Here is a 144,179-nt window from a genome sequence, read left to right on the forward strand (position 1 = left end):
CATCAGAATTCTGTATGTGAATTGATCAAGCCACACTGCCCCATGTACCGCGTGCAGGTATCTGATACACATGGGTCCCTACACTAAGTCCACACTGTGCCGGTCAGCGACCACCACCCCCGCAGGCGTGCACAGTCAGGGAAGGGAGGCCATGGAACGGCCCTGCAACCCCCATGCCACAGGACCAGACCCAAAAATGCCACACCAAAACCCAGCCAGCACCGCCGGCGGAGGAAGCTGCCCCCAAACAGCACAAGTCTGGATAAGGTATTGCACTCACCATAGCTATCAAAGATAGAATGGGACAGACATGAGGGATTAAAACCATGAGCACTCAGGTGTCTCCTGCTAATTGCGGTCATGTGGGTCTCACCAGGAGGAGTGCAAAACACGGAGAAAAGAGAGAAACAAAATACGGTTCAGGGAAGAAAAAGAGTGCTGCACCTCACACCTATGGCTGATACTTGTACCTCTCGGCTGCATTAACAACATCAGAATTCTGTATGTGAATTGATCAAGCCACACTGCCCCATGTACCGCGTGCAGGTATCTGATACACATGGGTCCCTACACTAAGTCCACACTGTGCCAGTCAGTGACCACCACCCCCGCAGGCGTGCACAGTCAGGGAAGGGAGGCCATGGAACGGCCCTGCAACCCCCATGCCACAGGACCAGACCCAAAAATGCCACACCAAAACCCAGCCAGCACCGCCGGCGGAGGAAGGTGCCCCCAAACAGCACAAGTCTGGATAAGGTATTGCACTCACCATAGCTATGAAAGATAGAATGGGACAGACAGGAGGGATTAAAACCATGAGCACTCAGGTGTCTCCTGCTAATTGCGGTCATGTGGGTCTCACCAGGAGGAGTGCAAAACACGGAGAAAAGAGAGAAACAAAATACGGTTCAGGGAAGAAAAAGAGTGCTGCACCTCACACCTATGGCTGATACTTGTACCTCTCGGCTGCATTAACAACATCAGAATTCTGTATGTGAATTGATCAAGCCACACTGCCCCATGTATCTGATACACATGGGTCCCTACACTAAATCCACACTGTGCCGGTCAGCGATTGCAGGGGGGGTTGCAGGGCCGTTCCATGGCCTCCCTTCCCTGACTGTGCACGCCTGCGGGGGTGGTGGTCGCTGACTGGCACAGTGTGGACTTAGTGTAGGGACCCATGTGTATCAGATACCTGCACGCGGTACATGGGGCAGTGTGGCTTGATCAATTCACATACAGAATTCTGATGTTTTTTATGCAGCCGAGAGGTACTAGTATCAGCCATAGGTGTGAGGTGCAGCACTCTTTTTCTTCCCTGAACCGTATTTTGTTTCTCTCTTTTCTCCGTGTTTTGCACTCCTCCTGGTGAGACCCACATGACCGCAATTAGCAGGAGACACCTGAGTGCTCATGGTTTTAATCCCTCATGTCTGTCCCATTCTGTCTTTGATAGCTATGGTGAGTGCAATACCTTATCCAGACTTGTGCTGTTTGGGGGCAGCTTCCTCCGCTGGTGGTGCTGGCTGGGTTTTGGTGTGGCATTTTTGGGTCTGGTCCTGTAGCATGGGGGTTGCAGGGCCGTTCCATGGCCTCCCTTCCCTGACTGTGCACGCCTGCGGGGGTGGTGGTCGCTGACTGGCACAGTGTGGACTTAGTGTAGGGACCCATGTGTATCAGATACCTGCACGCGGTACATGGGGCAGTGTGGCTTGATCAATTCACATACAGAATTCTGATGTTTTTTATGCAGCCGAGAGGTACTAGTATCAGCCATAGGTGTGAGGTGCAGCACTCTTTTTCTTCCCTGAACCATTATAGTAGTTATATTCTTGTATATAGGAGGCAGTATTATAGTAGCTATATTCCTGTATATAGGAGCAGTATTATAGTAGTATATTCCTGTATATAGGAGTAGTATTATAGTAGTTATATTCCTGTATATAGGGGCAGTATTATAGTAGTTATATTCCTGTATATAGGAGTATTATGGTAGTTATATTCCTGTATATAGGAGTATTATAGTAGTTATATTCCTGTATATAGGAGCAGTATTATAGTAGTTATATCCCTGTATATAGGAGTAGTATTATAGTAGTTATATTCCTGTATATAGGAGCAGTATTATAGTAATTATATTCCTGTATATAGGAGCAGTATTATAGTAGCTATATTCCTGTATATAGGAGCAGTATTATAGTAGTTATATTCCTGTATATAGGAGCAGTATTATAGTAGTTATATTCCTGTATATAGGAGCAGTATTATAGTAGCTATATTCCTGTATATAGGAGCAGTATTATAGTAGTTATGTAAAACACGAACTGGAGAGAGTGGAACCGCTGCACATCCCATCTATGGCTGATACTAATGCCGCTAGGCCTATATTAAAAATCAACACCAGAGTATCTGTATATGAATTGATCAAGCCATATTGCCCCGTGTACCACCGCGCAGGTCCTCTGGTCCACACGGGTCCCTACGCTAACTCCACACCGCGTCGGTCAGTGACCACCAACCCCGCAAAGCGTGCACGTGCAGGGAAGGGAGGCCATGGAACGGCCCTGCAACCCCAATGTCACACCGGCGGTGCTGGCCGGGTTCTGGTGTGGTGTGTTTGGGTCTGGTCCTGTGGCATGAGGGTTGCAGGGCCGTCCCATGGCCCCCGTTCCCTGACTGTGCACGCCTGCGGGGTTGGTGGCCACTGACTGGCACGGTGTGGACTTAGTGTAGGGACCCATGTGTATCAGATACCGGCACGAGGTACATGGGGCAGTATGGCTTGATCAATTCATACACAAAATTCTGATGTGTTTTTTATTTAGCCTAGGGGCACTAGTATCAGCCATAGGTGTGAGGTGCAGCACTCTGTTTCTTCCCTGAACCGCATTATAGTAGTTATATTCTTGTATATAGGAGCAGTATTATAGTAGTTATATTCCTGTATATAGGAGCAGTATTATAGTAGTTATATTCCTGTATATAGGAGCAGTATTATAGTAGTTATATACCTGTATATAGGAGCAGTATTATAGTAGTTATATTCCTGTATATAGGAGCAGTATTATAGTAGTTATATTCCTGTATATAGGAGCAGTATTATAGTAGTTATATTCCTGTATATAGGAGCAGTATAATAGTAGTTATATTCTTGTATATAGAAGGCAGTATTATAGTAGTTATATCCCTGTATATAGGGGGCAGTATTATAGTAGTTATATCCCTGTATATAGGAGCAGTATTATAGTAGTTATATCCCTGTATATAGGGGGCAGTATTATAGTAGTTATATCCCTGTATATAGGAGCAGTATTATAGTAGTTATATCCCTGTATATAGGAGCAGTATTATAGTAGTTATGGTTCAGGGAAGAAAAAGAGTGCTGCACCTCACACCTATGGCTGATACTTGTACCTCTCGGCTGCATTAACAACATCAGAATTCTGTATGTGAATTGATCAAGCCACACTGCCGTCCCAGTGCGCGTCCTCACCTCTCCCTCCCTGCCACCTGCGATTCATGGAATAAACTGAGCTGCCTTGTACCGGGTGAGTGCTGTCTTCATCTATCCTACACACAGCGTATTACTTCCTTATCGTCTTGCACCCCCGGCGTCCAGCCATTTATATCGCAGTGTATCCTGCACATTCTGTATCCGTGGATCCATAGACATTGGGCTTTTGTTTGGTGGTGCGGGTCAGCTGTTCCTCCCTCTGGCAATTATAGTAGTTATATTCCTGTATATAGGAGCTAGGGCTGGGCGATATGGGCAAAAAATAAAATCTCGATTTTTTTAAATTTTTTGACGATTCTCGATTTAAATCTCGATTTTTTTCCTTTTTTGCTAAATAAACAGAACATTTTCTCCCTACAGCATCAGATACTATTTTAATATTTTAGACAACAACTGTATTGATTTCCAGTGTAACAGAGCCCCCATATAGTATAGGAAATCATGTTTGTGCCTCCATCTACGTTGGGTGTAGTAATGGAGGTCTAGTGGATAAGGGGTGTAGTAGTGGAGGTATAGATGAGGGGTGACTGGGGTAAAACTGAAGGGGACTGGGGTGACACTAAAGGGGACTGGGGTGACACTGGGGGACACTAAAGGGGACTGGGGGACACTAAAGCGGACTGGAGTGACCCTGGGGGACTGGAGGGACAATGGGGGACACTAAAGGGGACTGGGGTGACACTAAAGGGGACTGGGGTAACACTAAAGGGGACTGGGGTGACACTGGGGGACACTAAAGGGGACTGGGGTGACACTAAAGGGGACTGGGGTGACACTAAAGGGGACTGGGGTGACACTGGGGGACTGGAGGGACAATGGGGGACACTAAAGGGGACTGGGGGGACACTGAGGGGACTGGGGGGACACTGAGGGGACTGGGGGGGACACTGAGGGGACTGTGGGGGACACTGAGGGAACACTGAGGGGATTGGGGGGGCACTGAGGGAACAATGAGGGGACTGGGGGGGACACACTGAAGGGGACTGGGGGGGACACACTGAAGGGGACTGGGGGGGACACACTGAAGGGGACTGGGGGGGGCACTGAGGGAACAATGAGGGGACTGGGGGGGACACACTGAAGGGGACTGGGGGGGGGACACTGAAGGGGACTGGGGGGGGACACACTGAAGGGGACGGGGGGGGACACTGAGGGAACAATGAGGGGACGGGGGGGACACTGAAGGGGACTGGGGGGGACACTGAAGGGGACTGGGGGGGGACACTGAAGGGGACTGGGGGGGGACACTGAGGGAACAATGAGGGGATTGGGGGGACACTGAGGGGACTGGGGGGGGGACACTGAAGGGGACTGGGGGGGGACACTGAAGGGGACTGGGGGGGGACACTGAAGGGGACTGGGGGGGACACTGAGGGAACAATGAGGTGATTGGGGGGACACTGAGGGGACTGGGGGGGACACTGAAGGGGACTGGGGGGGGACACTGAAGGGGACTGGGGGGGGACACTGAAGGGGACTGGGGGGGGACACTGAGGGAACAATAAGGGGATTGGGGGGACACTGAGGGGACTGGGGGGGGACACTGAAGGGGACTGGGGGGGGACACTGAAGGGGACTGGGGGGACACTGAAGGGGACTGGGGGGGGGACACTGAGGGAACAATGAGGGGATTGGGGGGACACTGAGGGGACTGGGGGGGGACACTGAAGGGGACTGGGGGGGACACTGAAGGGGACTGGGGGGGGACACTGAGGGAACAATGAGGGGATTGGGGGGACACTGAGGGGACTGGGGGGGACACTGAAGGGGACTGGGGGGGGGACACTGAAGGGGACTGGGGGGGACACTGAAGGGGACTGGGGGGGGACACTGAGGGAACAATGAGGGGATTGGGGGGACACTGAGGGGACTGGGGGGGGACACTGAAGGGGACTGGGGGGGACACTGAAGGGGACTGGGGGGGACACTGAAGGGGACTGGGGGGGGACACTGAGGGAACAATGAGGGGATTGGGGGGACACTGAGGGGACTGGGGGGGGACACTGAAGGGGACTGGGGGGGGACACTGAAGGGGACTGGGGGGGACACTGAAGGGGACGGGGGGGGGACACTGAGGGAACAATGAGGGGATTGGGGGGACACTGAGGGGACTGGGGGGGACACTGAAGGGGACTGGGGGGGACACTGAAGGGGACTGGGGGGGGGGGACACTGAGGGAACAATGAGGGGATTGGGGGGACACTGAGGGGACTGGGGGGGACACTGAAGGGGACTGGGGGGGGACACTGAAGGGGACTGGGGGGGGACACTGAGGGGACTGGGGGGGGACACGGAGGGAACAATGAGGGGACGGGGGGGACACTGAGGGGACTGGGGGGGACACTGAAGGGGACTGGGGGGGGACACTGAAGGGGACTGGGGGGGGACACTGAAGGGGACTGGGGGGGACACTGAGGGAACAATGAGGGGATTGGGGGGACACTGAGGGGACTGGGGGGGACACTGAAGGGGACTGGGGGGGGACACTGAAGGGGACTGGGGGGGGACACTGAAGGGGACTGGGGGGGGACACTGAGGGAACAATGAGGGGATTGGGGGGACACTGAGGGGACTGGGGGGGACACTGAAGGGGACTGGGGGGGGACACTGAGGGAACAATGAGGGGATTGGGGGGACACTGAGGGGACTGGGGGGTGACTGGTGCAGCTGGAGGTGATTGGAGCAGGAGGGCACATACATCTCCTCCTCCTCTCACCTCCGCACACATGCTCTCCTCCCGGCCAGATATGGAGGTCCCGGGTCTGTGGAGGAGGAGGCCGCAGGGACTACAGTAGGTGGTGATCGCGGCGCTGCGGGTCACGGAGCTATACAGCGGGAACGGGGGTCTGCACCGAGCCCCCCCCATCCCGCTGTATAGCTCCGTGACCCGCAGCGCCGCGATCACCACCTACTGTAAGCCCTGCGGCCTCCTCCTCCTCCACAGACCCGGGACCTCCATATCTGGCCGGGAGGGGAGTGGGACGCTCAGTGGAAGGGGCGGGGGCAGATCAGCGGCGGCGCTGTCAGTGGCTGTAGGCCGCCGGCACTGCACCGCCCCTCTCCAGCCTGGCCACCCAGCATCTTCTCCCCGCTCACCCACACCGCCCCTCTACGGCTCTCCCGCCGGCCTGCACCGCAACCCCCCTTCTCTCAGCTCCTCCCCGGCACCGCAGCCCGAAATGATTTTTTGTGAAAATCGAATTTACGATTTTCACAAAAAATCAAATCGATTTCAACGTTCTGGACGATTAATCGAATTAATTCGATTAATCGCCCAGCCCTAATAGGAGCAGTATTATAGTAGTTATATTCTTGTATATAGGAGCAGTATTATAGTAGTATATCCCTGTATATAGGAGCAGTATTATAGTAGTTATATCCCTGTATATAGGAGCAGTATTATAGTAGTATATCCCTGTATATAGGAGCAGTATTATAGTAGTTATATCCCTGTATATAGGAGCAGTATTATAGTAGTATATTCCTGTATATAGGAGCAGTATTATAGTAGTTATATTCTTGTATATAGGAGCAGTATTATAGTAGTATATCCCTGTATATAGGAGCAGTATTATAGTAGTTATATCCCTGTATATAGGAGCAGTAGGCTGGGTTCACACTATGTATACTTCAGGCTGTATTTGGTCCTCATGTCAGGTCCTCATAACAACCAAAACCAGGAGTGGATTGAAAACCCAGAAAGGATCTGTTCACACAATGTTGAAATTGAGTGGATGGCCGCCATATAACGGTAAATAACTTCCATTATTTCAATATAACAGCCGTTGTTTTAAAATAACAGCAAATATTTGCCATTAAATGACGGCCATCCACTCAATTACAACATTATGTGAACAGAGCCTTTCTGTGTTTTCAATCCACTCCTGGTTTTGGTTGCTATACAGCCTCACAAATACAGCCTCAAATATACATAGTGTGAACCCAGCCTTATAGTAGTATATTCCTGTATATAGGAGCAGTATTATAGTAGTTATATCCCTGTATATAGGAGCAGTATTATAGTAGTTATATTCTTGTATATAGGGCGCAGTATTATATTAGTTATATCCTTGTATATAGGAGCAGTATTATAGTAGTTATATCCTGTATATAGGAGCAGTATTATAGTAGTTATATTCCTTTATATAGGGGCAGTATTATAGTAGTTATATTCTTGTATATAGGAGCAGTATTATAGCAGTTATATCCCTGTATATAGGAGCAGTATTATAGTAGTTATATCCCTGTATATAGGAGCAGTATTATAGTAGTTATATTCCTGTATATAGCAGTATTATAGTAGTTATATTCCTGTGTATAGGAGCAGTATTATAGTAGTATATATTCCTGTATATAGGAGCAGTGTTATAGTAGTTATATTCCTGTATATAGGGAGCAGTATTATACTAGTTATATTCCTGTATATAGGGGGCAGTATTATAGTAGTTATATTCTTGTATATAGGGAGCAGCATTATAGTAGTTATATTCCTGTATATAGGAGCAGTATTATAGTAGTTATATTCCTGTATATAGGAGCAGTATTATACTAGTTATATTCCTGTATATAGGAGCAGTATTATAGTAGTTATATCCCTGTATATAGGGGCAGTATTATAGTAGTTATATCCCTGTATATAGGAGGCAGTATTATAGTAGTTATATTCCTGTATATAGGGAGCAGTATTATAGTAGTTATATCCCTGTATATATAGGAGCAGTATTATAGTAGTTATATCCCTGTATATATAGGAGCAGTATTATAGTAGTTATATTCCTGTATATAGGGGCAGTATTATAGTAGTTATATTCCTGTATATAGGAGCAGTATTATAGTAGTTATATCCCTGTATATAGGAGGCAGTATTATAGTAGTTATATTCCTGTATATAGGGAGCAGTATTATAGTAGTTATATCCCTGTATATATAGGAGCAGTATTATAGTAGTTATATCCCTGTATATATAGGAGCAGTATTATAGTAGTTATATTCCTGTATATAGGAGCAGTATTATAGTAGTTATATCCCTGTATATATAGGAGCAGTATTATAGTAGTTATATCCCTGTATATAGGAGCAGTATTATAGTAGTTATATTCCTGTATATAGGGGGCAGTATTATAGTAGTTATATCCCTGTATACATATTACAGGTGTACCTAATAAAGTGGCCGGTGAGTGTAGTAGTATATACCTGTATATAGGAGCAGTATTATAATAGTTCTATTCTTGTACATAGGGAGATGTATTGCTGGATGTCTTCTGTACAGTTGTCCTTTTTATCCTTTGTCATCTCACCTATAAGACTCTCCATTATGACATTATGCTGTTGTCTCTGGATTGATGGCTGTGGGTATGGGCAGCCTGGCAGGCAGTGTTATATAGATATGGCGGCTCTCTTGCTGTAGATGTTGTGTCTGGAGGACATCTCTGTTCTGTGAGTCTGGAGATGTGTCATTATCTTGCAGGGATGGTTGCTTCTTCCGCCTGATCTCCAGCATGTGGGAGCCCTGGCTCGGAGTTGAATATTTATGGCTATCTATGATAATGTTCTCTCTTTTCTTGTTGTCTTACAATGTAGCATCATCTCAGTTTGACCTCGAGCCTTGAGACTCCTCAGAAAACACATCCTTGACAGAACAGTCGATCCCCTATGAATTCTGTGCATGAAACCTCTCCAGATAGAAGATTCGCAGCTCAAATTGTTCTCGGCGCTCGCAGAGACTATATCTGGCTTTTATTAATCTGCGGGGAGTCGTTCTCTTCCTCCACCGGCTGAACATAAAGCCGAGTTATATCCAAACTGTTGTGTAGGGGAGAGGTGGAGAAGGCAGCGAATCACCCGGAGCGAGCAGGTGCGCCGCAAACCGACCGCCGATTCTTACAGAGACAATATAAGACGCCGTCTGTCAGTTTTATGGGACAGAACACAAACAATTATACGACACAAAGTAACAAATGCATAAAAATAAACTGGCGAAAACTGTCTCTAAACAACAGTATGGGGTCAATTATGTGATTTTATACAGTATAAGTCATGTACACAGTGACCCCACCAGCAGAATAGTGAGTGCAGCTCTGGAGTATAACACAGGATGTAACGCAGGATCAGTAATGTATGTACACAGTGACCCCACCAGCAGAATAGTGAGTGCAGCTCTGGAGTATAACACAGGATGTAACGCAGGATCAGTAATGTATGTACACAGTGACCCCACCAGCAGAATAGTGAGTGCAGCTCTGGAGTATAACACAGGATGTAACGCAGGATCAGTAATGTATGTACACAGTGACCCCACCAGCAGAATAGTGAGTGCAGCTCTGGAGTATAACACAGGATGTAACGCAGGATCAGTAATGTATGTGCACAGTGACCTCACCAGCAGAATAGTGAGTGCAGCTCTGCAGTATAATACAGGATGTAACAGTAATGTATGTACAGTGGCGGTGGATGGTAATTTATTCTATATACAGTCTATATATTGGAGATTGGAGGTGACAGGGTCTTATTGGCAGGAAGTGGGGCCCCTGGGTTTACAGCTCTTTGCATTAGATATATTACATTTCCTTCTATATCCAGACATGTTATGTTGCTGAGGGGATACAGGTCGTACTCGCTGACATTACACCCACATGGCAGGAGCTCAGCTTCCCAGAATAAGACCGTGACCCCCCTTACAGTCAATGGCGTCCGTGCAGCAATATCCTGGCAGGATCAATACGGATATGACTGACAGATATTGTCTCCTTGTTTGCTTTGACTTTATGTCTCAATAAAGCTCCTGATTTCCATGTCCCTGGATGTGAAGTTTATGACATGAACCTCCCTGGAGCCACCGGGATTTATTACTAATACATGCACATGGCGGCGGCTCAATCAATATATATCTCCATATTAGAGGAAGCTTCACGTTCTGCCCCATCGAGCACAGCAACAAAATGAGAAATATCATATAATGAAAGTCAATATAATGCACAGCGATGACCTTTACCATGGATTCCTATACAGAGGGCACCGAGCCGGGGAGGAAAGAGCCACAACCACTGCGGGTTTACTCCAATCCTGTAGGACTATAGAAGAATCCGAACACAAGAGGAGAGAAAGCGTCACCTACACTATCCTACAGAGATCAGAGGGGTCCGCAACCCCGGAGTATAGGAACAACATGGAGAACAGGCATAGGGGGCAGTATGATAGTAGTTATATCCCTGTATATAGGGGCAGTATTATAGTAGTTATATTCTTGTATATAAGGAGCAGTATTATAGTAGTTATATTCCTGTATATAGGAGCAGTATTATAGTAGTTATATTCATGTATATAGGAGCAGTATTATAGTAGTTATATTCCTGTATATAGGAGCAGTATTATAGTAGTTATATTCCTGTATATAGGGGGCAGTATTATAGTAGTTATATTCCTGTATATAGGAGCAGTATTATAGTAGTTATATTCCTGTATAGGAGCAGTATTATAGTAGTATATCCCTGTATATAGGAGCAGTATTATAGTAGTTATATTCCTGTATATAGGAGCAGTATTATAGTAGTATATCCCTGTATATAGGAGCAGTATTATAGGAGTATATCCCTGTATATAGGAGCAGTATTATAGTAGTTATATTCCTGTATATAGGAGCAGTATTATAGTAGTTATATTCTTGTATATAGGAGCAGTATTATAGTAGTTATATCCCTGTATATAGGGGCAGTATTATAGTAGTTATATTCCTGTATATAGGGGGCAGTATTATAGTAGTTATATTCCTGTATATAGGGGGCAGTATTATAGTAGTTATATTCTTGTATATAGGAGCAGTATTATAGCAGTATATATCCTTGTATATAGCAGTATTATAGTAGTTATATTCCTGTATATAGGAGCAGTATTATAGTAGTTATATCCCTGTATATAGGAGCAGTATTATAGTAGTTATATTCCTGTATATAGGGGGCAGTATTATAGTAGTTATATTCCTGTATATAGGGGCAGTATTATAGTAGTATATTCCTGTATATAGGGGGCAGTATTATAGTAGTTATATTCCTGTATATAGGGGGCAGTATTATAGTAGTTATATCCCTGTATATAGGAGCAGTATTATAGTAGTTATATCCCTGTATATAGGGGCAGTATTATAGTAGTTATATTCCTGTATATAGGGGACAGTATTATAGTAGTTATATCCCTGTATATAGGGAGCAGTATTATAATAGAATCTTAGCTCTCTTATGTGGTGAAATAATATTGAGTTACACATATGAATATCTTCTCCCTGTGATTTCTTCAGGGTCAGGTTAATCTCGGTTGTGCATGGAGCTGCCCTTTTAGCAGCGTCTCTGGTTACTGAGGATAATAGGACTGGTGTGAGATGTTTTCCAGCTTGGGGTCGCTCAGCTCAGGGCAGTTTTGCTGATGTGATTATTACTGATCTGCCGGTTTTCTCTCTTTATGTGCAGGGCCGGGGTCAGGGCAGCACTCGGCTCCGCTCACAGATCTCTACGTTTAATTATAAGTGGAAGTGATTGTGAGAGATGTCAGAAGGCAGTATATAGAGAGTCTGCCCTCCTCTCTAAGCCCAGGCCTGTCAGGGAATGATGGGAGTTGTAGTTTTGCAATAGCCGGTGATACTGTGGCTGTTCGGCATAATAAATGTGGCACCACATGCACCATTTTCCTATGACTAATACATGAGCCCAGTGATGGAGAGGAATAACCCGGCTGCATGTAGAAGGCTCCGGATCTCCTCCAGCCACATGGAGCAAAGATCAATCGATATCATCTATATAAAGGCCACAGGGTTCAGGCCGCAGGACGGTGACGGATTATACCGCCAGGCGAGTGATTACACCGAGAAGACTGGTGATTAGTTACAGGCCAAACGCCATAATAAACTGAGGGATCAGCAGCGGCGACCTCTGACCTGCTGGGGGCGGCACCAACCACTTGTCGGTGGCGGTAATCAATGAGGGGGTCACCGTCTTCATCAAGAGCCCCGATCGTCATCCATTATTTTATGGTGACAGCTCATGTAGATGGCTCATGTACAATCCTGGATACAAGGGATATTCGGCTGTGGTGCAGATGCCTGATGTAGGGAGAAGTCCTTGCCCCGCTCTTCTTCCCGCCCCATTGCCCCGGGGATATAACATCCAGATCAGTGACAGGATGAGGGATATCAGCGCGGTGCTGTCATCGGATCAATCACTGCAACAAGTCCGCTTCTGAGATCTCTGCCCTCCCAGATCTTCCATCAGCAGAATTATGGAGAAGTGGAAGCATTTAGGAACTGCAGCTCCTCAGCAACAAAGTGAAGACACACAATAAAAGCTGTCAATACTCCAAACACCATCCGGCTTCACAGACTGTTCTCGTCTGGAGCTTCCATGGCTGAGCAGCTGCATGCAGCCTTACATCATACAAGGCTGAGCATCAGATAGAGGGGTATAAACCTGTATATATACAGTGCACTTCTCGTAGTGCAGCAGTGGCTTGTTCCATAGCTTTGCATGGAGCAGTAATATGATTGAATAATCACTTCCACATCTGTTAACATCCAGCTTTCCTGATCATGTGTACATACACTTAAAGGGGAACATAGGCGAAAAATATTTTCTTTCAAATCATTCAAATCAACTAGTGTCAGAAAGTGATATAGATATGTAAATGAGTTCTATGTAAAAAATAAATCTCTAGTCTTCCAGTACTAATCAGCTGCTGTGTGTCCTGCAGGAAATGTATTCTTTCCAGTCTGACACTGTGCTCTCTTCCGCCCCCTCTGTCCATGTCAGGAACTGTCCAGAGCAAGAGAGGTTTTCTTTGGGGATTTGTTGCTGCTCTGGACAGTTCCTGACATGGACAGAGGTGGCAGCAGAGAGCACTGTGTCAGACTGGAGAGAATACACCACTTCCTGCAGGACATACTGCAGCTGATAAGTACTGCAAGACTGGAGATTTTTAAATAGAAGTAAATTACAAACTTGAGTTGATCTGAAAGGAAAAAATAAATCACCGAAGTACATTTCCTCATTGGATAAGACAAGCTCTCTTTTTTTAAAGGGCTTCAACAGGATTAGAAAAACACGACGGCATTCCTCTAAAAACAAGGCCACAATTGTCTATAAGTTGTGTCTGGAATTGCAGCTCAGCTGTAATGAAGTGACTACAGCTGCAATACCACACACAACCTATGTACAGGTGTGGCACTGTTTTTGCCCTGGCTTATGGTGCCTTTACACAGAGAGATTTATCTGACAGATTTCTGAAGCCAAAGCCAGGAATGGATTTGAAAAGAGGAGAAATCTCAGTCTTTCCTTTATGACCTGTTCTCTGTTTATAGTCTGTTCCTGGCTTTGGCTTCAAAGATCTGTCAGATAAATCTGTCTGTGTAATCGCACCCTTACTCTTAAAGGGGTTTCCAAGACTTTGCAATTATATGGTACCATGTTGCAGTCCTTTGATGTGAAGTCCTTCCTGCTCCAGTGGATCCTGCCAGTCTGCGTATTGCACATCTTTGCCATTGCTTTGATGGTGCACTAACACTCACATTTGGACTTGCAGCCATTACCAGATCACAGGGGAATCTGTATCTCGTTAAATGTTTCCCGCTTGTAATACCACACCTGGCCACATGGTGCGCTGTTACCAAGCAGCATACTAATAAGCTGCAGCCATCACTCAATAATAGGGGTCGCGTTTTTAAAAAAAAGTATAAATATATTTCATAGTTGTAATGCCATGCTTGGCCACACGGTGCGCTGTTACCAGGGAACATACCTATAAGCTGCAGCCATCACTCGATCACAGATGCAGCTGTATTTTTTTTTATGTTTCCCGCTTGTAATACCACACCCTGCCACACGGTGTGCTGTTACTAATGGTGCGTTTACACAGGCAGATTTATCTGACAGATTTTTGAAGCAAAAGCCAGGCACAGACCATAAACAGGGAACGGGTCATAAAGGAAAGGCTGAGATTTCTCCACTTTTCAAATCCATTCCTGGTTTTGGCTTCCAAAATCTGTCAGATAAATCTGCCTGTGTAAACGCACCATTAGAAACATAGCAAACTGCAGCCATCACTCAATCACAGATGTAGCTGTATTTTATTAAATGTTTCCTGCTTGTAATACCACGCTTGGCCACACGGTGCGCTGTTACTAAGGAACATACCTATAAGCTGCAGCCATCACTCGATCACAGATGCAGCTTGTAATACTACGCTTGGCCACACGGTGCGCTGTTACCAGAGAACTTGCCTATCAACTGCAGAGAACGTAAAGCACTAAATTCCATCCTGAAATGTCATCTGGTCTCAGAATTATTTATTGCTCCTCAAAACACAAGGACACAATTTCACGTTTTCTACGATGTGTCAGAATCAGAATAAACCGTGTGAACCGGACTGCGTAACCCCCGACCAGAAACGGCAGCGGACCTGGAAAAGCTTCAATGGAAATTTACCGCGCGCACATCCCTGTTGTTCTGGGCGGCTGCAATTAGTTCTGGAGCGGGTGATGCCGCTGAACTCTAGGAGAGGTTCATGGAAATAAAAACTAAGTGATTCTCCCGCGCCGTCCTCATTGTTCAGGTCGTTTGGCAATTTACAATCCTATAAAACGAGTGGAACATTTCTGGCAGCGGGAATCGACCTCGCAGAGTCTGTTCATTGCCATTTGCTGGTGAAATGCGTCGGCTCCGGAATGGTGAAACACATAAAGATTCTGTGTAGGTTTCTCCGATCTGTTCCTCGCTGCCCCGTGACGGGTGGGTCATGGCTGGATGTAATATACAAGCAGCGCACTGCGATAGACTGCGGCAGAGATACACACAGGTAGTATCACATTGGGAATTAGTGTCGGGGGAGGGGTTCTGCCATAACAATACATTTCAGAATTTCTGATCATCACCGTGATATGGATACTAAAGGCTACGAGAAGAAGAAGAAGAGAAAAACTCCAGGAACACTTGCAAGGACTTAAAGGGCAACTCTAGTTGTGACTGATAGTAACATGAACTGGGCAGGGACAACCCTAACGTGGGGATGTGGGGAGGATAAAACGTTATCATGCTTGAAGTCCCGAAAGGCTGAACAGAGAATCGGTCTCCTCTCCCTTCTGGCCGCTGACAGTAAAGTCCATCCTCCCCCTATAGAACATGTGTCCTCACATACTGCCATGTACTGCAGAGGTTGTGCTCCTTCCTCCTCTGGCAGCTGACAGTAAAGTCCATCCTCCCCCCTGTAGAACATGTGTCCTCACATACTGCCATGTACTGCAGAGGTTGTGCTTCTTCCTCCTCTGGCCGCTGACAGTAAAGTCCATCCTCCCCCTGTAGAACATGTCTCCTCACATACTGCCATGTACTGCAGGGGTTGTGCTTCTTCCTCCTCTGGCAGCTGACAGTATAGACTCTTCTTACTTCCTCTCCAGATAGAGTCTTCTCAGCTATATAGCCATGTTACCAAGAGACCCTGCTCCTTCCTCCTCTGGCAGCTGACAGTATAATTCCTTCTTTATTCCCCTACCAGAATTTTCACAGCTATATCGCCATGTACTGCAGAGGTTGTGCTCCTTCCTCCTCTGGCCGTTTACTGTAAAGTCCATCCTCCCCCTATAGAACATGTGTCCTCACATACTGCCATGTACTGCAGAGGTTGTGCTCCTTCCTCCTCTGGCAGCTGACAGTATAGTTTCCTCTCACTTCCCCTATATAAGGAGTCTTTTCAGCTATATAACCATGTTACCAAGAGACCCTGCTCCTTCCTCCTCTTGCAGCCGATAATCTAGCCTGGTCTTATTCTCTCTACTGAAGGAGTCCTCTGAGTTATACCACCATGTATATAGCAGCTGCTGTTCCCCGCTCTGTCAGCTGACAATATGGCCTCTTCTTCTCCTGAATAGAGGTTGTCCTTCGGGGTATACTACCCTGTTACTTCAGAGACTCAGCTCCCTCCTCTTCTGGCAGCTGATTGTATAGTCTGTTCTTATTCTCCTTACTGGAGGAGTCTTCTCCAGAAACTCTGCTCCTTGCTCCTCTTGTCTCTTCTTACATGCTTACTCTGCTATACTGCTATATTCCTGAGGACTCTGCTCCTTCCTTTTCTGCATCTTCCTAAGCTTACAATATAGCCCCGTTTTCTCCTGCTCTTCTTCCCTCTACTGGAGGAGTCTTCTCAGCTATACTGCCATGTCTGCTCCTTCCTCCTCTGGCAGCTGACAGCATACTCTGCTCTTCTTCTCCCTATTGGTGGAGTCTTCTTAGCTATAAGGCCAAGTCTGCTCCTTCCTCCTCTGGCAGCTGACAGCATACTCTGCTCTTCTTCCCTCTACTAGAGGAGTCTTCTCAGCTATAAGGCCATGTCTGCTCCTTCCTCCTCTGGCAGCTGACAGTATAGTCTTCTCTTCTTCTCCCTACTGGAGGAGTCTTAGCTATACTGCCATGTCTGCTTCTTCCTCCTCTGGCAGCTGACAGCATACTCTGCTCTTCTTCCCTCTACTAGAGGAGTCTTCTCAGCTATACTGCCATGTCTGCTCTTTCCTCCTCTGGCAGCTGACAGTATACTCTGCTCTTCTTCCCTCTACTGGAGGAGTCTTCTCAGCTATACGGCCCGGACCACGTCTTCTCCTTCCTCCTCTGGCAGCTGACAGTACAGTCTGCTCTTCTTCTCCCTACTGGAGGAATCTTCTCAGCTACATGGCCATGTCTGCTCCTTCCTCCTCTCACAGCTGACAGTATACTCTGCTCTTCTTCTCCCTACTGGAGGAGTCTCAGTTACATGGCCATGTCTACTCCTTCCTCCTCTGGCAGCTGACAGTACAGTCTGCTCTTCTTCCCTCTACTGGAGGAGTCTTCTCAGCTATACGGCCATGACTGCTCCTTCCTCCTCTGGCAGCTGACAGTATACTCTGCTCTTCTTCTCCCTACTGGTGGAGTCTTCTTAGCTAAAAGGCCAAGTCTGCTCCTTACTCCTATGGGAGCTGACAGTACTACCTGCTCTTCTTCTCCCTACTAGAGGAGTTGTTTCAGCTATACGGCCATGTCTACTCCTTCCTCCTCTGGCAGCTGTCAGTATACTCTGCTCTTCTTTTCCCTATTGGTGGAGCATTCTTAGCGATACTGCCATGTCTGCTTCTTCCTCCTCTGGCAGCTGACAGTACAGTGCTGCTCTTCTTCTCCCTACTGGAGGACTTGTCTCAGCTATACTGCCATGTCTGCTCCTTCCTTCTCTGGCAGCTGACAGCATACTCTGCTCTTCTTCTCCCTACTGGAGGACTTGTCTCAGCTATAAGGCCATGTCTGCTCCTTCCTCCTTTGGCAGCTGACAGTATAGTCTGCTCTTCTTCTCCCTACTGGAGGACTTGTCTCAGCTATACTGCCATGTCTGCTCCTTCCTCCTCTGGCAGCTGACAGTACAGTGCTGCTCTTCTTCTCCCTACTGGAGGAGTCTTCTCAGCTATACGGCCTTGGCTGCTCCTTCCTCCTCTGGCAGCTGACAGCATACTCTGCTCTTCTTCCCTCTACTGGAGGAGCCTTCTCAGCTATACTGCCATGTCTGCTCCTTCCTCCTCTGGCAGCTGACAGTACAGTGCTGCTCTTCTTCTCCCTACTGGAGGAGTCTTCTCAGCTATACTGCCATGTCTGCTCCTTCCTCCTCTGGCAGCTGACAGTACAGTGCTGCTCTTCTTCTCCCTACTGGAGGAGTCTTCTCAGCTATATGGCCATGTCTGCTCCTTCCTCCTCTGGCAGCTGACAGTACAGTGCTGCTCTTCTTCTCCCTACTGGAGGAGTCTTCTCAGCTATACTGCCATGTCTGCTCCTTCCTCCTCTGGCAGCTGACAGTATAGTCTGCTCTTCTTCTCCCTACTGGAGGAGTCTTCTCAGCTATATGGCCATGTCTGCTCCTTCCTCCTCTGGCAGCTGACAGTACAGTGCTGCTCCTGTTTGGCACCTACATGGTTAACCAAGCACTGAAGACTGAGTTTGACTTTTAAAGACATAGCGAGGACTTGTGAGAGGCTCTTCTCCTGTCACAGCTGAGCGCGGGCGACTATGGAAATCCAGTCTCCAGTACAGAAGCTTTTCAATCACGGTGTGAAACAAGCTGAATAATCTAATGTATTCCGGGGAGTGAGACGCGTGAGGGACGCCGAGCCTTCTGTCATTGTTCTGAGATGTCGCTTTATAGGTTGAAGAGAAAAAGATGAGTTTTCTTGGTGCGATCTTGAAGCTGTCAGTGAATTAATCATCACTTTACAGGAAGAAGGCTAAATCTGAGCGCGGAAAAAAAAAATCTCGCCTCGGAGAATGGAGGGGCGGCGGGGGAGGGGAGGGGGCGCTATAATTAATTGTCTGTCCATTCTGTGATGTCAATGAGGGAATATCAGCGGGAGAAAAAAACACCCGGGAAATGTCACTCACACTCCGCCCTTTGGCTTCTATTGAAGACGGCTCGCGAGCGGCTTCATCAGGGGAACCGCGTTTAATGAATTCCAGCCGCTCGGCTTTATGATTCCTGTTGATCTGACTCCTCGGCAGCTCAGGATCCGGAGTCACCGCCGGACGAATATTAATGATGGAACCAACTAAAATAAGACTAATACACAAACACTGCTCCAATGGCGCCACCTGTGGCCTGATAAACATGGCGCAATTCTCTAGACACGTTTGTTTCCATCTTACTCCACTTCACGTGCTTTTGTTGGATGCTGCTAACATTTGTTGAGCTGTATAATATTGGGTGGAGTTGTGTAGTATTGGGTGGAGTTGTATAATATTGGGTGAAGTGGTATAGTAATGGGTGGCTTGTATGATATTGGGTAGAGTTGTATAGTAATAGGTGGAGTTGTCTGATATTGGGTGGAGTTGCATGGTAATTGGTGGAGTTGTATGATATTGGACAGAGTTGTACGGTAAGGGGTGGAGTTGTATGGTTTTGGGTGGAGTTTTGTGATATTGGGTAGAGTTGTATAGTAATAGGTGGAGTTGTTTGATATTTGGTGGAGTTGTATGGTATTGGGCAGTTGTTTGGTAATGGATGGAGTTGTATGGTATTGGGTGGAGTTTTATGATATTAGGTGGAGTGGTAAGGTAATGGGTATATTTGTATGGTATTGGAGTTGTATAATGATGGGTAGAGTTGTATAATGATGGGTAGAGTTGTATAGTAATGGGTGGAGTTGTATGGTATTGGGTGGAGTTGTATTGTAATGGGTGGAGCTGTATGATATTAGGTGGAGTGGAAAGGTAATGGGTAGAGTTGTATAGTAATGGGTAGAGTTGTATAGTAATGAGTGGAGTTGTATGATACTAGGTGAAGTGGTAAGGTAATGGGTAGAGTTGTATAGTAATGGGTAGAGTTGTATGGTGTAAGGTGGAGTTGTATGGTATCAGGTGGAGTTTTATGATATTAGGTGGAAAAGTAAGGTATTGGGTGGAGTTGTAATGTAATGGGTGGAATTGTATGGAACATTTGCCCCACAGTGGCTGGAGGAGATGGCTGTTCGGGGCTTCTCCCTCCTCAGGGGATTGATCTTCTCCATTGCCGCCATCTTACTTCTCTTCATTATCAATGGCGTTTTCCCAACTTCTTTGCCCTTCCAGCTCCGTTACTGCTGCGGGATCCTCCCCAACTCCATAACATTCCGTCCTGCTGAGGAAGACTGTAGCATCCTCCTCCTGGGAGATGGTGCCGCAACTGGACGAGAGGTCCTAACCGATGGCCGGGATGGGACTCTATAGGACCCGGCGTATGTCTCTATAGGACCCGGCGTATATCTCTATAGGACCCGGCGTATGTCTCTATAGGACCCGGCGTATGTCTCTATAGGACCCGGCGTATGTCTCTATAGGACCCGGCGTATGTCTCTATAGGGCCCGGCGTATGTCTCTATAGGACCCAGCGTATGTCTCTATAGGACCCGGCGTATGTCTCTATAGGACCCGGCGTATATCTCTATAGGACCCGGCGTATGTCTCTATAGGACCTGGCGTATATATATATATAGGACCCAGCATAGGACTCTATAGGACCCAGCGTACGTCTCTATAGGACCCAGCGTATATCTCTATATAGGACCTGGCGTATGTCTCTATAGGACCCGGCGTATGTCTCTATAGGACCCAGCGTATGTCTCTATAGGACCCGGCGTATGTCTCTATAGGACCCAGCGTACGTCTCTATAGGACCCGGCGTATATATCTATAGGACCCAGCGTATGTCTCTATATAGGACCCAGCGTATATATCTCTATAGGACCCGGCGTATGTCTCTATAGGACCCGGCGTATGTCTCTATAGGGCCCGGCGTATGTCTCTATAGGACCCGGCGTATATATCTATAGGACCCGGCGTATGTCTCTATAGGACCCGGCGTATGTCTCTATAGGGCCCGGCGTATGTCTCTATAGGACCCGGCGTATGTCTGTATAGGACCCGGCGTATGTCTCTATAGGACCCGGCGTATATATCTATAGGACCCGGCGTATATATCTATAGGACCCGGCGTATGTCTCTATAGGGCCCGGCGTATGTCTCTATAGGGCCCGGCGTATGTCTCTATAGGACCCAGCGTATATCTCTATAGGACCCGGCGTATATATCTATAGGACCCGGCGTATGTCTCTATAGGGCCCGGCGTATGTCTCTATAGGGCCCGGCGTATGTCTCTATAGGACCCAGCGTATATCTCTATAGGACCCGGCGTATATATCTATAGGACCCGGCGTATGTCTCTATAGGACCCAGCGTATGTCTCTATAGGACCCAGCGTATGTCTCTATAGGACCCGGCGTATGTCTCTATAGGACCCGGCGTATGTCTCTATAGGACCCAGCGTATGTCTCTATATAGGACCCGGCGTATGTCTCTATAGGACCCGGCGTATATCTCTATATAGGACCCGGAGTATGTCTCTATAGGACCCAGCGTATATCTCTATATAGGACCCAGCGTATATATCTCTATAGGACCCGGCGTATGTCTCTATAGGACCCGGCGTATGTCTCTATAGGACCCGGCGTATATATCTATAGGACCCGGCGTATGTCTCTATAGGACCCGGCGTACGTCTCTATAGGACCCAGCATAGGACTCTATAGGACCCGGTGTATGTCTCTATAGGACCCAGCATAGGACTCTATAGGACTCAGCGTACGTCTCTATAGGACCCGGCGTATATCTCTATATAGGACCTGGTGTATGTCTCTATAGGACCCGGCGTATGTCTCTATAGGACCCGGCGTATGTCTCTATAGGACCCGGCGTATATATCTATAGGACCCAGCGTATGTCTCTATATAGGACCCGGCGTATGTCTCTATAGGACCCGGCGTATATATCTATAGGACCCAGCGTATGTCTCTATAGGACCCAGCGTATGTCTCTATATAGGACCCAGCGTACGTCTCTATAGGACCCAGCGTATATCTCTATATTGTCTCTATAGGGCCCGGCGTATGTCTGTATAGGACCCGGCGTATGTCTCTATAGGACTCAGCATATGTCTCTATAGGATCTGGCCGTGCATTATGCTGTATAGCAGATGGCCTTCCCTCGGGGTGGACGTAGATCCATGTGGGAGACGTCCCTTACACGGCCGCGGCTGACACCCCGCTCTCAGGAGTAATTGCTTTCTCAGAAATGTAATTTAAAAAGACGGATAAATCTGAGTCAGAGATTTACACCTGAGCGGCAAGAAGAGAGAGAACTCCATGTACAATGCGGGGTCCTGGCCTGGTATATAGCAGCTGGGATCTCATTATATAAAGGGGCACCCATCCCCTCTACAAGCTAATAGGCAGGGACGTAGCTAGAGAATGGCACGTGTGGTATATAACCTGAGTGCTGGGTATGGAGGGTGCACCGGGGTATATATCCTGAGTGCTGGGTATGGGGGGGGCACCAGGGGTATATATCCTGAGTGCTGGCTGGGTATGGAGGGGGCACCTAGGGTATATATCCTGAGTGCTGGCTGGGTATGGAGGGGGCACCTAGGGTATATATCCTGAGTGCTGGGTATGGGGGGGGCACCGGGGTATATATCCTGAGTGCTGGGTACGGAGGGGGCACCGGGGTATATGTCCTGAGTGCTGGGTATGGAGGGGGCACCCGGGGTATATATCCTGAGTGCTGGGTATGGAGGGGGCACCCGGGGTATATATCCTGAGTGCTGGGTATGGAGGGGGCACCAGGGGTATATATCCTGAGTGCTGGGTATGGAGGGGGCACCAGGGGTATATATCCTGAGTGCTGGGTATGGAGGGGGCACCAGGGGTATATATCCTGAGTGCTGGGTATGGAGGGGGCACCTGGGGTATATATCCTGAGTGCTGGGTATGGATAGGGCACCTGGGGTATATATCCTGAGTGCTGGGTATGGAGGGGGCACCTGGGCTGTATATCCTGAGTGCTGGGTATGGAGGGGGCACTGGGGTATATATCCTGAGTGCTGGGTATGGAGGGGGCACAGGGGTATATATCCTGAGTGCTGGGTATGGAGGGGGCACCGGGGTATATATCCTGAGTGCTGGGTATGGAGGGGGCACCGGGGTATATGTCCTAAGTTCTGGGTATGGAGGGGGCACTGGGGTATATATCCTGAGTGCTGGGTATGGAGGGGGCACCGGGGTATATGTCCTAAGTTCTGGGTATGGAGGGGGCACTGGGGTATATATCCTGAGTGCTGGGTATGGAGGGGGCACCTGGGGTATATGTCCTGAGTGCTGGGTATGGAGAGGGCACCCCGGGGTATATGTCCTGAGTGCTGGGTATGGAGGGGGCACCCTGGGGTATATATCCTGAGTGCTGGGTATGGAGGGGGCACCCCGGGGTATATATCCTGAGTGCTGGGTATGGAGGGGGCACCGGGGTATATGTCCTGAGTGCTGGGTATGGAGGGGGCACCCGGGGGTATATGTCCTTAGTGCTGGGTATGGAGGGGGCACCCAGGGTATATATCCTGAGTGCTGGGTATGGAGGGGGCACAGGGGTATATATCCTGAGTGCTGGGTATGGAGGGGGCACTGGGGTATATATCCTGAGTGCTGGGTATGGAGGGGGCACAGGGGTATATATCCTGAGTGCTGGGTATGGAGGGGGCACCGGGGTATATATCCTGAGTGCTGGGTATGGAGGGGGCACCGGGGTATATGTCCTGAGTGCTGGGTATGGATAGGGCACCCCGGGGTATATAACCTGAGTGCTGGGTATGGAGGGGGCACCAGGGGTATATATCCTGAGTGCTGGGTATGGAGGGGGCACCCCGGGGTATATATCCTGAGTGCTGGGTATAGAGGGGGCACCTGGGGTATATATCCTGAGTGCTGGGTATGGAGGGGGCACCTGGGGTATATATCCTGAGTGCTGGGTATGGAGGGGGCACAGGGGTATATGTCCTGAGTGCTGGGTATGGAGGGGGCACTGGGGTATATGTCCTGAGTGCTGGGTATGGAGGGGGCACTGGGGTATATGTCCTGAGTGCTGGGTATGGAGGGGGCACCTGGGGTATATATCCTGAGTGCTGGGTATGGAGGGGGCACCTGGGGTATATATCCTGAGTGCTGGGTATGGAGGGGGCACCAGGGGTATATGTCCTGAGTGCTGGGTATGGAGGGTGCACCTGGGGTATATATCCTGAGTGCTGGGTATGGAGGGGGCACCTGGGGTATATATCCTGAGTGCTGGGTATGGAGAGGGCACCGGGGTATATGTCCTGAGTGCTGGGTATGGAGGGGGCACCTGGGGTATATATCCTGAGTGCAGGGTATGGAGGGGGCACCCCGGGGTATATGTCCTGAGTGCTGGGTATGGAAGGGGCACCAGGGGTATATGTCCTTAGTGCTGGGTATGGAGGGGGCACCGGGGTATATGTCCTGAGTGCTGGGTATGGAAGGGGCACCAGGGGTATATATCCTGAGTGCTGGGTATAGAGGGGGCACCTGGGGTATATATCCTGAGTGCTGGGTATGGAGGGGGCACCCGGGGTATATATCCTGAGTGCTGGGTATGGAGGGTGCACCTGGGGTATATATCCTGAGTGCTGGGTATGGAGGGGGCACCTGGGGTATATATCCTGAGTGCTGGGTATGGAGAGGGCACCGGGGTATATGTCCTGAGTGCTGGGTATGGAGGGGGCACCTGGGGTATATATCCTGAGTGCAGGGTATGGAGGGGGCACCCCGGGGTATATGTCCTGAGTGCTGGGTATGGAAGGGGCACCAGGGGTATATGTCCTTAGTGCTGGGTATGGAGGGGGCACCGGGGTATATGTCCTGAGTGCTGGGTATGGAAGGGGCACCAGGGGTATATATCCTGAGTGCTGGGTATAGAGGGGGCACCTGGGGTATATATCCTGAGTGCTGGGTATGGAGGGGGCACCGGGGTATATGTCCTGAGTGCTGGGTATGGAGGGGGCACCCCGGGGTATATATCCTGAGTGCTGGGTATGGAGGGGGCACCCCGGGGTATATAACCTGAGTGCTGGGTATGGAAGGGGCACCTAGTACTTGCTTCTTGTGATGGATGCAATGGATCTGCATGAATCAGTTTAATCTGTGCTATACTATATATACTATACTAGTACAGCCTGAGGCGGCAGACACTCCTAGCACATTTACTCTGGCAGTCCCAGGAAAGACTTCAGGCTGCTGCAGTAACCCAGATGAGCTGCAACACCAGATACAACCTGTGGATGAGGTGGCGCTATTTCGTAATGAAAACCTTCCAGATCCTTCCCCATTGGCAGCGATCTGACTATGGTTGGTCCCGTGGTTTGTTGTTACAGTATCTGGACACTTCTCAGGAGATTATTGCGGCCATAAAGCCGAGGTCTGTAACGTACACCGCAGTTTATGAAACTCCCATTAAGTTTTACTTCATCATAATTGAGGCGCATAAAAGTTAATTGTGTAAGTAACGCCTCCGTCCATATTCCTGCACTCACTAAATCAGGAGGCTTTGTTTTACGGAAACGCCAGGGGCGGACATCATAGCGGGCAGACACCGTACATAAGGCCACGCTTACTATGGACATAAACCTGCTCCTTATAACACCGCTCATATACAGCGGAGAACACCGCCATAGAGCGACATCATCGATCAGAAGTCACCGCCATAATGGGGGCTCGTCTACACGGGAATGAACACATTAAGGTCTCCGGAGAAATTCAAGAGGAAACTGTAAGATTCATTACTACTCAGTGACTAGTACAGTATAGGGGCAATAACTCCATATTAGCTGCAGCTCTCCCTGCAATTCCCCAAATCACAGTATCCAGTGTAGTTACCTGACACATAAAGCATTACCACAGATTTATCTAAGTAGAAACTGATGAAACACGAGAAATATTTTGTACGTCAAAAGGAGATGAGGGGATAATATATTCTGCCAATGTACGGTAGTAATATTATATAGGCCAGAATATAGTTATTATAGCTCCGTCCAAGTGTACAAAAAACTAACTAGTATAATGCTGCCTCCTAGGTACAACAACATCACTGATATATAACTGCTCCTATATACAGGAATATAACTACTATAATACTGCCCCCTATATACAGGAATATAACTACTATAATACTGCTCCTATATACAGGAATATAACTACTATAATACTGCTCCTATATACAGGAATATAACTACTATAATACTGCCCCTATATACAGGAATATAACTACTATAATACTGCTCCTATATACAGGAATATACTACTATAATACTGCTCCTATATACAGGAATATAACTACTATAATACTGCTCCTATATACAGGAATATAACTACTATAATACTGCCCCTATATACAAGAATATAACTACTTTAATACTGCTCCTATATACAGGAATATAACTACTATAATACACGAACTGGAGAGAGTGGAACGGCTGCACATCCCATCTATGGCTGATACTAATGCCGCTAGGCCTATATTAAAAATCAACACCAGAGTGTCTGTATATGAATTGATCAAGCCATATTGCCCCGTGTACCACCGCGCAGGTCCTCTGGTCCACACGGGTCCCTACGCTAACTCCACACCGTGTCGGTCAGCGACCGCCAACCCCGCAAAGCGTGCACGTGCAGGGAAGGGAGGCCATGGAACGGGGCAATATGGCTTGATCAATTCATATACAGACACTCTGGTGTTGATTTTTAATATAGGCCTAGCGGCATTAGTGTCAGCCATAGATGGGATGTGCAGCCGTTCCACTCTCTCCAGTTCGTGTTTCACAGTTCTCCCTCTCTGAACAGCTCGCACTCCTTTATAAGACCCACATGACCAAAATTAGCAGGATATGTCTGTGCTCACATGTCTGGACCCTATGTCTTCCCCATTCTGTGAGAGCAGCAATGGTAAGTGTAATACCATATCCATACTTGTGTCGTTTGGGGGCAGCCTTCCCCGCCGGTGGTGCTGGCTGGGTTTTGGTGGGGCTTTTTGGGTCTGGTCCTGTGACATTGGGGTTGCAGGGCCGTTCCATGGCCTCCCTTCCCTGCATGTGCACGCTTTGCGGGGTTGGCGGTCGCTGACCGACACGGTGTGGAGTTAGCGTAGGGACCCGTGTGGACCAGAGGACCTGCGCGGTGGTACACGGGGCAATATGGCTTGATCAATTCATATACAGACACTCTGGTGTTGATTTTTAATATAGGCCTAGCGGCATTAGTATCAGCCATAGATGGGATGTGCAGCGGTTCCATTCTCTCCAGTTCGTATAACTACTATAATACTGCCCCTATATACAGGGATATAACTACTATAATACTGCCCCTATATACAGGAATATAACTACTATAATACTCACCCCTATATACAGGAATATAACTACTATAATACTGCCCCTATATACAGGAATATAATTACTATAATACTGCTCCCTATATACAGGAATATACTACTATAATACTGCTCCTATATACAGGGATATAACTACTATAATACTGCTCCTATATACAGGAATATAACTACTATAATACTGCTCCTATATACAGGAATATAACTACTATAACACTGCTCCTATATACAGGAATATAACTACTATAATACTGCCCCCTATACACAGGGATATAACTACTATAATACTGCTCCCTATATACAGGGATATAACTACTATAATACTGCTCCTATATACAGGAATATAACTACTATAATACTGCTCCTATATACAGGAATATAACTACTATAATACTGCTCCTATATACAGGAATATAACTACTATAATACTGCTCCTATATACAGAAATATAACTACTATACTACTGCCCGTATATACAGGAATATAACTACTATAATACTGCTCCTATATACAGGAATATAACTACTATAATACAGCCTCCTATATACAAGAATATAACTACTATAATACTGCTCCTATAAACAAGAATATAACTACTATAATACTGCTCCTATATACAGGAATATAACTACTATAATACTGCTCCTATTTACAAGAATATAACTACTATAATACTGCACCTATATATAGGAATATAACTACTATAATACTGCTCCTATATACAGGGATATACTACTATAATACTGCTCCTATATACAGGGATATAACTACTATAATACTGCTCCTATATACAGGAATATAACTACTATAATACTGCTCCTATATACAAGAATATAACTACTATAATACTGCTCCCTATATATAGGAATATAACTACTATAATACTGCTCCTATATACAGGGATATACTACTATAATACTGCTCCTATATACAGGGATATAACTACTATAATACTGCTCCTATATACAGGAATATAACTACTATAATACTGCTCCTATATACAGGAATATAACTACTATAATACTGCTTCTATATACAGGAATATAATTACTATAATACCTCTCCTATATACAGGAATATAACTACTATAATACTGCTCCTATATACAGGGATATACTACTATAATACTGCCCCTATATACAAGAATATAACTACTATAATACTGCTCCTATATACAGGAATATAACTACTATAATACTGCTCCTATATACAGGAATATAACTACTATAATACTGCTCCTATTTACAAGAATATAACTACTATAATACTGCACCTATATATAGGAATATAACTACTATAATACTGCTCCTATATACAGGGATATACTACTATAATACTGCTCCTATATACAGGGATATAACTACTATAATACTGCTCCTATATACAGGGATATAACTACTATAATACTGCTTCTATATACAGGAATATAATTACTATAATACCTCTCCTATATACAGGAATATAACTACTATAATACTGCTCCTATATACAGGGATATACTACTATAATACTGCTCCTATATACAGGAATATAACTACTATAATACTGCTCCTATATACAGGGATATAACTACTATAATACTGCCCCTATATACAAGAATATAACTACTATAATACTGCTCCTATATACAGGAATATAACTACTATAATACTGCCCCTATATACAGGAATATAACTACTATAATACTGCTCCTATATACAGGAATATAATTACTATAATACCTCTCCTATATACAGGAATATAACTACTATAATACTGCTCCTATATACAGGAATATAACAACTATAATACTGCTCCTATATACAGGGATATAACTACTATAATACTGCTTCTATATACAGGAATATAACTACTATAATACTGCTCCTATATACAGGAATATAACTACTATAATACTGCTCCTATATACAGGAATATAACTACTATAATACTGCTCCTATATACAGGAATATACTACTATAATACTGCTCCTATATACAGGAATATAACTACTATAATACTGCCCCCTATATACAGGAATATACTACTATAATACTGCTCCTATATACAGGAATATAACAACTATAATACTGCTCCTATATACAGGGATATAACTACTATAATACTGCTTCTATATACAGGAATATAACTACTATAATACTGCTCCTATATACAGGAATATAACTACTATAATACTGCTCCTATATACAGGAATATAACTACTATAATACTGCTCCTATATACAGGAATATCCTCCATATAATAGAATGCATAATAGCTGTACAGCTTGTCCTGAATATAATATACTTCTCTCATCTGTACAGGAGACATTATTAATATTTTACACTCTCCTATTGATACTACCGCTCTGGTGTTGCTTGGGGTCGGTACTTGTCGTGTTGTGACCTCAGTGTGGAGCAGTACAGTCTGGCAGTGCCCTTCATGCTCTGGGGGGGGGGGGGGGGGTTGCGGTGATGTTAGGGGGGGGGGGGGCAGCACATTATTCAGCACAGGCAGCCACTTGTTATTTCATAGAGAGATGTGGCGGTATAATAAGAAAGCATGAGGTGGGGGCAGGGGTGGAGGATAATAAAAGGCTCTAATTAGAATTTCCATCTTTGCTGCAGATTAATTCAGACTTTTCCCCGAGATAAATCAGAGAATTTCATCCACTCGTCTCTAGTGCTGCGTTATTACCGCCGGGCCGCGCAGGTAAAGTGCTCTCCATGGCGGCACTATTGTTACTAATGGCACTGACGGGGGATTGTTCACCTCATGAATGACATTAGCGGAGAGGTCTGATCCAGGAGCGGCAGAAGTTAGAGCCCTCTTAAAGGGACGGTACATTATTATGCAAATAATAAAAGTTTCTGGATTTCAATTGCAGCGAACCCTCAGCTGTGAGAAGTCGTGGCCCCATATAGACCTGGCGGTATTATACTGCATCTCAGGGCAGGAGGAGGTGTAATAAGCCATCCCGAGCTGTGATCTATTATTAATGCCTGGCTGATGCTGACCGCCCGATCGATGGCGCCTGCAGCGGAGCGCGCAGCACGGTGACACCCCCCTCCTGCCAGGGCTCTAATGGCGGCAGTAATATAACCGTATTGACCAGACGACGACGCCTCATCCATCTTCATGGATTATTTCTCCATCTTTCCGCAGAATTATTTATCGGCCTCGCAGATATTTAATTACTGGCAGAGATTTTATTTTTTGTTTATGAAAAAATTTTATGAAAAAAAGAAAAAAAAAAAGAATGAAAAACAGGTGAAAATATATGCAGCGGATTAAAAAGCGTTCGTTTTCTTAGCGTACACAAAGATGTTGGTCGAGCACGTTTTTGTGTACACTAAAAAGTTATATGCAAAAAGCTCTGATAGGAAGTTATATACAACAAGCCCTGATAGGAAGTTATATGCAACAAGCTCTGATAGGAAGTTATAGACAACAATCTCTGATAGGAAGTTATATCCAACAAGCTCTGATAGGAAGTTATATGCAACAAGCTCTGATAAGAAGTTATAGACAACAAGCTCTGATAGGAAGTTATATGCAACAAGCTCTGATAAGAAGTTATATGCAACAAGCTTTGATAGGAAGTTATATACAACAAGCTCTGATAGGAAGTTATAGACAACAAGCTCTGATAGGAAGTTATAGACAACAAGCTCTGATAGGAAGTTATAGACAACAAGCTCTGATAGGAAGTTATAGACAACAAGCTCTGATAGGAAGTTATATGCAACAAGCTCTGATAGGAAGTTATATACAACAAGCTCTGATAGGAAGTTATATGCAACAAACTCTGATAGGAAGTTATATACAACAAGCTCTGATAGGAAGTTATATACAACAAGCTCTGATAGGAAGTTATATGCAACAAGCTCTGATAGGAAGTTATATGCAACAAGCTCTGATAGGAAGTTATAGACAACAAGCTCTGATAGGAAGTTATATACAACAAGCTCTGATAGGAAGTTATATGCAACAAACTCTGATAGGAAGTTATATACAACAAGCTCTGATAGGAAGTTATATACAACAAGCTCTGATAGGAAGTTATATGCAACAAGCTCTGATAGGAAGTTATATGCAACAAGCTCTGATAGGAAGTTATAGACAACAATCTCTGATAGGAAGTTATAGACAACAAGCTCTGATAGGAAGTTATATACAACAAGCTCTGATAGGAAGTTATAGACAACAATCTCTGATAGGAAGTTATAGACAACAATCTCTGATAGGAAGTTATAGACAACAAGCTCTGATAGGAAGTTATATACAACAAGCTCTGATAGGAAGTTATATGCAACAAGCTCTGATAGGAAGTTATAGACAACAAGCTCTGATAGGAAGTTATAGACAACAAGCTCTGATAGGAAGTTATAGACAACCAGCTCTGATAGGAAGTTATATGCAACAAGCTCTGATAGGAAGTTATATGCAACAAGCTCTGATAGGAAGTTATATGCAACAAGCTCTGATAGGAAGTTATATACAACAAGTTTTGATAGGAAGTTATATACAACAAGTTTTGATAGGAAGTTACTGCAACAAACTCTGATAGGAAGTTATATGCAACAAGCTCTGATTAAAAGTTTTAGACAAGCTCTGAAAGAAAGTTATATACAACAAGCTCTGAAAGGAAGTTATATACAACAAGCTCTGAAAGGAAGTTATATGCAAAAAGCTCTGATTTGAAGTTACTGCAACAAACTCCAATAGGAAATTACTGCAACAAGCTCTGATAGGAAGTTATATACAACAAGCTCTGATAGGAAGTTATATGCAACAAGTTCTGATAGGAAGTTACTGCAACAAACTCTGACAGTAAGTTACTGTAACATGCTGTGATAGGAAGTTAAATGCAACCAGCTCTGATAGGAAGTTATAGACAACAAGCACTGATGGGAATAATACAGCTCTGCACTGATGGGAATAATACAGCTCTGCACTGATGGGAATAATACAGCTCTGCACTGATGGGAATAATACAGCTCTGCACTGATAATAATACAGCTCTGCACTGATGGGAATAATACAGCTCTGCACTGATAATAATACAGCTCTGCACTGATGGGAATAATACAGCTGTGCACTGATAATAATACAGCTCTGCACTGATAATAATACAGCTCTGCACTGATAATAATACAGCTCTGCACTGGTAGGAATAATACAGCTCTGCTGCACTGTTAAGAATAATACAGTTCTGCACTGATAATAATACAGCTCTGCACTGATGATAATAATACAGCTCTGCACTGATGGGAATAATACAGCTCTGCACTGATGGGAATAATACAATCCTGCTCTGTATATGCTGCAAATTCCTTCATAACTCTATCTATATCTGATCTATGTAGCTTTGCTGCCATCTAGTGGTCATAGGAAAGAATAATCATAATATCTAATCCATTGACATCACCAATAATCAATCGGTGCTGATTAATCCTTTCTGTTTCCTAAGCAATCACTTTAAAGTTTAGAAAGAGAAAATGTTCAATCAATTCAAATCAATTGGTGCCAGAGAGTTGTAGGTTGCTTCTATTTAAAAATCTCCAGTTTTCCAGTACTTATCAGCTGCTGTATGTCCTGCAGGAAGTGGTGTATTCTCTCCAGTCTGACACAGTGCTCTCTGCTGCCACCTCTGTCCATGTCAGGAACTGTCCAGAGCAGGAGAAGTTTTCTATGGGGATTTGCTGCTGCTCTGGACAGTTCCTGACATGGACAGAGGTGGCAGCAGAGAGCACTGTGTCAGACTAGAGAGAATACACCACTTCCTGCAGGACATACAGCAGCTGATAAGTACTGGAAGACTGGAGATTTTTTTAAATAGAAGTTAAATACAAATCTCAGGCACTTTCTGGCACCAGTTGATATGAAAGATTTTTCTTTCTGCTGAACTACCCCTTTAACTGTCAGGGCATGCTGGAAGTTGTAGTTTTGCAGCGGCTGATATAGATATTTTATAGCATTGGTATTATATATGTGTATATGGTCACTGTATGGCGGTATAAGCACCCTATGCTACAGGTACAGTACACAGTGTATAATAATACTGAGGGGGGGGGGGGTACACATATAAGGGGGGTCTCTGTGGGTTTGTATTAGACACGGCTGACAAGCCCCCGGGGGAGATCTCCTCCTCCACCGCCGCGCACCGTTTAGTGTTTACAGCCGGAGTGTTCTCCCGGCATCTGTTTGGCTGCAGAGACGGCGGACATAAATAATTGTCATCAGCGCTCCGCAAGTTACAGAAAAACATTTCCTTTCAAGATGGAAGATTAAAAGCCGCGCGGCGTGCAGCGAATGAAATGATAATGGTGGAACTAATGTCCCTGCAGAAGAAGGAGGAAACCCAGACGGCGGCTCCGCTAACATAACAGATGGAATAGGGATCACTCATCCTTACAGCCCATCAGGAGGAAGGATAATCATGTGTGTCCTCGCCGTTCAGGATCTGTGGAGAGCTGGGTGACCGGCCCGGGGGGTGTATTAGCTCACAGTGGTAAAAGTTACCATATATACTATACATACTATATTACCGCCCTGTACAGAGCAGGGATTCCTGGTTACAGTAAGCAGTGATCTGCTAAAATAAAATAAATTTTTTCTCGATTTATTTATTTTTTTGCTAAATAAACAACATTTTTCTATTTGCAGCATCAGATACTATTTTAATGATGTTTGAGACAAGTGTATTGTGGAGGCATAGTGGATAAGAGGTGTAGTAGTACAGGAACAGATGAGGGGTGCAGTAGTACAGGAACAGATGAGGGGTGTAGTAGTACAGGAACAGATGAGGGGTGCAGTAGTACAGGAACAGATGAGGGGTGTAGTAGTACAGGAACAGATGAGGGGTGCAGTAGTACAGGTATAGATGAGGGGTGTAGTAGTAGTACAGGAACAGATGAGGGGTGTAGTAGTACAGGAACAGATGAGGGGTGCAGTAGTACAGGAACAGATGAGGGGTGTAGTAGTAAAGGAACAGATGAGGGGTGTAGTAGTAGTAGTACAGGAATAGATGAGGGGTGTAGTAGTAGTACAGGAATAGATGAGGGGTGTAGTAGTACAGGAACAGATGAGGGGTGTAGTAGTACAGGAACAGATGGTGGGTGTAGTAGTAGTACAGGAATAGATGAGGAGTGTAGTAGTAGTACAGGAACAGATGAGGGGTGTAGTAGTAGTACAGGAACAGATGAGGTGTGGTAGTACAGGAACAGATGAGGGGTGTAGTAGTAGTACAGGAACAGATGAGGTGTGGTAGTAGTACAGGAACAGATGAGGGTTGTAGTAGTAGTACAGGAGCAGATGAGGGGTGTAGTAGTAGTACAGGAGCAGATGGGGGGTGTAGTAGTACAGGGACAGATGAGGGGTGTAGTAGTACAGGGACAGATGAGGGGTGTAGTAGTACAGGAACAGATGAGGGGTGTAGTAGTACAGGGACAGATGAGGGGTGTAGTAGTAGTACAGGAACAGATGAGGGGTGTAGTAGTAGTAGTAGTACAGGAACAGATGAGGGGTGTAGTAGTAGTACAGGAACAGATGAGGGGTGTAGTAGTACAGGAATAGATGAGGGGTGTAGTAGTAGTACAGGAACAGATGAGGGGTGTAGTAGTAGTACAGGGACAGATGAGGGGTGTAGTAGTAGTACAGGAACAGATGAGGGGTGTAGTAGTACAGGAACAGATGAGGGTTGTTGTAGTAGTAGTAGTACAGGAACAGATGAGGGGTGTAGTAGTACAGGAATAGATGAGGGGTGTAGTAGTAGTAGTATAGGAACAGATGAGGGGTGTAGTAGTAGTACAGGGACAGATGAGGGGTGTAGTAGTAGTAGAGGAACAGATGAGGGGTGTAGTAGTACAGGAACAGATGAGGGGTGTAGTAGTAGTACAGGAATAGATGAGGGGTGTAGTAGTAGTACAGGAATAGATGAGGGGTGTAGTAGTAGTACAGGTACAGATGAGGGGTGTAGTAGTAGTACAGGGACAGATGAGGGGTGTAGTAGTAGTACAGGAACTGATGAGGTGTGGTAGTAGTACAGGAACAGATGAGGGGTGTAGTAGTAGTACAGGAACAGATGAGGGGTGTAGTAGTAGTACAGGAACAGATGAGGTGTGGTAGTAGTACAGGAACAGATGAGGGGTGTAGTAGTAGTACAGGAACAGATGAGGGGTGTAGTAGTAGTACAGGAACAGATGAGGTGTGGTAGTAGTACAGGAACAGATGAGGGGTGTAGTAGTAGTACAGGAACAGATGAGGGGTGTAGTAGTAGTACAGGAACAGATGAGGTGTGGTAGTAGTACAGGAACAGATGAGGGGTGTAGTAGTACAGGAATAGATGAGGGGTGTAGTAGTAGTATAGGAACAGATGAGGTGTGGTAGTAGTACAGGAACAGATGAGGGGTGTAGTAGTAGTACAGGAACAGATGAGGAGTGTAGTAGTAGTACAGGAACAGATGAGGGGTGTAGTAGTACAGGAATAGATGAGGGGTGTAGTAGTAGTATAGGAACAGATGAGGGGTGTAGTAGTAGTACAGGGACAGATGAGGGGTGTAGTAGTAGTACAGGAACAGATGAGGGGTGTAGTAGTAGTACAGGGACAGATGAGGGGTGTAGTAGTAGTACAGGAACAGATGAGGGGTGTAGTAGTAGTACAGGAACAGATGAGGGGTGTAGTAGTAGTACAGGAACAGATGAGGGGTGTAGTAGTAGTACAGGGACAGATGAGGGGTGTAGTAGTAGTACAGGAACAGATGAGGGCTGCTGGGCGCTCTCTCTCCCCAGGATCTTCTTCAGTAACTGGTGGCCGCGACTAACACGCCACCCGCCCACTCCCAATGATTTTTTTAAATAAATTTTCGATTTTCAAAAAAAAAATCAAATAGATTCTGAAATTCTGGGTGAATTAATCGAATTAATTTGATTAATCGCCCAGCCCTATGTAAGATATATAAGGTATGTAAGATATATATATGATATATGTAAGATATATATAAGCTATGTAAGATCAAGAGATGAGAGCAGCACTACTTCAAGTGTGTGTGGTGCCAGCGGGTTGGACCTTAGACTCGGGTCCTCTGCAGTACATACACGGATAAACCAGCAGCACTCCGCTCCTTTAAAGTTCAAATAAGTCCACTTATAATGGAATAAATCACGTTTATATGAACTTTAAAGGAACGGAGTGCTGCTGGTTTATCCGTGTATATAAGATATGTAAGAGATATATGTAAGCTATATATAGGCTTCAAGGAAAATTGTAATTTTTTTATTAAATTTTTTAAATATATAAAAATACAAAGCAATTGATCTCAGAGATGCAAACATCGTACATCCTGGTTTATAAAAAAGTATAAATCTCATATCGTAAACTTGTAAACAACCAAACTTCTGACACAGTAAGCGCCCAGTCCTGCGGTAACATAAAACACCTCTGCAGTCCTCATGTGGCTTTGGCCTCTTTCTTGGGTCGGGTTCCGGGTCTCCTCTGCCTTTTCTTGGGTTTTTCCTTTCCCTTGATGAGCGGGGCGATCGGGGGGACCCCCTCACCGGGTTCCCCTTTACCTTTGAAGAAGTAGGAGGAGTTAAGCACGGTCTGGATGAACTTGGTCTCATCCGGCTTCTGTAAGGGACTGAAGCAGAAGTTTATACTTTTTTTCCTGGACGCCTCCACCGGGGTTGACTGTGACTCCACAACGATGATGTCATCGGCCGAACTCTGCGCGCTTCCTTCGGCTCTGATCCGAGACGGTAGCGAGAGATCTAGAGCTTTCTCCGAGCACGGTTCCAGCACTTTGACCTTCTTAATGAGGCTCATCAAGGCCAGGTACGTGAAGGCCTCCTCAGTCTGGGTTGCGTTCTCCTTTAAGGCTACATGCCGGCTGCTTCCGCTGCTGGAACGCTCAGCACTGTTGTGTCTAAGACAAGAGAGCTGAGAAAGCAGCTGCATCCCATAGTGGGGTGGTCGGCTCCTCGGCCACTCCCGTAGGCCATCGCCTTGCTCCTGGCCGAGGGGTGGGGAGTCTTCGCTGCTACAATGGGACGAGACAAACTTCTGCTGAGTAAGGAAGAGGTCCTGACTCTGGTCGGAGGGGCCGTTCTCATCTTCGCCTTTGCCATTGAGCTTGGTGGCCCTTTTTGGAGAAGAGTGTGGAGTACTGGAGTAAGGGATAACGCTGCTCTGACGGAGGGAAAGTGGATGTTTTCTGGTCCCGCCATCACTTCTGGACGTCATCTTACGTTTCGGGTCTGTGGGGGTATCTACTCTGTTACTCTTCGTCTCTGCGGCTGATCTACGGAGCGCATCTACCGCAATCTTTGATGGAGAACTCTCCAATGACTTCCCCTGGCTCTTCTTCTTTTTCTTACTCTTCTCCTTCACGGGAGACTCCATGGGGTCAGGTATGTGATGAGTATGGCCGCCCTCCTTCCCCTCCTGAGGCGGGCAGTTCTCATCGCCGGCAGCCATCTTCTTCTTCCTTGAGGAGCTCGTTCTGAGGGAGGACTCGCTGAATGCGCTGGAGTCTCGTTCTTCTTCACGACATGGAGGTAGGTTTTTGATGTCAGCTTCTGGTGAGTCTCCCGACTTAGGTTCCTTCTTCTTCAGTTTGTTTTTCTTTGCATTACTTTTCTCTGCCTTCTCCAGAAGTTGTATGAGCTGCATGTCCTCCTCCAGTAAGATCTCATTCAGCTTTAATCATTAAAAAAGTAAAATAAAATAAAATTACAAACTGCATAAAGCTACAATGTCACAGCTGGTGAGGTATAAGGTAAAGATCCAGGGCTTTGTGTGTGTGTGTGTATATATATATATATATATATATATATATGAAGCACCCCCAGATTCCTTTCCTATATAATGCACGATCACTATTCCTGCAGTGCTATCTTTTTCATCCCAGCTCTGCTCCATCCATACATTTCATTGTTGTATCTGCATCATGTGACCTATCAGCCAACATCTTGAAATTAGAGGGGTATTCCGCTCAGACATAACTTTTGATATGTTGCTGCCAATGGTGAAACTAACAATTCCTTCCTTACTTGTTATTTTCTATTCAGTCTCCTTCCCCCAGTTCTCAGCTGATACTGTCTGCTGAAGACAGAGAAATCTGTGTGTAAGCTTTTCTCTCCGTCTCCTCCTCCCTTCTGAGACGGCTGATGTAAACAAGTTCCTGGCAGGCTTTATCTACAACATTGTAGCTTCTTTGTAATGCTGGGAGGGTTATTCTGAGGTCAAGTTGCTAATAAACTCACAGTGATTAATAATCCTCCCAGCATTACAAAGAAACTAAAATGTTGCAGATACAGCCTGCCAGAGACTTGTTTACATCAGCTGTCTCAAAAGGGAGAGGGAGGAGGGGGAGACAGAGAGAAACGCTCACACACAGATAATTTTTGTCTTCAGCAGAAAGCAGCAGCTGAGAACTAGGGGAAGGAGACTGAATAGATAATAACAAGAAAGGAAGGAATTGTTAGTCTCACCATGGGCAGCAACATATCAAAATGTTTGAGCAGAATACCCCTTTAAGATTTCATTCTTACCCTTCCTCCTCTTAAAATCTGATATCAATCCCATAATGCATCAACCTATACTTCTATACATCCTGCACCCTCACATGCACTGCACTATATACTGCACCCCAAACTACACACATATATACACTACACACATACGGCTCTGTCTACACATATTGCAGCCATTATATATACTATAGACTGTACCCTATACTATTCCAGGAACTAAACAGAGGAATACATACAATCAAATACATGAATGTTCTTGGAAGCAGCATACATATGGCGGCTCATCATCTTGTTTTCAATGAATCTTTGTGGGTGTACTTTTTTTTTTATAATTTTTTTGGGTGGGAGGGGGCAGTTAACTTAAAGGGAATTTCCATGATTAGAAAAAAAATCAGCTGCTTTCTTCCACAAACAGCACCACACCTGTCTCTAGGTTGCATGGGGTATGGCAATTCATTTCTAATGAAATGAGTGGAGCTGAGCTGTAACAGCATGCACAACCTGAGGACAGGAGGGGAACATATATATATATATATATATATATATATATTAGTTGTGAATCAATTCAATTTAAGGGAAAGCTTCAGCCAACACAATGGAAAATCAACCAATTGGACCTTCCTGCCCAAATACTGTAAAGGCTCCGAGCTCTCGGGAACTGTATTCTTTCCAGTCTGACACAGTGCTCTCTGCTGCCACCTCTGTCCATGTCAGGAACTGTCAAGAGCAGCAGCAAATCCCCATAGAAAACCTTTCCTGCTCTGGACAGTTCCTGACATGGAAAGAGGTGGCAACAGAGAGCACTATGTCAGACTGGAGAGAATACACCACTTCCTGCAGGACATACAGCAGCTGATAAGTACTGGAAATTAATTTACAAATCTGCATAGCTTTCTGACACCAGTTATTGTAAAAGCAGTTACTTTCCTCCAGAGTACCCCTTTAACAAGAAATCTACATTGCATTCCTTTCTAGTTTCATAGTCACCTCGGTGGAAACCAAGATGTCCCAGTGTCAGTCAGTGATGTCCGTGCTGTACCCGGTGGCAGATACAAACAGACGCCACAATGCAAAGATGAAGAGCGACGAATTGTGAGGAAGAGGAGGAGCCAAATACCTTGTTCTCCTGTAACGACGCCTGACTCATACTGAGCTTCTAACTCTGAAACTGATGTCAATCAATTTAAAGTTTTATCTCTGAAAATAGAAAAAAAAAATAGAAAAAAGCATAAATAACATAACAAGGGCAGAAAGAGCATGAGCGGTGCACTAAAATGGTGGACACCGATGGAGTGCTGAGGAGGAAGAAGCCGCTCGCTTCATTGTGTGAACTGACTGGGTTTCAATGAATTGCAGCCGCAGAAAACTGTCAGTTCTTTGCGGCGCCGCATGGGATCCCATAAAAGAATAGGCAGTGTCCCACCCCGTACAGAGTGGACTGTCACGGAACGGCCGGTCTCAGCCCGGATCATCCTGGCTGGTACTTAAGTACGGGTGATCTTTCTGGCCGCGGAGCTCTCATGCGGGCGCATCAGCGCGCCCCCGCATCAGAGCTTCCCATAGCCCACAGTGAAGCAAGCGACCAGAGCCGCTTGCTTCACTGTGTGAACTGACAGGTCTTTCTGCGGCTGGAATTCACTGAATTATATATATATATATATATATATTGGTATATGATTTGTGTACGCTCCGGCCGGGATCCCATTGCAAATAAGGCTATGTTCAACTCCTCAAAACTACGGCCGCTCTGCGTCGAGAACTACGGCCGTAGTTTTACCTAGTGTGAACATAGCCTAATACTGTACACTGCAACCTTTAGATAATCCCGCTATATACTGCACCCACACTATTAGGCTATGTTCCCATTACATAAAAGTACGGCCGTTGTTGCCAACGGCCGTACTTTATGCAGCGTGGAACATTGCCTATTCCTCTATGGGATCCCGGCCAGAGCGTAAACACATGTCAGTTTTCTGTGGCTGCAATTCAGTGAATTGCGGCCGTAGGAAACCCTGTTAGTTCACACAATGAAGCGAGCGGCTCCGGCGTCTTGCTTCATTGTGTCCTATGGGGAGTTCTGATGCAGGCACGCTCATGCACCCGCATCAGAACATTACGGCCAGAAAGATCATCCGGCCGGTACTTAAGTACCAGCCGGGATGATCTTAGCAGAGACCGGCCGTTCCGTGACCAAGTGTGAACATAGCCTAATACTGTATACTGCAACCTCAGTTAATCCCGCTATATACTGCACTCACACCATTAGGCTATGTTAACACAACGTATAGAGACCGGCCAGGTCGCGGAACGGACGGTCTCTGCACGGATCATCCCGGCCGGATGATCTTTTGGCTGCAGGGCTCTGAGGCGGGCACATCAAGGCGCGCCCGCATCAGAACCTCCCGTAGCACACAGTGAAGCGAACGCCCGGAGCTGCTCACTTCACTGTGTGAACTGACAGGGTTTCCTACGGCCGCAATTTATTGAATTGCGGCCGCAGAAAACTGACATGTCAATTTTTGCGGCGCCGCAGGGGATCCCGGCTGGAGCGTATACAATGTGTATACGCTCTGGCCGGGATCCCATTGAAGCAGAGGCATAGTTCCACTCAGTATAAAGTACGACTGTTGCTGCTGATGGCAACAACGGCCGTACTTTTATGTAGTGTGAACATAGTCTTATACTGTAACCTCAGATAATCCCGCTATATACTGCACCCACACATTACACTGCAGACTCTACTACTAGTTTATATTTAACCACTGTACGCTAAACCTCTATACATCCTGCACCCTCACATGCACTGCACTATATACTGCACCCCACACTATACTGCAATATAACCCAACACACACACAAAAATTACACCCATTATATATACTATAGACTCTACCCTATACTAATACACCATAGACAGTGCACTGCACCCCGGACTACCTAAATATATATCTCTCTGTATACTGCACCCCCCATTATCTCTCTGTATACTGCACCCCCATTATCTCTGTATACTGCACCCCCATTATCTCTCTGTATACTGCCCCCCCAATATCTCTCTGTATACTACACCCCCATTATCTCTCTGTATACTGCACCCCCCATTATCTCTCTGTATACTGCAACCCCATTATCTCTGTATACTGCACCCCCCATTATCTCTCTGTATACTGCACCCCCCATTATCTCTCTGTATACTGCACCCCCATTATCTCTCTGTATACTGCCCCCCCAATATCTCTCTGTATACTACACCCCCATTATCTCTCTGTATACTGCACCCCCCATTATCTCTATGTATACTGCACCCCCATTATCTCTCTGTATACTGCACCTCCCATTATCTCTCTGTATACTGCCCCCCCATTATCTCTATGTATACTGCACCCCATTATCTCTCTGTATACTACCACCCCCCATTATTTCTCTGTATACTGCACCCCCATTGTCTCTGTATAGTGCACCCCCCATTATCTCTCTGTATACTGCACCCCCCATTATCTCTATGTATACTGCACCCCCATTATCTCTCTGTATACTGCACCCCCCCATTATCTCTCTGTATACTGCACCCCCCATTATCTCTCTGTATACGACACCCCCCATTATCTCTCTGTATACTGCACCCCCCATTATCTCTCTGTATACGGCACCCCCCATTATCTCTCTGTATACTGCACCCCCCATTATCTCTCTGTATACTGCCCCCCCATTATCTCTATGTATACTGCACCCCCCATTATCTCTCTGTATACTGCCCCCCCATTATCTCTATGTATACTGCACCCCCCATTATCTCTCTGTATACTGCACCCCCATTATCTCTCTGTATACTGCACCCCCCATTATCTCTCTGTATACTACACCCCCCATTATCTCTCTGTATACTGCACCCCCCCATTATCTCTCTGTATACTACACCCCCCATTATCTCTGTATACTGCACCCCCCATTATCTCTCTGTATACTACACCCCCCCATTATCTCTGTATACTGCACCCCCCCATTATCTCTCTGTATACTGCACCCCCCATTATCTCTATGTATACTGCACCCCCCATTATCTCTCTGTATACTACACCCCCCATTATCTCTCTGTATACTGCACCCCCCATTATATCTCTGTATACTGCACCCCCATTATCTCTCAGTATACTGCACCCCCCCATTATCTCTCTGTATACTGCACCCCCCATTATCTCTATGTATACTGCACCCCCCATTATCTCTATGTATACTGCACCCCCCATTATCTCTATATATAATGCACCCCCATTATCTCTCTGTATACTGCACCCCCATTATCTCTGTATACTGCACCCCCCATTATCTCTCTGTATACTGCCCCCCCATTATCTCTGTATACTGCACCCCCCCATTATCTCTCTGTATACTGCACCCCCATTATCTCTGTATACTGCACCCCCCCATTATCTCTCTGTATACTGCCCCCCCATTATCTCTATGTATACTGCACCCCCCATTATCTCTCTGTATACTGCACCCCCCATTATCTCTCTGTATACTGCACCCCCATTATCTCTGTATACTGCACCCCCATTATCTCTGTATACTGCACCCCCCATTATCTCTCTGTATACTGCACCCCCCATTATCTCTCTGTATACTGCACCCCCCATTATCTCTATGTATACTGCACCCCCCATTATCTCTCTGTATACTGCACCCCCATTATCTCTGTATACTGCACCCCCCATTATCTCTCTGTATACTGCACCCCCCATTATCTCTCTGTATACTGCACCCCCCATTATCTCTATGTATACTGCACCCCCCATTATCTCTCTGTATACTGCACCCCCATTATCTCTGTATACTGCACCCCCATTATCTCTGTATACTGCACCCCCATTATCTCTGTATACTGCACCCCCATTATCTCTATGTATACTGCACCCCCCATTATCTCTATGTATACTGCACCCCCCATTATCTCTCTGTATACTGCACCCCCCATTATCTCTCTGTATACTGCACCCCCCATTATCTCTCTGTATACTGCACCCCCCATTATCTCTATGTATACTTCACCCCCCATTATCTCTCTGTATACTGCACCCCCATTATCTCTGTATACTGCACCCCCATTATCTCTGTATACTGCACCCCCATTATCTCTGTATACTGCACCCCGCCATTATCTCTATGTATACTGCACCCCCCATTATCTTTATGTATACTGCACCCCCATTATCTCTCTGTATACTGCACCCCCCATTATCTCTCTGTATACTGCACCCCCATTATCTCTATGTATACTGCACCCCCATTATCTCTGTATACTGCACCCCCCATTATCTCTCTGTATACTGCCCCCCCATTATCTCTATGTATACTGCACCCCCCATTATCTCTCTGTATACTGCACCCCCCATTATCTCTCTGTATACTGCACCCCCCATTATCTCTATGTATACTGCACCCCCCATTATCTCTCTGTATACTGCACCCCCATTATCTCTGTATACTGCACCCCCATTATCTCTGTATACTGCACCCCGCCATTATCTCTATGTATACTGCACCCCCCATTATCTCTATGTATACTGCACCCCCCATTATCTCTCTGTATACTGCACCCCCCATTATCTCTCTGTATACTGCACCCCCCATTATCTCTCTGTATACTGCACCCCCCATTATCTCTATGTATACTGCACCCCCCATTATCTCTATGTATACTGCACCCCCCATTATCTCTCTGTATACTGCACCCCCCATTATCTCTCTGTATACTGCACCCCCATTATCTCTATGTATACTGCACCCCCCATTATCTCTCTGTATACTGCACCCCCCATTATCTCTCTGTATACTGCACCCCCCATTATCTCTATGTATACTGCACCCCCCATTATATCTCTGTATACTGCACCCCCCATTATCTCTCTGTATACTGCACCCCCCATTATCTCTGTATACTGCACCCTCCATTATCTCTCTGTATACTGCACCCCCCATTATCTCTCTGTATACTGCACCCCCCATTATCTCTCTGTATACTGCACCCCCCATTATCTCTATGTATACTGCACCCCCCATTATATCTCTGTATACTGCACCCCCCATTATCTCTCTGTATACTGCACCCCCCATTATCTCTATGTATACTGCACCCCCCATTATATCTCTGTATACTGCACCCCCCATTATCTCTCTGTATACTGCACCCCCCATTATCTCTGTATACTGCACCCCCCATTATCTCTCTGTATACTGCACCCCCCATTATCTCTCTGTATACTGCACCCCCCATTATCTCTATGTATACTGCACCCCCCATTATATCTCTGTATACTGCACCCTCCATTATCTCTGTATACTGCACCCCCATTATCTCTGTATACTGCACCCCCCATTATCTCTCTGTATACTGCACCCCCCATTATCTCTATGTATACTGCACCCCCCATTATATCTCTGTATACTGCACCCTCCATTATCTCTGTATACTGCACCCCCCATTATCTCTGTATACTGCACCCCGCCATTATCTCTATGTATACTGCACCCCCCATTATCTCTCTGTATACTGCACCCCCCATTATCTCTATGTATACTGCACCCCCCATTATCTCTATGTATACTGCACCCCCCATTATATCTCTGTATACTGCACCCTCCATTATCTCTCTGTATACTGCACCCCCCATTATCTCTCTGTATACTGCACCCCCCATTATCTCTATGTATACTGCACTTCTATATACACTGCCGCACATTATCTCTGTATACAGAGCAGCATACATGAATGCACCCCCACATTACACCTCGTGTCCTGACCCCAAACTAACACTATATGTTACCCCCCCCCCCACACATTGCCCCGTGCTGCCCCCCACATTGCCCCGTGCTGCCCCCCACATTGCCCCGTGCTGCCCCCCACATTGCCCCGTGCTGCCCCCCACACCTCACCTGGAGCGGATGGCGCGCAGTCGGATCCCCCGCGGTCCCTGCAGCCGCTGACGTCACGTGACGGGGCAACAAGAGCAAATAGCGGGAGGAGAGGGGGGACCCCAACAATACACCCGGGGACCCCAACAATACACCCGGGGACCCCAACAATACACCCGCCGGGGGACACAGCTACACACAGCGCCGTACAGAGGCCGCACAGGTCACCCCGGGGTCACCGCCGCCTCCTGGAGATTATATTATTATTATTACAGGCGGCTACAATGTGTCTCCTGCAGCAGCTACAGCACTATACCCCCTCCCCCAGCACTATACCCCCCCCAGCCCTAATCCCCCCCCCCAGCACTATACCCCCCTCCCCCAGCACTATACCCCCCCAGCACTATACCCCCCCCCAGCACTATACCCCCCCCCCAGCACTATACCCCCCTCCCCCCCAGCACTATACCCCTCCCCCAGCACTATACCCCCCCCCCAGCACTATACCCCCCCCCAGCACTATACCCCCCCAGCACTATACCCCCCCAGCACTATACCCCCTCCCCCAGCACTATACCCCCCCCCCAGCACTATACCCCCCCAGCACTATACCCCCCCAGCACTATACCCCCTCCCCCAGCACTATACCCTCCCCCAGCACTATACCCCCCCAGCACTATACCCCCCCAGCACTATACCCCCCCAGCACTATACCCCCTCCCCCAGCACTATACCCTCCCCCAGCACTATACCCCCCCAGCACTATACCCCCCCCAGCACTATACCCCCCCCCAGCACTATACTCCCCCCAGCACTATACCCCCCCCCAGCACTATACCCCCCCCCCCCCAGCACTATACCCCCCCCAGCACTATACCCCCCCCAGCACTATACCCCCCCCAGCACTATACCCCCCCCCAGCACTATACCCCCCCAGCACTATACCCCCCCCAGCACTATACCCCCCTCCCCCCCCCCAGCACTTTACCCCCAGATGTATCCCAGCACTATACCCCCCCCAGCACTATACCCCCCCAGCACTATACCCCCCCCCCAGCACTATACCCCCCCCCCCAGCACTATACCCCCCCCAGCACTATACCCCCCCCAGCACTATACCCCCCCCAGCACTATACCCCCCCAGCACTATCCCCCCCCAGCACTATCCCCCCCCAGCACTATACCCCCCCCCCAGCACTATACCCCCCCCAGCACTATACCCCCCCCCCCCCAGCACTATACCCCCCCCAGCACTATACCCCCCCCAGCACTATACCCCCAGATGTATCCCAGCACTATACCCCCAGATGTATCCCAGCTACAGGTGTACCCCCAGATGTATCCCAGCTACAGGTGTACCCCCAGATGTATCCCAGCTACAGGTGTACCCCCAGATGTTTCCCAGCTACAGGTGTACCCCCAGATGTATTCCAGCACTATACCCCCAGATGTATCCCAGCTACAGGTGTATCCCAGCTACAGGTGTACCCCCAGATGTATCCCAGCACTATACCCCCAGATGTATCCCAGCTACAGGTGTATCCCAGCTACAGGTGTACCCCCAGATGTATCCCAGCTACAGGTGTATCCCAGCTACAGGTGTACCCCCAGATGTATCCCAGCACTATACCCCCAGATGTATCCCAGCTACAGGTGTATCCCAGCTACAGGTGTACCCCCAGATGTATCCCAGCTACACTGTGTACATAAATTACATTACTGATCCTGAGTTACATCCTGTATTATACTCCAGAGCTGCACTCACTATTCTGCTGGTGGGGTCACTGTGTACATACATTACATTACTGATCCTGAGTTACATCCTGTATTATTCCCCAGAGCTGCACTCACTATACTGCTGGTGGGGTCACTGTGTACATACATTACATTACTGATCCTGTATTATACCCCAGAGCTGCGCTCACTATTCTGCTGGTGGGGTCACTGTGTACATACATTACATTACTGATCCTGAGTTACATCCTGTATTATACCCCAGAGCTGCACTCACTATTCTGCTGGTGGGGTCACTGTGTACATACATTACATTACTGATCCTGAGTTACATGCTGTATTATACCCCAGAGCTGCACTCACTATTCTGCTGGTGGGGTCACTGTGTACATACATTACATTACTGATCCTGAGTTACATCCTGTATTATACTCCAGAGCTGCAATCACTATTCTGCTGGTGGGGTCACTGTGTACATACATTACATTACTGATCCTGAGTTACATCCTGTATTATACTCCAGAGCTGCAATCACTATTCTGCTGGTGGGGTCACTGTGTACATACATTACATTACTGATCCTGAGTTACATCCTGTATTATACTCCAGAGCTGCACTCACTATTCTGCTGGTAGGGTCATTCTTGTAGGTGACTGGATCAGTTGTATGAATTCCCATGATCTATACCAGCTGATACATAATACATAACATTTTATACACGTATCCTGGGTTTTTGGATTACTTTGTCGCCATTTTTATGATTAGTAACTGCACATAACACAATGAATGGTGGGAATAGCAGCCAGTCAGGTGACCTATAAGTTGCAATCTGATTGGCTGCCAGCTCTAGACGTAAGTACAGTAACTAGTAAGCAGTATAGCTAGATGTTTCCTCTCATAAGCAACTAATGAGAGCAGCAAGATGGCGGCCACACTTCAGCTGTGAGTTGTCATAGTGACGGTCGCTCCTTGGACTCGGAACGGAAGTGACGTCGTGCGTTTTCTCGCGAGACTTCCGGCGGCCATTTCTCCATTGATTGCGTCTGCTCCTGGCAGTGAAATCCGCGCTGTGGCTTCTCACCATGATCCCCGCCTGAAGCGTCTCACCCCGGCCGCGACCAGCACGGAGATGGTGCCCGGAGAGGACGGTCCCCTCGTACCCAAAGAGGTGAGGCGGCGCTTCCGGGGCGGGCCCAGCTGCTTCCGGGCCTCTCAGCTGTGCAGGGCGCCGGGGCCCTGAGCGGCGGGGAGGCTGCCAGCACCACAGCCCGGGCCAGCGGGGTCAGTCAGCATCAGTCACCCCCGGGGTCCGGGCCCAGTGCTAGTGTATGAGGCTGCGGGGCCCGGTGTATGAGGCTGCGGGGCCCGGTGTATGAGGCTGGGGGGCCCGGTGTATGAGGCTGCGGGGCCCGGAGTATGAGGCTGCGGGGCCCGGCGTATGAGGCTGCGGGGCCCGGCGTATGAGGCTGCGGGGCCCGGCGTATGAGGCTGCGGGGCCCGGCGTAGGAGGCTGCGGGGCCCGGCGTAGGAGGCTGCGGGGCCCGGCGTAGGAGGCTGCGGGGCCCGGCGTATGAGGCTGCGGGGCCCGGCGTATGAGGCTGCGGGGCCCGGCGTATGAGGCTGCGGGGCCCGGCGTATGAGGCTGCGGGGCCCGGCGTATGAGGCTGCGGGGCCCGGCGTATGAGGCTGCGGGGCCCGGCGTATGAGGCTGGGGGGCCCGGCGTATGAGGCTGGGGGGCCCGGCGTATGAGGCTGGGGGGCCCGGCGTATGAGGCTGCGGGGCCCGGCGTATGAGGCTGCGGGGCCCGGCGTATGAGGCTGCGGGGCCCGGCGTAGGAGGCTGCGGGGCCCGGCGTAGGAGGCTGCGGGGCCCGGCGTAGGAGGCTGCGGGGCCCGGCGTAGGAGGCTGCGGGGCCCGGCGTAGGAGGCTGGGGGGCCCGGCGTATGAGTCTGCGGGGCCCGGCGTATGAGTCTGCGGGGCCCGGCGTATGAGTCTGCGGGGCCCGGCGTATGAGTCTGCGGGGCCCGGCGTATGAGTCTGCGGGGCCCGGCGTATGAGTCTGCGGGGCCCGGCGTATGAGTCTGCGGGGCCCGGCGTATGAGTCTGCGGGGCCCGGCGTATGAGTCTGCGGGGCCCGGCGTATGAGTCTGCGGGGCCCGGCGTATGAGTCTGCGGGGCCCGGCGTATGAGTCTGCGGGGCCCGGCGTATGAGTCTGCGGGGCCCGGCGTATGAGTCTGCGGGGCCCGGCGTATGAGTCTGCGGGGCCCGGCGTATGAGTCTGCGGGGCCCGGCGTATGAGTCTGCGGGGCCCGGCGTATGAGTCTGCGGGGCCCGGCGTATGAGTCTGCGGGGCCCGGCGTATGAGTCTGCGGGGCCCGGCGTATGAGTCTGCGGGGCCCGGCGTATGAGTCTGCGGGGCCCGGCGTATGAGTCTGCGGGGCCCGGCGTATGAGTCTGCGGGGCCCGGCGTATGAGTCTGCGGGGCCCGGCGTATGAGTCTGCGGGGCCCGGCGTATGAGTCTGCGGGGCCCGGCGTATGAGTCTGCGGGGCCCGGCGTATGAGTCTGCGGGGCCCGGCGTATGAGTCTGCGGGGCCCGGCGTATGAGTCTGCGGGGCCCGGCGCTAGTGTATGAGGCTGCGGGGCCCGGTGTAGGAGGCTGGGGGGCCCGGTGTAGGAGGCTGCGGGGCCCGGTGTAGGAGGCTGCGGGGCCCGGTGTATGAGGCTGCGGGGCCCAGTGCTAGTGTATGAGGCTGGGGGGCCCGGTGTATGAGGCTGCTGCGGGGCCCGGTGTATGAGGCTGCTGCGGGGCCCGGTGTATGAGGCTGGTGCACCTCTGCTGTGGCTGTGGTGTCCCCCAATATTGCTATGTAGTTACTAGTTGGCAGTGCCCCCCTGTATTGCTGGCGGTGCCCCTCGCTGTCGCTATGTAGTAGCTGGCGGTGCTCCCCTGTGTAGTAGCTGGCGGTGCCCCCCTGTGTAGTAGCTGGCGGTGCCCCCCTGTGTAGTAGCTGGCGGTGCCCCCTGTGTAGTAGCTGGCGGTGCCCCCCTGTGTAGTAGCTGGCGGTGCCCCCCTGTGTAGTAGCTGGCGGTGCCCCCCTGTGTAGTAGCTGGCGGTGCCCCCCTGTGTAGTAGCTGGCGGTGCCCCCCTGTGTAGTAGCTGGCGGTGCCCCCCTGTGTAGTAGCTGGCGGTGCCCCCCTGTGTAGAAGCTGGCGGTGCCCCCCTGTGTAGAAGCTGGCGGTGCCCCCCTGTGTAGTAGCTGGCGGTGCCCCCCTGTGTAGTAGCTGGCGGTGCCCCCCTGTGTAGTAGCTGGCGGTGCCCCCGTGTAGCTGGCAGAGCCCGCTGTGTAGTAGTTGGCGGTGCCCCCTGTGTAGCTGGCAGAGCCCGCTGTGTAGTAGTTGGCGGTGCCCCCGTGTCACTTTGTAGCTGGTTCTTCCCCCTGTATCACTGGCTGTGCCCCCTGTTTTGCTTTGTAGCTGGCAGTACCCCCCCCCCCCCCCCCCCCGTCACTTTGTAGCTAGCAGTGCCCCCTGTGTTGCTGTTTTGTGCAGCTGGCAGTGCCCCCTGTATATATGGCAGTGCCCCCTGTTTTGCTGTTATGTGCAATTGGCAGTGCCATTCGTCTCCCCTCTGGAACCCCGTCTCTCTGATATCCACAGTCTCTCACCGGGACCCCGTCTCTCTGATATCCACAGTCTCTCACCGGGACCCCCGTCTGTCTGATATCCACGGTCTCTCCTCGGGACCCCCGTCTGTCTGATATCCACGGTTTCTCCCTGGGACCCCCGTCTCTCCGATATCCACGGTTTCTCCCTGGGACCCCCGTCTCTCCGATATCCACGGTCTCTCCCTGGGACCCCCGTCTCTCCGATATCCACGGTCTCTCCCTGGGACCCCCTTCTCTCCGATATCCACGGTCTCTCCCTGGGACCCCCGTCTCTCCGATATTCCTCGTCTGTCTAATATCCATGGTCTATCCTCAGGACCCCCGTCTGTCTGATATCCACGGTCTCTCCTCGGGACCCCCGTCTCTCCGATATCCACGGTCTCTCCCTGGGACCCCCGTCTCTCCGATATTCCTTGTCTGTCTAATATCCATGGTCTATCCTCAGGACCCCCGTCTCTCTGTGTACCCTGTATAGCAGATTGCTCCATGTTGGCTGCTCTGATACATTGTGACACCGGGGCTGCTGCTCTCACAGAGCATTGTCTGCACTGGACACAAGTGTAAGAAGCTCCGGAATGTGAGATACATAAGGTTGGGGCAGGCTGTCAGATGCCTCATTTGGTGGTTCATCCTGAGCCTCCTGGTTCATGAATACAAGGCCAAAACTACAGCACAGACTGACAACTTGTAAAACTGTGCTGGTCGGGGTGTGTAGAAAGCTGGGTGACCACCCCTATAAGCCCAGTCATGGCTGTCCTCCACTTCCTGCTTTTTCTGTAGAACTTGTTTCAGGTCCCTTAAAGGAACGCTTCAGGTGCAGGTCCCAGTCAGGAGCGTGACCCCTCGATTCTACCTGTCACTCCTTTCACTAGCTTTCACTTTAGCCTGGAGTGTCCCTTTAAGAGTCAGGTGAGAGGTGCCGCACCGTGTTTGCTGTAAGTTTACACTCTGCTCCCTGTACACACAGGAGACGTCATCCTCCTCTTCTTCCTCGTCGGCCTTGTTTACAGCCGTCTGTCTTAAAGGGGAATTTCCTAAGTTGTTGTAACAGGATTCCCCTTTAATTCCATGACCTTGCGTGTGTTTCTTGAGCAGCTGGATATTCTCTCCGGTGTCGGTAAATAAACGTGTCAGATAATATTGCGGGGAGGGATGAATCATAAGCGGCAGCCGGGCTGACTTTGGCATTCGTAGTGCACTTTAGGGCAGTCCCCTGTGCTGCGGCTGGTGGGGGCATCGCTGGTCCTGACCACTAGCCCCACCATCAGTGCCAGTCATGTGGGTGCACAGCAGGACCAGGACAGCGCCGTATTAGGGAGCATGGCCGTTGTGAAACCCTACAGACTGACAGATGCCAAGGTTAGGGTATAGTCACATGATCACAGCTTCTCAAAACAGCGCCACCCCTGTCTCAGGTTGTGTGTGATATTGCACTTAAGCTCCATTCACTTCAGTAGAACTGAGCTGTAATACCGCACCCAAACCGAGGACAAGAGGCGCTGTTCCTGGAAGAAAGCGGCCATGTTTTTCAAACAACTTCTTTATGGGCCCCATTGCCTGAGCCAATTACCAAACAGGATCCTGTAGGTGTGAACGCACCCTAAAAGGGAATCTACCCTGCTGATATGTCCCCATTATACAGGAGACGCTGAGTATGATGCTATGTCTCTTACCTTCCTTCAGTGAGACCGACCTAGGAGGGGCCCACATGCTTCCTTGGCGTCTCCTGTGCAATAGCAACATATACATAACAATAGTTCCCCTTTAAGTTTTCAAATGTATCAATTTTAAAGGGGTTATCCAGCGCTACAAAAACATGGCCACTTTCCCCCTACTGTTGTCTCCAGTTCAGGTGCAGTTTGCAATAAAGCTCCATTTACTTCAATGGAATTGAGTTTCAAAACCCCAGCCAAACTGGATACAACAGTAGGGGGAAAGTGGCCATGTTTTTGTAGCGCTGGATAACCCCTTTAAAGTTCCAAACTGCCGGAGCTGTTGCCCATGGCAACTGGAAACGCACAGCAGAAGAGGGAATGTAAACGTTTTCAAATGTATCAATTTTTTAGTATTCAAAACTGATCGGCGTTGTTGCCCATGGCGACCGGATAGCAACTGAGAAAGTTCACGTAAGAATGAGAGGCGTTTAGATCTGGGTTAGTGTCCCTCAAGGTTTTGCTTTTCAGCTGTTGCAAAACTACAACTCCCATGATGCCCTGACAGCCAAAGGCTGTCAGGGCATCATGGGAGTTGTAGTTTTGCAGCAGCTGGAGAGCCAATCATTGGTGGATAGTGCTTTGTTCTTTCCATACGGGCGGCTATAGTGAGGGTCCCTCCGTCTCCCCTCCGGATCTTCTCCTGGTAGCCGCAGCTGTCTAGCCGAGAATGTTCCACACTTGGCCGAGATGTGTCCGGCTAAATTTATATCCTCACATAGTGTCACCTGCTCGGAGTCCTCCACAAAGCTGGATCCTGGGACCCCTGCTCTCCTTTCCAGCCCCTTATTCTGCTCTATAAATAGCCGGTAATGTGCGGCCGTCCACAGCTCGGCCCCTTTTATCTCCTGCTTGTATTGTCCGAGAGCGTCCAGTTTTTGGAGGGTCGGCAGATGGTAGAGTGCTGGGCTCCTCTCCGACCACCTGCCCGAGCGCCGTGTGTTTTGACAGCTGTCATAATAACCGTCACCCACTTCTCGCCCTTTGGGTGTGACACCTCATCTCACCCCGCAGCTGTTCTTGTAGTAGTGTGGCGTAAGCTGAGGACCCTATAACCCCCCCCCATGTAAGTGCAGACAGATATCTGCATCACTACAATGCCCAGCATGCCCTGACCGCTGGTTATGTGATCGGAGCCTTGGGAAAGCTGGGTGACATCCCCCGTGAGAGCTGTGATGGTTGTTTCCATCCTAGTATGCAGTAAAGAGGGATTTACCATATCGGTATGTGTCCATCAGGAGCCTGGGAAAGCTGGGTGATACCTTCACTGAGGCCTGTTATGGTCGCCTCTAATGGTGCAGAGAGGGATGTATGAATTCTGTCTGGGTATATTTGTCCATCAGCAACCTAGGAAAGCTGGGTGATACCCTCAATGAGAGCTGAGATGGTTGTTTTCTTCCTAGTTGTGCAGCATTAGGCATGTATCCTATATCCTATCTAGGTGTATTTGTCAGGAGCCTGGGAAAGCTGGGTGACATTGTGGTGGGTTCAGCTGTCAATCTAAGATGTATGGGGCCATCTAGAACAACCACCGACAGATGATGTCCCCGGTGATAGGGGTTGGCCGTGTTGGAAAATAATTGGCTGACCCCTTTGTTCTGGGAGAGATAAGCCACAGCGAGCGCTCACCTTTCCCCATAGACAAGGCAGGAATGCGTGGCCGTGCTGAATAACAGGTGGGGGGCAGGAAACATGACAGACAGGTGAGCCGTAGTTATTGAAGGTGTATGGGGACCTTTAGAGCTTTTGTGGCTTCTTCCGTAGTCATGGTGCAGGGAGAGATGGATCATATTCTATCAGAAGCCTGGGAAAGCTGGGTGGCCTCCCCTGTGAGAGCTCTGGTCATTGCTTCCTTTCTAGTTGGTGCAGGGAGGGATGGATCGTAGTCTAACCAGATATGTCTCTCAGGAGCCTGGGAAAGCTGGGTGCTGTATAACAGGCCTCCATTTTTGTTTCTTGATGCCTGGTAGCTGTCCCATTTCCTGCAGGACATACAGGAGCTGATAAGTACTAAAAGACTGGAGATTATTTAATAGAAGTAAACTACAGATCTGTATAACTTTCTAACACCAGTTGATCTGAGAGAGATTTTAGCCGGAGTTCCCCTTTAAGGGATTGCATCCTCCGTTCTGCAGCCGCCTTTCTTTTGTCACTTCTGGCCGGCTGTAATCTGGATAACGCTGAGGTAATTATGCCTCTTAAGCCCTGAAGTGCGGTGTAGCTGAGCGGTAATACGTCTTAGTGCCCTGCACCGGGGTGGGGGGGGATTACTCCTGTTCTCATGTCACACCTGAGAACCCCCCCCCCCTTCTGCTCCGCCACTTGCCTGCCAAGACCTCCACCGAGGAGGAACATCCGGACGTGTCTCAGGGGGCAGCTAGATCCATGATGTAAGGAGGATGCTGGACAGAGTGACCCTTTACATGCATCTATGAGGGGGAATTCACATTGCATGGAGAGGTTGCAGATTTTCCATTCTTGCAGAATATAGAAGCAAAGAGAGGAATAAGATGTCACCATTTTCCCATGCACACCATGCCGATTGACTCCCGCAGCAAATAGTACATTGTTTGTTATTGTAGCGTTCCTTAAAGAAGGACTCCGGCATAAGCATTTTTCTTTCAAATCAACTGGTGTCAGAAAGATATCTGTAATTTACTACTTTTTAAAAAAAAAAAAAAAAATCTCTAGTCTTCCAGTACTTATCAGCTGCTGTATGTCCTGCAGGAAGTGCTGTATTCTCTCCAGTCTGACACAGTGCTCTCTGCTGCCACCTCTGTACATGTCAGGAACTGTCCAGAGCAAGAGATTTGCTGCAGCTCTGGACAGTTCCTGACATAGACAGAGGTGACAGTGGAGAGCACTGTGTCAGACTGGAGACAATACACCACTTCCTGCAGGACATGACATACAGCAGCTGATAAGTGTGGGAAGACTGGAGATTTTTAAATAGAAGTAACTTTCTGAAACCAGTTCATTTGATGGAAAATAATTTTCACCGGAGTATCCCTTTAAAGGGGGCCGTCCTAGCTTAGAGAAACATGGGCTCTTTCTTCCAGAAACATCAGCTCTCCTGTCCTCAGTTTGGGTTTTGCAGCTCGGTTCTATTGAAGTGAATGGAACTGAATTGTAATACTGCAGCAGTAGCTTTACAGCTGCAGGGGAAAAAGGCCGGGAGAGGGGAGGCAACTAGTCATCTGGTGGTAGTGGCCGGGACTACTCTCTGCCTGTCAGTGTGCTCTGTGGGGATGATTGATGATATATAGTCTATCTCTCTGTCTGTCAGTCATCCCAGCAGAGCGTGGCGGATCAGCGGCGGCTGCTGTGCTCGGGGAGATGCACGGTACATCTATGATGGGAGCTGAAAGTGAAACCCTGGCAGGAAAGGTGCGGCTATTGCAGGTTATTACCGTAGGGGTTTCCTCATAGACCGAGGCTTCTGGTCTTGTGAAATGGTCTCGTAACCCTGAGAGAGCCGATGGTCAGACCTCTAGGTGTATCGAAGGGTATTTAGGGCTATGATACAGAATGGCTTAAAGGTGTTATCCCCTATACCAGGAATGGGGGAGCTTCAACCCTCCAGCTGCTGCAAAACTACAATTCCCATCATGCCTGGAGAGCTGGAGTTGTCAGATGTTTTGCAGCAAGTTTTTCCTTATCTCCGGTCCACACATTAATGTGTATGGAGTCCTATATACAATATAGTGGTGCCTTGGATTACGAGTATAATTCGTTCCTGGACGACGTTTATAATCCAAATCCACTCTTAAACCAAAGCAAATTTTCCTATAAGAAATCACTGATCTGCAGACAATTGGTTCCACACCCCAAAAATAATAATTTATTATTCTGAATAACATGTAGAACAGATGAAACAAACATTTAGAAACAGCAGAATCTGTGATATATAAGTTACTGTACAGTATATCAGCATGTGGTGTATAATGTATAGTAACTGTATAACCCTGATAATACAGCAGCAGCTGGATATGTGATATATAAGTTACTGTACAGTATAGCAGCATGTGGTGTATAATGTATAGTAACTGTATAACCCTGATAACACAGCAGCTGGATATGTGATATATAAGTTACTGTACAGTATAGCAGCATGTGGTGTATAATGTATAGTAACTGTATAACCCTGATAATACAGCAGCAGCTGGATATGTGATATATAAGTTACTGTACAGTATAGCAATCAGCATGTGGTGTATAATGTATAGTAACTGTATAACCCTGATAACACAGCAGCTGGATATGTGATATATAAGTTACTGTACAGTATAGCAGCATGTGGTGTATAATGTATAGTAACTGTATAACCCTGATAATACAGCAGCAGCTGGATATGTGATATATAAGTTACTGTACAGTATAGCAGCATGTGGTATATAATGTATAGTAACTGTATAACCCTGATAACACAGCAGCTGGATACGTGATATATAAGTTACTGTACAGTATAGCAGCATGTGGTATATAATGTATAGTAACTGTATAACCCTGATAACACAGCAGCTGGATATGTGATATATAAGTTACTGTACATTATAGCAGCATGTGGTGTATAATGTATAGTAACTGTATAACCCTGATAACACAGCAGCAGCTGGATATGTGATACATAAGTTACTGTACAGTATAGCGATCAGCATGTGGTATATAATGTATAGTAACTGTATAACACTGATAACGCAGCTGGATATGTGATATATAAGTTACTGTACAGTATAGCAGCATGTGGTGTATAATGTATAGTAACTGTATAACCCTGATAACACAGCAGCTGGATATGTGATATATAAGTTACTGTACAGTATAGCAGCATGTGGTGTATAATGTATAGTAACTGTATAACCCTGATAACACAGCAGCAGCTGGATATGTGATATATAAGTTACTGTACAGTATAGCAGCATGTGGTATATAATGTATAGTAACTGTATAACCCTGATAACACAGCAGCAGCTGGATATGTGATATATAAGTATAGCAGCATGTGGTGTATAATGTATAGTAACTGTATAACCCTGATAACACAGCAGCAGCTGGATATGTGGTATATAAGTTACTGTACAGTATAGCAGCATGTGGTGTATAATGTATAGTCACTGTATAACCCTGATAACACAGCAGCTGGATATGTGATATATAAGTTACTGTACAGTATAGCAGCATGTGGTGTATAATGTATAGTCACTGTATAACCCTGATAACACAGCAGCTGGATATGTGATATATAAGTTACTGTACAGTAAAGCAATCAGCATGTGGTGTATAATGTATAGTAACTGTATAACCCTGATAACACAGCAGCTGGATATGTGATATATAAGTTACTGTACAGTAAAGCAATCAGCATGTGGTGTATAATGTATAGTAACTGTATAACCCTGATAACACAGCAGCTGGATATGTGATATATAAGTTACTGTACAGTAAAGCAATCAGCATGTGGTGTATAATGTATAGTAACTGTATAACCCTGATAACACAGCAGCTGGATATGTGATATATAAGTTACTGTACAGTATAGCAGCATGTGGTGTATAATGTATAGTAACTGTATAACCCTGATAACACAGCAGCATTTTGTAGATACAGGATGGAGCTGCAGATCCCCATAATGAAGTAGCGTAGTACAACAGGCTAGAATAGAGAAGCAGGGCTGCTGTCAGAGGTCTGTGTGGTTACAAGGCAGCAATGGGGAAGGGAGGTGTGCTCAGCATGGACCAATCAGGATGTGAGAATCACAGAGCTGTGCAGGAGGACAGTGACAAACTTCTCTATACTGCAGTGTGAATAGCTGAGTGTGAGTGCAGGCACATTATAGCAGCAGTATGTATAGCGGAGTATGAGTGCAGGCACATTATAGCAGGAATGGAGAGGCTGGTAAACAAAAGGGCTGACATAGACTGCAGGGAGCATGAAGGAATGAGCAGGGCAGATATGGGCACAGTATAGCAGCACTCTCTGTCCGGGGAGAGAGGGGTTACAGCTATGGAGAGATTACCTCACAGTCCTGTCCTCTGATGCAAGCCCCAGCCTGAAGTGGATCTGCTATGAATTGGAAGGTGAGGGAGACTTCCTGGGTCAGAGTACAGTGCTATAGACCCCGCTATGCAGACCATGCCCCTCCCCCACTCCCCCTCCCACCCAGTACAGGGAGCTCTTACATCAAAGCAATGCTCTTACACCAAGTTGCAAGTTTGAAAAACTTTGATCTCTTGCAATACGCTCTCAATCCAAGTAACTCTTAAACAAGGTACCACTGTATATAGCAGCCCCCTGGGATCTTTTTGGAGTCATATATATATATGTGCGCGCGCCCCGGGATCCTGGTGTCCTCTCGGTACAGGTGACTGGCGTTACTCACTGCGGACATTACTCTCCTTCCTCAGGGTGAGTTCCGCGTCGCCCTCTGACGTGTTTTATAGTGAGTGTTATATTGCTGAGAGCTCGCAGCTCAAAGTCTTACAGATAAGGAGCGGGCAAGGAACAGGAAGTCACTCCCGGCAATCTTCCTGCAGACCCCGGACCTAGTGGTTACTTATAGGGGTGTACAACATGGCGAAAGATGCCCCCGTGGGCCGGCCTGTGCTGTGCCGCCAGTGTTACCATAAAGGAAAGTGCTGAAAATGAATCGCATGACTCACGGCTCCGGCTTCTCCATCCTGAGGTTCCTCATCAATCTCTTCCTGTCCTGTTCCAGATCTAAGGATGAGTTCAGGCTCATCGTCCTCAGTCCGGTGAGTCCGTGCCCCTGTCAGGGTTATATGGAGTCGCCGGTGTGAGGGCCGGTATATGGAGTGGCTGGTGTGAGGGCCGGTGTATGGAGTGGCCGGTGTGAGGGCCGGTGTATGGAGTGGCCGGTGTGAGGGCCGGTGTATGGAGTGGCCGGTGTGAGGGCCGGTGTATGGAGTGGCCGGTGTGAGGGCCGGTGTATGGAGTGGCCGGTGTGAGGGCCGGTGTATGGAGTGGCCGGTGTGAGGGCCGGTGTATGGAGTGGCCGGTGTGAGGGCCGGTGTATGGAGTGGCCGGTGTGAGGGCCGGTGTATGGAGTGGCCGGTGTGAGGGACGTTCCCTGTAGCACCCCGCCTGAAGCCGCTCTTATCTCAGTGACTATAACCTTGGGTGTAGTATAAGTTCTCGGCACATAGACGTGTATACGCCGTGACCTCAGCTGCCTGTCTATGTGACCTCAGCTATTATAATGCTTTATGACTGGGGAGGGCCCTGTATTACAGTCCTGAAAGTTTTATACACTTTCAGGCTGGGTTCACACTACGTATATTTCAGTCAGTATTGTGGTCCTCATATTGCAACCAAAACCAGGAGTGGATTAAAAACACAGAAAGGATCTGTTCACACAATGGTGAAATTGAGTGGATGGCCGCCATATAACAGTAAATAACGGCCATTATTTCAATATAACAGCCGTTGTTTTAAAATAACAGCAAATATTTGCCATTAAATGGCGGCCATCCACTCAATTTCACCATTGTGTGGACAGATCCTTTCTGTGTTTTTAATCCACTCCTGGTTTTGGTTGCAATATGAGGACCACAATACTGACTGAAATATACATAGTGTGAACCCAGCCTCAAGTGCACTTGAGGTCATACAGTGTATACAGCTGTGTACTTCCCCCCCCGTACAGTGTATACGGCTCTATGTACATCCCCCCCCCCCCCCAATACAGTGTATACAGCTGTTTACCTCCCCCGTAGTGTGTATACAGCTCTGTGTATATCTTTGGCCTCATGGATTGCACTATATACAGGATACGGATTGCCTCCAGGCTGTACAGGGTGTATATAGCGTAAAGATTGCCACCAGGCGGGATAGGGTATATACACTACCGTTCCAAAGTTTGGGGTCACCCAAACAATTTAGTGTTTTCCATGAAAAGTCGCACTTCATCACCATCGTACGTTGTGAAATGAATAGAAAATAGAGACAAGACATTGACAAGGTTAGAAATACTGATTTGTAGGTGAAATAACATTGTTCTTCCATCACACTTTGCTTCCGTCCCAGAATCCTCCTTGTGCAGCAATTCCAGCATTGCCCACCTTTGGCATTCTAGCTATTAATCTGTTGGGGTAAGCTGGAGAAATTGCCCCCCACGCTTCTAGAAGCAACTCCCACAAGTTGGATTGGTTGGATGGGCACTTCTGGCGTATCATACGGTCCAGCTGCTCCCACAATGGGGTGGTGATCTGGTGACTGCGCTGGCCACTCCATTACCGATAGAATACCAGCCATCTGCTTCTGCTGTAAATAGTTCTTGCACAATTTGGAGGTGTTTAGGGTCATTGTCCTGTTGTAGGATGAAATTGGCTCCAACCAAGCGCTGTCCACTGGGTATGGCATGGCGGTGCAGAGTGATGGCCTTCCTTATTCACAATCCCTTTTACCCTGTACAAATCTCCCACCTTACCAGCACCAACCCCAGACCATCACATGACCTCCACCATGTATAACAGATGGCGTCAGGCATTCTTCCAGCATCTTCTCATTTCTTCTGCGTCTCACAAACGTTCTTCTTTGTCATCCAAACACCTCAGACTTAGGGTACAAACACACACACCGTATATGCAGCAGATACGCAGCAAATACGCAGCAGATACGCAGCAGATTTGATGGTGCAGACTTGATGCTGTTTTCAGTTATTTAGATCTAATCTGCTGCGTATCTGCTGCGTATTTGTTGCGTATTTGCTGCGTATCGCAGCAGTAAATACGCTGCGTATACGGTGTGTGTGTTTATACCCTTAGATTCATCCGTCCACAACACTTTTTTCCAGTCTTCCTCTGTCCAATGTCTGTGTTCTTTTGCCGATCTTAATCTTTTTCTTTTATTGGCCGGTCTCAGATATGGCTTTTTCTTTGCCACTCGGCCCTGAAGCCCAAAATCTCGCAGCCGCCTCTTCACTGTAGATGGTGACACTGGTGTTTTGCGGGTACTATGTAATGAAGATGCCAGTTGGGGACCTGTGAGGCGTCTGTTTCTCAAACTAGAGACTAATGTGCTTATCTTAGCTTAGTTGTGCAACGCGGCCTCCCACTTCTTTTTCTACTCTGGTTAGAGCCTGTTTGTGCTGTCCTCTGAAGGGAGTAGTACACACCGTTGTAGGAAATCTTCAATTTCTTAGCAATTTCTCGCATAGAATAGCCTTCATTTCTAAGAACAAGAATAGACTGTCGAGTTTTAGATGAAAGTTCTCTTTTTCTGGACATTTTGAGCGTTTAATTGACCCCACAAATGTTATGCTCCAGAAACACAATCTGCTCAAAGGAAGGTCAGTTTTGTAGCTTCTGTAACGAGCTAGACTGTTTTCAGATGTGTGAAGATGATTGCACAAGGGTTTTCTAATCATCAATTAGCCTTCTGAGCCAATGAGCAAACACATTGTACCATTAGAACACTGGAGTGATAGTTGCTGGAAATGGGCCTCTATACACCTATGTAGATACTGCACCAAAAACCAGACATTTGCAGCTAGAATAGTCATTTACCACATTAGCAATGTATAGAGTGGATTGGTTTAAAGTTTGGACTAGTTTAAAGTTATCTTCATTGAAAAGTACAGTGCTTTCCCTTCAAAATAAGGACATTTCAATGTGACCCCAAACTTTTGAACAGTAGTGTACAGCAGACGTATTGCCACCAGACCTGATGGTATACACAGCGTACAGATTGCCACCAGACAGGATAGGGTATATACAGCGTACAGATTGCCACCAGACGGGATAGGGTATATACAGCGTGCAGATTGCCACCAGACGGGATAGGGTATATACAGCGTACAGATTGCCACCAGACGGGATAGGGTATATACAGCGTACACACCCCAGTGTCCCTCTGAGCGGAGGCGGCTGGTGGTGTAACACTTGGCACGCAGGGCTGGCAAGGCTCCGGCTCTTATATAAACCTATGACAGCAGTCTGATGAAATGTCCGATGCCAGTCATGTGACCGGGCTAAATCACAGATCTGGCTGGGGTATACATGTGTCTGATATGGGGGGGGGGGTGACATCCTCCTCCATCCCCCGACATTCTATACCTGTCACTTATGAGACATTACACTGCGGTAATGGACGGTGTATTGATCGTGTTACGTCCGAGGCCTGGGAGCATATCCCGCACACATCCATCATGTGACACCTCATCTCCGCTCACTTATAAGACGTCTCGCTTTATAGGAACCCATTTGTCACCTCCCAGTTTCTCCTTCTGGGTTATTGATGTCTTTTTCTTAAAGGGATAGTTCACCAAAACATGTTTTCTATCAAATCAACTGTTGCCAGAAAGTGGCAGAGATTTGTAATTTACTTCTAATACAAAAACTTCCAGTACTTATCAGCTGCTGTATATCCCGAAGGAAGTGGTGTAGTCTGTGAGGATAATAGGCACTGACCAGGGACTGGATCAGTATCACTGGTTTCCTATGGGGTGCAGTGCTGACCACCATAGACCCCCGTGCTTACTGTAGGGGGTGATAGGCCGCACCATCTTCACTGCCTTGTTTCTGTCCTAGGGAATGTTCTGGAGCTGCAGACAGAGTATCTTTAATGAGATGAAGAAGAAGTTCTCTCAGGTAGTCTTCTCCCCTGCTGTGGGAGGCCAGCGCTGTGCCGCATGAGTGTGGACTAACTCTGCATGGACTCTGTAATATCAGTATACACATGGCGGAGCTTGTGTACACAGGTTATATTGTATACCAGGGATGGGGGGACCTGCCAGCTGTGGCAGAACTACAATTCCCATCATGCCTGAACACCCAAAGCCAAGCTTCATGGGAATTGTAGTTTTGGCACAGCTGGCAGTTTTGTGATTTACTTCTATTTAAAAATCTCCAGTCTTCCAGTACTTATGAGCTGCTGTATGTCCTGCAGGAAGTGGTGTATTCTCGCCAGTCTGACACAGTGCTCTCTGCTGCCACCTCTGTCCATGTCAGGAACTGTCCAGAGCATCAACAAATCCCCATAGAAAACCTCTCCTGCTCTGGACAGTTCCTGATATGGACAGAGGTGGCAGCAGAGAGCACTGTATTAGACTGGAGAGAATACACCACTTCCTGCAGGACATACAGCAGCAGATAAGTACTGGAGGACTGGAGAGTTTTAAATAGAAGTTAATTACAAATCTGCATAACCTTCTGACACCAGTTGATTTAAAGAAAACCCCCAACGTTTTTTGGTGAAGTACCCCTTTAAGGTTTAGATTATGTTATAGGGAAAAAACTGCTGCCTTCAGGTAAGTCTTGTTTTGGGGATTGCTGAGTAGTAGAGAGGTGTGTGTTGCTGGTTGCATTGTTGGGTTGCACTAACCCGCCGCTGCATGCCCCGTAGCAGTCTAATCTATTGTTGTTGGTAACGTCTCGGTTTTCTTCTCTTTCCCCAGATTGAGAATGCTGCTGATGAGCCGCGAGTGCTGTGCATAGTGCAGGACACCACCAGCTGCAAAACCATCAATGAGCGGGTGACGCTGAACCTCCCGGCCTCCACCTCCGTGCGACAGCTCTTCCAGGATGTGGCCGGCAAAGTGGGCTACGTGAGCGGGACCTTCAGCCTGAAGTTTGGCAATGGAGACATGGTGAGAAAGCATAGAACTAGGCCCCGAGGGGAAGGAGTTAACAATGATGCCAAACTACAATTCCCACCATGCCTGGCTGTCCAGGCATGATTGGAAGGGTAGTTTTGCAACAGGTGGAGCATCCCTGCATTATATAGTGGATCGCTTTCCTGCTTTGCTGCAATGTCCTATTGTCTTGTGTCCTTTCAGACGGAGCTGGAGGCCACCCAGGACCAGACATTACTGGACGCCGGTTTTGAGGCGGGAAAGAAGAATTTCCTCCAGTTAACAGATAAGAATGGGGAGCAGCCGCAGCTGACATCAGTAAGGAGCCCTGCACTCTGTATGGTCACCGTGATCTGTATTATCTATGGAAGCCGCCACACAGTGCTGGACCCAGTGGATGCTGACAGTGACCATTCATCGCCAGTCACTTCTAGTGGGATCTGTTAGCTTCCACTGGTTCTCACTGATTCTTGCTTCATTAGATTTCATTCCACAGACTGTGTGGTGGATTATTGGGCAAGTAAAGTTGTCCATACACATTTAGTCGCTGTGTTAGCCATGCATTGGTTTGGCCCAGAGCAGCGTCTCCCATTCACCCCATACGCCGATCTGTCCTGTGTCCTGAATGGGAGGTGAGCAGTTACCAGACGGCTCTGGCAGAAGTTTATCTCCTTAAAAACAAAAGGAATCAAACATGGCCGATCCTTCTCGCATAGTCACATATTAGTCGACTGAACCTGCTGAAAACAGTGGCATCTGCCACTGATATGTTTCGGGCCTTAAAGGGAATGTGTCACCTAAATTTTCTGTTACTGATTAGAATCAGATCCTAAAACTTGTTCTTTTATTCTAATCTGTTTCTATTTCCTGATTTTTTTTATTTTTTTTATTTTGCCTTTTGTACATCGTTATGGGGGCAGCCATCTTGCCTGGGCTGTTTTAACAGCATTTAACAACATGCTTTACAGCAGGACTCGTGGACATAGACGACAATAGACAGACTTTGTCCCATTGAGATGAATGTGAGACATTACTGAGCGCGCTCTGTGATCTGTGAAGACGTCATTCCACAGGGAGCTGCTATTGTCTCCTCTATCTACTGGTGTCACATGAGATTCAATGTCCTCCTTATCATCTCTTGATATGTTGCCCATAGAGGTGACATGCGCAGCCGCAGCACGCCTCATTCCCCGGCTGGTAGATAGCAGGAGTTCTGTAGGTAGTCGGCTCTTGAAGCACTCGCTTTATCCGGCTTCGGGTTAAACTTTTGACATATCTGGGCAATAAATGTCGTGACGTTACATAGATGACAGCCTTGTCTGTGCCTGATCCAGCCTTCTGTTTCCAGGATGAGTCCGGGACGGCAGACAGCAGCGGTCTGGATGACAGCACCCAGGAGAAGTTCATTGGGCCTCTCCCTAGAGATGGTTCTGTGGGCTGCACCAGTGACTATGTCAGTCAGAACTACTCCTATTCATCGCTTCTCAGCAAGTCCGACACCGGTAATGCCAGTGATTTCTCTCCATCATACAGACAGCAGTGGCTTCTCTTCTCCTATCATTCCTGAGCCGTCTTACCTCTCTCTTCCCAGGTTATGTGGGCTTAGTCAACCAGGCCATGACCTGCTACTTGAACAGTCTCCTCCAAACCCTGTTTATGACGCCAGAATTCCGGAACGCTCTTTACAAGTCAGTATTGCAACCAATGAGAACCCATCTTTTACAGCAGGGTTGTGAAACTCAGGCCCACCAGCTGTTACAAAACTACAACTCCCATCATGCCTAGACAGCCAAAGCTTTAGTCTCCACTATCCAGGCATGATGGGACTTATGAAACAGCTAGGCAGCCTGAGTTTGACACCTGTGCTTTAGAAATAACATAACGTTTTTAACGGTAAAAATAACATAGCGTTGTACTTTCAGGTGGGCGTTTGAGGAGTCGGAAGAAGACCCGGTCACCAGTATCCCGTACCAGCTGCAGAGATTATTTGTCCTACTGCAAACCAGTAAGAAGAGGGCGATCGAGACGACGGACGTGACCAGAAGCTTCGGCTGGGACAGCAGTGAAGGTAGCGGCAGAGTCTTCCCGTTATGTTTTAGTCGGTAGTATATAGTCGAGCGTTAGAAGGGTTTTCTGGGCTCACATGACTGGCCGCTCCTGAGCCCAGCACATTGAGGCTGATCCACAAGGGGGGCCAGGATAGCCCACCAGTCATTGTAGGCCACCAGTCATTGTAGGCCACCAGTCATTGTAGGCCACCAGTCATTGTAGGCCACCAGTCATTGTAGGCCACCAGTCATTGTAGGCCACCAGTCATTGTAGGCCACCAGTCGCCATAGTCCAGATAAGGTAATTTACAGAACTAGCGGACACTGTATGTACGCCATCTTTGTCTGTCCTGCAGACACATGGCATTACATTGAAGCACACAGGCCATGTCTAGCTTCTAGTATTTACAGCAGCTGGGGAGACGTAGAGTAGTATAACGCAGAATAAACCATTTATTTTAATCCTTGAAAAATCCATTAAATGGAATCTCAGCAGCTTAGAGCTCACCAGACTGCATAAGCCCTATGGTGTCAGCGTTAATCATACCTATGTCATACCGCCAAGAAGCTGAGGGCAGCCCAGGGTGCCGGCCATTACCTGACTCCTCTAGCCACAAATCCCTGCCTAACCACTCTCCTCTTCTGGTTATTGACGAGGCTAGACACGCACAACAATATGCGAAGCTTAAGCTGTTCAGCCTTGATGGGAGTTGTAGTTTTGCAGCAGCCGGAGCATGATTTATGTGAATGCCGCAGCACCTTTACACTTCCATCACTAATAGTATAAAAATGGTGAGATGCTGCGGCAGTCACACTAGCACTTCAGCTCCATCAAACATGGGTGCCAGCAGTCAGTCCCCACTGAATCCAATACCACGGCCTATCCTATAGGGAGATCATCGGTTTTATGTTAGAGGATGGCAATCGCTAGCAAGCTCTGTCCCTGTTGTCGGCGTTAAAGAGGTACTCCAGCAAAAAAAAAAAAAAAATGTTTTCTTTCAAATAAACTGGTGCTAGAGATTTGTAATTTACTTCTATAAAAAAATCCAGTACTTATCAGCCGCTGTATGTCCTGCAGGAAGTGGTGTATTCTGTCCAGTCTGACACAGTGCTCTCTGCTGCCACCTCTGTCCATGTCAGGAACTGTCCAGAGCAGCAGCAAATCTCCTGCTCTGGACGGTTCCTGACCTGGACAGGGGTGGCAGAAGAGAGCACTGTATCATGCTGGAGAGAATACACCACTTCCTGCAGGACATATAGCGGCTGATAAGTACTGGAGATTTTTTTTAATAGAAGTAAATTGCAAATCTCTGGCACTTTCTGACATGGGATTATTTAAAAGAAAAATAAGCTGGAGTACCCCTTTAAATGCTGTCACATCTAATTTACATAATGCTCCTGTATATCTTCCTGGGCTGAATAAGCTATTCCTGTGACACTTAGTTATCAGATATTGCAGCTACAGGTTATCTAATCCATTGAGTGGTGTTCTATAATCGTTGTGTCTTGTATTTGGCAGCGTGGCAGCAGCACGACGTACAGGAGCTGTGCAGGGTCATGTTTGATGCACTGGAGCAGAAGTGGAAGCAGACGGAGCAGGTAGGGGGTCACTGCAGGAGGCCGAGCCGTGCAGGCTATCCACGGGTAGACAAGCCCTTTAATCCTCCAACATGTGTGGTGTGTCTATGGCAGGCCGACCTCATCAATCAACTCTACCAGGGCAAGCTGAAGGACTACGTGCGGTGCCTGGAGTGCGGCTACGAGAGCTGGCGCATCGACACCTTCCTGGATATCCCACTTGTCATCAGGCCTTATGGCTCCAGCACAGCGTTTGGCAGCGTGGTGCGTATATCCTTGCACTATATTCAGGCCATTGAAGTCAATTGGGTCCATGCCTTCCTATCCCATGTTGACAGTTTGCTGACGTATCTGTGCCACAAGTGTGAACAAGCCCTTAGTCTAACTGTTTTCTCATCAATACCAGGAGGAAGCATTGCACGCTTTCATTCAACCAGAGACACTGGATGGTCCTAACCAATACTTCTGTGAGCGCTGCAAGAAGAAGTGTGACGCCAGGAAGGTGAGGTGTCTGTCAAAACTTTTGTCATGTCATGGGAATATGTTTCAGAAAGTTATATAGATTAATGATAGATTAATAATCTCCAATCTTCCAGTACTTATCAGCTGCTGTATGTCCTGCAGGAAGTGGTGTATTCTTTCCAGTCTGACGCAGTGCTCTGTCAGGAACTGTCCAGAGCAGCATCAAACCCCCAAAGAAAACCTCTCCTGCTCTGGATAGTTCCTGACATTGACACAGTGCTCTCTGCTGCCACCTCTGTCCGACTGTAGGGAATACACCACTTCCTGCAGGACATACAGCAGCTGATAAGTAGCAGAAGACTGGAGATTTTCTAACAGAAATAAATAACAAATATCTGGCACTTTGTGACACCAGTTGATTTTAAAAGATTTTATTTTTTTGCTGAACTACCACTTTAAGCTGCATTTCTTGCCAACAAAGCTCATAAGCGATATCTCTTCCTCCGCAGGGCCTGCGATTTTTGCACTTTCCTTATCTCCTGACTCTACAGCTGAAGAGATTCGACTTCGATTACACCAGCATGCACCGCATCAAGCTGAACGACCGCATGACCTTCCCCGAGGAGCTGGACATGAGTCCTTTCATCGACGTGGAGGATGAGGTGCCTTTTGGTTGCTTTTCCTTATTTTACACCTAAAGTGACTGACATTAAAAGTTATGTTTGAGGGGAATACCCCTTTAAGTACATTGCTGCCCATGGTGAGACTAACAATTCCTTCCATACTTGTTTTATCTATTTAGTCTCCTTCCCCCAGTTCTCAGCTGCTGCTTTCTGCTGAAGAAACGAAAATCTGTGTGTGAGCTTTTCTCTCTCTCAGGAGAAGGGAGGGGGAGGAGGAGGGGACGGAGAGAGAGGCTCACGCACAGATTTTTTTGTCTTCAGCAGAAAGCAGCAGCTGAGAACTGGGGGAAGGAGACTGAATAGATAAGTATGAAAGGAGTTGTTAGTCTCACCATGGGCAGCAACATATGAAAAGTTATGTTTGAGCGGAATACCCCTTTTAATGTAGGCAGAAAGGATTCACTTACAAGGCTGAAAAACATTTAGGCGCATGAGAAAGGTTGGGTTCTTGCTCATTAGATGAGTCTTTACAGTAATCCTTCTCAGCTCGCTGTGGGTTCACATGATGACCGTACATGTCCCGTATGTCCCGGTTATGCCGAAAAGGGGTGTTGAGTGTACCCAGTGCTGCCTTCATGCCCCAGTATACTGCCGCGCCTCGTGACATGTATGGTATATGACGCCATTGACTGTATAAGTAAAAAAGAACCTTTTCCTGTTTCGCTGCAGGTAACATATTTCCACATAGACACCTGGTTGATATGATATAAATGAGGATATTATGCAGTGAGGATATATGGATGCCTGCTACAGGGACTGCTATGCGGCTCCGTCCATTGTGATGCATAGGAGCGCTGCGCCTGATGAGAGCGCAGCCGCCGTCAGTAACGTTTATCGCTCCCTTTGTCTTATTTTATCTCCCTCAAGAAGTCCCCTCAGACGGAGAGCTGTACGGACAGCGGGGCCGAGAACGAGGGGAGCTGTCACAGCGACCAGATGAGCAATGATTTCTGCACAGATGACGCCCTGGATGAAGGGATTTGTCTCGAAAGCAGCAACAGCGTTGACAAGCCAAACAAATCATCGGAGAAGGTAAATGCGGCCTGACAGGCGGAGACGGGATGACAGCCGCACGCAGCACCCACGCTGACAGGAATTGTCTGACTGTTTTGTTTTTCCTCTAGAATTCTTTGTATGAACTGTTTTCTGTCATGGTCCATTCGGGCAGCGCTGCTGGCGGACATTACTACGCCTGTATCAAGTCCTTTGCTGATGACCAGTGGTATAGCTTCAATGATCAGCATGTCAGTCGGGTGAGTGTATGGAATCAGCTACAGGTACAGCGATATTCACACAGTGTCCAACACTAGAGCAGATAGTGTAAGGGCCCTATCCAGCTGATTATCGCTCCATGTAATAAACACAACAATCTCATCGGCTGATCATTGATATAGGTTTGGACCTATAATGATCGGGCGCCGACCACACATCGCTACGTGTAATAGCGGTGCGCGGCTGACAATGTCCAAACTGTATACATTACCTATCCACTCTGCAGGGCTCCTCTTGCCCTCTGCTTCTCCCCGGGTCCCTCACGCTCCAGCTTCAGAGTGGCCTGTGTGAGCTGACAGGCCGCTCAGCCAATCACTGGCCGGGACCGACCAGTGATTGGCTTAGCGACCTGTCAGCTGAGACAGGCCGTGCTGGAGCTTGCGGGACCCGGGGAGAAGCAGAGGGCAAGAGGAGCCCTGCAGCATGGATAGGTAATGTAAAGAGTTTAAGCAAGGGCTTCAAGGACATTGGTAACGATGTCCCTGCAGCCCTTGTTAAACGATTATCGGGCAGTGTAATAGGCCTAGTAAATGGGTGTCAATCTAGCAGATCAGCGCTCGTTTACAGTTATTATCGGGCCCCCATCGGCCCTTGTAGGAGTGCCCTAACACTACTCAAAGTCTCGTGCCCCAATTATGAGTTTTAGACGCTTTTTGTTGGGGCTGATTAAAGGGACGTGGGTTTCTGATAAACGGTTGTGGTCTGAATGTTGAATACAGTAAGGCCCCTTCCCACATCAGCAAAGTCTGTCCTGATTTTCTGACCATAGGGTTCTATGGGGCATGGACACCCTTCAGGATTTTTCCTGAAATGTGTCCATGCTGGAAAAAAGGACTGAAAATTAAAGGAACTGTACTGTAGTTGCCCAGAACGGATGCCCTATAGAACCGTATAGAGGCATCAAGAATTCTGGATGCACTTGCATGGCAGCCCGGTCCAGCTTCAGCACATGGGTAAGTGCCGCTGGGTGTTCATGCTGGCCCTTTCACTGTACGCACTTCTAATCAGAAACACATTTAGTTAAATGGGAGGCTGTGTTTGACCGGGTTGGGAGCCATTGGTTCCTGGCCCTGTCAATTACTCTTCTGGACGGTCAAAAGAGGTCCACCCCACCACCACCACCTTAACGCTGCGGCACAAAAGTGACGTCACTCATGAGCTTGCAGAGCTAGAAGAGTGATGGAGATAACAGACTCCTCTGCATAGACTCAATATTACCAGCAATAACACATACTTTACACTTTGTACCTTGAGGGATTTGGTTATATGGAACTCTCTGTATCGGACTCCCAGTGGCTGGAGAAGATGGATGCAGCCCTAGGGCTGCCTGGAAAACATGGATACAGCCTGGCTACCATGCATCCATATTCTCCAACCCCAAACTTACTGTACATTGTCACATCCACTCTCCCACCATGAACATCTCCACAAACGGGTTGTACAGACGAGTCTCCCGTCCTGCATTTTCCCACCTGACAGAATAAGGAGTCACATTGATCGGTTTATGGAATGAGCAGACATGTTTTATTCTTACAGATCACTCCAGAGGACATTAAGAAAACCTACGGGGGATCCACAGGAAACCGCGGATACTACTCCAGTGCCTTCGCTAGGTGAGTGCCGCCCACGTACTCCTCACATCATTGTCTGATCTTGTCACTTCTGGGGTCGGCCATATTGGAGGTCACATCCCGTACTGCCTGTATATACAGTAAAGCAGAGCATAATGTATATACAGTCATCATATATGCATAGCCCATCCCTGGAGAGCAGTGCAATACAGTCTTATCTGCAGTGTTACTATCATGGCCTATCTAGGTAGAGCCAACAATAAAGGACTTTAATTAATAATTTACAGTAGATCAGACAAGACGTAAGGTTTCCTAAAGCTCCTGTGTCTGGATATAGATGTTAGATATTTGCTGTGGCGCCCTCTGCTGTTATATACTTGTTATAGCGCCACCTGCTGTCTTTTTTTTATTCTTTTTCTCTGGAATCCCATGGATTTCTATGGGAAAACACCCCTTTATATTGCTGATGGATTGTATTCCAAGACCGAAACCTATTCCTTATAAATCCTCTTTATTCCTTGCAGTTCTACTAATGCTTATATGCTAATGTATCGTCTGAAGAACCCGGTCAGGAATGCAAGTGAGTAACCTCTATGTAACCCGCTGTTATAGAGGAGTCACATAGGCTTATAGTTACAAATGAGCATGGATCCAAACGATTCGCATTTAAATCCCGCTGCCTGGAGGAGATGGATGCAGCCCGTGGACTGCCTGTGACTGTATTCATGTTTTCCAGGCAGTCCTCGGGCTGCATCTATCTTCTCTAGGCAGCGGGATTCAGGTGCCGATTGTTCCGGTTTGCATGGCCCATACTTTCAGCAGGTTCTCTCATCTCTATTTACAGTCTATATTCTCAACTTGTTAAAGTCACTTATGTCTGTCCACATGCTGTGATATACTCCAGAGCTGCACTCGTAGTTCTGCAAGCATTTACTGCTAGGTCACAGTTTGCACATATCTTGTTACTGTTGGGTGTCATCTTTACATCAGACACTGTAAAGTCATGATTAAATTTACTTCTGTTAAGTACTGGAAGACTGAAGATAATTTATCAGATGCTGTTTGTCCTGCAGGAAGTGGTGTATTTTCTCCAGTGTGACACAGTGCTCTCTGCTGCCACCTTCAGGTTCACCTTCAGGAACTGTCCAGAGCAGAAGAGGTTTTCTATGGGGATTTGCTGCTGCTCTGGACAGAGGTGGCAGCGGAGAGCACTGTGTCAGACTGGAGAGTACACCACCACCTGCAGGACATACAGCAGCTGATAAGTACTGGAAGACTGGAGATTTTTTTTTTTATAGAAGTAAATTACAAATGTCTGGCACCAGTTGACTTAAAAGAAACATTTTTTTGCTGCATTACTGCTTTAAGTTGGACGCCGTGCCCCAACCCCCACATTAGAATAGTTGAAAGCTTATGAACATAGGCCATCCCTATTGTTTGCAGTGACAACCACGGGGTGCGTTTGTGGCCACAGACAATATGGAGGAGCGGCTGCGTCCATCCTTCGGTCTCTCACTTTTGTACTTTACTCCCCAGAGTTTCTGGAGGCCTCAGAATTTCCCGAGCACATCAAACATCTGGTGCAGAAAGAGAAGGAACAAGAGGAGGAGGAGAAGCGGCAGCGGGAGATTGAGCGCAATACGTGTAAGGTAAGTGGCCGGCCGTCTCCTGGGGCTGCAGCATGGAGAGCAGGATAATTATGTTATATACTATAAGGACGTTCTGTTCTCTTCTAGCTGAAGCTGTTCTGTATGCATCCTGTCAAACAAATCCTGATGGAGAATAAGCTGGAAGTTCACAAGGACAAGACCATGAAGGAAGCCGTGGAGATCGCCTATATGGTATGATGATATGGAGGTCCGGGTTGCTAGGTCCTAGAGTTATAGGGGATACCAGCTGCTATGTCCTCCTAAGGCAGGGGGAAGGAACCTTGGCTTTCCAGGTGCTGCAAAACTACAACTCCCATCATGCCTGGACAGCCAAAGCTTTTAGCTCTGGCTGCCCATGCATGATGGGAGTTGTAGTTTTGCAATAGCTGGAGGGCCGCAGACTCCCTACCCCTGTTCTAAGGCTGTCATCTGTGGTGGTATCCGCATTGCCAGGCTAAGCCAGAGACTCCTGATACCCATGCTGATGGCGGCTCTTATCCTGACTGTTGCAGATTATGGACCTGGAAGGTGTCGTTCCCCTGGATTGCTGCCGGTTGGTTAAATACGACGAGTTTCACGACTACTTGGAGCGCTCCTATGAGGATGAGGAAGATCGACCGATGGGGCTCCTGCTCGGCGGTGTCAAGTCCTCCTACATGTTCGATCTCCTTCTGGAAACTAAGCGGCCGGACCAAGTGTTCCAGTCGTATAAGCCTGGAGGTGAGACATCAACAATACATGTTGAGGAAGGGAACCTTGGCTCTCCAGCTGTTGCAAAACTACAACTCCCATCATGCCTGGACAGGCATGTCCAAGCATGATAGGAGTTGTGGTTTTGCAACAGCTGGAGAGCCCTCCCCCTGTGTTAGAGTAAGGCCAGCCGAACCCACTGAATCCGGGAGGACCAGCTAACTCAAACGCACAGCGGCCCTCCAGCTGTCGCTAAACAACAATTCCAGTCGTGTTAAAGCTTTGGCTGTCCAGGCATGATGGGAATTGTAGTTTTGTAACAGCTGGAGGGCCACAGGTTTTTATTTTGCAGCTGTAATGTATATGGGGTTTTCTTTATCACTTGACCTGTCTGTGTTCTCTGCAGAGGTAATGGTGAAGGTGTATGTGGTGGACCTGAAGACAGAAACCATCGCTTCTCCTGTCAGTGTTCGTGCCTATCTCAGTCAGACCATCCAGGAGTTTAAGCAGCTGATATCTAAGGTTGGCGTAAGAGCAAATCCTATGTCTGTGACAGTTTCATTTTTCCAGTGTTCGCTTCCTCCGTGTTCCTATAGTAAAAAAAAAAAAATTGCCATAATTTTCCCAAGTGTAATTTATAGCAACATTGCTCCTTACATTACATTCAATTGGTATTAAAAAAGAAATTCTGCAGTCTTCCAGTACTTTTCAGCTTCTGTATGTCCTGCAGGAAGAGGTGTATTGTTTCCAGTCTGACATAGCGCTCTCTGCTGCCACCTCTGTCCATGTCAGGAACTGTCCAGAGCAGCAGCAAATCCCCATAGAAAACCTCTCCTGCTCTCCAGACTGGAAAGAATATACCACTTCCTGCAGGACATATAGCAGCTGATAAGTACTAGAGGACTTGAGATTTCTAAATAGAAGCAAATTAGAAATCCGTGACACTTTCTGGCACCAGTTCATTTGAAAGGAAAAAAAAATTTGGTGAACGTCCCCTTTTTTGAGCCTTGTGTCTCTCCTGTATTACAGAGCATAGATCTGCCTCCGGAGCACATGCGGATTGTTCTGGAACGCTGTTACAATGACCTGCGTCTGCTCAGCGTGCCCAACAAAACGCTCAAGGCCGAGGGATTCTTTAGAAGCAATAAGGTGAGGTTTCCTTGTCCTGTTTTGCCTTGAACCTACAGGATTCCCTATGAAATAATCAGTGGGTGGGGGGGAATTATATATGTATGTATGTATGTATGTATGTGTGTGTGTGTGTGTGTATATATATATATATATATATATATATATATATATATATATATATATATATATATATATATATATATATTTATAATTTTTATAGTAAAACCTCGGTTCCCGAACACCTCGGTATTCGAACAATTCGGTTTTAGAACTAAATTTCCCCCCGAAGTTTTGCTCGGTATCCGAACAAAACCAGGGCGATAACTGTCAGCTGAACTGATGTTCAGCTGACAGAGGTGTTCGGGAACACTGAGAGGCAGTAGCGGGCGGCTATTTACACTTGCCGCCGCCCTCCTGCTCCTCTCAGCTGCGGGGGACACCCTGTAAAGAAGTGGGGATTCCCCTCATCAGGGCTCCAGACTAAAAAATTTACCTAGGAGCCATTGGCTCCTAACCTGAAAAATTTAGGCGCCAAATAGAATATTTGGTCGCCAACATTTTAAACCATGTAAAATTAATGTTATGTTAAATGGGACTTACTGTGTGCAGAGGCCGCGGCAGCCTCCTCCTCCTTTAGATTCTCTCTTTTCTTAGTTTGAAAATGTTCAACATGGAAACTTGCAACTTGACAACCATATACAGTCTGACAACCATATACAGTCTGACAACCACATACAGTCTGACAACCATATCCAGTCTGACTCAGTACTTCAGCTTCACTTGGCTAGCCTTTTAATGAGGCTTACTCTTCTGAACTTGAACTTAAAGGGAACCTGTTGACCCCCGTGCCAGGGTGACAGGCTCCCAACCCCCCGTTAGAGCCCCCTATATTCACCTCATGGCGCTGGGTCCCGCTTCTGAAGATGGTCGGGTCACGGAGATCTCAGCCGCTGCAGCCCGGCGTGCGCTGAGAGATGAGTCCAACGCTCAGAGAATGACAGGAGAGTCCAGCGCTCCGTCATTCTCTATGAGTGTTGGACTCATCTCTCAGTGTGCGCGCCGGGCTGCAGCGGCTGAGATCTCCGTGACCCGACCATCTTCAGAAGCGGGATCCGGCGCGATGAGGTGAGTATAGGGGGTTCTAACGGGGGGTTGGGAGCCTGTCACCCCGTCACCGGGGGTGACAGGTTCCCTTTAAAAGCTTGCAACAGTCTATACATACTGAGCTAGACTTATGACTGCAGCCATAGTGACCCCCCACAAGATGTGTATATAGATAGATATATCTCTCACCTAGTGACTAATGCAAGTGACCCCCTACAATACAGACACCTGAGGGGCCCTGATAATAAGAATTGTGCATATATCTATCTCCCAGTGTCTGCAGCCAGTTTGCCCTACACTTATAGATGGCCCCCTCCCCTTATAGATGGCCCCCTCCCCTTATAGATGACCCCCTCCTCCCCCCCATTATAGATGCCCCCTCTCCCCCCCATTATAGATGCCCCCTCTCCCCCCCATTATAGATGCCCCCTCTCCCCCCCATTATAGATGCCCCCTCTCCCCCCCCCATTATAGATGCCCCCTCTCCCCCCCCCATTATAGATGCCCCCTCTTCTCCCCCCCTTATAGATGCCCCCTCTTCTCCCCCCCTTATAGATACCCCCTCCCCTTATAGATGACCCCCTCTACCCCCATTATAGATGCCCCCTCCTCCTCCCCATTGTAGATGCCCCCTCTTCTCCCCCCCTTATAGATACCCCCTCCCCTTATAGATAGCCCCCTCTCCCCCCCTTGAACATGGCCCCTCTTCTCCCCCCATTATAGATGCCCCCCCCTTCTCTTCCCCTCATTATAGATGCCCCCCCCCCCCTTCCTCCTCTATGCTAAGCAGTATTTAAAAAAAACAAACACACAAACTCACCTGACAACCCGCTCCCCCGGCGATCCTCTTCTTCTTCGGACGCTGTCCCCGGCTGATGCGCGGCTGCCGGCGGTGTCCCGTCCTATCCCCGGCAGCGCGGCGCGTCAGTGAGCTCCTGTACGCCGGGGCTGTGACTTCTGACACAGGAAGCGTCTCTGACGTGCGCTTCCTGTGCCGGAAGTCAGGGCCCCAGGCAGCTCACTGATGCGCCGCGCTGCCGGGGATAGGACGGGACACCCCCGGCAGCCGCGCATCAGCCGGGGACCGGACTTAAAGAGACAGCGCGCCGCCGCCGGGGCCAGTCGCAAATGGCGCCCAGATTAATAAATCTGGGCGCCATTTGCAAAATATTAGTCGCATTGGCGACCATTTTGGTCGCCATCTGGAGCCCTGCTCATTATGATGGGATTCCCCACTTCTTTACAAGGTGTCCCCCGCAGCTGAGAGGAGCAGGAGCGCGGCCCACTCCTGCCTCTCACTGCGGGGACGCCCTGAAGCCAGCTGCACTGACCTGTCCCCCCCCCCCCGCCGGCCCGGAGCTCTTCCTGTATGTGTCCCCCCGCAGCCGCACGCATCTGCTGTTCTGCCCACGGCCCCGCTCATCAGCTCCTTAGCTGCTTCTCCCCGCCGCGTCTGCAGGATGAGAGTCTGCAGACGCGGCAGGGACCAGCGGGAGGAAGCAGCTAAGGAGTTGGTGAGCGGGGCTGCCGGCAGAACAGCAGATGCGTGCGGCTGCGGGGGAATCATACAGGAAGAGCTCCGGGCCAGCGGGGGGGGGGGGGGGGGGACGTGGAGTGTCAGGTCAGTGCAGCCGGCTTCAGGGCGTCCCCGCAGTGAGAGGCAGGAGTGGGCCGCGCTCCTGCTCCTCTCAGCTGCGGGGGACACCTTGTAAAGAAGTGGGGAATCCCATCATAATGAGGGGAATCCCCGCTTCTTTACAGGGTGTCCCCCGCAGCTGAGTGTAAGAACCAATTAATCAGTTTAACATTGTTCCCTATGGGAATTTACAGTACCACTGTATATATGTATGTGTGTGTATAATTTTTAATTTTTTTTCCCCCTTTTAGACTCTGGCCTTCCAGCTGTTGCAAAACTACAATTCCCATCATGCCTGGACAGCCAAAGCTTTAAAATGATGGGAGTTGTAGTTTTAGAAAAGCTGGAGGGGCGCTTGTTTGACCCCCCCTGCTGAATTGTGAGCCAATATCCTTGTGTCCGGCCGTGCCATCTCACAAGCGTCTGACTTTTTTGTTCCAGGTGTTTGTGGAAAGCTCGGACTCCACCGACCACCAGCTGCAGTTTCCGGACTCCCATCTGTGGAAGCTTCTAGACCGTCACGCCAACACCATCAGACTGTACGTTTCATTACCGGAACACGCTCCGGGACCCCAGGCGGGCCGCTCCTCCTCCTCCTCCTGTCCAAAGCCATGCGGGAACCCTGGGCATCGGGAAGAGTTTTGCGAGCGCTCGAAGAACAGTAGCAAATCTGTGGAAGCCATTTTGGAGGAAAGCACTGAAAAACTGAAGTCCCTCTCTCTCCAGCAGCAGGAAGAGAGCGGGAACGGGGACAGCAGTAAGAGCACAGAGGGCAGCGACTTCGAAAACATAGACTCTCCACTAAACGAGGCGGACTCCTCGGGGTCAGCCGACAACAGAGATCTGGAGAACCGGATTCTCCCAGCTGACCCTGAAAACAACTTCCCGTCGGAAGAGCGGTCGGACTCTGATATTAATAATGACCGGAGCACCAGCTCGGTGGACAGCGATATTCTTAGCTCAAGCCATAGCAGTGACACTCTGTGCAATGCGGACAATGCCCCCATCCCTCTGGCCAACGGGCTGGACTCTCACAGCATCACCAGCAGCCGCAGGTCCAAAGCAAATGAAGGAAAGAAGGAAACCTGGGACACGGCCGAGGAGGATTCTGGGACGGACAGCGAATACGACGAGAGTGGCAAGAGCCGGGGGGAGGCCCAGTACATGTATTTCAAAGCAGAGATGCATTCTGGGGAGGAAGGGTCCAGGGAAGGACAGAAATGTACGTGTGTGAGAAGGCTGGGATGATATTGTGTTATGTGTCCATGTTCTTCCCCATCAGGTGAACGGGGGGGGGGGGAGGGATAGAGATTTCTGATCTGTGCTCCGGGAATATTACTGGTGCCTGTGTGTGTAATGCAGACCCCAAACCAATGCTGCATTACTGGTTTATAGTGCAGACCCCATACCAATGCTGCATTACTGGTGCATAGTGCAGACCCCATACCAATGCTGCATTACTGGTGCATAGTGCAGACCCCATACCAATGCTGCATTACTGGTGCATAGTGCAGACCCCATACCAGTGCTGCATTACTGGTGCATAGTGCAGACCTCATACCAGTGCTGCATTACTGGTGCATAGATAGGGCAGACCTCATACCAATGCTGCATTACTGGTGCATAGTGCAGACCCCATACCAATGCTGCATTACTGGTGCATAGTGCAGACCCCATACCAATGCTGCATTACTGGTGCATAGTGCAGACCCCATACCAATGCTGCATTACTGGTGCATAGTGCAGACCTCATACCAGTGCTGCATTACTGGTGCATAGTGCAGACCTCATACCAGTGCTGCATTACTGGTGCATAGTGCAGACCTCATACCAGTGCTGCATTACTGGTGCATAGATAGGGCAGACCTCATACCAATGCTGCATTACTGGTGCATAGTGCAGACCCCATACCAATGCTGCATTACTGGTGCATAGTGCAGACCCCATACCAATGCTGCATTACTGGTTTATAGTGCCGACCTCATACCAGTGCTGCATTACTGGTGCATAGTGCAGACCCCAAACCAATGCTGCATTACTGGTGCATAGTGCAGACCCCATACCAATGCTTCATTACTGGTTTATAGTGCAGACCTCATACCAGTGCTGCATTACTGGTGCATAGGGCAGACCTCATACCAGTGCTGCATTACTGGTGCATAGTGCAGACCCCATACCAGTGCTGCATTACTGGTGCATAGTGCAGACCCCATACCAATGCTGCATTACTGGTGCATAGTGCAGACCCCATATCAATGCTGCATTATTGGTGCATAGTCTAGACCCCATAACAATGCTGCGTTACTGGTGCATAGTGCAGACCCCATACCAATGCTGCATTACTGGTTTATAGTGCAGACCTCATACCAGTGCTGCATTACTGGTGCATAGTGCAGACCTCATACCAATGCTGCATTACTGGTGCATAGTGCAGACCCCATACCAATGCTGCGTTACTGGTGCATAGTGCAGACCCCCATACCAATGCTGCATTACTGGTGCATAGTGCAGACCCCCATACCAATGCTGCATTACTGGTGCATAGTGCAGACCCTATACCAATGCTGCATTACTGGTGCATAGTGCAGACCCTATACCAATGCTGCATTACTGGTGCATAGTGCAGACCCCATACCAATGCTGCATTACTGGTGCATAGTGCAGACCCTATACCAATACTGTATTACTGGTGCATAGTCCAGACCCCATACCAATGCTGCATTACTGGTGCATAGTGCAGACCCTATACCAATACTGTATTACTGGTGCATAGTGCAGACCCCATACCAATGCTGCATTACTGGTGCATAGTCCAGACCCTATACCAATGCTGCATTACTGGTGCATAGTGCAGACCCTATACCAATACTGTATTACTGGTGCATAGTGCAGACCCCATACCAATGCTGCATTACTGGTGCATAGTCCAGACCCTATACCAATGCTGCATTACTGGTGCATAGTGCAGACTCCTGCTCGCTCAGCTGTCAGTGTCTCTGCTGCCAGGCCTCCTGCTCGCTCTGCTGTCAGGCAGTGTCTGTGATTGCAGATCAGTCCTCTGTAGGCAGTTTTTGTCTGTAAGAAACACTTAGATATAGTTAAATCTATGACCCCAAATGTGTTGGGAGCTGTGGTCTAGGGGTAAATCAGCTTCCTAGAGACCACCTGCAATTCTTTCTTTGGTTCGAATCCCCTGATGGAAATGAAATGTATCTATTTTCCTTTTTTTTTCCATTATTGTACAATTTTTAAAAGTGAAAAAATAATCCAAAATTATTTTTTTTTTAAGCAGTGGTGAGAAAAATAAATCGTTTTTTGTTCTGTTTTTTTTGTGAGTTAAAAAAACCTGAACTAATTTAGACCTGATTGGGAATTGAACCAAAGAACGAACTGCTGGTGGTCTTCTACACAGGCTAGAAGTTACAACTATATCTGATTGCAGGATCAGTCCTCTGCAGGCAGATACCGCTGACATCTGAGTGAGCAGGCGGCCGGGCAGCATTGCTTATTCATGTGCCAGAGTGCGGCACAAAACGCTGATCCACAACTCCTCTTTGACTCTTCATTACAGCAAGAGACCCGAGATTGTGCATAATCCACTGCCAAGTTGCCAAAAGGTACCATGCTCACTAGCGGACTGCCAGCTGCTTCTGTACTCCAGTCACATCCAGAGCTTGTACAATTCTTTCCAGTCTGACACCGTGCTCTCTGCTGCCACCTCTGTCCATGTCAGGAACTGTCCAGAGCAGCAGCAAATCCCCATAGAAAACCTCTCCTGCTCTGGACAGTTCCTGACATGGACAGAGGTGGCTGGCTGTGTCAGACTGGAGAGAATACACCACTTCCTGCAGGACATACAGCAGCTGATAAGTACTGGAAGACTGGATATTTTTTAATAGAAGTAAATTACAAATCTCTGGCACTGATCTGAAAGAAAAAAAAGTTTTGATGTACATCCCCTTTAACCTGGTTAATGAAAAGTGGTCTCTCTCCTTGGGTCGCCGACCACTGCTGATGCTCTTCTCTCTCCATGGGTCTCCGACCAATGCTGATGCTCTTCTCTCTCCTTGGGTCGCTGACCACTGCTGATGCTCTTTTCTCTCCTTGGGTCGCCGACCACTGCTGACGCTCTTCTCTCTCCTTGGGTCGCCGACCAATGCTGATGCTCTTCTCTCTCCGTGGGTCGCCGACCACTGCTGATGCTCTTCTCTCTCCATGGGTCGCCGACCACTGCTGATGCTCTTCTCTCTCCTTGGGTCGCCGACCACTGCTGATGCTCTTCTCTCTCCATGGGTCGCCGACCACTGCTGATGCTCTTCTCTCTCCATGGGTCGCCGACCACTGCTGACGCTCTTCTCTGTCCTGCAGGTTTATTGGTGAATGTAGATAAGAGAATCACCCTCTCTGCTTTCAAGCAGCAGCTGGAGCCCTTTGTGGGGGTCTCGTCCTCCCAGTTTAAAGTCTTCCGCGTCTACGCCAGCAACCAGGAGTTTGAAAGCGTCCGGCTGAACGAAACCCTCTCCTCCTTTTCTGATGACAACAAGGTGTGTATAAGCCCAGGGAGTCTTCAGGCTGCAAAAACATGGCGCCACAGCGCCACCCCTGTCCTCAGGTTGGGTTGCGGTATTACAGCTCACTTCTAATGAAGTGAAAGGAGCGGAGTTGTATTACTGCACACATCCTGAGGACAGGGGGGGTGCTGTCTTTGCAAGGAAGTAGCTGTGTGAAAATTCTCTCCCTGACAATGTCTGCCTCATCTGGCCGCCATGTTGTCAGCACCAGGTTGGCTCAGTATACAGGTAGTGTGCAGTATATAATGCTACAGGATATAACCTGGATGTATAATGTCTCCCATCAGATCACCATCCGGCTCGGCCGGGCCCTGAAGAAAGGAGAATACAGAGTGAAGGTGTTCCAGCTCCTGGTCAACGAGCCTGAGGTAAGAGAAGGGGGGCACTCACCCTCTATACTACATCTAACCACCTGGCGGTATTATTATACTCTCTATCATTTCCTTCCCAGCCCTGTAAGTTCCTGCTAGACGCCGTCTTCGCCAAAGGGATGAGCGTGCGGCAGTCTAAGGAGGAGCTGATCCCGCAGCTCAGGGAGCAGTGCGGCCTGGAGCTCTCTATAGACAGGTAGGTGGCCGGCCACTGGCTCATAGGTCGCCCCCTAGTGGCCGGAGGCATCACACTGCTCTCATCTCATCTGCAGATTCCGCTTACGGAAGAAAACCTGGAAGAACCCGGGCACAGTATTCCTCGATTACCACGTGTACGAGAATGAGATTAGTATTTCAAGCAACTGGGAAGTCTTCCTGGAAGTGCTGGAAGGTAACGTGATCAATGAGGAATATCAGCCCCCCTTATGGTGCGTTTACACAGAGATTTATCTGACAGATCTTTGAAGCCAAAGCCAGGGACAGACCATAAACAGGGAACAAGCCATAAAGGAAAGGAGATTTCTCCTCTTCAAATCCATTCCTGGCTTTGGCTTCAAAAATCTGTCAGATAAATCTGTGTAAATGTACCCTTACATGTAAGCATTCCACAGCGTCATTGATCTCTGGGGTCTGATCAGATCCCACCCCACCATTTCCTGGTCATTGTGGATATGGCAACCCTTGTATACACCTGTCCTCTCCTTCATTCTTACTTGTTTCCCCCCTTTTTCCTCCTTCATTACCTATTTTTCCCTTCTTCATCCTCCTTCATTTTTATGTTTTACCTTCCTCCTCCTTTCTTACCTGTTTTCCCTTCCTACTCCTGCTTTATTCTTACCTATATTTCCTTCTTCCTACTCCTGCTTTATTCCTACCTTGTTTCCCCTTCTTCCTCCCCCTTTAGTCTTACCTGTTTTCCCTTCTCCCTCCTATTCTTTATTCTCACCTATTTTCCCTTCTTCCTCCTACTCCTTTCTTATTCTTACCTTGTTTCCCCTTCTTTTTTCCTCCTCCTCCTCCTTTTATTCTTACCTTTTCCCCCCTTCTTCCTCCTCCTTTATTCTTAGCTTGTTGTCCCTTCTTCCTTTGTACCTGTCTTCCTTTCTTCCTCCTCCTTTAGTTTTACCTGTTTTCCCTTCTTCCTCCTGACAGAAAATGAGAAGATGAAGTCCATGTCCCAGCTGTCTCTACTCGCCAAGAGGTGGAGGCCGTCACAGCTCACGCTGGATCCATTCCAGGAGATCGTGCTGGAGACCAACAGTGTGATGGAGCTAAAGGAGAAGGTGAGCGATGGGGTTATAGGTCATGGCCGGGAGGATTCCTATCATCCTGCCGCACAGATGATGGGGAGATTTACCTTTTCTTTTTCTTCTTCCAGATCTGTGAGCTCAGTGGAATATCGCTGGAGAACTTAGAGTTTGCTAAGGTAAGTCCTGATGATTGATAGGTAAGAAGATAATTGATAGGGATGATTAATATGGATGATGAGGATGATGGATAGGGATGAGCATGATATGGATGTAGATTGATTTGATATAGATGATGATGATTGATTTGGTATAGATGATGATGATGATTGATTTGACTGATGATGATTGATTTGATATAGATTGATTTGATATATATGGATAACGAGGATGATGATGTATGATGATCCATGATCCTTCCTCAGGGACGAGGGACCTTTCCCTGTGACATATCCGTTCTGGAGATACATCAGGAATTAGACTGGAACCCGAAAGTGTCGACACTGAACGCCTGGCCGCTGTACATCTCAGACGATGGCGCCGTCATATTCTACAGGTAAAGGAGTGAAGGGGGGCAGGCAGAGGTATGACATAGTGCAAGGAAAGGGGTCTTCAGCAGCACAGAGTATTTCATGAGAGATGTGGGCTGTTCATGGTAAGGGTCACAGGGTAAGCATCGCACAGTGTGGCTATAGTCACACCTATCAGCTGGTAACGGCAGCCGATACAGTATGTACAGGGTCCCCAGCAGCACAGAGTATTTCAGGAGAGATGTGGGCTGTTCATGCTATAAGGGTCACAGGGTAAGCATCGCACAGTGTGGCTATAGTCACACCTATCAGCTGGTAACGGCAGCCGATACAGTATGTACAGGGTCCCCAGCAGCACAGAGGATTTCAGCAGTAGATATCTTAGAAGCCAGATCACCCAGCAGCACAGAGTATTTCAGGAGGGGAACGCTCAGATCTGATCTAGACCACCAGTAGAATCCCATCTAAGGCGTCTTTATTTCTAGGGATAAAACTGAGGACCTGGTGGAGTTATCGGAGGAGCAGAGGAGCGAGCTGATGAAGAAGGAGAGCAGCCGGCTGCAGAAGACTGGACACCGCGTGACTTACTCCCCCCGCAAGGAGAAGGCGCTGAAAATCTACCTGGACGGAGCGTCCAACAAAGACGCCGCACAAGACTGACGCCCCGCACACCCGGCCATGCTTCTTGTGTTCTAGACAGGTTCACTGCCACCGGAGGTGGCGCCTCTCAGTGGGGCGGGGGGAGGAGCTATGACACCAGCACTGATTGGTCGGCTGTCCAAGCCAATCAGCAGCCTAGTAACCTTCTGGGTTCCTTGTTTGTGACTTCTAATCATGTTCTGCACTATGGTCGATTAAACTGTAAAGCTGAAAGGGATGTGCAAATAAGAATCAAGATGATATATTTAAAGAGATTATTAAGTTAAAGCAACCCGGGCGCAGCGGAGGAAGGGGCATCACCTAGCTCAGGTAAGAGGCGCCACCCGCTACCGCCCTGGGTGGCTTCAGGCTCCGATTTGGGGAAGGGGGGGGGGGGGGGGGGAGTAAAAAAAATAAATAATAAAGCCTGGACACTTTTATGTTGCTGATACACACATTACCTCATTGAGTGCGAGTCTGTATGTGAGCGAGAGCCGGACCCCCCACCCCCATACTGCTGTATACAACCGGACTTGTCTCTCGCCTGCCGGTGGGTTGAGACGGGCTCTGGGTGGGAGGGGGAAGATGAGGTATATAGGATGTGAGGATATAGAGCAAGATATGGCAGCTGTGTAAGTGCTGGAGAACTACAGGTCCCAGGAGGCGGCAGGAAGGAGAAGGGCGTATATAACGCTTAAAGGGAATGTGTCAGCTATAACTAAGCTGAGACTTCCTGTTGTGTCTGTGGTAATAAGAGGAGGCTGCAGTAAAGTGATCTGTACAGCATTGCAGCGTCATGTAACACCAGTGGATAGAGGAGACAATAGCAGCTCCCTGTGGAATGACCTCCTCACAGGTCACAGAGCGCGCTCAGTAATGTCTCACTGCCAGTCACTAAATGGCGCTAACAGCTGAGGCAATATGGCCGCCCCCATAACGTGTAATAATAAAAAAAATTACAGTCAGAAAATAAAAACAGATTAGAATAAAAGAACAAGTTTTACTATCTGATTCTAATCGGCAAAAGAAAACTGAGGCGACATATTCCCTTTTAAAGGGGTCGTCTAGGAGCGGAAAAACATGGCTGCTCACTTCCAAAAACACAGCCGCCCCTGTGTATGGGGTGTGTTCGGTAATACAGCTCCGTAATGAAAGAAGCTGCAGTACCGCGCACAACCTGTACACACGGACAGCGCTGTTTGTGGATGATGGTGGGCAAAACCCTCGTCGTGTGAGGAGTACTGTCATATACTGTCAGCATCCTGAAGCTCAACTGGTTACTGTGTGTCACAGTATATGGCGCCACCCCCGTCCTCAGTCTGTGTGCGGTATTGCAGCTCAGTTCTATTAAAGTGAATGGAGCCAAGTTGTAATACTGCACACAACCTGAGGACGGGTGGAGCTATTTTCTGGAAGAAAGTAGCTGTGTTTTCTAATACTAGAGAACCACTTTAAATGGAGGATGAGTGTTAGAGCTTGTTTGATCAGCGCTCCGCTTATCGATTCGGCTGCCTGTCAGCACTGCTGCGCTCCCTGAATGCTGGGAAAAGCTGGATCCAATCCTGGCGAACTTCTCCCAGTTTCCCAGGATTGGATCCAGCTTTTCCCTGGCACCCGGGGCGGAGTGGCAGGGAGCGGAGCAGCGCTGACAGGCAGCCGAGACGATAAGCAAAACCAAGATCTTTGTTTAGATGAGCGATTCGTTCATCTCTGGTGTTGGTGTTTCTGGAAGTCGGCCATGTTGTTTTACTCCTTGATGACACTTCTATTCAGTGACAGAGTCGCAGTGTGTTGGCGCCGCTCCTGATAGTGTCCTCCCCCGCCTGAGGGTCAGAATGCAGATGTAGCCTGGAGTGCCTGCTGGGACTTGTAGTTCTGCAGCAGCCACTGGTTGCCTCGCTTTGCAATAGAGCAATCTTCTACTGTGTAAATAGTCTTTGTCCCCCCAGCCCCCGATCCTCCATATCCACACTGTGCCGACAGTGCTGCTGCCGCCTAGTGACATTGTTCTGGTACTGCGGTATATAGAGGGGGCTTCTGTGCACTATATAGAGACTCCTGTGCAGTATGGAGGTACTTCTTTGTGGTATATGGAGACCTCTGTACGGTATACAGAGGCGGCTTTTGTGTTATGGAGACCTCTGTACGGTATATACAGGTGGCTTCTGTATGGTATATAGAGGCTTCTGTACAGTATATACAGGTGGCTTCTGTACAGTATATACAGGTGGCTTCTGTACAGTATATACAGGTGGCTTCTGTACAGTATATACAGGTGGCTTCTGTACAGTATATACAGGTGGCTTCTGTACAGTATATACAGGCGGCTTCTGTACAGTATATACAGGTGGCTTCTGTACAGTATATACAGGCGGCTTCTGTACAGTATAGAGGCTTCTGTACAGTATATACAGGCGGCTTCTGTACGGTATATAGAGGCTTCTGTACAGTATATAGAGGCTTCTGTACGGTATATAGAGGCTTCTGTACAGTATATAGAGGCTTCTGTATGGTATATAGAGGCTTCTGTACAGTATATACAGGTGGCTTCTGTACGGTATATACAGGTGGCTTCTGTACGGTATATAGAGGCTTCTGTGGGGTTCGGGGATGTTTTCTGGACACTGTTTTTAGTTGTGAACACTTTATTTCTGATGTTTTTTGCTTTTCTCTCTCCTCCCTCACCGTCTTACTTTAATCATCGTCATCTCCCACAACACAATAAATCGCCAGAAAATCCGTCATTTATCGTTTTTCTTTTGTTTCACAGAAATAAATATAAAACCCCCCACAATAAGTTCCGGACTCCTCCGCATAACTCCTGAGATTGCCATCTAATTTATAACAGATCCGTACAAGGTTTTGATAATTTTTTTTCATGCCGACCGCTGTTTACAACAATGAACATGCCAATAAATGACAGAGACAAAAAAGTTGTGTATTTCTTGTAAGACTCATTGGCGCAGTTCCTGACCTCCGCCACCAGATGGCGCTGCCCTCATTCACACCACCCCTCTAGGATCTGCAGCTCCTCTTCTCTCCTATAAATATTTGCACTGTAAAAATTGTCTTTAATGAATCAGCGTCTCATACAAGCTGCACCGAGATATTAAAATAGTTTATTTACAGAACTCAGGAGAATCTGCCAAAAATATAATTGGAACTTGTACATCATGTGACACATGCAGCCTGCACTATTATTGCACTTCCATCCTGCAGAGTGACTTCTCTAGGCATTAGGTCATGTTAAGATGTCAGAAAATGGATGCAAATTGTGCAGAACTAAAACTCCCAGCATGCAATGCATGTAAGGAGTTGTGGATCTGTAACGGCTAGAGCCACAGGTTAGGGAACACTGATCTAGAGGTGGTGTGGTTGTGTCTGCCATTGCAGCTCAGCTGTGCTGAAATGAATGGAGATGAGCTGCAATACCACACATGACCTCAGGACAGGGGGGCAGCGCTGAACAGGATCTGTTGTCAAAAAAAATAAATAGATTTAAAATAAATCTAATTGCACTGCACAGGATGGCCACCAGGTGGCGCCAATGGTTTAGTATAAGCTGTATGAAGGGATCTTCCAGTTAAGTATAGTTCAGTTTTTATCAATTTGGAAAAAAAAAGTGAATGGAAAGTTCCTGTATATGCTGATTCTCACAGCTGAGGGTTTGTTACAGTTGTATTCATGCTAGACAGCCCTGAGCAAACCCTACATCTCCACCGATGCAATACAGCAATGGATGATGTGGTTTGGGGTTGCTGTGGCTTCTCGCCCCCCAACCCCCCTGGTCACCCTGGCACTACTCTACCCATAATTACTTGAGTCATTGAAATGAGTGAGAGTGACCTGCATGGGGGGAGGGGATATCCTGCAGGTCCTTATGATGTCATCAGGGTGATGATGTCATTGTCCGGGGGGGGGGGGGGGGGGGGGGGGGGGGGGTCATATCAGGTTTGTGCTTCAGATCTTCAAATAAAATCAATGAACTGCGGCTGAGGAAGCTCGGACTCTGTGTCGATGGCGTCTTCAGAGGTTTGGAGGTCGTATCGGTGACCTGTGGGCCCCAGGGGGCCGTCCTCATAGACTATCTGCTCCTGGGGGGCGGGGCTGATGGGTGATGCATCCTCCTCTGCAGTGTGCAGGACAGACGCCTCCTCACAGACTGACACCAGGCCGGGACTGTAACACAATGCAGAGGATGAGTGACCGCCTGCTCTGTATACTGATCACTGACTGTCTATACATTACAACCATCAGAGCTGTATACAGTGTGTACCCCCGTATAACACTACAGACATTACTGCTGTATACAGTGTGTACCCCCATATAACACCATCTGCAGACATCAGAGCTGTATACAGTGTGTACCCCCGTATAACACCATCTGCAGACATCAGAGCTGTATACAGTGTGTACCCCCATATAACACCATCTGCAGACATCAGAGCTGTATACAGTGTGTACCCCCGTATAACACCATCTGCAGACATTACTGCTGTATACAGTGTGTACCCCCATATAACACCATCTGCAGACATCAGAGCTGTATACAGTGTGTACCTCTATTTAACACTATCTGCAGACATTACAGTGCTCTCTGTATAGCGTCTTAGACATTGGAGTGCTCTCTGTATAGTGTGTCAGACATTGGAGTGCTCTGTATAGCGTCTTAGACATTGGAGTGCTCTCTGTATAGTGTGTCAGACATTGGAGTGCTCTGTATAGCGTCTTAGACATTGGAGTGCTCTCTGTATAGTGTCAGACATTGGAGTGCTCTCTGTATAGCGTGTCAGACATTGGAGTGCTCTCTGTATAGTGTGTCAGACATTGGAGTGCTCTGTATAGCGTCTTAGACATTGGAGTGCTCTCTGTATAGTGTCAGACATTGGAGTGCTCTCTGTATAGCGTGTCAGACATTGGAGTGCTCTCTGTATAGTGTCAGACATTGGAGTGCTCTCTGTATAGTGTCAGACATTGGAGTGCTCTCTGTATAGTGTGTCAGAAATTGGAGTGCTCTCTGTATAGTGTCAGAAATTGGAGTGCTCTCTGTATAGCGTCTTAGACATTGGAGTGCTCTCTGTATAGCGTGTCAGACATTGGAGTGCTCTCTATAGTGTGTTAGTCATTGGAGTGCTCTGTATAGTGTCAGACATTGGAGTGCTCTTATGCATTGTGTCAGACATTAGAGTGCTCTTATGCATTGTGTCAGACATTGGAGTGCTCTCTGTATAGTGTCAGACATTGGAGTGCTCTCTGTATAGTGTCTTAGACATTAGAGTGCTCTTATGCATTGTGTCAGACATTAGAGTGCTCTTATGCATTGTGTCAGACAGAGTGCTCTTATGCATTGTCAGACATTAGAGTGCTCTTATGCATTGTGTCAGACATTAGAGTGCTCTTATGCATTGTGTCAGACATCAGAGTGCTCTTATGCATTGTGTCAGACATCAGAGTGCTCTTATGCATTGTGTCAGACATCAGAGTGCTCTTATGCATTGTGTCAGACATCAGAGTGCTCTTATGCATTGTGTCAGACATCAGAGTGCTCTTATGCATTGTGTCAGACATCAGAGTGCTCTTATGCATTGTGTCAGACATCAGAGTGCTCTTTTTTCTGTGTATTGGACATTAGAGTGCTGTTTATCGTGTATATCAGACATTAGAGAGCTCTCTGGTTCCTGTATGTCAGACATTAGAGCAGCAGACTGGACCTGAGGAATGAGAGGCTGGGAGCCCCGTTGCCCCCGGTAGTCGCCCCCGGCATCACTGACCCCCTACCCGGTAGTCGCCCCCGGCATCACTGACCCCCTCCCCGGTAGCCGCCCCCGGCATCACTGACCCCCTCCCCGGTAGTCGCCCCCAGCATCACTGACCCCCTCCCCGGTAGTCACCTCTGGGGCTGGCAGACTAGGCCGCTGGGACAGGGACAGCGGTTCACAGGGACTTCAGACTCCAACTCCCAGGTGAAGAGCTCCAGGAATGGGTCCGGGGTTTGGCACTGCTCCCCCTTACCAGGCAGTGGGGTGCAGACAGGAAACAGGAGACCTGCAGGGAGAGAGAGCATTATACATATGCAGCTTTGGATGTGAGTAGAGTATAAAATAGATGAGTGTATGAAGTTACTTGTATGCACTGCACAGCACAGCCCGGGGCCACAGTCCTGCTGACTCTCACAGATGGTCCCGCTCTGCCCCCTGGAGGACGTCCGGCACTGACCCCAGACACACTGCCGCCCCTCGCAGCACTCCCCGTCCCTGGTGCACTGCAAAACCAAAGAGAAAGACAATCACAAGCTGCACGGAGCTTAACATCCATATCACGTCTCCAGTCACATCAAGAGCTGCATTCAATATTCTACACAATTCTTGTTAGGTCCCACAGAACAGGGCTGGTTCACAGTATGCAGTGCCAGGTTGTGCTGCATTGTGGGAAATGCATATAGAGATTTATAAGCCATTGATGCTTAACAATGCTAGCAGAATTGTGAGTGCAGCTCTGGATGTTCTGTTACCATCCTAGTCACAGACTAGTGGAAGGATACAAGGCTCCAGGTAGAGATTCCTTACCGCCTCCTCCTCCTTACACCGCAGGCACCTGTAGTTAAGGCTTGAGAGGTGACAGTAGTTTCCAGGGCTGCAGTCCTCATCCACGATGCATTCCTATATGACATCATCAGTGACATCATCAGTGACAGGTCTCTAATGTTGGAAGCTTCTACACGCCTCAAACTGCCATACAGTACCTAGAACTAATGCTGCCATACAGCACACAAATCCAACTGCCATACTGTACCTAGAACTAATGCTGCCATACAGCACACAAATCCAACTGCCATACAGTACCTAGAACTAATGCTGCCATACAGCACACAAATCCAACTGCCATACTGTATCTAGAACTAATGCTGCCATACAGCACACAAATCCAACTGCCATACTGTACCTAGAACTAATGCTGCCATACAGCACACAAATCCAACTGCCATACTGTACACATGTTAGCATACAGTATATAATCTGCAATATGGTACATATTAAGAATGTGGCTATATAATACGCAATAAAAAAAAACCTTCATACCGCACCCATACAGTACACATAAATCTGCCATACTCTACACATAAATAATGCTGTATGATACATAACTAATACTGACATCCTGGACACATAATGCTGTTTTACAGTATACATAGAGCCACCATACTGTACACATTACTAATACTGTTATACAGTGCATATAAATAGTACTGCCATACTGTACACCATGTAATAGCAGCTGGACTTCCCCAGCACCAGTATATAGTGTGATCAGGAGCAGTAGGGAGGAGTTCACTGTATAGAGATTGATACTAGTATTACAGTCACTCATACCGTGTTTCCCTAAAAATAAAGACTCTTATGTTCATTTTTGCTCCCAAAGAGGGGGAAATAAGAGGTCTCATCTACAGGGGACGTCTTATTTTTCCATGAAGAAGAATTTACATGTCACATGCACAGCAGGGAGAGATCGTACGGTATGGCGGCTTCCGGCCACCAGGGGGAGCCCACCACAGCACACTCATACAGCACAGCAGGTACAGCATACAGTATGGCGGCAGGCGAAGGGATAACAGCAGACTGTGTGCAGCTTTACATCTGGCAGTGGGGACAATGGGGATAGCGCCAAGCGATGGGCTTCTTGATGCCTTGCCTGCACATTTATAAGTGATGGCCGCAGAAGGCAACATTGTGGTCGGCGGCGGGTGACAGTCTTCATGTCCTGCATGCAGCGGCTCTGCAGAGGATAGTGATGTTAGGGGACAGCGGGGGGCAGGCTAAAAAGAATCCCAGCTGCATGCCCTGGGGATCTGTTCGGCGGGCATGCATCCAAACAACAACTTTGCTAGGTCTCCTATCGGTGGAGGCCTTATATTTAGCAATTCAGCAAAACCTCTTCTAAGTCTTATTTTCAGGCTCCCTGTATGCAATATATAGGTAGTGAGCTCCCACTAGTGGTGGCTGTGGGCTTAGGATCACCCCTCCTAAAAATCTCTTCTATTATCCACAATGATCTGTCAGCTCCTGGTTATCACTTCAAGGGACTGAGCAAAGAATTACAAATGACAGGGTGAGTATCTGTAACCCCCAAATTATAGGGGTGTATAATGTACAGCTCCCCTCCCAGCCTGATAACAGAGCAACACATACCCATGATGTACAGTCTCTACCTGACATAGCTGATAACAGAGAGCAATAGACCACATCCCTGTGACCTACAGTCTCTACCTGACATAGCTGATAACAGAGAGCAATTGACCATATCCCCATGATGTACAGTCTCTACCTGACATAGCTGATAACAGAGAGCAATAGACCACATCCCTGTGACCTACAGTCTCTACCTGACATAGCTGATAACAGAGAGCAATAGACCACATCCCTGTGACCTACAGTCACTACCTGACATAGCTGATAACAGGAAACAATAGGTTTTGTTTTCCCTCTTTTCTCTCTGCTATAAAGTATCATCCTTTATTTGTATCCACTGTGGGAGCATTTATCCTATAAGAAGGGTAATAACTACATGGGGCGCAAAGCAGAAGGGTAATAACTACATGGGGCTTCGTACAGGACACACGATGATTACATGTGTGCTTGGTGCAGGAGGGTGATGACTACATTGGGGCTCACTGCAAGAGGGTAACAACTACATGAAGGATCAGTGCAGGAGGGTAACAACTACATGGAGGATCAGTGCAGGAGGGTAACAACTACATGGAGGCTCAGTGCAGGAGGGTAACAACTACATGGAGGCTCAGTGCAGGAGGGTAACAACTACATGGAGGCTCAGTGCAGGAGGGTAACAACTACATGGAGGCTCAGTGCAGGAGGGTAACAACTACATGGAGGATCAGTGCAGGAGGGTAACAACTACATGGAGGCTCAGTGCAGGAGGGTAACAACTACATGGAGGCTCAGTGCAGGAGGGTAACAACTACATGGAGGCTCAGTGCAGGAGGGTAACAACTACATGGAGGCTCAGTGCAGGAGGGTAACAACTACATGGAGGCTCAGTGCAGGAGGGTAACAACTACATAGGGGCTTAGTGCAGAAAAGTAATGACTACAAGGGGAGGGTTATAATTACATGGGGTCTTAGTGCAGGGGGTGTTGACTACATGAGGGCTCAAAGCAGGAGAGTAATAACTACATGGGGGCTCAGTGCAACAGGGTAACTACACGGAGATAAGGGTAGGAGGGTAATAACTACATGGGGGCTTAGTACAGGACAAACGATTACATGTGAGCTTGGTGCAGGAGGGTGATGACTACATGGGGACTCACTGCAAGAGGGTAACAACTATATGGAGGCTCATTGCAGGAGGGTAATAAATATAAGGTGGCTCGGTAAAGGTGGGTAATAACTACATGGGGGATCAGTGCAAAAGGGTAATGCCTACATGGGGGCCCAGTACAGGAGGGTAATAACTATATGTGGGCTCAGTGCAGAAGGGGAACAACTACATAGCGGCTCAATGCAGAAAAGTAATAACTACAAGGGGGGGGGGGGGTTATAATTAAATGTGGTCTTAGTGCAGGAGGGTGTTGACTACATGGAGGCTCATTGCAGGAGGATAATAACTGCATGGGGGCTCAGTCCAGGAAGGTAACTACATTAGGCTTAGGGCAGAAGGGTAATAACTATATGGGGGATCAGTGCAGGAGGGTGATGATTACATGTGAGCTTAGTGCAGGATGGTAATAACTATATGGGGGTTCAGTGCAGGAGGGTAATACCTAAATGTGAGCTCGGTGCAGGAGGGTAATACCTACATGTGAGCTCAGTGCAGGATGGTAATAACTATATGGGGGCTCAGTGCAGGAGGGTAATAACTATATGGGGTTCAGTGCAGGAGAGTAATAACTATATGGGGGCTCAGTGCAGGAGGGTGATAACTATATGGTGGCTCAGTGCAAAAGGGTAATACCTACATGTGAGCTCAGTGCAGAATGGTAATAACTATATGGGGGCTCAGTGCAGGAGGGTAATAACTATATGGGGTTCAGTGCAGGAGAGTAATAACTATATGGGGGCTCAGTGCAGGAGGGTAATAACTATATGGGGCTCAGTGCAGGATGGTAATAAATACATGGGGTTCAGTGCAGGATGGTAATAACTATATTGGGGCTCAGTGCAGGAGGGTAATAACTATATGGGGTTCAGTGCAGGAGAGTAATATCTATATGGGGGCTCAGTGCAGGAGGGTAATAACTATATGGGGGCTCAGTGCAGGAGGGTAATAACTATATGGGGGCTCAGTGCAGGATGGTAATAACTATATGGGATTCAGTGCAGGAGGGTAATAACTATATGGGGGCTCAGTGCAGGAGGGTAATAACTATATGGGGTTCAGTGCAGGAGGGTAATAACTATATGGGGTTCAGTGCAGGAGGGTAATAACTATATGGGGTTCAGTGCAGGAGAGTAATAACTATATGGGGGCTCAGGACGGTGATGATTATATGTGGGCACAATCTTTTTTTAAATCAGTAGAGACAGAGCTCTTTAGTTCCATCTTCTCCTAAACAGGATGACTACATTTGGGGATCTTCTGGATAGAGGCAATGATCTTATTTTATTGTATTTTGGCAAAGCTGAGTGACAACTAATATGATCCTGACAACAGCTTCCAATGCGGTGACCACCTAGCACCCGCCCCTCCACCACCAAGATGATCCTGCCCCCCCCATATTATCTGATATCCCTGCAGGGTCACTTGTCTTTGCAGATAATGAAGTGAAGAATTGTGAATGCAGCTCTGGAGGTGAGTAATATATTAGAGGACCTGCAGATTCTTCATTCTCCAAGTTCCCCAAATGCAACAAACTGAACAAATAACCAAAGGCGAAACCACAGCTGTGATTCCGGGTCACAAGAGAAGCGCAAACACGAGCTGACAGCGACTAACACCGCAACTAACCGAGGAGAAAACCGCGGAGAAGAAGCGGAGCCCGTCATATCATCACCCATACAACACAGAGTAGTCATCACCTATTCACTTCTATATACAATATATATATATATATATATATATATATATATATATATATATATATATATATATATATATATATAACTGTCATCATCCATACATTGCTATATACTGCAGTCATCATCCATACAACACAGAGTAGTCATCACCTATTCACTTCTATATACAACAGTGATCACTCATACAATATATACAGCAATATATATATACATGCAGCAGTCATCATCCATACAGAGTAGTCATCAACTTTTCATTTCTATATACAGCAGCCATCACTCATACAGTGATCATACATACAGTATATACAGCTATATATAGCGGTGATGTTCCATATCATTTTCTAAACGGTCATCACCCATACATTGTTATACACAGCAGTCATCACCCATACAGACAGCTTGTAGAATTCTTAGATCTCTTCCTCTTCATCAGGTGTGCGGGCCCTTTAAGGGTCAGGGTCTCGCCCCCTAGATGCCATCTCCTACATCAGGTGTGCGGGCCCTTTAAGGGTCAGGGTCTCGCCCCCTAGATGCCATCTCCTTCATCAGGTGTGCGGGCCCTTTAAGGGTAAGGGTCTCGCCCCCTAGATGCCATCTCCTACATCAGGTGTGCGGGCCCTTTAAGGGTCAGGGTCTTGCCCCCTAGATGCCATCTCCTTCATCAGGTGTGCGGGCCCTTTAAGGGTCAAGGTCTCGCCCCCTAGATGCCATCTCCTTCATCAGGTGTGCGGGCCCTTTAAGGGTCAGGGTCTCGTCCCCTAGATGCCATCTCCTACATCAGGTGTGCGGGCCCTTTAAGGGTCAAGGTCTCGCCCCCTAGATGCCATCTCCTTCATCAGGTGTGCGGGCCCTTTAAGGGTCAGGGTCTCGCCCCCTAGATGCCATCTCCTACATCAGGTGTGCGGGCCCTTTAAGGGTCAGGGTCTCGCCCCCTAGATGCCATCTCCTACATCAGATGTGCGGGCCCTTTAAGGGTCAGGGTCTCGCCCCCTAGATGCCATCTCCTTCATCGTGTGTGCGGGCCCTTTAAGGGTCAGGGTCTCGCCCCCTAGATGCCATCTCCTACATCAGATGTGCGGGCCCTTTAAGGGCCAGGGTCTCGCCCACTCCAGAGCTGCCATGAACACCAGACACCTGGTGAGTCACAGTGTCCCGGCTGGAAGCTGCAGATCCCATCACACACAGCACTGGCGACGGGTGACAGCACAGTGACAGCAATGCCTGCCGGCGGCAGATGAATTATATATATGCTTCTTATTAAAGGAAGAAGATTCTCATTTATAATCACTGCTCGTCCTGACTCTAAATGAGAACACGTCCCTAATCATTGACTCCTATACTGGCCTACCGGAACAGGGGCGGGAGGGAGGGGGTGCAACTACAGGGCACACAGAGGAGGGGTGCAACTACAGGGCACACAGAGGAGGGGTGCAACTACAGGACACACAGAGGAGGGGTGCAACTACAGGGCACACAGAGGAGGGGTGCAACTACAGGGGGCACAGAGGTGCAACTACAGGGGCTGCAGAGGAGGGGTGCAACTACAGGGGCCGCAGAGGAGGGGTGCAACTACAGGGCACACAGAGGAGGGGTGCAACTACAGGGCACACAGAGGAGGGGTGCAACTACAGGGCACACAGAGGAGGGGTGCAACTACAGGGCACACAGAGGAGGGGTGCAACTACAGGGCACACAGAGGAGGGGTGCAACTACAGGGGCCGCAGAGGAGGGGTGCAACTACAGGGGCCACAGAGGAGGGGTGCAACTACAGAGGGCGCAGGGGAGGGAAGCAACTACAGGGCACACAGAGGAGGGGTGCAACTACAGGGGCTGCAGAGGAGGGGTGCAACTACAGGGGGTGCAGAGATGGTCCTGATGCTTCACTGGTACCAGCAGGGAGAGAGACTGCCAGGAGAAGTTACTGAGGGTCGCGGAGATGTCCATTCCCAGTAAGATCATCATACTGAACATTATACCTCTATAAAGTATCTGGGCCCCCAGGTATATCCAGGCTGCAGGTCCTCGGGATGTGAAGGTGTCGCCAGTGGCGGTCTTTGGCACCAAGCACCCCAAGCGATCGCTTGGGGCCCCCAACACCCAGGGGGGCCCCCACGCCCCGCTCTTGTGCTCAAGACCGCTGGACAGGGCCGCTGCCCCGCTCGCTGCTGCCATCTGAACTGTAACTATGAGCACTGGTAATGAGCGCTCATAGTTACATGCAGCAGCACTGACAGGGCGGGAGACATTGGCCCCCTTCCTGTCAGTCACTCTTGTGGCCGCAGGAGGGGTTTTCCCTGCGGTCACAAGTGGCAGCTTTGTCCTTGTGGTGACGGCGCTCCAGTGACATCACTGGAGCATCGGAGCCAGGACTAAGGGAGTGCGGCCTCTTGTGATCGCAGGGAAAACCCTTCCTGCGGCCATAAGAGTGAAGAGAAGAGGAGACGCCCGGACCCAGGTGAGTATAAGTGTTTGTTTTATTGTGTTATATACTATATGGGAGGGGGAGCACACAGGGGTCTGTTTAACTGGGGGAGCGCACATCGGGGGTATATATAAATAGGGGGAGCACACAGGGGGGCTATAGACTACTGGGGCTTCACAGAGGGGTCTATATACTACTGGGGGCAACACACAGGGGGTCTATATACTACTTGGGGCAGCAGAATGGGGTCTATATACAACTTGGAGAGCACACAGGAGGTCTATATCCAAGTGGGGGAGCACACAGGGGGGCTATATATTACTGGGGGAGCACACAGGGGTCTATATACTACTGGTGGGGCACACAGGGGGTTTATATACTACTGGGGGAACATACAGGGGGTCTATATACTACTTGCGAGGCACACAGGTGGTCTATATATAACTGGGGGAGCACACAGGGGTCTGTATACTACTGGGCCAGCACACAAGGGGTCTATATAATACTGGTGGGGCACACAGGGGGTCTATATACTACTGCGGGAACCACACAGGGGGTTTATATACTACTGAAGGAGAACACAGGGGTCTATATCCAAGTGGGGGAGCACACAGGAGGTCTATATCTAAGTGGGGGAGCACACAGGGGGCCTATACACTAGTGGGGGAGAACACAGGGGGTATATACAACTGGGGGCAGCACACAGGGGGTCTATATACAACTGGGGCAGCCCACGGGAGGTCTATATACTTCTGGGGGAGCACACGGGGGGCTATATATAACTGGGGGAACACACAGGGGTCTATATACTACTGGGGGAAGCAAACGGGTATATACTACTGGGGGCAGCACACAAGGAGTATATATTACTGGCGGTAGCACACAAGGGGTATATACTACTGGGGGCAACACACAGCGGTCTATTGTTTTGGAACGCATGTCGAGGGGGGGGCCCCAGACATAACTTCGCTTGGGGCCCCAGAAATGCCAAGACCGCCCCTGGGTGTCGCAGGAGTGTTGTCACATCTCACCCTCTAATCACAGAAGGAATGATGGCAGAGTATGTGGGGAGTCACATCCGGACATGGAGAACGTCTCCCCCCCCCATTACTCTCACACCTCCCTGACTTATTATCCAGGAGTGCAGCAACCATTCGCTACTCACAAGTTACATTTCCTTCTATTCAGCAGAACACAGAAGCCATAATGTGGAGACCGAAGCTAAAATCCCAGATACTGAATATACAAGAGGATGAAGAAGATTAAGTCACCACCATCACATATGGCCGGGTCACATCCTGAAGTCTCATCACCGAGAGATCACAGCCAGGAACACCAGGACCGGAGATGAGAGATTATTGTCCCATCTGTTACCATCACACCGAGACCGAGACAATCCACAAAGCTGACGACTACTATAATACTGCTCCTATATACAGGGATATACTACTATAATACTGCTCCTATATACAGGAATATACTACTATAATACTGCTCCTATATACAGGAATATAACTACTATAATACTGCCCCCTATATACAGGGATATAACTACTATAATACTGCTCCTATATACAGGAATATAACTACTATAATACTGCCCCCTATATACAGGGATATAACTACTATAATACTGCTCCTATATACAGGAATATACTACTATAATACTGCTCCTATATACAGGAATATACTACTATTATACTGCTCCTATATACAGGAATATACTACTATTATACTGCTCCTATATACAGGAATATAACTACTATAATACTGCTCCTATATACAGGAATATAACTACTATAATACTGCTCCTATATACAGGGATATAACTACTATAATACTGCTCCTATATACAGGAATATACTACTATAATACTGCCCCCTATATACAGGAATATAACTACTATAATACTGCCCCCTATATACAGGAATATAACTACTATAATACTGCCCCCTATATACAGGAATATAACTAGTATAATACTGCTCCCTATATACAGGAATATAACTACTATAATACTGCTCCCTATATACAGGGATATAACTACTATAATACTGCTCCTATATACAGGGATATAACTACTATAATACTGCTCCTATATATAGGAATATAACTACTATAATACTGCCTCCTATATACAGGAATATACTACTATAATACTGCTCCTATATACAGGAATATAACTACTATAATACTGCTCCCTATATACATGAATATAACTACTATAATACTGCTCCTATATACAGGAATATAACTACTATAATACTACTCCTATATACAGGAATATAACTACTATAATACTGCCCCTATATACAGGGATATAACTACTATAATACTGCTCCTATATACAGGAATATAGCTACTATAATACTGCTCCTATATACAAGAATATAATTACTATAATACTGCTCCTATATACAGGAATATAACTACTATAATACTGCTCCCTATATACAGGAATATAACTACTATAATACTGCTCCTATATACAGGAATATACTACTATTATACTGCTCCTATATACAGGGATATAACTACTATAATACTGCTCCTATATACAGGAATATAACTACTATAATACTGCTCCTATATACAGGAATATAACTACTATAATACTGCTCCTATATACAAGAATATAATACTGTAATACTATTCATGTGCTATATAATGTAATGATGAGACGTGGTTGTGAGTTGATGGGATTTTATTGGTATGGTATTGGGGCAGTTTGTGCTTTTATTCTACATTCTCGTGCTCTCCGTGTGTCTCCTTGTCCTCCATGGCCAAAACATTTGGTTCCACCAGATCCAGATCCTCGCAGTCCTCTCCCAGAGAAAGGAGGCACCTGAGTCTAATGAGAAAGTCCATGGGTGTTATCCATTCCACCTCTGAGGCGGTTTTATTCCTGTGCAGCGACTGTGGGTGGAAGCAGTAACAGGTTCAGTTGCGGAGGATTTATCCGGAAAGTTTGGAGCCAAGAAGTTTTGTAAGGAAAAATGACTGCTACTATATAATAACAATAATAATAGCAGCAAAGAGCAACCACCGACACAGAGCAACGAAGCTTCTGCAGAGCCCAGACAGTAGTATAGGGGTAATCAGTGGCCAGCCACCACCGTTATAGATAGCCACTCTAACCCATTGCTTAACAGAAGCTGCCGGCACCGCAGCGTCACATAGTGCAGATTACACCTCACCCACCAGCACCAAAGCAGCATCACTGTGTACAGATTATACCTGCCCCTATAGCACCGCAGCAGCATCACTATGTACAGATTATACCTAACACTCCAGCACCGCAGCAGCATCACTGTGTACAGATTATACCTGCCCCTATAGCACCGCAGCAGCATCACTGTGTACAGATTATACCTGCCCCTCTAGCACCGCAGCAGCATCACTGTGTACAGATTATACCTGACCCTATAGCACCGCAGCAGCATCACTATGTACAGATTATACCTGCCCCTATAGCACCGCAGCAGCATCACTATGTACAGATTATACCTGCCCCTCTAGCACCGCAGCAGCATCACTGTGTACAGATTATACCTCCCCTCTAGCACCGCAGCAGCACCACTGTGTACAGATTATACCTGCCCCTCTAGCACCGCAGCAGCATCACTATATACAGATTATACCTGCCCCTTTAGCACTGCAGCAGCATCATTATGTACAGATTATACCTGCCCCTCTAGCACCGCAGCAGCATCACTATGTACAGATTATACCTGTCCCTCTAGCCCCACAGCAACATCTCTATGTACAGATTATACCTGCCCCTATAGCACCGCAGCAGCATCACTATGTACAGATTAAACCTGCCCCTCTAGCACCGCAGCAGCATTACTGTGTACAGATTATACCTCCCCTCTAGCACCGCAGCAGCATCACTATGTACAGATTATACCTCCCCTCTAGCACCGCAGCAACATCACTGTGTACAGATTATACCTGCCCCTCTTGCAGCGCAGCAGCATCACTGTGTACAGATTATACCTGACCCTCTAGCACCGCAGCAGCGTCACTATGTACAGATTATACCTGCCCCTCCAGCACCGCAGCAGCGTCACTATGTACAGATTATACCTGCCCCTCCAGCACCGCAGCAGCGTCACTATGTACAGATTATACCTGCCCCTCCAGCACCGCAGCAGCGTCACTATGTACAGATTATACCTGCCCCTCTAGCACCGCAGCAGCATCACTATGTACAGATTATACCTGCCCCTCTAGCACCACAGCAGCATCACTATGTACAGATTATACCTGCCCCTCTAGCACCACAGCAGCATCACTATGTACAGATTATACCTGAAGCCTCCAGTACCGCAGCAGCATCACTGTGTACAGATTATACCTGCCCCTTTAGCACCGCAGAAGCTTTACTATGTACAGATTATACCTGCCCCTCTTGCAGCGCAGCAGCATCACTGTGTACAGATTATACCTGACCCTCTAGCACCGCAGCAGCATCACTATGTACAGATTATACCTGCCCCTGTAGCACTGCAGGAGCATCACTATGTACAGATTATACCTACCCCCCCCCCACAGCAGCATCACTATGTACAGATTATACCTAACCCCCCCCCCCGCAGCAGCATCATTATAAACAGATTATACCTGCCTCTTCAGCACCGTAGCAGCATCACTGTGTACAGATTATACCTGCCGCTGTAGCACCGCAGCAGCATCACTATGTACAGATTATACCTGCCCCTCTAGCACCGCAGCAGCATCACTATGTACAGATTATAGCTGACCCTATAGCACCGCAGCAGCATCACTATGTACAGATTATACCTGACCCTATAGCACCGCAGCAGCATCACTATGTACAGATTATACCTGCCCCTCCAGCACCGCAGCAGCATCCCTATGTACAGATTATACCTGGCCCTCTATCACCGCAGCAGCATCACTATATACAAATTATACCTAACCCTCCAGCACTGCAGCAGCATCACTGTGTACAGATTATACATGTCCCTCCAGCACCGCAGCAGCATTTCTATATACAGATTATACCTAACCCTCTAGCACCGCAGCAGCATCACTATGTACAGATTATACCTAACCCTCTAGCCCCGCAGCAGCATCACTATGTACAGATTATACCTGCCCCTCCAGCAACGCAGCAGCATCACTGTGTACAGATTATACCTGCCCCTCCAGCACTGCATCAGCATCACTATGTACAGATTATACCTGCACCTCTAGCACCGCATCAGCATGACTATGTACAGATTATACCTGCCCCTCTAGCACCGCAGCAGCATCACTGTGTACAGATTATACCTGCTCCTCTAGCACCGCAGCAGCATCACTATATACAGATTATACCTGCCCCTGTAGCACCGCAGCAGCATTACTATGTACAGATTATACCTGCCCCTCTAGCACCGCAGCAGCATCACTGTGTACAGATTATACCTGCCCCTCCAGCACTGCAGCAGCATCACTATATACAGATTATACCTGCCCCTATAGCACCACATCAGCATCACTATATACAGATTATACCTGCCCCTCTAGCACCGCAGCAGCATCACTATGTACAGATTATACCTGAAGCCACCAGCACCAAACCAGCATCACTATGTACAGATTATACCTCCCCTCTATCACCGCAGCAGCATCACTATGTACAGATTATACCTCTCCTCTAGCACCGAAGCAGCGTCACCCTATACAGTTTATACTTGCCCCTCTAGCACCGCAGCAGCATCACTGTGTACAGATTATACCTGCCCCTCTAGCACCGCAGCAGCATCACTATGTACAGATTATACCTGCTCCTCTAGCACTGCCACTATGTACAGATTATACCTGCCCCTGTAGCACCGCAGCAGCATCACTATGTACAGATTATACCTGCCCCTGTAGCACCGCAGCAGCATCACTGTGTACAGATTATACCTGCCCCTTTAGCACCGCAGCAACATCACTATGTACAGATTATACCTGCCCCTCTTGCAGCTCAGCAGCATCACTGTGTACAGATTATACCTGACCCTCTAGCACCGTAGCAGCATCACTATGTACAGATTATACCTGCCCCTCTAGCACTGCAGGAGCATCACTATGTACAGATTATACCTACCCCCCCACACCAGCATCACTATGTACAGATTATACCTAACCCCCCCCCCCCCCCCCCGCAGCAGCATCTTTATAAACAGATTATACCTACCTCTTCAGCACTGCAGCAGCATCACTATGTACAGATTATACCTGCCCCTCTAGCACCGCAGCAGCATCACTATGTACAGATTATACCTGCTCCTCTAGTATTGCCACTATGTACAGATTATACCTGCCCCTCTAGCACCGCAGCAGCATCACTATGTACAGATTATACCTGCCCCTGTAGCACCGCAGCAGCATCACTATGTACAGATTATACCTGCCCCTTTAGCACCGCAGCAGCATCACTGTGTACAGATTATACCTGCCCCTGTAGCACCGCAGCAGCATCACTATGTACAGATTATACCTGCTCCTCTAGCATTGCCACTATGTACAGATTATACCTGCCCCTCTAGCACCGCAGCAGCGTCACTATGTACAGATTATACCTGCCCCTGTAGCACCGCAGCAGCATCACTATGTACAGATTATACCTGCCCCTTTAGCACCGCAGCAGCATCACTGTGTACAGATTATACCTGCCCCTCTAGCACCGCAGCAGCATCACTATGTACAGATTATACCTGCCCCTATAGCACCGCAGCAGCATCACTATGTACAGATTATACCTGCCCCTCTAGCACCGCAGCAGCATCACTGTGTACAGATTATACCTGCTCCTCTAGCACTGCCACTATGTACAGATTATACCTGCCCCTCTAGCACCGCAGCAGCATCACTATGTACAGATTATACCTGCCCCTGTAGCACCGCAGCAGCATCACTATGTACAGATTATACCTGACCCTATAGCACCGCAGCAGCATCACTATGTACAGATTATACCTGCCCCTCTATCACCGCAGCAGCATCACTGTGTACAGATTATACCTGCCCCTCCAGCATTGCAGCAGCATCACTGTGTACAGATTATACCTGCCCCTCCAGCACTGCAGCAGCATCACTATATACAGATTATACCTGCCCCTATAGCATCGCATCAGCATCACTATATACAGATTATACCTGCCCCATAGCACCGCATCAGCATCTCTATGTACAGATTATACCTGACCCTCTAGCCCCGCAGCAGCGTCTCTATGTACAGATTATACCTCCCCCCGTAGCACCACAGCAGCATCACTATATACAGATTATACCTGCCCCTATAGCACCACAGCAGCATCACTATGTACAGATTATACCTGCCCCTCTAGCACTGCAGCAGCATCACTATATACAGATTATACCTCCCCCTGTAGCACCGCAGCAGCATCACTGTGTACAGATTATACCTGCCCCTCCAGCACTGCAGCAGCATCACTATATACAGATTATACCTGCCCCTATAGCACTGCATCAGCGTCATTATGTACAGATTATACCTAACCCTCTAGCACCGCAGCAGCATCACTATGTACAGATTATACCTGCCCCTCTAGCACCACAGCAGCATCACTATATACAGATTATACCTGCCCCTCTAGCACCGCAGCAGCATCACTATGTACAGATTATACCTGCCCCTCTTGCAGCGCAGCAGCATCACTATGTACAGATTATACCTGCCCCTCTAGCACCGCAGCAGCATCACTATATACAGATTATACCTGCCCCTCTAGCACCGCAGCAGCATCACTATGTACATATTATACCTGCCCCTCTAGCACCGCAGCAGCATCACTGTGTACAGATCATACTTGAGCCACCATCACCGCAGCAGCTGCTTTATGGTAATGTGGGATTTCACCAGATCACCATAGAGCTGTATACCTGTATAGCGCCATAGTTCAGTCCCCGTATACTCAGACTTACGTGTCCCTCCTTGTCTCCGTGCTTCAGTTTTGATACAATCGTCTTAGAGATGTAAGTGGATCCGGTTTTGTTGTCGGTTTCCTGCAGGAAGAAACAATATAAGGAGATGGCGGATAGATCTATAATGTATCATTAGATGTTCTGTAATCAGGTGTGTTACCAGGCAACCAGAAACCTGGGGGAAACAACTGGACACAAAGTAACACACTGGTGCTCTCCAGCTTCTGGCTCCTGGGGCATGCTGGGAGTTGTTGTTTTGCAACAGCTGGAAAGCCTCAAGTTGGAGAAGACTGATCTAATGCAGAACCTTCTGGAAGTAACTACTAAGTGCTAATATCCAAGCTACCCGAGCGGGATACTACTGCAGTGCCCAATGCACCCCGACAGTACCCAACACAGCCCGGCTCAGACCCCTGCCCCCTGTATACAGTGACCAGACCCTTCCCCCCTGTATATAGTGACCAGACCATTCCCCCCTGTATACAGTGACCAGACCCCTGCCCCCCCCCCTGTATACAGTGACCAGACCCTTCCCCCCTGTATACAGTGACCAGACCCTTCCCCCCTGTATACAGTGACCGGACCCCTCCCCTCTATATACAGTAACCAGACCCAGGGCCGGCGTTAGGGGGGGGCAAAGTAGGCACTTGCCCAGGGCCCCCATCCCCCAGGGGCCCCCTAGCTCCTTCCTTCATTAGTGGAGCAGGAAGCAGAGCAGCACAAGCAGCTCCCCTGCTCCACTAATGAAGGAAGGAGCTGAGCTGTGAGGACGGAGCGCCCCTCCTGCAGGCTGCCTGTGCCCTACAGAAGAGGAGGAACGGCAAGCCCAGGTAAAGAAATAGAGGGGGGGGGGGGGGGGGGTTAGAGGTCACGGAGACTGGGGGCGGGACTTGCGGCCAGGGGGCGGTGCTTACGGCCGCGGGTGGGCGGAGCCTCGGGTGTCTTTATAAAACAGTAACCCCCTCCCCATATACTAGCCTAGCGAACAGTATACAGGAAGGGGGCAGGGGATCTTGTATGATGCAGTCCCCCCTTCCACCATATACTGTTCAGGGCCCTCCTCCCTCTGTATCTATGGGCACCAGGCCCTGAGCAGTACATGATGGAGGTGGGTGCTGAATCACACAGTATCCTGTATGATAAAGTACCCCCATATCTCTCCTCTGCTCTACTACTACCCCCAATACTACTCCGAATACTGCTCTACTACTACCCCCAATACTACTCCTAATACTGCCCTACTATTACCCCCAATAGTGCCCTACTACTACCCCAATACTACTCCTAATACTGCCCTACTATTACCCCCAATAGTGCCCTACTACTACCACCATCAATACTACTCCTAATACTGCTCTACTACTACCCCCAATACTACTCCTAATACTGCTCTACTACTACCCCCAATAGTGCCCTACTACTACCACCATCAATACTACTCCTAATACTGCTCTACTACTACCCCCAATAGTGCCTTACTACTACCTCAATACTACTCCTAATACTGCCCTACTACTACCCCCAGTAGTGCCCTACTACTACCCCCAATACTACTCCTAATATTGCTCTACTACTACCCCCAATAGTGCCCTACTACTACCCCCAGTAGTGCACTTCTATTACCCCCAATACTACTCCTAATACTGCTCTACTATTACCCCCAATAGTGCCCTACTACTACCCCCAATACTACTCCTAATACTGCCCTACTACTACCCCCAGTAGTGCCCTACTACTACCCCCAATACTACTCCTAATATTGCTCTACTACTACCCCCAATAGTGCCCTACTATTACCCCCAATACTACTCCTAATACTGCCCTACTACTACCCCCAATAGTGCCCTACTATTACCCCCAATACTACTCCAAATACTGCTCTACTACCCCCAATACTGCCCTACTACTACCCCCAATACTACTCCCAATACTGCTCTACTACTACCACAAATACTGCCCTATTACTACCCCAATACTACTCCTAATACTGCTCTACTACTACTCCCAATGCTGCCCTACTACTACTCCTAATACTGCTCTACTACTACCCCCAATACTGCTCTACTACTACCCCCATACTGCCCTACTACTACCCCCAATACTACTCCTAATACTGCTCTACTACTACCCCCAATACTGCTCTACTACTACCCCCAATACTGCTATACTACTACCCCCATACTGCCCTACTACTACCCCCAATACTACTCCTAATACTGCTCTACTACTACCCCAATACTGCTCTACTACTACCCCCAATACTGCTCTAATACTACCCCCAATACTGCTCTACTACTACCCCCAATACTGCTCTACTACTACCCCCAATACTGCTCTACTACTACCCCCAATACTGCTCTACTACCATTGCTATTATTACCTCCACTCCTGATACTACTACTACTCCCAAAACGGCTACTCCCCTTATCTACTACTACACCCCTCATCTTATATGCTTCTACTATTGCTACACCCCTTATCCACTATGCCTATACTACTACACCCATCAAAAAATAAATAAAAAAAATCGAGAAAAGAAAAAACGAGATTTTATTTTTTGCCCACATCACCCCAGCCCTAGGAGATGCTATGTGCTGGGGGCGGGGGGGCATTTAACTATCAGTGGAGATGCTATGTGCTGGGGGCGGGGGGGCATTTAACTATCAGTGGAGATGCTATCTGCTGAGGGGGCAACTATCAGTGGAGATGCTATGTGCTGGGGGGGGGGGGAACAGGGGAGATGCTATGTGCTGGGGGGGGGGGAACAGGGGAGATGCTATCTGCTGAGGGGGCAACTATCAGGGGAGCTGCTATCTGCTGAGGGGGCAACTATCAGGGGAGCTGCTATCTGCTGAGGGGGCAACTATCAGGGGGCTAGCTAACAGGTGTAAAACCTACAGTGAGATGCCTCCTATATTGGTGGATACTACATACTGGGTGGTGGAGGTAACTACCAGAAGAATTACCTACAGAGGGATACCGACTATATGTACTATGGAGGCACAGAGGGACCTACCTACTATATAGGGCACAGAGGGGTCTTATTTAAGGTCACAGAAGATCCACCCCACCTCGAGCAGCGCGCCAACCGCTGACAAAAAAGTATCGGGACCTTAAATTGCTGCTACAATGTTTTAGCATTTGGGGCCCCACCTTCAACTTTGCCCAGGGCCACATTTTGTCTAAAACCGGCCCTGACCAGACCCCTCCCCCCGTTCCATACCCCTGCCCCCTGTATACAGTGATCGGACCCCTCCCCCCCTGTATACAGTGACCGGACCCCCTCCCCCCTGTATACAGTGACCGGACCCCTCCCCCCTGTATACAGTGACCAGACCCTTCCCCCCTGTATACAGTGACCAGACCCTTCCCCCCTGTATACAGTGACCAGACCCCTCCCCCCTGTATACAGTGACCGGACCCCTCCCCCCCTGTATATAGTGATCGGAACCCTCCCCCCTGTATACAGTGACCGGACCCCCTCCCCCCTGTATACAGTGACCAGACCCCTCCCCCCTGTATACAGTGACCAGACCCATCCACCCTGTATACAGTGACTGGACCCTTCCCCCCTGTATACAGTGACCAGACCCATCCACCCTGTATACAGTGACCAGACCCCTCCCCCCTGTATACACTGACCGGACCCCTCCCCCTATATACAGTGACCGGACCCTTCCCCCCTGTATACAGTGACCGGACCCCTCCCCCTATATACAGTGACCGGACCCCTCCCCCCTGTATACAGTGACCGGACCCCTCCCCCCTGTATACAGTGACTGCACCCCAGTGTTTGCGGCCCCCCATTACCCTGACGACTTCCTCCTCGGTCACGATGGTGGCGTTCCCCACTTTGGTTTCTTTCACGGTCTTGTTGTGGTAGTTGGGCGGCAGGTCCTTTAGGGAGAGGTGGCCGGCGGCTCCTTGTTCTGCTTCCAGCTGAAGAAAACACAAAGATGTCACAATAAAGTAACAGCACAAGAAGCCAGTGAGACTCCTGAAATACTCTGTGCTGCTGTAACACTGGGATCACTAACAAGACTACACTCCTCTCCTGAAATACTCTGTGCTGCTGGGAACACCACTACTCACACTATGTAACCCTCACTCTGATCTCCCTGTGATGCCCTCATACCTGCAGGCTCTCCAGCTATTGCAAAACTACAACTCCCAGCATGCCCTTATACCTGCAGGCTCTCCAGCTATTGCAAAACTACAACTCCCAGCATGCCCTTATACCTGCAGGCTCTCCAGCCATTGCAAAACTACAACTTCCAGCAGGGCATGCTGAGAGTTGTAGTTCTGCACACCTCTACCATAGAAGCTATGCACTGTGCTATGATGTGAGACAGGCGGCGCTGGCCCTTTAAGGCTCCCTTTGCTTTGTGTCTCATGGAGAGTCATGTGGTCTTGTGGTGTTTGGGGTTTTTTACATTCTCGGTATTTTCCATGCGGTGACTTTTTGGAAATCGTCGGCCCCGTTATTTCATCCTACACGGCCGAGGTTTTATAGAAGACGCCGCCAAGAAAAATCCGAGGGGGGGGGGGGGGAGGGGAGGAACACGTGATAAAAATCAGAGCCCAAAATCCGACATTCCTCCGTGTCCTATAGGAAGTCTGGGGGAAATTAGTCAGGCGGAATTAACTCATTAACGGCCGTATACGATGGAACACATGGGAGCTGGTGTGTAGAGATCGGAGTGCTCCCATAGACAGGCTGGTGTGTAGAGAGCGGAGTGCTCCCACAGACAGGCTGGTGTGTAGAGATCGGAGTGCTCCCATAGACAGGCTGGTGTGTAGAGATCGGAGTGCTCCCATAGACAGGCTGGTGTGTAGAGATCGGAGTGCTCCCATAGACAGGCTGGTGTGTAGAGATTGGAGTGCTCCCATAGACAGGCTGGTGTGTGTAGAGATCGGAGTGCTCCCATAGACAGGCTGGTGTGTAGAGGACGGAGTGCTCCCATAGACAGGCTGGTGTGTGTAGAGATTGGAGTGCTCCCATAGACAGGCTGGTGTGTAGAGATCGGAGTGCTCCCACAGACAGGCTGGTGTGTAGAGATCGGAGTGCTCCCATAGACAGGCTGGTGTGTGTAGAGATGGGAGTGCTCCCACAGACAGGCTGGTGTGTGTAGAGATCGGAGTGCTCCCATAGACAGGCTGGTGTGTGTAGAGATCGGAGTGCTCCCATAGACAGGCTGGTGTGTGTAGAGATCGGAGTGCTCCCACAGACAGGCTGGTGTGTAGAGATCGGAGTGCTCCCATAGACAGGCTGGTGTGTAGAGATCGGAGTGCTCCCATAGACAGGCTGGTGTGTAGAGATCGGAGTGCTCCCATAGACAGGCTGGTGTGTAGAGATTGGAGTGCTCCCATAGACAGGCTGGTGTGTGTAGAGATCGGAGTGCTCCCATAGACAGGCTGGTGTGTAGAGGACGGAGTGCTCCCATAGACAGGCTGGTGTGTGTAGAGATTGGAGTGCTCCCATAGACAGGCTGGTGTGTAGAGATCGGAGTGCTCCCACAGACAGGCTGGTGTGTAGAGATCGGAGTGCTCCCATAGACAGGCTGGTGTGTGTAGAGATGGGAGTGCTCCCACAGACAGGCTGGTGTGTGTAGAGATCGGAGTGCTCCCATAGACAGGCTGGTGTGTGTAGAGATCGGAGTGCTCCCATAGACAGGCTGGTGTGTGTAGAGATCGGAGTGCTCCCATAGACAGGCTGGTGTGTAGAGATCGGAGGGCTCCCATAGACAGGCTGGTGTGTAGAGATTGGAGTGCTCCCATAGACAGGCTGGTGTGTAGAGGACGAAGTGCTCCCATAGACAGGCTGGTGTGTGTAGAGATCGGAGTGCTCCCACAGACAGGCTGGTGTGTGTAGAGATCGGAGTGCTCCCATAGACAGGCTGGTGTGTGTAGAGATCGGAGTGCTCCCATAGACAGGCTGGTGTGTAGAGATCGGAGTGCTCCCATAGACAGGCTGGTGTGTAGAGATTGGAGTGCTCCCATAGACAGGCTGGTGTGTAGAGGACGGAGTGCTCCCATAGACAGGCTGGTGTGTGTAGAGATCGGAGTGCTCCCACAGACAGGCTGGTGTGTGTAGAGATCGGAGTGCTCCCACAGACAGGCTGGTGTGTAGAGATCGGAGTGCTCCCACAGACAGACTGGTGTGTAGAGATCGGAGTGCTCCCACAGACAGACTGGTGTGTAGAGATCGGAGTGCTCCCATAGACAGGCTGGTGTGTAGAGATCGGAGTGCTCCCATAGATAGGCTGGCAGCCATCAGGCCTCCATCCTACAGATTCAGCTGTTTTCTCTAGTTTGTACAGGAGACATAAGGGGTCATATATATCGGCGCCATAGGCCATGGCAATACGACATGTTATAGACCTGCTATCTATAGGACACCTACTATAGCAGCCCCCTATATATAACACTGTATATAGCAGCCCCCTATACATAACACTGTATATAGCAGCCCCCTATATATAACACTGTATATAGCAGCCCCCTATATATAACACTGTATATAGCAGCCCCCTATATATAACACTGTATATAGCAGCCCCCTATACATAACACTGTATATAGCAGCCCCCTATATATAACACTGTATATAGCAGCCCCCTATATATAACACTGTATATAGCAGCCCCCTATATATAACACTGTATATAGCAGCAGCCCCCTATATATATATAACACTGTATATAGCAGCCCCCTATATATAACACTGTATATAGCAGCCCCCTATATATAACACTGTATATAGCAGCCCCCTATATATAACACTGTATATAGCAGCAGCCCCCTATATATATATAACACTGTATATAGCAGCCACCTATATATAACACTGTATATAGCAGCCACCTATATATAACACTGTATATAGCAGCCCCCTATATATAACACTGTATATAGCAGCAGCCCCCTATATATATATAACACTGTATATAGCAGCCACCTATATATAACACTGTATATAGCAGCCCCCTATATATATATATAACACTGTATATAGCAGCCCCCTATATATATATATATATATATATATATAACACTGTATATAGCAGCCCCCTATATATAACACTGTATATAGCAGCCCCCTATATATAACACTGTATATAGCAGCCACCTATATATAACACTGTATATAGCAGCCCCCTATATATAACACTGTATATAGCAGCCCCCTATATATAACACTGTATATAGCAGCCACCTATATATAACACTGTATATAGCAGCCCCCTATATATAACACTGTATATAGCAGCCACCTATATATAACACTGTATATAGCAGCCCCCTATATATAACACTGTATATAGCAGCCCCCTATATATAACACTGTATATAGCAGCCCCCTATATATAACACTGTATATAGCAGCAGCCCCCTATATATATATAACACTGTATATAGCAGCCCCCTATATATAACACTGTATACAGCAGCCCCCTATATATAACACTGTATATAGCAGCCCCCTATATATCACACTGTATATAGCAGCCCCTATATATCACACTGTATATAGCAGCCCCCTATATATAACACTGTATATAGCAGCAGCCCCCTATATATATATAACACTGTATATAGCAGCCACCTATATATAACACTGTATATAGCAGCCCCCTATATATATATATATATATATAACACTGTATATAGCAGCCACCTATATATAACACTGTATATAGCAGCAGCCCCCTATATATATAACACTGTATATAGCAGCCCCCTATATATATATATAACACTGTATATAGCAGCAGCCCCCTATATATAACACTGTATATAGCAGCCCCCTATATATAACACTGTATATAGCAGCAGCCTCCTATATATATATAACACTGTATATAGCAGCCACCTATATATAACACTGTACATAGCAGCCCCCTATATATATATAACACTGTATATAGCAGCAGCCCCCTATATATATATAACACTGTATATAGCAGCCCCCTATATATATCACTGTATATAGCAGCCCCCTATATATAACACTGTATATAGCAGCCCCCTATATATAACACTGTATATAGCAGCCCCCTATATATATATAACACTGTATATAGCAGCCACCTATATATAACACTGTACATAGCAGCCCCCTATATATATATAACACTGTATATAGCAGCAGCCCCCTATATATATATAACACTGTATATAGCAGCCCCCTATATATAACACTGTATATAGCAGCCCCCTATATATAACACTGTATATAGCAGCCCCCTATATATAACACTGTATATAGCAGCCCCCTATATATAACACTGTATATAGCAGCCCCCTATATATATATAACACTGTATATAGCAGCAGCCCCCTATATATATATAACACTGTATATAGCAGCCCCCTATATATAACACTGTATATAGCAGCCCCCTATATATAACACTGTATATAGCAGCCCCCTATATATAACACTGTATATAGCAGCCCCCTATATATATATAACACTGTATATAGCAGCCCCCTATATATATATAACACTGTATATAGCAGCCCCCTATATATATAACACTGTATATAGCAGCCACCTATATATAACACTGAATATAGCAGCCCCCTATATATAACACTGTATATAGCAGCAGCCCCCTATATATATATAACACTGTATATAGCAGCCACCTATATATAACACTGTATATAGCAGCCCCCTATATATATATATAACACTGTATATAGCAGCAGCCCCCTATATATATATAACACTGTATATAGCAGCCACCTATATATAACACTGTATATAGCAGCCCCCTATATATCACACTGATGTTGGGGAGCAGTGATCCCCAACCTGTGGCTCTATCTCCCAGCATGGCAGGTTCCCAGCGCCCCCCTCCCCCGCAGGCAGTGTGTGGTACTGCAGGCCGCCGTTACCTCTTTCACAGCATGCTCCAGCTTGTTCTGGGTGTCTTCCACCAGTTCTTCTACTTCCTCAAACATGTCGTTGAGCGTTCTCCTGACCGGGGGCTCGGCCATGTCCGGCCCTTGCGTGGCCGTTGTTACCTCGGGTACCGGGGTGCAGGCTACAAGGCCCAGAGACACCAGGATCACCAGGAGCTTCATGACCAGAAGTGTGAGCAGAGAGTCCGGAATATACGGAATATACCTGCAAAACACAGGGGAAAAGTGTGGAAAACCATCAACATTTGCACCAGCTTTAGGTGACAAGTGCTCAATGTACACAACTATACACACACTATATACATACACATACACACATATACACACACACCTATTACACATCTATCACACACACTATATACATTCACACACACCTATTACACATCTATCACACACACACACACTATATACATACACACATATACACACACACCTATTACACATCTATCACACACACACACACACACACACATACTATATACATTCACATACACACACCTATTACACATCTATCACACACACACTATATACATACACATACACCTATTACACATCTATCACACACACTATATACATATACATACACACATATACACACACACCTATTACACATCTATCACACACACTATATACATACACATCCACACACACCTATTACACATCTATCACACACACACTATATACATACACATACACACATATACACACACACCTATTACACATCTATCACACACACACTATATACATACACATCCACACACACCTATTACACATCTATCACACACACACTATATACATACACATACACACATATACACACACACCTATTACACATCTATCACACACACACTATATACATACACACACACCTATTACACACACACTATATACATACACACACACCTATTACACATCTATCATACACACTATATACATACACATACACCTATTACACATCTATCACACACACTATATACATACACATTCACACACACCTATTACACATCTATCACACACAAACTATATACATACACACATATACACACACACCTATTACACATCTATCACACACACACACACACTATATACATACACATACACACACACACCTATTACACATCTACCACACACAAACTATATACATACACATACACACATATACACACACACCTATTACACATCTATCACACACACACACACACACTATATACATACACACATATACACACACACCTATTACACATCTATCACACACACACACCTATTACACATCTATCACACACACAGACACCTATCACATATATGGCCACCTATGACACACATATACACACCCCTATCAGACATATTTACACCTATCACACATTACACACATATTACATACACATATATACATCTATCACAAATATACACACACCTATCACACGCACATATACACATGTATCAGAGATGTACATATCTATAACACATGTATACACACACTAATATATATATATATATATATATATATATATATATGCACATATGTATTACACACATATATGTACCTATTACATATCACACATACACACCTGGCACAGACACATTGCTCTTGCACACATATAAACACCATTTGCACACATATACACACTTATCACACACAAATGCACCAGTCGCATACATATACACACTTATCACACATGAACACACCTATCATACTCGTGGTCCTAAAGCACACATACACACACCTATCATACTTGTGCACCTCTCACACACATATACACACACTTTACCATACTCGTGGAAATCTTGCACATATATACACACCTAACACACTCATACACATCTATCACACACCTATCACACACCTCTATCACACACCTCTATCACACACCTATCACACACACCTATCACACACACCTATCACACACACCTATCACACACACCTATCACACACACCTATCACACACACCTATCACACACATCTATCACACACATCTATCACACACATCTATCACACACCTATCACACACATCTATCACACACACCTATCACACACCTATCACACACATCTATCACACACACCTATCACACACCTATCACACACCTATCACACATCTATCACACATCTATCACACACCTATCACACACACCTATCACACACACCTATCACACACACCTATCACACACATCTATCACACACACCTATCACACACACCTATCACACACATCTATCACACACACCTATCACACACCTATCACACACCTATCACACACCTATCACACACACCTATCACACATCTATCACACACCTATCACACACACCTATCACACACCTATCACACACATCTATCACACACATCTATCACACACCTATCACACACACCTATCACACACCTATCACACACACCTATCACACACCTATCACACACACCTATCACACACACCTATCACACACACCTATCACACACACCTATCACACACACCTATCACACACCTATCACACACCTATCTCACACACCTATCACACACCTATCACACACACCTATCACACACACCAATCACACACACCTATCACACACACCTATCACACACACCTATCACACACACCTATCACACACACCTATCACACACACCTATCACACACACCTATCACACACACCTATCACACACACCTATCACACATCTATCACACACCTATCACACACACCTATCACACACCTATCACACACATCTATCACACATCTATCACACACCTATCACACACACCTATCACACACACCTATCACACACACCTATCACACACACCTATCACACATCTATCACACACCCCCTCTGGATGTCTCCGCTCTCACCTGCTGCTGCTGCTCGGATGCAGAATCCTGGACTCCTGGAACCTCAGCCGCTAGAAAAATACAACAGGCCCCGCCCCCTCATCTGCATACTGAGCCCTGATAGGCTGATGTGACAGCAGAGATCTGAACGTCACCTGGAGGGCGGGAGGACCTGGGGGAAACACGTGGGGAGGTCACAACACTGTCTGTGCAATTGTATCCAGATGTAGCAGAGCTGAGTGTGTCAGGGGCTGTGTCTGTACAGAAAAAGAAGAAAAAGAAAAGTTCTACATCAACCCCAATGGGAACAGACCTAATGCTAGTCACAGCTGAGACTCTGTTACAATGTATCGGTGCAGTTTGGTACAATGTATCGGTGCAGTTTGTTACAATGTATCAGTGCAGTTTGTTACAATGTATCAGTGCAGTTTGTTACAATGTATCAGTGCAGTTTGGTACAATGTATCGGGGCAGTTTGGTACAATGTATCAGTGCAGTTTGGTACAATGTATCGGGGCAGTTTGTTACAATGTATCGGTGCAGTTTGTTACAATGTATCGGTGCAGTTTGGTACAATGTATCGGTGCAGTTTGTTACAATGTATCGGTGCAGTTTGTTACAATGTATCGGTGCAGTTTGGTACAATGTATCGGTGCAGTTTGTTACAATGTATCGGTGCAGTTTGTTACAATGTATCGGTGCAGTTGGTTACAATGTGTCAGTGACACCAGCCTGACCCGGGCCATCAGCATATTACGGATGATTGTGCAGGTGGGACTGGTCTCCAGACTGGTCTGACCACAATTCCTATACATTGTGACTAGTCCCCCCGGGGTGTCTGCACATGGGCGCCCCCATCTGGATTCAGGTGAGTCACTCAGTAAAACAAGACGGGGAGACCGTGACCGATCAAAACTTTTGACATCTCATAATGTTTATAGAAGACAATAAGACTTTACAGCAGGGATGGGGAACCTTCGGCCCTCCAGCTGTTGCAAAACTACAATTCCCATCATGCCTGGACAGCCGAAGCTTTAGCTGCTTTACAGGGAGGATATCCCAGATGTACCAGATAACCCAGCTTTCCTAGGAGCTGAATGGCTGATCACCCCGGGCCAGAAATGCATTATAATTCCGGTATCTGCTATTCAGGTCACTGGCAGAACATTACATATCCGGAGATACTGTATACCATGTATACAGGGTGTCCACAGTCTCTCTATATACCACATGGTGCTATATCATAAGGAGTCTGGAGGGGACAGAGTAATGTAGAGGGGCACAGATGAGTCTACAGAAGGGGACAAAGGGGTCTGAAGGAGGAGGGGGACAGAGGAGTCTGGAGAAGAGGACAGAGGAGTCTGGAGGAGGAGGGGACAGAGGGGTCTGGAGGAGAAGGGGGACAGAGGGTTCTGGAGGAGGGGGACAGAGGAGTCTGGAGGAGGAGGGGACAGAGGAGTCTGGAGGAGGAGGGGACAGAGGAGTCTGGAGGAGGAGGGGACAGAGGAGTCTGGAGGAGGGGGGGGACAGAGGGATCTGGAGGAGGAGGGGGACAGAGGAGTCTGGAGGAGGAGGGGGACAGAGGGGTCTGGAGGAGTGGGACAGAGGAGTCTGGAGGAGCAGGGGACAGAGGAGTCTGGAGGAGGAGGGGGACAGAGGGGTCTGGAGGAGGAGGGGACAGAGGGGTCTGGAGGAGGAGGGGACAGAGGAGTCTGGAGGAGGAGGGGACAGAGGAGTCTGGAGGAGGGGGGGGGACAGAGGGATCTGGAGGAGGAGGGGGACAGAGGAGTCTGGAGGAGGAGGGACAGAGGGGTCTGGAGGAGGGGGACAGAGGAGTCTGGAGGAGCAGGGGACAGAGGAGTCTGGAGGAGGAGGGGGACAGAGGGGTCTGGAGGAGGAGGGGACAGAGGAGTCTGGAGGAGCAGGGGACAGAGGAGTCTGGAGGAGGAGGGGGACATAGGAGTCTGGAGGAGCAGGGGACAGAGGGGTCTGGAGGAGGAGGGGACAGAGGGGTCTGGAGGAGGGGGACAGAGGGGGTCTGGAGGAGGAGGGGACAGAGGGGTCTGGAGGAGGAGGGGACAGAGGGGTCTGGAGGAGGAGGGGACAGAGGAGTCTGGAGGAGGAGGGGACAGAGGGGTCTGGAGGAGGGGGGGGGGACAGAGGAGTCTGGAGGAGGAGGGGGACAGAGGGGTCTGGAGGAGGGGGACAGAGGGGTCTGGAGGAGGGGACAGAGGGGTCTGGAGGAGGAGGGGACAGAGGGGTCTGAAGGAGGAGGAGGACAGAGGGGTCTGGAGGAGGAGTGGACAGAGGGGTCTGGAGGAGGAGGGACAGAGGGGTCTGGAGGAGGAGGGACAGAGGAGTCTGGGGGAGGAGGGGGACAGAGGGGTCTGGAGGAGGAGGGGGACAGAGGGGTCTGGAGGAGGAGGGGGACAGAGGGGTCTGGAGGAGGAGGAGGGACAGAGGGGTCTGGAGGAGGAGGAGGGACAGAGGAGTCTGGAGGAGGAGGGACAGAGGGGTCTGGAGGAGGAGGGGACAGAGGGGTCTGGAGGAGGAGAGAGACAGAGGGGTCTGGAGGAGGAGGGACAGAGGGGTCTGGAGGAGGAGGGGACAGAGGGGTCTGGAGGAGGAGAGAGACAGAGGGGTCTGGAGGAGGAGGGACAGAGGAGTCTGGAGGAGGAGGGGACAGAGGTGTCTGGAGGAGGAGGGGGACAGAGGGGTCTGGAGGAGGAGGGGACAGAGGAGTCTGGAGGAGCAGGGGACAGAGGAGTCTGGAGGAGGAGGGGGACATAGGAGTCTGGAGGAGCAGGGGACAGAGGGGTCTGGAGGAGGAGGGGACAGAGGGGTCTGGAGGAGGGGGACAGAGGGGGTCTGGAGGAGGAGGGGACAGAGGGGTCTGGAGGAGGAGGGGACAGAGGGGTCTGGAGGAGGAGGGGACAGAGGAGTCTGGAGGAGGAGGGGACAGAGGGGTCTGGAGGAGGAGAGAGACAGAGGGGTCTGGAGGAGGAGGGACAGAGGAGTCTGGAGGAGGAGGGGACAGAGGGGTCTGGAGGAGGAGGGGGACAGAGGAGTCTGGAGGAGCAGGGGACAGAGGGGTCTGGAGGAGGAGGGGACAGAGGGGTCTGGAGGAGGGGGCAGAGGGGTCTGGAGGAGGAGGGGGACAGAGGGGTCTAGAGGAGGAGGGGGGGGACAGAGGGGTCTGGAGGAGGGGGGGGACAGAGGGGTCTGGAGGAGGAGGGGGACAGATGGGTCTGGAGGAGGAGGGGACAGAGGGGTCTGGAGGAGGGGGGACAGAGGAGTCTGGAGGAGGAGGGGGACAGAGGAGTCTGGAGGAGGAGGGGACAGAGGGGTCTTGAGGAGGAGGTGGACAGAGGGGTCTGGAGGAGGATGGACAGAGGAGTCTGGAGGAGGAGGGGACAGAGGGGTCTGGAGGAGGAGGGGACAGAGGAGTCTGGAGGAGGAGGGGACAGAGGGGTCTGGAGGAGGAGGGGACAGAGGGGTCTGGAGGAGGGGGCAGAGGGGTCTGGAGGAGGAAGGACAGAGGAGTCTGGAGGAGGAGGGGACAGAGGGGTCTGGAGGAGGAGGGGGACAGAGGAGTCTGGAGGAGCAGGGGACAGAGGAGTCTGGAGGAGCAGGGGACAGAGGGGTCTGGAGGAGGAGGGGGGGGACAGAGGGGTCTAGAGGAGGAGGGGGGGGACAGAGGGGTCTGGAGGAGGGGGGGGGACAGAGGGGTCTGGAGGAGGGGGGGGACAGAGGGGTCTGGAGGAGGGGGGGGACAGAGGGGTCTGGAGGAGGGGGACAGAGGGGTCTGGAGGAGGGGGACAGAGGGGTCTGGAGGAGGGGGGACAGAGGAGTCTGGAGGAGGAGGGGGACAGAGGAGTCTGGAGGAGGAGGGGACAGAGGGGTCTGGAGGAGGAGGGGACAGAGGGGTCTGGAGGAGGAGGGACAGAGGAGTCTGGAGGAGGAGGGGACAGAGGGGTCTGGAGGAGGAGGGGACAGAGGAGTCTGGAGGAGGAGGGGGACAGAGGAGTCTGGAGGAGGAGGGGACAGAGGGGTCTGGAGGAGGGGGCAGAGGGGTCTGGAGGAGGAAGGACAGAGGAGTCTGGAGGAGGAGGGGGACAGAGGAGTCTGGAGGAGGAGGGGACAGAGGGGTCTGGAGGAGGAAGGACAGAGGAGTCTGGAGGAAGAGGGGGACAGAGGAGTCTGGAGGAGGAGGGGGACAGAGGGGTCTGGAGGAGGAGGGGTACAGAGGGGTCTGGAGGAGGAGGGGACAGGGGGGTCTGGAGGAGGAGGGGGACAGAGGGGTCTGGAGGAGGAGGGGTACAGAGGGGTCTGGAGGAGGAAGGACAGAGAAATATGGAGGAGGAGGAAGGACAGAGGGGTCTGGAGGAGGAGGACAGAGATAAGAGTGGTAGAGTTATTCTCCTTTCCCCAGCCCCCTCACCTGAGCCCAGCGTACATGTACATGGAGGGGTCTGCAGGAGATTATGGGCCCACCCCTCCTATCCACCTCCTTCGTCTCTCTGCCAGTATTTGAGGCCGTTCCCCCCAAAATAAGAAATTTCTAGGATGAAGATGATAAAACTGAGAAGCAAACAGGGATTCCTGAAGGTTTTCTCTGTCTGTCTCTACCGGACTGGAAATGCAAACAAATCCCATCCCACTATATACACAGACCGGACAGGATTAAAGGGCCACTAGCCCCAAATATACAGAACGGCAACAGATCCCACACCGCAGCTTCTAAAGTACTACAACTCCCAGCATGTTCACCTACTCATAGACAGAAGATAATCAGCAAACAGGAGTGTTGTAGTTTTCTGGGGCCATGAAAAATTCTCCGATATGACCGCACTGTGTGATCACTGCCATAGTTACTATATATATAGGACACGGGGAGATACGACCGCACTGTGTGATCACTGCCATAGTTACTATATATAGGACAGGGGGAGATACGACCGCACTGTGTGATCACTGCCATAGTTACTATATATATAGGACACGGGGAGATACGACCGCACTGTGTGATCACCGCCATAGTTACTATATATATAGGACACGGGGAGATACGACCGCACTGTGTGATCACTGCCATAGGGAATATATATATAGGACACGGGGAGATACGACCGCACTGTGTGATCACTGCCATAGGGAATATATATATAGGACACGGGGAAATACGACCGCACTGTGTGATCACTGCCATGGTGAATACGTATAAGACACAGGGAGATACGACCGCACTGTGTGATCACTGCCATAGGGAATATATATAAGACACAGGGAGATATGACCGCACTGTGTGATCACTGCCATAGTGACTACATATAGGACACAGGGAGATACGACCGCACTGTGTGATCACTGCCATAGTGAGTATACATAAGACACAGGGAGATACGACCGCACTGTGTGATCACTGCCATAGTGACTATATATAGGACAGGGGGAGATACGACTGCACTTTGTGATCACTGCCATAGTGACTACATATAGGACACAGGGAGATACGACCGCACTGTGTGATCACTGCTATAGTGAATATATATAGGACACGGGGAGATACAACCGCACTGTGTGATCACTGCCATAGGGAATATATATAGGACACGGGGAGATACGACCGCACTGTGTGATCACTGCCATAGCAAATATATACATGACACGGGGAGATACGACCGCACTGTGTGATCACTGCCATAGTGAACATGTATAAGACACGGGGAGATACGACCGCACTGTGTGATCACTGCCATAGTGAGTATATATAGGACACAGGGAGATCCGACCGCACTGTGTGATCACTGCCATAGTGAACATGTATAAGACACGGGGAGATACGACCGCACTGTGTGATCACTGCCATAGTGAGTATATAGGACACAGGGAGATCTGACCGCACTGTGTGATCACTGCCATAGTGAACATGTATAAGACACGGGGAGATACGACCGCACTGTGTGATCACTGCCATAGTGAGTATATATAGGACACAGGGAGATCCGACCGCACTGTGTGATCACTGCCATAGTGAACATGTATAAGACACGGGGAGATACGACCGCATTGTGGTGACTCATGATCACGTTGCTGCTTCATCTTCGCACAGACAGGGAGGGACGTGTGCAGTGCGGCTGATGCAGACCAGACGGTCGGGTGGATGATGAGGACTTTATTAGATAAACATCCCGGGATGAGGAGAAGCGTCCGTGTACAGCAGCGGCCGTGTACACACTCAACATTAGATACAAGTACTTTCTGCCATTTGTCGCGATTTTTGCATTATCAGAAGTTTTTGTCCCCAGAGCAGATCTGTAATCCGGCTGTGGAACAAAAACAACCCAAAAAGTAGAAAAAAAAAATTAGAAAAATTGCGGCCAAAAACTTGCACTTAATTTTATGGCCATAAAGCGACAGATGTAAAATTTCACTGAACAGGAAGGAGGGGAGGATTCTCCACTGAATTCACTGGATGAAAAAAACGGTCCGAAATACTGCGTGTGAACATAGCCCGATATCCAGCTGCACGACACGTCTGTTATATAGATAATACTGTGTGTGAACATAGCCCGATAGCCCACAGCACGACATGTATAATATATATATATATATATATATATATATATATATATATATATATATATAATCTGCACCATTCACTGTGTGAACATAGTCCGATATCCCACAGCACGACATGTCTGTTATATAGATAATACTGTGTGTGTGAATATAGCCCGATATCTGACAGCACTACGAGTCTGTTATATAGATAATACTGTGTGTGTGAACATAGGCCGATATCCGACAGCATATGATGTATGATATATGGGTATAATGGGGGACTATGTGACCAGGGCCAGATTAAAGGGAGGGCCCCAGGGGCACGTGCCCAGGGCCTCCACCACTAGGGGGCCTCCACCAGCCCAAACCCGGAAGTGGTGTCTGGGATCCAGTCCCATGCACAAAAAGCATGTGGAAACCCTACCTGGACACAGCACTGGCCACACTGCATGCTGTCCAGGGAGGGAGGGAGGGAGGTGTAGGGTTAATCCTGTGTAAAAATCTCCCTCCCGGCAGGCTCAGACTCCCCCTGGTGGGTTTTTGAATGGATTCTTCCTGTCGAGCTTCCGGGTGCCTGTCTCCAGCCAAGGTCCACACTCCCCCCTTGCAGCTTCCCCTCAATGAGGAGAGAACAGTGTGGGACCTCAGCAAGGAAACCAGATCTCTCCAGCAGGGATGTGACATCATGGAGCATGCTGGAGGATCTGTCACAGTGGCTGACAGGCTGAAGGAACAGAGAAGAGCCAGAAGAGAGAAGACCTGTCATCTGCCCAGATCAGGTCAGTATGAGGTTTTGTTTTGTATTGGCACATCAGAGCAGGGGTATATACTACAGGGGCATATATCAGAGCAGGGGTATATACTATAGGGGCATATATCAGAGCAGGGGGCATATACTATGGGGGCATATATCAGAGCAGGGGTATATACTATGGGGGCATATATCAGAGCAGGGGTATATATATATATATATATATATATATATATATATATATATATATATATATATATATATATATATATATATATAGCCTGTGTGCAGCATATGACATGTAGCCTGTGTGCAGTGTATGATATATATAACCTGTGTGCAGCCTATGATATATAGCCTGTGTGCAGTGTATGGTATATAGCCTGTGTGCAGCCCAGGGCCGGCGTTAGGGGGGGGCAAGCAGGGCAAATGCCCAGGGCCCCCATCCCCCAGGGGCCCCCTACCGCAGTTTCAGTGGAGAGGAGAGCACAGGCAGCGTCCTGCAGCGTCTGGGAGTGATCCCCGGCTGCTGCTATCAGGGGTCACGCAGAGGCTGCAGGACGATGGGCTCCGTGTCTGCTCCCCCTCCCTCCCCCTCCCTCCAGCTCCTCTCACTGCACGTGACTTCCTCCTCTGGTGTGGAGCTGTCGGGACGATGGAGGAGAGGGCTGCCGGGTGAGGATGACAGCCTGCTGCTGCTGCATGGTACATGAGGGGGATTCACCACTACACCCAGCATGCTAGAGGGGGTAAGTATACTGTGTATGTAGTGTGTGTATGAATGCTATGTGTATAATGGATGAATGTAGTGTGTGTTACATGTCATGTGTATAGTGTGTGGGCTGGATGGTTTGTATCTGTAAAATGTGTTTTCATGGATGTGTGAGTGTGTATATATATATATATATATATATATATATATATATATATATATATATAATGGTGTGTGTGTGTGTGTGTGTATATATATATATAATGATGTGTGTGTATAAGAAGCACTGCTGACTCCAAGTGTTGAGGTGAATGTACTGTATATAGGAGCTGCAGCCATTCTACAGCCTCATCAGTCCTATGTAATTGCTGCAGCTCCTATGTATAGTGTATGATGACATCACTAAGGCAATACGGTGTATTTTATTGAGAAAAAAAATAAGGTGGTATTCAGTCTTTAGGTGGTGGTCACTGTATGGTGGTAATATTGGTCTGTATATAGTGTATATAGTGTCATTATGCAGTGGTCACTGTATGGTGGTAATATTGGCCTGTATATAGTGTCATTATGCAGTGGTCACTCTTTGGCATTAATATTGGTCTGTATATAGCGTATATATAGAGTCATTATTGCCATAGATTGACTACCACATAATGACACTATATACAGTACAGCCACAGTACAGTATATATAGTACAGCCATAGAGTGATCGCCACATAATATTGGTCTGCATACAGTGTATATAGAGTCATTATACAGGGGTCAGTCTATGGCAGTAATATTGGTCTGTATATAGAGTCATTATGCAGTGGTCACTCTATGGCGGTAATATTGGTCTGTATATAGAGTGTATATAAAGTCATTATACAGGGGTCAGCCTATGGCAATAATATTGGTCTGTATATAGCGTATATAGCGTAGAGTCATTACTGCCATAGATTGACTGCCACATAATGACTCTATATATACACTATATACACCAATAGTACAGCCATAGGGTGACAGCCACATAATATTGGTCTGTATACAGTGTATATAGAGTCATTTATTATACAGTGGTCAGTCTATGGCAGTAATATTGGTCTGTATATAGTGTATATAGAGTCATTATGCAGTGGTCACTCTATGGCGGTAATATTGGTCTGTATATAGTGTATATAGAGTCATTATGGGGCGGTCACTTTTATGGTGGTAATATTGGCCTATATATAGTGTGTTTTCTTCAATAACGGTATGGAGGTAATATTTGGTCCTGATTATAGTGATTTTTTTTAAATTTATTTTTTTAAAGCAATTCATATAAATAGTTCTTGTATTTACACCACTAGCGGGCAGTCCTGGCATTTAGCGGCAGTCCTGGCATGTAGTGGCAGTCCCAGAATGTAGCGGCGGTCCTGACATGTAGGGGCAGTCCCAGAATGTAGCGGCGGTCCTGACATGTAGGGGCGGTCCCAACATGTAGGGGCGGTCCCGACATGTAGGGGCGGTCCCGACATGTAGAGGCGGTCCCGACATGTAGAGGCGGTCCCGACATGTAGCGGCGGTCCCGGCATGTAGCGGTAGTCCTGACATGTACCGGCATGTAAACTTCTGAACTGAGTAAGGGCCCTAATACATGGAGCGAAAATTGTCCGAATCAGGACGCTATCGCTCTGTGAGGACACTGGGGAACATGATCAGGTAGTATATATCACAGACAAGGCCTGAGGACACCGGGGAACATGATCAGGTAGTATATATCACAGACAAGGTCTGAGGACACTGGGGAACATGATCAGGTAGTATATATCACAGACAAGGCCTGAGGACACCGGGGAACATGATCAGGTAGTATATATCACAGACACGGCCTGAGGACACCGGGGAACATGATCAGGTAGTATAAATCACAGACACGGCCTGAGGACACCGGGGAACATGATCAGGTAGTATAAATCACAGACACGGCCTGAGGACACCGGGGAACGTGATCAGGTAGTATATATTTTTATTGTTTACTATATACAGCAAGGATTGCACACACATCACTAATGATATACGGTATATATACACATAGGGGGAGATTTATCAAACATAGTGTAAAATGAAACTGGCTCAGTTGCCCCTAGCAACCAATCAGATTCCACCTTTCATTACTCAGATTCTAAGATGGTGGAATCTGATTGGTTGCTAGGGGCAACTGAGCCAATTCTTCTTTACACCAGTTTGATAAATCTCCTCCATAGCTTTTGCTGTAGTAGGCTCTCTAAGCGAGCTCCATTCTACCAGATTGGCGCTCACTTCTGCAGAATATCAGGCCGTGTAATACGGCCTTAAAAGTGGCCATACGCTTCCAATAACTGCTGGCTGAACAATCCTTCAGCTGACAATTATCTCTCCCATCTGGTCCCGTCCTCCCCATACACAGAAATTTGGCACATCTGAGTTTTCCTGTGTTTTCTATGAGAGGGTAAAGCCATAGCCATACAGATCTGATGGCGGCTTATCTCTCTTAGAACAAAGAGGTTGGGCATTGATTTTCCATCAAGCTCGATCCCCTATGTCCACTGATATCATCTGTCAGAGGACTGTCCAGAGAGCCCCATACACCTTACACTGATGGCCGAACCCACCAGGAGCAACAGGTACCACCAACAAAAGAGTAAAATGTATGGGGACCTTAAATTGTTGCTAAAATATTTCAGCATTTGGGGCCCCACCTTTAACTTTGCCCAGGGCCACATCTAGTCTAAAACCGGCCCTGGTGCAGCCTATGATATATTGCCTGTGTACAGTGTATGATATATAGCATGTGTGCAGTGTATGGTATATAGCCTGTGTGCAGCATATGACATGTAGCCTGTGTGCAGTGTATGATATATATAGCCTGTGTGCAGCCTATGATATATAGCCTGTGTGCAGTGTATGGTATATAGCCTGTGTGCAGCCTATGATATATTGCCTGTGTACAGTGTATGATATATAGCATGTGTGCAGTGTATGGTATATAGCCTGTGTGCAGCATATGACATGTAGCCTGTGTGCAGTGTATGATATATATAGCCTGTGTGCAGCCTATGATATATAGCCTGTGTGCAGTGTATGGTATATAGCCTGTGTGCAGCCTATGATATATTGCCTGTGTACAGTGTATGATATATAGCATGTGTGCAGTGTATGGTATATAGCCTGTGTGCAGCCTATGATATACAGCCTGTATGCAGTGTATGGTATATAGCCTGTGTGCAGTGTATGATATATAGCCTGTGTGCAGCATATGATATATAGCATGTGTGCAGCATATGGTGTATATATAGCCTATGTACAGCATATGGTATAGAAAGCCTGTGTGCAGCATATGGTATATATAGCTTGTGTGCAGCATATGACATGTAGCCTGTGTGCAGCATATGGTCTATATATAGCCTGTGTGCAGCATATGGTCTATATATAGCCTGTGTGCTGCATATGGTGTATATATAGCCTGTGTGCAGTATATGGTATATATAGCCTGTGTGCAGCATATGACATGTAGCCTGTGTGCAGCATATGGTCTATATATAGCCTGTGTGCAGCATATGACATGTAGCCTGTGTGCAGCTATATATGCCATGATCCTTAGGGTATATTCACATGTACCATATCCGCTATAGATTCTACACAGCCTTTAAGTACTTTCTGGGTGCTCTATACTGCTTCAGGTAGTTTATATGGTTGGGAACTGAAGATGGAACTTAGACTTTCAAGTCCAGGTTCTGCCTGCGATTCACAACTGCACATGCTGCTGTGGTGACTGACACAGGGGGCAGGAGAGCACAGAAAGTGCTAAAGTGCTGTGTTCTCGCATTGAATTAAGTGGGAACACACCGCAATGCTCACCCCTCCCCCATCCTGTCTCTAGGGCCTGGCATCTTCCTCTGCACTGCAGCCTCTAGGGACCATCATATGCAGAACAGAGGAGGATGCTGAGCCATACAGGCAGGAGTGAGGAGGGGTAGGTGCTAAGTCCCCTACAGTAACCTTAATCCGGCCCTGTATGTGACTGATGGCCACATTACTGTATGGGGAGTATTAGACTGTGTGTAGTAGTTATCAGTATTATACGGTGATAATATGTGGTCATGGTGTGGCGGAATTATCCCTTATATACTTCTATTATTGGTTATGTTCGGTTTGTTGGGGATCAGTGTAATAGAAGCCTTATGTAGTTGTATAGCGGTATTATTTGTTACCTGTATGAAGGCTTATTATCGGTAGACCCCTGCAGTGCTGGTTTTATTATTATACATAGATATACTATACAGCATGACACTGGACAGCGCAGGATCTGACCTCATCATATGTTAGATGGAGCTGTACTTGTATAGCGGTATTACTTGTTACCTGTATGATGTTGTACTTGTATAGCTGTATTATTTGTTACCTGTATGATGTTGTACTTGTATAGCTGTATTATTTGTTACCTGTATGGAACTGTAGTTGTATAGCTGTATTACTTGTTACCTGTATGATGTTGTACTTGTATAGCTGTATTATTTGTTACCTGTATGGAACTGTAGTTGTATAGCTGTATTACTTGTTACCTGTATGGAACTGTAGTTGTATAGCAGTCATATTTGTTACCTGTATGGAGCTGTAGTTGTATAGCGGTATTATTTGTTACCTGTATGGAACTGTAGTTGTATAGCAATCATATTTGTTACCTGTATGATGTTGTACTTGTATAGCGGTATTATTTGTTACCTGTATGGAGCTGTAGTTGTATAGTGGTATTATTTGTTACCTGTATGGAGCTGTAGTTGTATAACGGTATTATTTGTTACCTGTATGATGTTGTACTTGTATAGCGGTATTATTTGTTAGTTGTATGGAGCTGTACTTGTATAGCGGTATTATTTGTTACCTATATGATGTTGTACTTGTATAGCGGTATTATTTGTTAGCTGTATGGAGCTGTACTTGTATAGTGGTATTATTTGTTACCTGTATGGAGCTGTAGTTGTATAACGGTATTATTTGTTACCTGTATGATGTTGTACTTGTATAGCGGTATTATTTGTTAGTTGTATGGAGCTGTACTTGTATAGCGGTATTATTTGTTACCTATATGATGTTGTACTTGTATAGCGGTATTATTTGTTAGTTGTATGGAGCTGTACTTGTATAGCGGTATTATTTGTTACCTATATGATGTTGTACTTGTATAGCGGTATTATTTGTTAGCTGTATGGAGCTGTACTTGTATAGCGGTATTATTTGTTACCTGTATGATGTTGTACTTGTATAGCGGTATTATTTGTTACCTGTATGATGTTGTACTTGTATAGCGGTATTATTTGTTAGCTGTATGGAGCTGTACTTGTATAGCGGTATTATTTGTTACCTGTATGGAGCTGTAGTTGTATAGCGGTATTATTTGTTACCTGTATGGAGCTGTAGTTGTATAGCGGTATTATTTGTTACCTGTATGGGGCTGTAGTTGTATAGCGGAATTATTTGTTATTATTATTATCTGTAGACCCCCTCAGTGCAGGTTTTATTATTACATACATATATATATATATATATATATATATATATATATATATACACAGTATATATATATTATACAGCACGGCACTGGACGGCGCAGGATCTGAGCTCATCATATGATAGATAAGACGTTGTATGTTTTTATTGTCTATAGGGGAGGACACCAGGTATACGAGGCCCCGGGTGTCCTGCTTCTCAGCTGGTAATTAGGGGTGGGGGGATGTACAGCAGGTTATTATGGGGCGCAGCCGTCTCTCGTTCTCTCGCCCTCATTCTGGCAGAGTCACCTGGAGTTTATGTGATTTTACCTAAATATACATCTTTGTACTAATTATAGGGACCGGATCTCTCCGCGCCCCATCCCGTCCACTGACGCCCATCATTACAAGGGGGGGACCCCAAATAGCAGGTCCTCATATGTATGATATGGGAGCAGAGGAGGAGGCATGGACCACTACACAGGTTTGAGTGATTTGTCTCCCTGTTCTGTGGATCTGTGGAGTCTTTGGTCTCATATAGAAGCGACGCTGCGTGGCCTCGTGTTTCCTCAACGTTCCTGAGGTCCTTGCTGTGACTGTGCCCCCCCCCCCATTAGGTAGGTAGGAAGACAACCAATTAGATAGACAAACTCATTGAATTGAATAGACCCCTGTTAGGTAGATAAACAGCCCCTTATTAGGTAGATAGGTGTGGTGACCCCCGGTGTGGAGGTGGTACGGCCGGTCACTTGCCAGATGGTGAGGTGTGACGCCAGTTCTATGGTGCTTGGCCGAGATACAGCCAGACCCAGTGATGTTATGTTGTGACGCCAGTGCCGGTTGGGCACACAGGTATGGTGGCACACCTGCTTTTATTTTAGTGGGTCGGCTATACCTGTGTACAGTGACCTGCCCGGTTGTTGCAGGGTCCTTATCACGGTGGTCCGGAGTGGTGTGGTGACCCACCACGACTATTGGCACACATTTATTGTAATCAGTATGATGTGGTCACCCAGCTTTCCCAGCATCTTATACTCAGTATGATGGAGGTCACCCAGCTTTCCCAGCATCTTATACTCAGTATGATGGGGGTCACCCACCTTTCCCAGCATCTTGTAATCAGTATGATGGGGGTCACCCAGCTTTCCAGCATCTCATACTCAGTATGATGGGGGTCACACAGCTTTCCTAGCATCGTGTAGTCAGTATGATGGAGGTCACACAACTTTCCCAGCATCTCATACTCAGTATGATGGAGGTCACCCAGCTTTCCCAGCATCTTATACTCAGTATGATGGAGGTCACCCAGCTTTCCCAGCATCTTGTAATCAGTATGATGGGGGTCACCCAGCTTTCCAGCATTTCATACTCAGTATGATGGGGGTCACCCACCTTTCCCAGTATCTTGTACTCAGTATGATGGAGGTCACCCAGCTTTCTCAGCATCTCATACTCAGTATGATAGAGGTCACCCAGCTTTCCTAGCATCGTGTAGTCAGTATGATGGAGGTCACACAACTTTCCCAGTATCTTATACTCAGTATGATGGAGGTCACACAGCTTTCCCAGTATCTTATACTCAGTATGATGGAGGTCACCCAGCTTTCTCAGCATCTCATACTCAGTATGATGGAGGTCACCCAGCTTTCCAGCATCTTATACTCAGTATGATGGAGGTCACACAGCTTTCCAGCATATTATAGTCAGTATGATGGAGGTCACACAGCTTTCCCAGTATCTTATACTCAGTATGATGGAGGTCACCCAGTTTTCACACCATCATATACTCAGTATGATGGGGGTCACCCAGCTTTCCCAGCATCTTGTACTCAGTATGATGTAGGTCACCCAGCTTTCCCAGCATCTCATACTCAGTATGATGGAGGTCACCCAGCTTTCTCAGCATCTCATACTCAGTATGATGGAGGTCACCCAGCTTTCTCAGCATCTCATACTCAGTATGATTGAGGTCACCCAGCTTTCCAGCATCTTATACTCAGTATGATGGAGGTCACACAGCTTTCCTAGCATCTTGTAGTCAGTATGATGGAGGTCACCCAGCTAGCTAGATAGATATATACATAGGCATTGTAACCTGCTTATGTTTCCTATGGGAAACATAATCGGTAGGGGGCCCACTCAGTCTTGCTCGCCCCTCCCCTAGGCTGAACCCCTAGCTACGCCCCTGTGTACAGTTGTCTGCAGGAGCGCCAATCAGGAAGGCCACGGATATCCGTGGAGGCACCTGCACCGAAAGAAAGTTTCGCACAGGGCGCCATGTACCCTAAGGCCGGCTCTGGCCGTGCTGACTGAGCTACGTGCTGAGAAGTAGAAGAAAGGATCAGAAGAGTAAAGAGGAGAGAGAGTTGAGAGAGTCCCAACCCAAGTAGTACTGTGCTCTGCCGGAACTTCGGAGGTAGAAATAGAAGAATACTTGAGAAGAGATAAAATACTTGGGCCCATGTTTTGACTCTTTGGTTTTTACATGACCTATTGCCCACAAGTGTCGAGTGACCCGTCCTTGAGGGTGACACAAGCCCCAGACCTTGCTACCTGGGACGAGCAAAATGCTGAGGGTTCCCTGATTACACCCCTGCTGCGAGATAGAGTTCATAGGCTTCTAGCAACTTTGCTCTATCCGGATCAATTCCTTTACTTTCTTTATGGATACTGTCTTGCACTGTGTCTCTCCTTGTCCAAGGCATGGGTTAGGATGATCCCTGACTTGTCCTCTCCAGTGGAAGCTTAACACTGCATAGTGTTGAGTGAGGTTGCTTGAGAAGAAACTGTAGGTAGCGTCCTACCTCTACAGAGTCTGAAGGCAAAAGACCCTACACTTCCTCTACCCATGTGACTTTCTTCCTACAGCCCCTGTAAGGTGTGCTGTGAGTGGGTGAGGAGTGGTATGTGAGAAGTAAAGAGAGAGGTGATAGGTGAGAAGAAGAAATAACTCATTGGCGTACAGACCCATGTGACACACAAACAAATAATAACCCCTTTAGTGCTACAGCTGTGCAATAACTGAGTATGCATACTTGCAATAACGACCACTTACACTTAAAAAGTACAGGCTTTTACGAAGGATGTAACCAATAGCAACACCCATGGTGGGACACCACATAGGCAGACCTCCTTTAAGGCCATATTACATGGCACAATATAAGGGGGAAGCGAGGGGGAAGGGGGAAGCGAGGGAAGCGAGCACCAACCTTTAGGTGGATAGACCCAGATATCCAGCCGCCCTCCCCCCCTATTAGGTAGATATACAAACCCCCATTAGGTATCTGGCCAGGCCACACTATTAGATACCAGTAGATAGGTGGCCTCCTCATTAGGTAGAAAGCCCCTCCCCATTAAACACCTCCATTATGTAGTTGTCTGGGGATCTGGGCCTGGATTTCCTGGTGCAACAAGGCGGGTATTAGCTGCAGTAGTTACCCCCCAGCCCTAACCCCTCCCCCAGCAGTGCAGCCCCCACCAGGTGCCCTACGGTCACAGCTGCCCTGACCCCGGAGGGAGGTCTGCACAGTGTGAAGCTCCTGGTCAGGTGAACTTCCCATGCCACCAGTCTGAACCGGATGTAGCAGGTGGCAGAGAGTCACTTACAGTTTATGTGATTTGATTTTAACTAAATAAATGTGTATTGTAATAATTACAGGGATTGTTTCCTCCACACCCCATGACTTCTCCTGCCGCCCATCATTACAGCTCCCACACAATATGCCTGACACCGGTGACGGTCCGGACAGAGACACCCAGCCAAAGCTGCCGAATACTGAGAGGACTGAACCCTGACCTGAGATACCAGATACCCCCGGGACGGATGGACATTACTGATCCTGTATTATACCCCAGAGCTGCACTCACTATTCTGCTGGTGGGGTCACTGTGTACATACATTATATTACTGATCCTGTATTATACCCCAGAGCTGCACTCACTATTCTGCTGGTGGGGTCACTGTGTACATACATTATATTACTGATCCTGAGTTACATCCTGTATTTCTTTTATTAAATTTTAAACATAACAATTAATACAGAAATAACACCCCATATACCATATCTGACCAGAACTAAACAGTAAACAGAAAAATGACAAAAACAGAATGAAACCATAACATAAAGCACCGGTCCATCCCCACACTCATTCTTCCACATAAACAACCCGTATACCTATATACAATATGTACACAATATAAACTATTTAGCTAAACATATTAATAAACTATATACACTACTATATACAAACCTATATATACACTACTATATACTATACACCTATAAACACACCTATATACACTACTATATACAATACACCACTATATACTATACACCTATAAACACACCTATATACACTACTATATACAATACACTACTATATACTATACACCTATATAAATAACTAAATGTGAACCCCCTGGCCCAGTTGCATTGTGCACAACCTAATACCACAGACACAATTCTATACAAACCAACACCAACTAAACAAGACATCATTACACAAATAAACAAGACACAATACAAAATGATAACCTACAACTAAACTATACATATAATATTTTTTAATAATTTTTTTTTTTTTTTTTTTTTGGCCCTGAGCTGGTCCCGCATCCCATGCCCCCAGTACATGATCACGGACGTCCATGAACCAGCCCAGGATTTTATATATATATAAAAGTCCCAACAAAGTCCCACAGAAGCCCCCTCCCCCCTTTTACCCACCACCCAACCTATCACTAAACCCCAAGCCCAGGTGCAAACACAACACATATAATATATACAGTATATACAATTTATACAAACATACAAAGACAATCACAATACACAAACTTTTGAAAAAACAAAAACAAAAAAAAACAATGGGTGCCGCCATCATGGGTGATTGAGTTAGACGGCTTTCTTTTTCCCACTGTCCTTTCCATCCTGCCCGCCACCTTCCTCATCTGATGATGGTTTACCCCTCTTTAGTGAAACAGATGTATCCATTTCCCCTTTATTTACATTTTCCTCGTCCTCTGACCCTGGGCAGATCCTCCCCCCAAAGGAAATACGTTCCCCAGGTAGAGAGGATTCGACGTCCCCTGCAGGCCCCTCCGTCATCGCACCAACCGTAACCTCACCCTGTGCCTCCTGCACCTCTGAGGAGGAAATATCTTGGAGGGTTTGGAACCGGTTTGAGAGACCAATCAGAGGGAGGATGGTTGTACCTTCCTTTGGCATCTGGGGGGTGGGAGAAGATCTTACATCCCCCCTTTTCTTATTCTTTTTAGTACCCCGCTTGTGCTCCACCCATCTCCCACTATCCTCATCCGCGCTCTCACCATGGGAGGACAGTGGAGAGATGGCACCTTCTTCTTTCCGAATCCTCCAGATCTCCTCATCCAGATCACTGTCCCTCAGAGCCTCAGCAGTAAGATTGGCCTCAGGGATGAGATCAGAGGTCATCACAGTTGCGCAAGGCTCCTGAGACTCCCCCATCTCCCTCTCCCTTTGGCGCTTATCCCGACGCCTCAGTTGGGCTGGCGTCTTTTGCTTACTTTTCTTCCCTGGCTCTTTTACTCCTTCACCTCCGCCAGCTGCCCCCCCAGTAGATTCCTCCTCACGACCTTTCTCCACCGGGGTAACAACTGCGTTGGCAAAGGAACGAGGGCAGCGACTGAATGGGTGACCTAAGTCACCACACAGGTGACACCTAATCTCCACACAGGATGCAGCGAGATGGCCTATTTCCCCACACAATGAGCACTTCATCACCGTGCACCTAGCACTGAAATGTGTGGGGTCACCGCACCTGTGACAGAGCTTCGGCTGACCCTGGTAGAAGACCTGGATTCGATCCCTTCCTAGGAAGGTGGCAGATGGTATGTGGGTAACGGTTTTTCCTGAATACCTAAGTTTGACCATAAAGGTCCAAGCCCCTGACCAGATGCCATACTTGTCCCTGTTCTTTTTTGGGACTTCCACCACCTCTCCATACCGGCCAAGCCACGTCATGATGTCAATACAAGAGAGTGATTCGTTACGGGTTAAAACGGTCACTCTCTTGACGTTATTTTGGCGAGACACCGCCTGAATGGCAAAGTCTCGCCAGCCGGGCTCATCCTTTACCAGCTTGTAGCTCGACCAAAAAAGCTCAAGCCCCTCCGGCCGAACAAAGCTGATATCGAATTCAGGGGTACCAAAGGGATGTATCAAGGCAAAGATGTCGGTTGCCTTGAAGCTCATCCTCAGCAGGAGCTCAACAACTTTAGATCTTGGGGGACATGTATCACTGCCTCTCCACCTCAGACGGACCACATTCCTTCGGACACCGCCCGGCCCGGCTGTTGGGAGAGACCACACAGTTTCCCTACCCCTTTCCTCTCGGAAGGCTGCAAGGCCATGCCTTTCTATCAAGAAAGACAGATCAACCTCCCTACCCTCTACATTGATTGTTCTCTCCCCTCTCTTTAAGGCCTGCAGGACACGTCGATGCAAGTCACCATCCCCAGGGCCCGAGGACGAGGAAAGCACCCCACTTCCCCCAGCGGCAACATTTGCATAGCTGCGTACCGCTGCTGCAGCCGCTGGGGGTGCAACTGGACCAGGCCCTATGCTCCCACCACTAATCTGTGCCCCTTCACCACCCTCCTCCACATAATCCATACCCACACCAATACCACGTCACACTACCCCGACCACCCTCCAAAGCCCCAGACAGATTCCTCCCCACATTCACTCCTGCCTTCCCCCCAACATTAATTCCCCCATTCACACTGGGTGGACCGGTGTGTTCTGGGACAGAAAGAGATTTTGTACCATCAGCGTCATTGGGTACCAGGACCGGAGCCACCTCCACAGGACAGGCCACTGGTCCCTTTAGAAAGGACCGAACAGCCTGCCTGGACTGTTTAGAGGCAGCCCCTGCCCTATTTCTGCTGGTACCCTCTGCCTCATCAGTACTAGACTCCTCCGCACGATCTGGTCCAGCAGCACCAATACAAAATAAAGGCTTAAGTCCAGTCTTTCTTTTGGGAGGGGAAGGCATCTTAGCTCCGGCAGCATCTCGGCGACGACACCGCTGCCCCAAAGGAACAGCAGTGCCAGCGCCAAGCGCCACCGGAGCTCCCGCAGCTGACACCGGCACACAGCCGCCTTTAACATTACTGCCCACCGCTGGGCCACCTCTCCTACCACTGCCCGCCGCTGGCCCAATATCGCTGTCCGACCTTACGGCCGGTTCCTCACCTGCTCCTCCTCTGCTACTGCAAACAGAGATGGAGCTTACCGCCATACTAGACTCCATACTCTCCCCATTCTCCTGCACTCCTCCTGCACAACAGAACTCAGGCCAGGCTGAGATATGGGGTTCACACAGTGAGCTGACCCTGAGGCCAGTCCGGGGGGCACAGGGAGGGGGGAATATACAAATGTTACCTGCTCCTTATTCTGGTGGTCTTTACCTTGGTCTTTCTCCCAGGCGCCTCCTCTGGTAACTCATCTCCGAATACGAAGTCCTGGAGGCGCCCTGGTGACTCCAGGAGCTGGATCTGGGCCATCAGCGCCCCTCCCTGGTAACTGGTGTTGCTTTCATCCCCCGAACCGCGGCTAGATGACAATGCTGCTTGCCCTGCAGGGAGCCCACTGTATGGGGTCTGTTGTTGGGGACCCCCGGGTGGATTCGGCTCAACATCACGTACCTCCGCAGCGTCTCCTTCCTCCTCCACCCGGCTCTCTGGCTGGAGCCCTCTCAGCCCTCTCTGCTTTTCTCTCTCCATTTCAGCAAATCTGTCGTCATTCTGAAGTTTCTCTTTAAACGGCCCACTGTTCTCCAGAATAAAAGTTCTTTTTTTCATCAGCTTTTTGATGTCGGCTTTCAGATGCTTCATTTTCACTGATAGCTCAGCCTTTTGCTGCTTAGCAGCAGTGTCCATCAATGCTTTTACAGCACATACCTCCTCCTGGAGCTTGTACAGCTGGTTCCTGGCTTCCTCATACCCATGGAGGCTCGCAGCAATCCGGAGGCCATAGGTCTGCCCCGTCTCTTGGGACCGCGGCACCCCCCAATCTTCCTCCACACCTCCATGGGCAGACAGCCTTGCTCCAGGAGGAGTGTCACTGCTCACACTTTCATGGTTTGGTTCCACAGCCACTGTAGTGCTGCTGGTGCTTGCAGTTCCACAGCTAGTTGTAGCCTTGCGGCTACCCTTTGTCACCTCTGGTTCAGGGGCGACTGGAGAAGCATCGCTGCACCTCCTAGCAGACCGCCTCAGCCCTTGTACCTCTGATGGACCTCCTGATGGTGTTCCCTCTGCCGTTGGTCGCTGGATTCCTCTGCCCCCCACGGACCTGGTTCGGGGAGCAGGAGTTGGGGCTCTCCTTGGCTCGCTCATGCCTGAAAACCTGCTCCCTCCCTGGGGAGGAGAGCAGGCCCAGGGGCAGATCTGGCTTGCCTGGAGCCCAGGAGCAGCAGACTCACACAGCCTCACACAGCAGGACCACACCCAAAACTAATTGGATCACCACTGCAGAGCTGCACTCAGTATTCTGCTGGTGGGGTCACTGTGTATATACATTACTGATCCTGAGTTACATCCTGTATTATACTCCGGAGCTGCACTCACTATTCTGGTGGTAGGGTCACTGTGTACATACATTACATTACTGATCCTGAGTTACATCCTGTATTATACCCCAGAGCTGCACTCACTATTCTGCTGGTGGGGTCACTGTGTACATACATTACTGATCCTGAGTTACATCCTGTATTATACTCCGGAGCTGCACTCACTATTCTGGTGGTAGGGTCACTGTGTACATACATTACATTACTGATCCTGAGTTACATCCTGTATTATACTCCAGAGCTGCACTCACTATTCTGCTGGTGGGGTCACTGTGTTCATAGATTACTTATCCTTAGTTACATCCTGTATTTCTTTTATTAAAATTTTAAACATAACAATAAATAAATACAGAAATAACGCGCCATATCTGACCAGAACAAAACAATAGAAAATGAAACCATAACATAAACCACCGGCCCATCCCCACACTCATTCTTCCACACATACAACCTATATACCTATATACACCCATATACCTATATACAATATATACACCTATATACCTATATACAATATATACACCCATATACCTATATACAATATATACACCTATATACCTATATACAATATATACACCCATATACCTACATACAATATATACACAATATAAACTATTTAGCTAAACATATTAATAAACTATATACACTACTATATACAAACCTATATATACACTACTATATACTATACACCTATAAACACACCTATATACAATACACCACTATATACTATACACCTATAAACACACCTATATACACTACTATATACAATACACCTATATAAATAACTAAATGAGAACCCCCTGGCCCAGTTGCATTGTGCACAACCTAATACCACAGTCACAATTATACTCAACCCAACACCAACTAAACAAGACATCATTACACAAATAAACTAAAACTAAAAAAGACACAATACAAAATAATAACCTATAACTAAACAATACATATAATATTTTTTAATTTTTTTTTTTATTTATTTTTTTTTTTTGGCCCTGAGCTGGTCCCGCATCCCATGCCACCAGTACATGATCACGGACGTCCATGAACCAGCCCAGGATTTTTTATATATATATATAAAAGTCCCAACAAAGTCCCACAGAAGCCCCCTCCCCCCTTTTACCCACCACCCAACCTATCACTAAACCCGAACCCCAGGTGCAAACAAAACATATATAATATATACAGTATATACAATTTATACAAACATACAAAGACAATCACAATACACAAACTTTTGAAAAAAAAAATAAAAAAAAATATATAACATACTAAACCCAACAATAATGAGACTTCTCAGCCCCACACACAACCCGAAAGCCCAAGTTCAGTACCTGCAAGCCCTATACTCCAGTATCTCTACAGCACAAAACAAAAGACTAATGTGCCAGCATCAGCCCACCACCAGGAGAGGAGACGCAGGCTAAGGAACCTTATAGGCAAAGCCCCTCCAAAGACAAGAGGCCCTACCAGCCCCCAGCCTCTCGTACTCCAGAGAGCGCACCTTCACCAGGTCACCGAGTGTGCCCCTAACCACCTCATCCACAGGGGGCGCTGTGCCCCTAACCACCTCATCCACAGGGGTGCTGTGCCCCTAACCACCTCATCCACAGGGGGCGCTGTGCCCCTAACCACCTCATCCACAGGGAGGATTTTACGCTGCGTCGACACTAAACACCGTGCACTCCACGTGTGGTACCTGACCACTATGCTGACTAGGAATAAAGTGCTCCGGTCCCAGCCACCAAGGTTTCTGAATGCTCCATAGGCCCATTCTGCATAGGAGAGACGGGCCAACCTGGGCCACCCGATGGAAGCGTCCACCCTGTTGTAAACCTCTGTATTAAAGGGACAATGAAGCAGAAAATGCTCCATGCTTTCCAGCATGCCTCCACACTCCTCCCGGGGACATCCCCGATCCTCAGAGCTCCTGCACTTCAGATTGTCCCTCACATACAGTTTTCCATCAAAGCAGCGCCAAGCCAAGTCCCAAAACTTCAAGGGGATCCTGATGGAATTCAATAGGCCCAAACCAACCTCCAGATCCCGGCTTGGGCAATCTTTGAGCGCCAGCGGGGTTGACCATACACAACCCCCCTTGTCTCCTCGTACGGTAAGTAACCTCCCTCTTGACTAGGTTCAGTCTATTCCCCCATAACAGTTGGAAGAACACACTGTAGACCCGAGTTGAGAGCAGCAAGGTCACAAAGACACACAGAAGGACAGGACCAAGAAGGCAGCAAGGCACAAAGTAAAAGCCAACAGGTATACAGGAACGAGCAATGCAAGCAGAGCAGACAAGACTTAATAACAAAAGAGGCAGAGGTAAGAACCAAGAAGGCAGCAAGGAACGGAGGACCAAACTAATGGAGGATGCTACAAGGTAAATGGAGAACCAAAAGCCAGAGATTGAAGCAGGAGGAACTGAGGACTAAGCAAGGTACACTGAGGACGAAGCAAGGTACACTGAGGACTAAGCAAGGTACACTGAGGACTAAGCAAGGTACACTGAGGACGAAGCAAGATACACTGAGGACTAAGCAAGGTACACTGAGGACTAAGCAAGGTACACTGAGGACTAAGCAAGGTACACTAAGGACTAAGCAAAGTACACTGAGGACTAAGCAAGGTACACTGAGGACGAAGCAAGATACACTGAGGACTAAGCAAGGTACACTGAGGACTAAGCAAGGTACACTGAGGACTAAGCAAGGTACACTCAGGACTAAGCAAGGTACACTAAGGACTAAGCAAGGTACACTGAGGACTAAGCGAGGTACACTGAGGACTAAGCGACATACACTGAGGTCTAAGCAAGGCACACTAAACCAAAAGACAAAGACTAATAAGAAATAGTCAGGCCAGGGTCAGGAAACCAGGAATACAGATTGCAAAGTAAGAAGCTGGATCAAGCTGAACAGACAAGCTGGACAAAGCTATCAAGAGCCCAGACTGAAGGGAGAGAGACAGCTATGAGGGAAACCAAGTCCCGGACACAAAGCTCATAGGATAAGCAAGAGAAACACAGAAAGCCAGAGGAGAAGAGACCAGCAGAGACAATAGTGAGACGGCCACAGCAAGGTAAGTGCAGGGAGAACTAAGAAACATGGACCGGATCACAGAAGACATAAGCAAAGAACGGAATAAAACCAGGAACAGACTTAAGGCCAAAAGCGCAGTCTTTGGCACAGGGGTCGAATCTTCTCCGCAGAGGGCGGATTTGCTGTGCTGCACTTATGTATCTTGTAACTTTTATGGAATAAATCACTGAAGATATTTTTTCACCACGGAAGTGCTGC

General features: G+C 47.9%; 2 protein-coding genes across 5 annotated transcripts; one reads left to right on the forward strand and one right to left on the reverse strand.

The window, feature by feature from the left end:
• Positions 1-48,487: 48,487 nt before the first annotated feature.
• USP47 (ubiquitin specific peptidase 47) lies at positions 48,488-86,017 on the forward strand. Of its 4 annotated transcripts, XM_069965067.1 has the most exons (29): positions 48,488-48,634; positions 63,395-63,454; positions 64,261-64,452; positions 64,642-64,755; positions 65,786-65,939; positions 66,029-66,125; positions 66,360-66,505; positions 68,005-68,084; positions 68,178-68,327; positions 68,470-68,565; positions 69,035-69,187; positions 70,076-70,240; positions 70,333-70,461; positions 72,017-72,093; positions 72,576-72,631; positions 73,588-73,700; positions 73,788-73,892; positions 74,213-74,420; positions 74,797-74,912; positions 75,420-75,539; positions 78,703-79,483; positions 82,630-82,805; positions 83,120-83,200; positions 83,284-83,399; positions 83,476-83,594; positions 84,356-84,486; positions 84,582-84,629; positions 84,876-85,006; positions 85,466-86,017. In XM_069965067.1, exons 1-29 carry the CDS (start codon positions 48,596-48,598, stop codon positions 85,638-85,640), a joined length of 4,128 nt encoding a protein of 1,375 aa, XP_069821168.1. In that variant the 5' UTR covers positions 48,488-48,595; the 3' UTR covers positions 85,641-86,017. The 4 variants fall into 4 exon arrangements, with proteins under 4 accessions (XP_069821168.1, XP_069821169.1, XP_069821166.1 ...); XM_069965068.1 differs by lacking the exon at positions 63,395-63,454; XM_069965065.1 differs by lacking the exons at positions 48,488-48,634; positions 63,395-63,454 and adding an exon at positions 59,310-59,599.
• Positions 86,018-89,543: 3,526 nt separating this feature from the next.
• DKK3 (dickkopf WNT signaling pathway inhibitor 3) lies at positions 89,544-118,782 on the reverse strand. The gene is made up of 8 exons (XM_069965069.1): positions 118,756-118,782; positions 115,923-116,154; positions 110,829-110,957; positions 107,019-107,099; positions 92,186-92,278; positions 91,743-91,881; positions 91,511-91,664; positions 89,544-89,798 (listed from the first exon to the last, which is right to left on the reverse strand). The coding sequence occupies exons 2-8, from the start codon at positions 116,109-116,111 to the stop codon at positions 89,588-89,590; spliced, it is 996 nt and encodes a 331-aa protein (XP_069821170.1). The 5' UTR covers positions 116,112-116,154; positions 118,756-118,782; the 3' UTR covers positions 89,544-89,587.
• Between the last annotated feature and the right edge of the window lie 25,397 nt (positions 118,783-144,179).

The sequence above is a fragment of the Dendropsophus ebraccatus genome, chromosome 4, assembly GCF_027789765.1.
Source record: "Dendropsophus ebraccatus isolate aDenEbr1 chromosome 4, aDenEbr1.pat, whole genome shotgun sequence".
Taxonomy (NCBI): domain Eukaryota; kingdom Metazoa; phylum Chordata; class Amphibia; order Anura; family Hylidae; genus Dendropsophus; species Dendropsophus ebraccatus.

Excerpts from the sequence above, each read along its gene's own strand:
- USP47 (XM_069965065.1), top strand. The coding sequence starts at position 59,489 with ATGAATCGCATGACTCACGGCTCCGGCTTCTCCATCCTGAGGTTCCTC. Across the intron at positions 72,632-73,587 it reads GAACCCGGTCAGGAATGCAA|AGTTTCTGGAGGCCTCAGAA; the intron begins GTGAGTAACCTC and ends TTTACTCCCCAG. Across the intron at positions 83,400-83,475 it reads CTGGAGCTCTCTATAGACAG|ATTCCGCTTACGGAAGAAAA; the intron begins GTAGGTGGCCGG and ends TCTCATCTGCAG.
- DKK3 (XM_069965069.1), bottom strand. The coding sequence starts at position 116,111 with ATGAAGCTCCTGGTGATCCTGGTGTCTCTGGGCCTTGTAGCCTGCACC. Across the intron at positions 91,882-92,185 it reads GGTGTAAGGAGGAGGAGGCG|TGCACCAGGGACGGGGAGTG; the intron begins GTAAGGAATCTC and ends TTGGTTTTGCAG. Across the intron at positions 91,665-91,742 it reads GTGCTGTGCAGTGCATACAA|GTCTCCTGTTTCCTGTCTGC; the intron begins GTAACTTCATAC and ends CTCTCCCTGCAG.